Source organism: Oncorhynchus gorbuscha, linkage group LG19 (assembly GCF_021184085.1).
Source record: "Oncorhynchus gorbuscha isolate QuinsamMale2020 ecotype Even-year linkage group LG19, OgorEven_v1.0, whole genome shotgun sequence".
Taxonomy (NCBI): Eukaryota; Metazoa; Chordata; class Actinopteri; order Salmoniformes; family Salmonidae; genus Oncorhynchus; species Oncorhynchus gorbuscha.
In genome coordinates, this window is record NC_060191.1 from 36,385,630 (window position 1) to 36,529,808 (window position 144,179).

Genomic DNA, 144,179 nt, shown 5'->3' on the forward strand with positions numbered 1-144,179 from the left:
AAGCACGATTGAATATAACACCATAAAGGTTATGAAATGAGTAACGTTACCTCGCGTGTCCGCAGTTATAAGGAATATACACAAATATATTATGCTCCATACATACAGTGAGCTGCAGTAGAAACACCATAACACGACATGCAGAAACTATTATAACCTAATAAGTCACTTACTTTGATAGAAACGCACACATTTCCAAAGTTAATATTGGTAACGAAAACAACAATGACTGTGATGTGGGCAACAGACGGAAAATGTGAACACGTGTGTGCAGGTCCTGCTCTGATGAGAGATGCGCAAGTGTCTGCAGACTTGAACTGCACAAATCATTTGGAAGTGCTTGGGGAATTTTGTCCGGGTCAGAAATGTCTAAAGAATTCATTGTCCGCAAAAGTAAAAAGGACTACTTTTATGTACAGTATATGAATGAGGAGGCGGAACACACCTCAATTGAAACTGTTCTTAGAAAATAAAAACTTGTTTGAAAATCATTTGAAATTGACAAGTTGAAAACTAGCCTATAAATAATGGCTTGAGGGCAGCGCAGATTAAATCTACTGCTGCGTAACAATCACATTCGGGAAAGGAGAGAACATTCTAACATCACGTGCATAAAAAGTGGTCCTTCTGTAGCTCAGTTGGTAGAGCATGGCGCTTGTAACGCCAGGGTAGTGGGTTCGATCCCCGGGACCACCCATACGTAGAATGTATGCACACATGACTGTAAGTCGCTTTGGATAAAAGCGTCTGCTAAATGGCATATATTATTATTATTATTATTATTATTATATTAAAAGACTCATGCTGGGGCGACCATGAGAGACATTTGGAACTCACGCATGAAAAGGTTAACACTATTTTTGGTTACTACATGATTCCGTATTTGTCATTTAATAGTTCTGACGTCTTCACTATTATTCTACAACGTAGAAAATAGCAAAAACAAACGGTGTGCAAACTTTTGATTCCAAACTTTTGACTGGTACTGCATATCGAACGCACTTTGACTCTCAACGTGACTGAGGTTAGCATTCATTTTCTGCTTGGCAATCACCTACTCTGCACCTCGATGTTGATGTTGATGTTCGATCTCCTGTCAAGAGGAAATACTGATGATTTCTCAATTTTATGACGTATGTAATAACAGCATTACGATGATTTAGCACAATGGCAGACGGTCAGTACTCTCATGGCACACATCTCTCAGCAAGCCTTTAGGAGGGCTTTAAGGATAGCTGTAAACAGCCATAAACACCAGGGTCTAGCACTTTAAATAAGATATCCCATTCACACGACGCATTCTGTTGGTTCAATGCCTTGACTTGGATCAGATTCACAGGCAACAGACGGTGAAAAACACCACCAGAGAATCTGTGCAAATTGCAGGGTTTGTATTCATGTCGGCTTTGAGGGTCAGGGGGAAAAACACAAAAAGAAGTGAGTGAATTTAGTTTTCAGAAATAAAGCCTACTAGGTAGGGAAGTGAGGCTAACCCCGATACTAATGATGAATAACTCCATTAGGAGAAGGTTGTAGGACTGGTGGTGTAATATATATAGAGGGCTGGACTTTTCAAACCTCATTTATTTTTTACCTCTGGGATCCCTTTTTCCCTCTAAAGTAACTTGGATTGGCTGCCATTGTGATACAACCATCGGGGAAACACAGGTTATTGGCGACACGGTGCCACGAGGCAGAAATAGGCAAGGTGGGGATAGGGTGTGGGTGTAATAGGCTTGTATAGGGATAATAAATGAGGACGGGATGGAGAGAATAAAACAGGAGAGAAGAAGGTGTAACAAGAAGGTAAATCAGCCACAAACAGGCCTGTTAGTCTCTAGGGAATTAATCCGCTTTTTCTTTTTATTAGAAAAATTTCACACACCAGAAAAATTACATGTACAAAACTATAAGATTTGGAATTGCGTTATGTACAGATACAAAAGATAAAGCCAAATAAAAAGTGACGGAGAACACAGAAGGTGAGTCCCCAGCAGTGAGCGTTTATTCCCCTTTAAGTCTGTCCGATTCAGTTCTCCCTGGGTTCAGCTCAAAGGTGAGAAAATAAATAAACGCAACACACAGGAGGAGAGGGTGATGAAGACCATTGTGACGAAGAGGTGGTGGTGATGCACAGACATGCGGTTCAGTTTGCTTAGTCCCTTCTGGTGGGAGTTCTTCCTCCTATATGTCCCTAGGTCCTCGGAGTCTGGATGGACAAAACACAGCACATACCTGCAGAGAGAGGGGAGAGAGACAGGGGAATCAGTGAGGAATATGTTCTATTCTGGCGTAACGTCGGTTACGGTTGACCACACATACAAGCCCACTTAAATCCAGGTTGATAATTGAAAATGCTTCATAAAGATCAGCCAACAATTTAGCCCCTGAAGTATAGTGATGATACTAGTTCCCCTTGACCAGTGTTAGATTCATCGAATCCCTGCCATACTAAGGCTTTATATATACAATGCAACAGAGAACATTCATAACATGTCCATAAAGACAATAGACCCAAGTATATCAGTTTAATACAGACACAGGAAGCTTTCACAAACACTGGCAGCCATACGGCCACCGTGCTTGGACAATGCAGTCGGATGGATCCACGCAGTGTTGTGTTCTACTGCTGTTTGATACAAATGTAAAATGATTGGTTGCCATGACTTGCAGCCTCCCTCACAGCACTGGCCAAACCGTGGTGGGCATGCATGCTGTGGCTATGAAACAAAACCGGATGACAAAACAACAACCCAGTGCCATTAAACAGCCACTGAAGTGACCGGATGCTTTCCCCAGTATAACGCAAGATTACATTTGGGACTCCTCGGCCTTAGACTCATCCTCACTGTCTCACGCACTGTCCACAGAACAGTGATAGGAGTTAAGCTGGTCAGCTCAGACAGCCGAGCCTGACTAAGCCTCGCATCGGGCTGGACATATCATGGCCATGGATACCTGGCTGGTGGCGAGCTGAAAACGAGCCTGGCAGACATTTTAAATGAACACTTTTGCTTACGTCTACACATGGAACTAGGCACTTTGAAAAATGCTGCTGTATAAATCAATTCAAATTGTATTTGTCACATGCGCCGAATACAACGGGTGAGGACCTTACAGTGAAACGCTCACTTACGAGCCGTTAACCAACAATGCAGTTCTAAGAAAATACCTAAAAATAAAATAAAAATAAAAAAGGTTAAAAAAAATAAGTCTGGGTTTCCATTTGATTAGCTGTTCAGGAGTCTTATGGCTTGGGGGTAGAACCTGTTTAGAAGCCTCATGGAACTAGACTTGGTGCTCTGGCACTGCTTGCCGTGCGGTAGTGAGAGAACAGTCTATGACTAGGGAGGCTGGAGTCTTTGGCAAGCGTTAGGGCCTTCCTCTGACACCCCCTGGTATAGAGATCCTGGATGGCAGGAAGCTTGGCCCCGGTGATGTACCGGGCCGTACGCACTACCCTCTATATATAGGCTCTCTGGTGGCGTATCACTGTGTATGGCACCTGGAAGTAGCTGACTAGCTGGCACTGCAGGTGGTTTGAATTGGAGAGATGAGGCTGAACAGAGCTACAATTACGGATGCCATTTTGGAAATGCTGTTCCCTTGTATATCAGGCTAACATGTGTGATGCTGAAAGCACCGAGTGGACTGAGGCCTATAAAGTGGAGGGAGTTCAGTGGGTACTTATTTGAGCTTCTCAGTTGGCTATATGTACTAGTATGTCAAAAAACCATAACTGCATGAAAGTTTTTTCAGTCAATTATTGCTGACTTCACGAGGCAGAAGTAGATTGTCCATTCGAAGCATAAGGGGGCCATTGCATCTTCACCCCCAACGCATTCAAACAAACAATTTGCTTTTCAATAACAAAGTGTACTGTAACAAGTGACTTGAATTTTTTTTTTTTTTAACATTCCTTTATCCTGTGAATAAATGTTTGGCTTTAAGTGTGACATATTCCGCTTCAAGACCTGAGTGACCATGGGTGTTCTCTGCCACTCCCTCCCAGCGTGGGAGTGTTGATAAAGTCAGCTAGCATCTACCCAAAGCAGAACCTGCCTTCTCTACTACTCTCTCATTGACACAGCAGGAGAGAGTCTCTCTTGAAGCACAACCAGATATTACGAAGCGCTTGGATTCTGCAAAAGTGCAGAAGTATATTTCTGTATTTCCTTACCCACTTTAAACGTGTAAATATCAAACTGAGTAAGGGAGACCTATTTGTACGCTAGATTATAGCATCATACCGTAGCTTGCTTTCCATTAGACCTGGCACTTGTTCTAAACCATTCATGGTGTTGCATCACACACTATTTCTAGTGAGTGTATACGAAATAGCTTTGTTTACATCCATTTACAAACAAACGCCTGTTTCCTTCCACTGAGCGTGCACCATTGAGCTATTTCTATGATCTTCTACCGCCATCCGGGAGAAAGGATATTGGACCTCCATGAGGACCGGACCAACATTGCATCCGCCACTCTAGAAATATTCCAAGGAGGGGTCAGTCCGATACCCACAGTCAGACTCTTTTACTGTCACGCTTTCACCTGTTCCTGTGATTGTCTCCAACCCCTCCAGGTGTCGCTTATTTCCCCCCAGTGTATTTATCCCTGTGTTTCCCGTCTCTCTGTGCCAGTTCGTCTTGTATGTTAGTCAAGTCAACCAGCGTGTTTTTCCCGCACTCCTTTTGCTCTTCTCTTTTTGATAGTCTTCCCAGATTGACTCTGGACTACTTTCTGGCCTGCCTGATCATCCTGCCTGCCCTGACCTCGATTCTGCCTGCCTTTCGGTACCTTTTGGACTCTGAACTGGTTTTGATCCTTTTGCCTATCCACGACCATTCTCTTGACTTACCCTATTGGATTAATAAATATTGTAAGACTCCAACCATCTGCCTCTTGTGTCTGCATCTGGGTCTCACCTTGTGTTATGATATTTACACTACCCTAATTATGATTCCCATAATCACACCTTGCTTCTCATCAGTACCTATTGATTACGCAATTAATTGTGGCCTGAACAGGAGATATAAATTGTTATGGATTGCAATCCGCCCACTGGGGCAATCATCCAGTGATCATCTGAAATGAATCACCTCAGTGTGTCTGCCACACAAATCTCTCTCTCCGAATGCCATCCAATGCCTGCCGACCCAGACACTGTTCAGGGGGCAGACAGTAATTTATTCTCCACACCACCTTTCATCATCTCACCATTTTACATGGGATGTTGATGTTGTTGCTGTTTCACATTGTCTGGCTAGAGGGCGAGTGATAACAACAGTATTTTGCCCTTGGTTTTAGGTGTCTTCTAGTCACCAAAACTGGCAAATTCTCTTTAATAAAACCATCACTGTGGTATTGTGAAGCTCTGCATTTGCCCTGATCAGAAGAACATGATAAAGTGCCAAAATGAAAACAAAGAGCCTACAACCTAATGTCCCCTGCCGCCTCGCTTCTGCCCCATGATATCTGAGTCGAACATCATTCTGTCTCCCAAATAATAACAGAGCTTGTTTGCATAATGTTTGCATAGTGACGCCATAGCTGAGACTTCAGACAGTTCAGCACAGACCAGTTAGCCTGCTGTTCTTGACTTGTATTAGTGGGGAGACCTCTGTGATCTCACTCTAAACAACCTGATTATTGATGCCAGGGACCTGTGATCATCAGGCGCTGTGCTGCTGCTGATACTTTGGGTAACAGGCTTTTCTCTGCGTCATCAAGCTTGAAGCAACGATTAGCCACATTACGATACTTTAATTGCCAGAGAAATGAGGCAGGAGACTTGACACGACTTAATGCTAAGTGTGGGAGGATGGAAAGATGGTTGCCATCAAGCCATACAGCACGTCATAATTGATTTCTCCCAGGCCTATTTTAGCAAAGTGGTGATAGCAATCCAAAGTCTGCTGCAATCTCAATTTTGTTTGTTGTTTTTTGCAGATCATAGCACATACAGCTATAACAATGGCAGCCCCCAACTTGATTCTGTTCTTGCTCAATACAAACGCGAAGAGACAAGAATGTATAAATATATTTTTGTGGGCGCAGACCGGCTATGTGACAAAAAGAAACAGAATCCATGTCTTTGCAACTGTTTGGAAATAGGGCCAAGTTTAAATTGAGCTGTAGCACGCCTCCGAGGCCCAATGCTTCATACACACAGAGAGCAGAAACTACATCCCTGATTAAAGCAGCCATGACAATAAAGAAAGCTGCAAAATTTGCTAAATAAATTCCTCTCTGACATTTGCCGGCCTCTTGGTACAGTAGTAATAATAATAATAATATATGCCATTTAGCAGACGCTTTCATCCAAAGCGAGTCATGTGTGCATACATTCTACGTATGGGTGGTCCCGGGGTAATGAATTACATTTGGCAGTGGTTGTGATATATAAAGCATCATCTGATTTTGGTTTGTGTGGTCTATGTATTGTAGGAGCACCATAATTGTCCTGAGGGTGGAGTCTTGTGTAAATATGAGAGGCATGGTGCTCTGTTCTCACAACAAACACACACACACACACACACAGGCATGCACACACACACACACGTATGTATGAAAACACATACGCCCCGCACACGTATCCTACAGATTGCTAATCAAAGCAAGGGCGATGAAAAGACAAAAACACTAATTAGGAAATTACACCAGCAGCAGAATTACGATCCTCTTAAAGTGTTTCTTTTTTTCCAATCCTCATGTTATTTTGTGAGACAGAATGCTGACGATACCAGGCTGTTTGAACTCGGTTTTAGATGAATGAAATAGACACACACACATCTATCTTGGCCTCATCTCTTTCAAGTCTAACCTTAAACCCGTCTCATTTCTCAAACTCATGCTTGATGGTGAGATATGTCTCATCAATAGTGATTTCATGGCCCGGGCCTAGGTACTGACAGCCGGCTGAGCCTTTCCATTTGTCCCCGTCCTCTCTGGGAACGGTGAGAGCTTAGAACAATGGAGTCCCCTGATTTCACACATCACAACACCTCAGCCCTCTCCACGTTACTATCCAACGGAAAATACAAACAAAAGCACCTGTCCACCCGCCACTCAACATTTTATTCATCAGACAGGCACACAATTAGTTTGCTGATAAAATATATTGATGGTCAGTTTACTCTCAACTATCAAAGGCTAAAGCCATCAGAGTCGGGAGTAGGGTGAACCTATTTGTTAAGACATAAAGTGATGCTCCAGTGCATGTTCACATTGCACTCTCCACTTCATTTCCCCTCCCAACTCGACACGCTTCTGTGCTCTCAGATGTTAGCAGGTAAAAGAAAAGAGTTCGCAGGGGAATTGATGGCAAGTTTTACGTCTGAGGCGAGAAATAGCTGCAATGATCAATTATGCATACCTCCCTTGCTTTGTTTCAGAAAAGCCGATATTTAATAGCAGAGGCCCTCCTCTCTACCACACGATAGGGCCAGATCACCTTGTAATCACCTTGTCGTACAAATTGTAGAATGGCCGTCACCCAAGCCCTGTCTGAACACAAGCTGGGCGAGGGTGAGAAATAACCTGCAATGAGTTGTGGGATCAAATGTTCACGGGATTGATTTGTGTTTGGCTGTACTACGGTATACCATGACCACTGCAGTGATCTAAGATAACATAGACCTAAGCCATGACAAGGTCATTGGATAAATCTCTAGAAAGCACGCACCTTTCATTGATGTGAGAATAATTAAGTATGATCTCATAGGCCTCCCGGGAAATGACCACCCACTTGCATGCCCTCCAAGAAACGTATTAATTGACTTAAATAAACAAAACATTTCATGTTAGCACGTAAAATAGGGCAGCAGGTAGCGGCAGGTAGCCTAGTGGTTAAGGGTCTTGGGCCAGTAACCAAAAGGTTGCTGGATCAAATCCCCAAGCTGACTAGGTGAAAAATCTGTCTATGTGCCCTTGAGCAAAGCACTTAACCGTAATTGCTCTTTCAAACCAGATAGCAGATGATTCCGGGCCATTTGAGGCAACTGTTTAGCACTGCTGGCTTTGCCTCGGCAGTGGCCAGTCCTATGTGGGCCAACAGTGGGCCAAATACGGCGAACGAGTCCATATTCCTTATGGCAGGGCGAATGTGGCTTGCGATATAATGGCAACATATATTTATTTTTATTTTTTTCTTTGTATTAAATATGCACTCAACATTTTATCCCTATAATATGTACATATCAATTTCACTGTTATATTTAATTTATTTTAACTGCCTGTTTGCACATTCTCTGTACACTTTGATCCATTGTTATTCATCTTTTAGATTTTGTATCTCTATGTTTTGTACTGTTGGCCTACATGGGAGTAAGCATTTCGTTGTAAGGTATTATATAAGGTATAGTTCTTCATATGACAATAAACATACTTTCCATACTTGCCTTAAAAATTGATTGAATTTAACCTACTATTTTGGTGCTATATAAAGTTGAACCTATTTACTGGTTTAATGGTTCTTTAGAACCATACAGGTTCCATTCCTAATCTTAAGCATGGCTTTAATATAAGTAAAAATACAAATAAACATCAAATAGGATTTAACTATCTATAAGGCAAAGAACATTCACTATTGAAAACCATGTTTATTTTTGTGTGTGTACCAAATTGTTTTGCTCTGTTAGATTATTCAAAGAGACACCTGAAAGTGAATACCTCCAACCTAGTCATATGATATAAACAACCAATTAAACTGCAATACCCCACCTATTTCGAGTGGAGACCCAAGATCAGTTACCAACTTGCAGCATTGCTAGCTAGCTACATGCGACAATAACACTGTTGTTGGATCGGTTGCATCCAATAGCTAGCTAGTTAGCTAACTTCATGAAATCGGTAAGTTAGCTATTTTTCCCTACCTGACCTTTTATATAGCTTAGCTAGCTGTTTATAATATTTGTTCCTTATGAAAATGCAATTGGACTGTGAAAATGTAGTGTAGGCAAGGTAATCTGGCAAGGTAACCTGGCAAGTAGACTGTCAACTGAAATTATTTGGTGTCCAGTAATTTGACTAACATTTGTGAGCTAAATCGAGGAGCTTGTTCTTTGTGATCGCTAGCTTGCTATCTAAGTTAACATGTCCTTAGCTGCCCAGGTGTCACGTTCTGACCTTAGTTCCTTTATATTTCTATGTGTTTGGCCTAGTATGGTTCTCAATCAGAGGCAGGTGTCGTTCGTTGTCTCTGATTGAGAATCATACTTAGGTAGCCGGTTTTCCCCATTTTGGTTGTGGGTGTTTAATTCCTGTTTAGTGTCTGTTCACCTGGCAGAACTGTTTCTTTTTCTCTTTGTTAATATTTTGTGTAGTGTTCAGTTTGTTCTATTAAAACATGATGAACACTTACCACGCTGCATTTTGGTCCTCCTCTCCTTCCACCAATGAAAGCCGTTACACCAGGTAAAATGAGCAGGTGTACTGGCTAATGTTAGTAGCTAGCTACTGTTACTCACTAGCAAGTTTGAAATGTTCCTTTAGGTTGTGTGAGTTAGCTGTCAAGGGGCCACTACTGAGGACACTAGCTATTAAAGGGTGAGTACTGTAGCTAGCTAACTATAGCTAACTCTACTTGATAAACGTTTTATGTTTGTAGCTGTGCTTGGCTAGTGTTACCAAGCTAATTAATGTGTGTTAGCTTGGCAAACATTAGCAAGTAGCTGACAACACCGTCTGCCACTTGCCATTTAAGGTAAAGTATCCCTCTTTACGTTTTTGTTGTTAAAGTTTAGTAGTTTCAAACATAACAGTTTTAGTAGGGCATGTCATAATAATGGTGTATGCCGTTCCCCTTTTGACCCTCCTTCTGACAGTAGGACCTGTTCCTCTCCATTACCCAACATACAGCCCACAGTACATGTCAATAATATGTATATTCTAAGGTTACCTAAACCTTCCTAAACACAACCAAATATACAGTACAGAATGTTTAATTACTGTTAGAATGTTGATTTTTTTTGTTGTTGCTTGAATCGGCCCAACAGGTCTTATGTTTAGTGCTGGTAGAGAGGATCATATAATCACATAACCGTGACAAATTAAAGCTAAATAATTGTATTCTTCAATATTAATATCAATACATACTGCACTGTTTATGATTTTTAATTTTTAATACTTATATCTTGAGCTACCGTTTGAATATTTTCATGCCTCCTCACAGTGATTGAAGTGTCCCCAGTGTTGCTTGTTTTTTTGGCCTTGGTTGGAGTTTATTTTTATCTGTAAGGTTTAGTGATATTTTGGGTCTCTTTTTTTGCATTTCCGTCTCCTGACCTAGTCAGCTATTATAATTATTCCTTAATGGTTTGTGGAGTTATTAGCAGAAGACAACCAATGTCCAGATCTGTATGGAGCATTAGTTATCCAAAACTAAGATAAGGTTTGTGTTTTTGATATTGTAAAAAAAAAACGAGTTACTAGTTTTTCGGCAAGCCAATAGGCTATTAAAATGAAGTGAATTGCTTAATGACATATCTTATATAATACATATCTTATGGTCCCTTTTCTGTTGTCTGTGTGGTTACAGATTGACTATTTGGGATTGAAAGGTGGCTGTGATGTGAAAGAGTGCGTGGAGGATCATGGCACACATAATCTTCCATGATCTTTCAAAGACCATGAACTGGGGGGGGGAATCAATGGAACGGTGCCCTTCTGCCAACTGCAGCTCAAATGGAGAGTTCACTGTAATTTAATGTTCTACTGTTGCCAAAGTCCTTCATGAATACTAGGAAGCATAGAAAGAAACATCGAAATAAACCAATGATTCCCCAATTTTAATTTGAAAGCTGCGGTGCGGAGAATAATCAATTCCATTTTCAGGAATCTTCCAAGCTGATTAAAGGCACAGTCAACTTAGTGCATGTAAACTTCTGACCCACTGGAATTGTGATACAGTGAATTATAAGTGAAATCATTTGTCTGTGTGTCATGCACAAAGTAGATGTCCTAACCGACTTGCCAAAACTATAGTTTGTTAATTAGCAAGAAATTGTGGAGTCGTTGAAAAACGAGTTTTAATTACTCCAACCTAAGTGTAACTTCAACCTAAGTGTAACAACATACAAAAACAAGTAATGAAAGAAAAGCATTGCAGTTAGAATTTTGTAAAGTTAGTGTGGGAGAGGTGCCTCCTGACAACTTAGATGGAAAGCTTCTGAGGATGGTAGCTTACTCTATAGCCACTCCAATCTGTCATATAATTAATCTCAGCCTAGTGGAAAGTCTTTGTCCACAGGCCTAGAAAGAAGCCACCCTCATTCCGCTACCCAAGAGTGGCAAAGTGGCTTTTACTGGTTCTAACAGCAGACCTATCAGCTTGCTGCCAGCTCTTAGCAAACTGCTGGAAAAAATTGTGTTTGACCAAATACAATGCTATCTCTCTGTAAACTCATTAACAAATTACTTTGAGGGGAAAGGGGACTCAACATGTACTGCACAGACACAAATGAATGATGATTGGTAGAAAGAAACTGTTAAGAAGATTGAGGGAGCTGTACTGTTAGATTTCAGATAACCGGTTGTTGATAAAATGCATGTGTTATGGCTTTTCAACCTCTGCCAAATTGTGCATTCAGAGCTATCTAGAAAGTAGAACTCATAGAGTTTTCTTTAATGGCAGCTTCTCCAATGTCAAACATGTAAAGTGTGGTGTACCGCAAGGCAGCTCTCGTAGCACTCTACTCTTTTCTATTTTTCCAAAGATCTGCCACTGGCATTAAGCAAAGCATGTGTGTCCATGTATGCTGATGATTGAACCATATATGCATCAGCAACCACATCTAATGAAGTCACTTCATTGAAGTGAACCCCTTAACAAAGAGTTGCAGTCTGTTTTGAAATGGGTGGCCAGTAATAAACTGGTCCTGAACATCTCTAAAACGAGGAGCATTGTATTTGGTACAAATCATTCCCTAAATTCTAGACCTCTGGTAATGAATGGTGTGGCTATTGAACAAGTTGAGGAGACTAAATTACTTGGTGTTACCTTAGATTGTAAACCGTCATGGTCAAAACATAGATTCAATGGTTGTAAAGATGTGGAGAGGTTTGTCCGTAATAAAGAGATGCTCTGCTTTCATGACACCACACAAAGCAAGTCCTGGAGACTCTAGTTTTAGCTAATCTTGATTATTGTCATATGGTCAAGTGCTGCAAAGAAAGTCCTAGTTAAGCTGCAGCTGGCCCAGAACAGTGTGGCACGCCTTGCTCGTCATTGTAATCAGAGGGCTAATATTAATACTATGCACGCCAGTCTCTCTTGGCTAAGGGTTGAGGAAAGATTGACTGCGTCACTTCTTGTTTTTATAAGAAACAATGTGTTGTAAATTCCAAATTGTTTGCATAGTCAACTTTCACACAGCACTGACACACACACTTACCCCACCAGACATGCCATCAGGGGTCTTTTCACAGTCCCCAGGTCCAGAAATTCAAGGAAACATATAGTATTATATAGAGCCATGAGTGCATGAACCTCCCTTCCATCATATAAAGTGCAATTGAACAGCAATCCTGGTTTCAAAAATAAAGCAACACCTCACGGCACACCGCCTCTCCCCCATGTGACCTATTTGTTGTGTGTATGTACTGACATGTATCTGTAACTGATAGATGGACACACACACACTACATGTTACTGTTTTTAAATGTATGTCAATTGTAAAGTCTTATGTCTGTAGTGTCATTTTCGTTATGTGTCGGACCCCAGAAAGACTAGATGTCGCCATTGTCATTGGCTAATGGGGCTCCTAACAAATTAATAAAAAACCATCTAATTGGGGACAACAGTCAATGGAGTGCGTGGAATAGTAGGGAGTTAAGAGAGAAAGTAGCCTAATCCAGACAGATCTAGTAATGCCCACCCTTGAGTTGCGGCTGGGGTCCTCTCCCGCTGTGCTCCTCCGTCAATGTTTTCAGGACCTAATTGAGCTGATCACTTACCAAATTTGACTCCTCAATTGCCTGTCTGCCCATAATTATTTCCCATCCGTTTAGCCATGTTATTAGTTAAGCCAGAGGAACCAGTAGAGTGGACAAGGAGGAGATGGGAGGCAGACATGAGATGTCTCTGGGAGAAAGATTGGGTCCGCCTCCAGAGTACCCCAAGTTTACCCTCCAACACCCTCCCTCTCCTGTTTGTAGTCACAAACTAATCAGAAGGGGCCTGTCTGGGGCCTCTAACATGGTTGGTTAAAAGCAACACAGAACACACTCTCACACACAGCCCCTAAATTAGAGATATCTGTGGCATGCATCCTTGAAATATATGGTCAACTTAGTTAAAACATGAGGAAGGCCCTGGGCGGTTTTCTGACCTTGTGACCCGACCAGTGAGTGTTTCCTGGTCAACCCACATAGAGTACATAATCCTGTGTACACTCACCTTTGGCTGGGTCCCCATCCTGAGTCTGAAGACAGTCAGGTAAAGTAAGGTACAATATGAGCAGGTCCAGGAACAGGTCCAGGTATTGGCAAGTCCTGGTCCCAAGTACAGGGCCAGGAACAGCGGACACACAGACAGTCTGAGCCACAGAGGGATTACAAGGCAATACGTTTCAAAAGCCACTGGCGAGGCCGTTGGCTCGTCTAGCTCCAATCCATTAGATTATGATGGTGAATTGAGTCCTTATTAAATCCATCTTGGGGTGTTTTCATGGGGGGTCTGTAAATACAGTGTGAACTATGGAGGACGCAAGGAGGATGTCTGGCAGGAGTCCTAAAAATGTTCCTGATTTATAATCCAATCTCCTTGATTCCTGGAATCCTGGGAATATTCTGAAAAACAAAAACATGACCAATGGTTACTGATTGAGTGGAATGCATGATACTGTGTGTACAATCTAACCAGTGACTGAGTTGAATGCATGACATCAATCACAACTGTCCTCGAGATATGTGCAATAGTTTGAATGGTAATTGGATTTACAATGATGATATTTACTGGAAGGTGGATCAGATGATGTGTTTGTTTGTAATTGCTACTGTGCTATGATCTGTTTGGTGTTGCTACTACAGTGTATTGGTATAGGAGGAAAATGTAAGTAATTGTAAGTCATGCTCCTGCATTATGTTGTTTGGATGTCTGCTGCTTTCAAAGGGGCAACACTGAGTGTTACGGGGGTGGGCTCTGCAATTAGTCTCGCTGAATATGCCATATGTATAGGAACCAAATCCTGAGGGAGGTCTCTGGCAGTAACATGGTTAGCAATATGTTAGCTCTGACTAAGTGCCATTTTCTCTCCGACACGGCCATCTCTCCATCTCTTACACTAAAGTCTCACCCCCCCCCTCTCATATTCTTCTCTCAAGTAGATGAATGGAGAGGAACAGGGAAAGAAGGGAACCATTACTCTTGGAGGTTGATGGCTGCTTCTCGCCCGAAGAAGCAGAAGGAGTCATCAAATTTTAAAGTCACTCCAGTCTCGGTGAGCCCTCTTGTCGTCGTCGGCGGCCACGGGCGCTGGCGTGTCTGGTGGAAGAGACAAATAGAGGTGAGGGATGAGGCGGCTAGAGTTAGTGACAGCCAGGCTGGACGCGGTGCGGTGCGTTCATCACCCCTCGTCTCAGGGACACAGCAGGGAGCCTGCGGACATGGCTGCGGGAATGTGATTCATGGCCCGGTGTCAACTGTACCAAATTGGCACCATTTTGTTTCACACAGGGCAGCTCCACAGGTTTTTGGCACAGATCTGATATGGAATCCGGGCAAAGTGACTCAGATCACATGGTAGCCTTGCACTTACTGGTTGTGTGTCCGATAGGATTCTACTGGTGGAAGTAAATTGTGATTTTACCGAATGATTACAGAATGTAAGTGTATAGAGTGATCGTTCACTGCAGCACCTTTTCAGAATGAATATATGTGCGTTGCAGTGCAACGTGTGCATTTACACAGCAATGCCTTTGAGAATGTGGTTGCCCACTGCAAAGGTTTTGGTCAGGTTCAAGGGCAGCCAAATTCAATCGTTTTCAATTATCCTCAGCCTAAATGGATCATTTTGGTTCATTATGCCCCTTACTTTCCACTAAAATCAATGTTGTAGCTGACATGGGTGATTGACGGAATTGAAAGAGAGGGCCTGGTCTCTCCCTGACCCTGATTTAATTCACCATATTGAATTAGTGATTTACAAGGCCATGGCTCTGGAAATCCATGGCCATTCATTCAGAAAGTGCAATTATCCAATTGGAACAATGTATCCAAGTTTCTCACTCTGGTGAGGTTCTTTAAAATATATCTGGCTGTGGCCCATTGAATCAGTTGAATGGCCCTGTTCTTAGCAATTACATGTCTCTAAAATGGCATTTATGTGATGCAATGAGGTGTGCTGGGTTGGGCTATGCTATGGGTTCATGTTCAGTGGCAGGGCTCTAGCTGCCGATACCTACTGTAGGTCACAGAAGGAACACAAATGAATTACATGCCAGTTGTTTCAGACATGCCATAGAGATACCAAATTGAAAATGATGAAAAATTGGGTCACTCTCTCATTCACCCCAATCACAACCATTTTTATCTGCCTCACTCTCTCAAGTACTTACCTCCCCCCACATCGACGATGGTGGCCTCTCTGGGTGTGAGGGAGGCTCTCCTCTTCATCTCAAAGGCAGTCCTGGAGTGACGCCTCTTACTAGGCGACAGCAGGTCCTCAGCAGTCATGTCTGAGATCTGCACCGCCTTCTCACAGTCAACCACCAGCGCCATGGTGTTAGAGTTCTTTAGGGTGGCATTAGGCGATGCCACTCCACTCACACACCCCCCTAACCCTGTCCCTGGTCCCACTCCCACCCCAGCAAAGGCATGATCCTGCTGCTCCTCCTGACTCTCTGTAACTTTAGACCCAGAGTGGGACACCTGTCCCCCAGCCTGTCCTCCATTGGTCTGGGCACGGATGTTGGCCAGGGTGCCCACCTTGCCTGTGTCCATGCCCTGGTGGCTATAGACCTTGTAGCGGATCATGAGGATGATGATGAAGACGAGCACGGAGGCCACGATGATGCCACCGATAATGATGATCATGGTGCCGCCCAGGAACTGGCTGTGGAGGGCCTGGCACTGGCTGTACTCGGTCTCCGTGATGAACTGGACGCAGCCCACCTGCCGCGTGGCCGTCAACGAGGTGATGCCGTCGTCGTAGACCGCCAGGACACACAGGTCGTACTCGCGCCCTGACACCAGGTCACGCACCAGGAAGTCCTGACTGGTGGACGGGATCATTCTATGGATTAAGAGAGAGAAACATGTCTTAGGATTGATGATGAACGTGGTATATACAAGGAACTAATCATCTGTAGATGGGGAATATTTTGAAAAGATGATTCATTCGGGTTAAAGAAAGGTTGTGTTAAAAAGTAGACTTGTCTATAGGGCTATGAGAATGGATATAGATGGTTCAAATAGACCGCTAAGACATACTTAAAAATTGTTATGGTACACCCCTTGTTTTGAGGTGCGACTGAACTGTTACAGCCTATTGGGCTTACTAGTGGGACCGTCAAAAATGACTAACCTAAAAATCAATCTTAAAAGGTCCATAACAATGGATTTACCAGAAATGTATAACATGGAATGTAATTGTGGGTGAAAGTAATCAGTGTAAAGGTCCCTTGTGGATTCTCTGAAGCTTTGCCTCTGCAGAGAGCTTGTGAGCTACACCCACAGTCAACCATCTAACCCTGGTCCAATGAGTTTGTAGAGAAAGACCAGATTGGGATCAATGTCCATCCAAGGAGTAAAGCACGTGTCCAATAGGTGCCAATACTACCAGATCATATGGTGCATGTAGGCTTCAGAAGCACTGTAGAACCTATCAGCATCAGGAGATACTGTATGCTCCTCCAACACGAGCAATTTCCTCTTTTCCTTTTGGTACCGTATCTTTTCATTCTTACAATCACCCCTTTCAGCACGAAACTGAAAGGATTTTATATGATTGGACTCAATTTTTCAGGAACGCTCCACTTTTCCAGATGATGTCCATTTCCGTGTCCCATTCACGCAGCTGTACAGCAGGGTCAGAAAAACTATGAAGAAAGAGGAAATCAAACTACGCAGTCCTTGGCCCGACACCGTTCCCTGTCGCAATAGTCTGGCGAATCAGACCTTTGCAATGACAACAATATGCAGACTGTTGTGACAGAATCTACAAACTTGGCAACACTGTACAGTAGTATCGACCCTTGTAAGGCACTGTGACAGTGTGTGGTCATGTGTGTGAGTTCTGACAGTGTAAGTGAGCAGTGGATCATCTGTACACAAAGGGATGCCAGCGACATCTTTAGCTGTGATTTAATGTCAGTCCCCATGTTGCATAACTCCCAAAAGCTTCCAAATCTTCTATTTTCATTGTGTGTGTATCATTAACTGGCTGACAAGTCTTGACATTTAAATTCAGATCAACAGTTGAAAAAGCTGAGTTTGTAAACAACGCCCAGTGTCATCTCATTAAGCCACCTTGCTTGAGGTAGAACACAGTAGAACCCTTAATATAAATTAAGAAAACTCTCCTGGACATGGCAAAAGAAATGACAATAATTGAATGTTCACCATTATTTTGAAGACATATATTGTTGACAGTGTTGAGAGAATGGATGATTTAGGCTAGGACCTCACCCTCAATTGACTCAAGTGACTACAGTACTGAGCTGTCCGTCCCGGGAAAGTCCTCCCCCGGGACACAGTGACTGAGAATGTGCATGGCTCAGTACAGTGTTAAATCACAAGGTGCTTGGGATCATTAGCACCTCTTTTCATTATAAACCAAGAAATATTCAAACTTTTCTGGTTGGAAAGTTTAACAATAAATTGCAAATATAATAATGGAAATGTCATTTTCATTGGTCAAATACATTTTCTATTCAGTGGAGAAATCTGTTATGCAAACCAGACATATTGACACAGTAATTAAATAGGAAATATTCCCGGGAGTAGTTTGCGCCGACTTCCGAGTAATCTAGTGCAGACAAGAAAATGAATGAATTGATGTGAATTGACAAAATGAATTACACGGGGGGGAAATAACAATAATCGTAACCCCGGCATACGACCGGAAATGTTATTACTGCCACTGCAACCCCTTCCTAATCTTTATTCACCCTGATTATCTGTGCATCTTTTTCGAGAGTCTTTTCCAATCCAGCACCAGCGAGAGAAGTGACATGCCAATCGCAAGGTTATGAAAGGTTCACCTCAGCCTTGGTCTTGACCCCCTCTTTTTTTTTCTCTCCCAAGAGTCATTGTAGCTAATGCTCTTACAGATGCTCTCGGCTACAATGAAATCTGAGTCCAAGGGATTTCCTCGTTCACATGTAGTACAAAGGCCTTATGGGTTTTCATGACAATACAACACATCACCTCAATGGGGATGGAACAATAGAAGAACATGAATGGGGTTCAGCTCCCTTAGCATGCTTCCATTTGTCTTGGTCAACGTTCTCAATGTCACACTTACGTTGGCAGGGGATTGGTTGAGTGTATTCCTGTTGAAAGGTGAAAGACGGTGTTTATTAATTGCGCGTCCCCTGAGGTGGCCGTTTGGCTTGGGTAACTCCTCCAACCTATTGACTACTAAAAAGAGAGCACCTGTTAAGAGGAAGCATTGTCCTAATCCAACTAGGTTCATATGGAAAATTGGCCCACGAGTCTGCACTCTTTTTTTCCCTCTCTCTCTCTCTATCTCGGTCTCTGTGTCCCACTCTCTCCCTCGCTCTCGGTGTCTCTCTGTCTGTCTCTCTTTCTCTTCCTTTCTCTCCTTTAATAGTTCATTTTATGGTCTGCATGGGATAAAAAGAAGATGACCGTGCAGAAAAGAGTAGCTGGCGGGATCTCAATCCTGGATCCTATTAAAAGCGTGGCAGGGGAGAGGGAGGATCTCTCCGTCTAACCACTTTAAAGGTGCTTTGAAGTCCTCTCATTTGCCTCACCTTTGCCTGATAATTTGACTGGAAGCCCAGAGTCTCTCTCTCTCTCCCTCTCTCTCTCTGTGAATAGGGATGACATCCAGACTGCCTTTACGGAGATTCATTATAGCACAATGCCGAACAAAGTCGCCTTGATCTGGGCTGTGCAGAGGACCTTTATCTGGTGTTTCTGTGCTTTGGTTTATTACAGGACTTATCATGGACGTGGTGGCTCTGGAATAGGCTATCGGACATGAGACACTTTATGTGTTGGGGGCAAGGACAACATAACAAAACAGTTACAAAAATCAATTGAAAAAGGAGTTATTGGAGCGATGCAGGGAGACTGATTCCTGATTCCTGAAACACCCTTGCGGCAGATACCCCCAAAATTAAATGACTCTGCAATGAAAGCCGGGTGCCAATTGTGAATAGGGGAGGAAATGATTCTCTCTGTGGGGAATTTTAGGGCAGAGAAATGAAACTGCTAGTTGTTTTTGCTTTTTCCATTCGTCACGAGGTCTGATTGACACCTCTAAATGAAGAGCCTGATGAGATGAGTGGAGCTTGTAATGGAACGCTGCTTTTTTTTGGTAAATAACTACGGCAGTCCGCTTGTTGATCTCAAAACGCACACGCGGATCACTAATATTGATGCATCTGTTTATTTAGTAGGCGTTCAAACACAATTTCCTAATGCGCTGATTTCAAATGCACCACACATGCATCCTCTCAACAACATATGGTATCAAACATCGACCCGTAGTAAGAGAAGTCTTGATTGCATAGACAGAAGGTAATGAAATTATATCTATATACTGTACTTTGTCTGGACTCTTTAGAGGGGTGATAGTTTGTGTGTGCTACAGGTGCCGTCTTTCTATCAGTAACATACACTATTGTTCAAAATGTCATAATATTGGTAGTAGCTCTTACTAAAATCTCTGTTTCCTCAAGAGGAACAAGTAGGAACACAAAATGTCCTTCCCACATAATGTACGGATGCACTGTATCCATTTCCTGAATGATTGGCGTGCAGTCTGGCGGAGAAAAAACTGACCTAAACATTATTAATGCAGTGGGGATTTTGCTATGTTGATGATGGTGTATCGGGATGTAGCGGAGATTTAAGGCGTATCACTAGTGAGGTGTGTATGCCTAACTTATTTATTTATATAATTATCAGAGCTAGCTCTAGTCTCAGGCACACCTGACGACTAGGTTACTAATGAACCCCCATTGACTGAGGGGGAAGGGGGTGGGGGGTGGTGGTGAGTGGAGCATGCAACTTTGAATCATTGCGCGCACACAGATCGTTGCGTGTGCGCACACATTCTCTTCTCTCTCTCTCTCTCTCTCTCTCTCTCTCTCTCTCTCTCTCTCTCTCTCTCTCTCTCTCTACTCCAAAGCTGTGCAACCAGTTTTTTTAAATAATTCCCCAAATGGGCTTTTCCAAAAGCAAGGTTGAGGATAAGTGACAGTCATTTTCATTTCTCTGACTCTCTTGTGCTGTCCCATTCATATCAGGTACGTCAGGCGGCCCCAGAATGAAATTCAGATGGGAAATATTTAATGCTCTTTGTTAAATAAATGAGCTTGACAGGATTACTCATACCAGGTTGGGATAATAGAGAAGCCAGAGGTGAATTCAATTAAAGAGTGACAATAAAAAATACACTTCTCAAGTATTGTTGAAATAAGCAAAGTTTCAGTTTGAGGATAAAAATGTTTGATTCATGGGCTGAACTTATTTTTCCTTGGTATTTTCTTAGCCAGCCTGGGGTCACCGAGAAGCACTGTTTGGGGACAGATTAGGAACACTAACACATAAACACAAATGTATTCTTAAATCTAAACGCATCAGGCTGCATTTCCACTGAGTTACAAACATCCATTTGATACAGTTGAGTCAATGATTTAAATAGAAGTTGTTTGATAAAAGAGGGAAGCTTGAAATACCGTTGGTGCCGCTGCTCTCAAGGGTACGTACATACCCGGCACATACATAAAAACACACAGGTGCACGCACGCATCCATGAACACACGCACGCTCACACACATAGTTAGACACAGCTGCCTGCCAGCTTCTCTAACAGCATGAAAGGGGACTGTATTGTGCCGACAGGCCTGGTTTTCACAGAGACTCTGTGCCACGCCCCATTATTCATTCCACTCACAGCATCAGTGAAACACTGCCCCTGGGCTCCAGGACGAAGAGCACACCCAGGTACAAGCAGTCTGTGGTTGGTAGAGCCTCTATCCATTTCACTGATGGACTAGGCCTCTCCCTTTCTGATCCTTAGCACAGATCAAATCCTGTCCACAATGTGGTGTGTAGGACAAAAAGGTCCTGTCTGGTGAGGAAGCAGGTCATAGATAAAACATCTGCGGAGAAGGCAGTGCCCACTATTGCCTGCCAAGCTCCCCATTCACCTGTAAGCAGGGGGTCTGATGCATTATCGATGCTGAATGGCCTCCACTGTGGTGAGGATCAGGCAGGGGAAAGTTGTCACTTCCCATTTAATCAGGATCGGTGGGTCCCCCACGGGACCGTTGAGCTAACGTAGGCTTATGCGATTAGCATGAGGTTGTAAGTAACCAGAACATTTCCCAGGAAGTATTGATATACTGGCAGAAAGCTTAAATTATTGTTAATCTAACTGCGCTGTCCAATTTGCAGGAGCTATTACAGTGAAATAATACCATGCTATTGAATGGGGAGAGTGCACAAGGGATGAACTTGAAAAGGCACATTTGGGCAGTCTTGATACAACTTTTTGATATGCAATGGTTCGTTGGATCAGTCTAAAATGTTGCACATACACTGCTGCCATCTAGTTGCCAAAATCTAAATTGTGCCTGGGCTGGAATAATACATATGGTCTTTCTCTTGACTTTCAAAAACGATGGTATATACATTTTTTCTTTTAACTGTTGTTTTTTTCTTTGTATTCTCTTTTACCAGATCGAATGTGTTATATTCTCCTACATTCATTTCACATTTCCAGAAACCTCAAAGTGTTCCTTTCAAATGGTATGAAGAATATGCATATCCTTGCTTCAATGCCTGAGTTACATGAAGTTAGATTTGGGAATATAATTTTAGGCAAAAATTGAAAAAAAGGGGTGGATCCTTAAGAGTTCTGGGAGGAATGTGTTGTGAAATTGTGATTTCTGTTGTGTGAAGGAAGACAGGGAAGTCTCCTCCCTCGCAAAAGTAAACTCTCGGGCCAACCCCCTCCCTTGCGCTAATTTCAACCGTGTTTATGATCCGGGTGGACACGCGAAGCAGTAAACATGGAAGAAGTGAGTGAGGATGTTTTCAACCCAGCTATTTCAATTTCAGCAGTGTCCATTCTATCCCGTCGTTTAAGCCACAGCAACAGTTATGCTTAAAATGTTTGACTAGCAAAGGGGACGATTTCGCATGCTTGCCAACTGGAAACACACACCAAGCGATGTTTGGAGAACATTTCTACAAGCAAGCATGTTCAGCAAGCAGTTGATAGGACTGGCAGTGGACAAAGTGCGTACCGGTGAGTATACATTTCAGATGAACTCGCGGCTTGCCAGCTGTATCATTCATCCTACATTACTATCAACTGGCCAGCTGTATCAGGCAGCCAAAACATTTGCTAACTATCCATTTGATTGATGAAGTTGAGAAAATGGCATTAACGAGTTTGCTAGATTGAAACTGCTGGACGGAAAGCTGGCTAACAGTTTTTTTTTAGGGGGTAGTTCAGCTTTAATATTGCAGATAGATTGTGACCTCAATGTAATTGTCTGCATCACTTCCAATCCCCCATACATATACATATGCAGAAGAGTTTAGAAGTCAGGACCCTCTTTCTTCTTGCTGTAGTCCATGTTCACTGAGTAAAACTTGTGCTATATACACATATATACATATACAGTGGGGGCAAAAAGTATTTAGTCAGCCACCAATTGTGCAAGTTCTCCCACTTAAAAAGATGAGAGAGGACTGTAAGTTTCATCATATATACACTTCAACTATGACAGACAAAATGAGAAATGAGAAAAAATCCAGAAAAACACATTGTAGGATTTTTAATGAATTTATTTGCAAATTATGGTGGAAAATATGTATTTGGTCAATAACAAAAGTTTATCACAATACTTTGTTATATACCCTTTGTTGGCAATGACAGAGGTCAAACGTTTTCTGTAAGTCTTCACAAGGTTTTCACACAATGTTGCTGGTATTTTGGCCCATTCCTCCATGCAGATCTCCTCTAGAGCAGTGATGTTTTGGGGCTGTTGCTGGGCAACATGGACTTTCAACTCCCTCCAAAGGTTTTCTATGGGGTTGAGATCTGGAGACTGGCTAGGCCACTCCAGGACCTTGAAATTCTTCTTACGAAGCCACTCCTTCATTGCCCGGGCGGTGTGTTTGGGATCATTGTCATGCTGAAAGACCCAGCCACGTTTCATCTTCAATGCCCTTGCTGATGGAAGGAGGTTTTCACTCAAAATATCACAATACATGGCCCCATTCATTCTTTCCTTTGCAGAAAAACAGCCCCAAAGCATGATGTTTCCACCCCCATGCTTCACAGTAGGTATGGTGTTCTTTGGATGCAACTCAGCATCCTTTGTCTTCCAAACACGACCAGTTGAGTTTTTACCAAAAAGATATATTTTGGTTTCATCTGACCATATGACATTCTCCTAATCTTCTTCTGGATCATCCAAATGCTCTCTAGCAAGCTTCAGATGGAACTGGAAATGTACTGGCTTAAGCAGGGGGACACGTCTGACACAGCAGGATTTGAGTCCCTGGCGGCGTAGTGTGTTACTGATGGTAGGCTTTGTTACTTTGGTCCCAGCTCTCTGCAGGTCATTCACTAGGTCCCCCCGTGTGGTTCTGGGATTTTTGCTTACTGTTCTTGTGATCATTTTGACCCCACTAGATCGATATATCGATATATATATATATACTCAAATATACAAATTATAGACAAATATTATGATTACACTCAAATATACAAATTATATTTACACATATATATATAAATATACAGATGAAGTCGGATGTTTACATACACCTAAACCAAATACATGTAAACTCTTTTTCACAATTCCTGACATTTGATCCCAGAAAAAATTCCCTGTTTTAGGCCAGTTAGGGCCACCACTTTATTTTAAGAATGTGAAATGTCAGAATAATAGTAGAGAGAATTATTTATTTCAGCTGTTATTTCTTTCATCAGATTCCCAGTGTGTCAGAAGTTTACATACACTCAATTAGTTTTTGGTAGCATTGCCTTTAAATAGTTCAACTTGGGTCAAACGTTTTGGGTAGCCTTCCACAAGCTTCCGACAGTTGGGCAAATTTTGGCCCATTCCTCCTGACAGAGCTGGTGTAACGGAGTCAGATTTGTAGGCCTCCTTGCTCGCACACGCTTTTTCAGTTCTACCCACACATTTTTTTATAGGGTTGAGGTCCGGGCTTTGAGATGGAATACCTTGACTTTGCTGTCCTCAAGCCATTTTGCCACAACTTTGGAAGTATGCTTGGGGTTATTGTCCATTTGGAAGACACATTTGCGACCAAGCTTTAACTTCCTGACTGATGTCTTGAGATGTTGCTTCAATATATCCACAGAATTTTCCTCCTCATCATGCCATCTATTTGTGAAGTGCACCAGTCCCTCCTGCAGCAAAGCACCCCCACAACATGATGCTGCCACCCCCGTGCTTCACGGTTGGGATGGTGTCTTCGGCTTGCAAGCCCCTTTCCCCCCTTTTCCCTCCAAACATAACGATGGTCATTATGACCAAACAGTTCTATTATTGTTTCATCAGACCAGAGGATATTTCTCCAAAAAGTATTAACTTTGTCCCCATGTGCAGTTGCAAACCATAGTCTGGCTTTTTTTATGGTGGTTTTGGAGCAGCGTCTTCGTCGTTGCTGAGCGGCCTTTCAGGTTATGTCGATATAGGATTAGTTTTACTGTGGATATAGAACCATGGGACCATGACGGCTGTTTTCCTTGCGTATTGTTTTTTTTATTTTGTTACAGATGAACGTGGTACTGTCAGGCGTTTGGAAATTGCTACCAAGGATGAACCAGACTTGTGGAGGTCTACAAGTTATTTCTGAGGTCTTGGCTGATTTTTTTATTTTTTTTCCCATGATGTCAAGCAAAGAGGCACTGAGTTTGAAGGTAGGCCTTGAAATATATCCACAGGTACACCTCAAATTGACTCAAATTATGTCAATTAGCCTATCAGAAGCTTCTAAAGCCATGACATCATTGTATGGATTTTCCAAGCTGTTGAAATGTACAGTCAACTTTGTGTATGTAAACTTCTGACCCACTGGAATTGTGATACAGGGAATTATAAGTGAAACAATCTGTCTGTAAACAATTGTTGGAAAAATGACTTGTGTCATGCACCAAGTAGATGTCCTAAACGACTAACAAGAAATGTGTGGAGTGGTTGAAAAACAAGTTTTAATGACTCAAACCTAAGTCTTCAACTGTATAACATATGTTAATTCCCATCATCAGTTTGAGTTGGAGATCACCTTAGCCTAGCTAAGTGGACTGGAGCTAGGCTTCTAAAAAATAATCTGGGTGCACAGCAACAGTCTCTCTCTCACAGCTATTCCATCCCCATGTATCGTAGGTAACCACTCAAATTCATGGGAAGAACTATGGGCAATAGCACTGACTTAGTTGATTTGACCTTGACTGGGATATAACGTATATTTTAGTTGACATGCCTGTGTGATGTGTCTGAAATACATAAATAAACATGTATTCTCTCTTTGGAATCATAAGCTCTTTGCTCTTACCACAGAAGTAAAACAATTTAATAAAGACCATATATGCCAAACATGCTTTGAAAAATGAAAATGAGTTGTTTATACAAAACTTTATTGCATCTGGTCACCCCCAAAATTAGGCCATTAAATGGTTAGTTACTTAGTTGCATCCTTCCTCAGGGAACTGTTCGTGGATAGCTGACAACAGGGTGGCAGGTCTTTAGACCTGTGCTGTTCTAGAGTTCCATAGCCCAGAAGACTCGCCTGGGGACAGAGGGATGGACACATGTTAGTTTAAAAAAATAAAAGTCTGGGAAACTTTTACAGGGAGGAGAGAGCATGCATTTGAGTGAGTACATTAAATCCAATCCCAACCAGTGGTCCAGGACAATATGCTATGCTATCACACCGGCAGACTGCCACAGTGAAGGAGATTTACAGAGTGAATCAAGTGTACTGTTACGAATGGAGCTTACTTCTATGTGCTTTGGAGAGATCTCAGGTAGTTGGTCAGTGGCCTCTGGAGGTCCTTGGACCATTCTGTCGCCATGGTAACTGGAGAGAGACGGAGGTAGTGAAATACAGTCCTCAACCCTGACCTCCCACTGGCCCAGGGCGTTCTTCCTAAACCCTGGAATCACAGTCTCTCTGACAGGGAGTTACACCAGGATTATACAGGTGTATGGTGTACAGGGCTTCTCCACTTATACGAGTTGAGTATTAGTACTCTTGATACTCATACACAGCATCATGACAGAGTGTTTGTTCTATGTTCCTGCTGGTAGCAAACCTCCACCTGGATGCAGATAAAATGTCCTGCCTTGTAGAATGGTGGCATCTATCTCCACCAGGCTCAAAGAAAATCAGACGACCTGAAGAGATTAACAAAAGAAAATGGTGCCTGCATTTAGGGTTCATGTATTAGTTTGCCTATTTCATGATTCATGTCTGTAAATGACAACAATAGAGCTGATTAAAAAAATATGGCATGCCATCCAATCAAATTATGGCACAAGGTCCAGCTCACAAACAATTGCTAACTCAACATCATGCTCCTCCTTATTTTACTGTAGTTAGTTAACTTAGATGCCTGTGATTGTTGAGACCCAATTTGGCGGCCAAACTGCCTCAAAGATGGTGATGTTGGAAGAAATTAGCTTGTCAACATGCATTGCTTTTGACACATGCCACGATTCTTGCTTTACGTCTTACCGTCGGTAGCTAGACAATAATATATAATAATCGTTTATGATAATGGCAGTTTAGTTTATCATCTACTGCAACCAGCTATGTGTTAAATGCAACAAGCTAGCTAGCTAACTAGATAACCAACAAGCTAGCTAGCTACTGTAGCTGGCTTGACACTCACTCCTTAACGTTAGCTTACCATGATTTTCAGGACAACTCAACATTCTTCTTGCCAATCCCTTCGACTCCTTCTTGCCTACTCCTGTCTCTCAGTCTTCTTCTAGGTTCAAAACGTTATGGATGTAGACAGTCCGGTGTCTTATTGTCAAAAAGCAACCCACTCATTATACTGCCGCCTGGTGCAGTCAATGGCTCAGTGTTCCAGAGCTGGTCACTGGCTCAGCGGCATCGATGTTATCTCCGATTTCCCAACGTCAAATAAAAAAGTGACATATCACATTGACACATATCTGCACTACATATTATTGTTGAGGGGGGGGTGTGCTAATGTGAAACATGACATTTCACATGACGTGACATGAGTCTTGATGGATTCTCGCTGTTCACGTGTGAATCTGTCCACGAAAGATTAGCCAATACAGAACACACCTAAGGCCTGCCTGCCTGAGCCAGCGCGCAGGACAGGCATGACCAGACTCTCAAAACAGACAGCAATTATTTCATCATTTATTCGTGGTCTAACCTCGGTGCCCTCTACCTGGTGGAGAGGAAGCACTGTAAACCATGCTAGGTTTCCCCACCATGCTAATCAGAGTGAGCGCTTCAGCTCTGCATCATATGATGAGCAATGTTCAACAGGGGTCAACAGGGCTCTTCAAGCTCTACACCATGCACTTCAGGTAAATAGGAATAAATATGAATGGTTAGAAAATGTACTTGTCTGAATAATTAATTTCCCTAAGCACTCAGCACAAAATGGCTGTATGTTGACCTTTGCCCTGCAACCTGGTTCTGAAAGTCTGGCTCAGATTGGGGTGTCAGAGTCCCCTGGCCATGCAGATGGTAGGTGGGTGAATGCTATGTTATTGTATATGAGCCTAAACAGTTATTTTGTAATTCTCTCTACCGGCTATTCAGCATGCTAACATTTCTATCCACACATGCTGTAATTTCTAACGAGATCTCATCCATGACCCTCCAGGAGACTATCTATGACTCTCCAGCATTCACCTAGTCTGTAAAACACACAGATACCGCGTACGTCTTAAACACACACTCTCAAATCGGCAAACTGCAGTAACTAGCTATCCAAGGTATTACCGAATGTTAATGTGGCATCTGTACTACCCTCATAATCGTCATGGGTCCTTTTCCCAGTGCAGATTAAGCATCTATTATAAATTCATTTAGTGTGTACCAGAAGATGAAATCACCAGAGATACTGTATAGTGATCCAATGGAATGCCCATTCCCCATGTAGCCTTCGATGAATCAGTGGCGGACTTCGTTTTGCATGGCTCGGTGCTTCGGGTGGGTGAAGATTTCAATTAAGGACCAATGGAATGGTCTATAATGAGCAAACTCTCCCTACCCGGGGCACACAATACGAACTCAACCATTGTCACGACGCTGCAATGCAACCAACCAACCAGCCAGCCAATGATAAACATCAGAGACCCGTGAAACCACTGCAACAGCCTTGAGATCCCACAATCTACCCAAATTAACAGCGAGACGATTCCATTCAGCATTTATCCCCAGATGAGAGACTGTCAGTCGCCATCATCCACAAAAAAAACAAAAGAAATCAGTCTAGAGAGCTGACAACAGTCAGTCTCGCTAAAATGAACTGGTTGAGAATCACAGGCAGGATGAATATGAGTTTTGATGGCGTATCAGTGCCCCAACATTAGGAGTAATTCATATTCCCAGCGCAACGCCGCCTTCAACCGCCACGGTGTAGGGATGGGATAATTCATTGTCTTTATGGAAGAGGAAGAGATAACAAATCCCCATGTGGAGGATGTGAGATCATTTTAGCTTCAGGTAAACAGTGTGGCCTCGTATCTTCACAGGGGCAGCCAGACTAATTTGAGGGAATTAAAGAAACCCCCTCAGTGACAAACACATGGAACCCACGGCCATAGAGCAGACTGGCACAGTAGACCATGAGAAAGGGCTACATGGGTTGGATTGCGGTGACAATGGCACACAGGGTGAAAGACAAAAGCGTACATTGATTTCAGGAAGAGACTTTGGCAGAGGCAAGGGTGGTGCTTGTGCCAATTTTAAGATTGGGGGATCTGGGTGAGATGTGTGGTTGGATATGTGTTGCTGCCCATCTGCCAGTGTCACTCCTCCCCTCCCTCCATGTGAATCATCTGTGGCCTGAGATTGCTGTGGTCCTGCGGGCTCGGCCCACGCTGATAAGAGTTAACTCTGCCCCCCCGCTAATGTGGAATGGTGCAGAGGACGGAGAGTCGTCACCTGCCACGGACAGACATGTTACCGATACGGAGGGGAGAATCGCAGGATAGTTTGCCAGACTCTGAGCAAGTCAGAGCGAGTCAGAGCTGGCTGGTATTGCTTTGGGATAGGTTCCTGTAATTGTCATGGCCATCATCCTAATTATAGAAGCCAACAATGTCATCACTGACGTCAGTCATTACTTTCAAGCCTGTCATCTATTTCATGCTTCTGGTTGTCACCATCAACGGCTGAACCATCAACGGGAAAACCATCAACAGCCGAACCATCACCTGCAATCACCTTACCACCATATGAAAACTCCCTGAATAAAGTTGATCAGATCCATTGTCATCTGTGCGCCATCGATATCGTATAATACATATGCACCCGGCAGGTAGAGTAAAAGAAAAACACTTATCTCCGGCTTTTATTCCACTGGAAGAGGAGGACATTTGTGTTAGTGCTAAGTGTGCGGTAGCTGATAAAATGGAGAATACAGTACATACCGGCAGGATGAGAGATTAAGAACAACAGAGGGAATAAAAGTAATGTATCTTTCCCCTCTGCAATCGCTGTAGGCGGTCATGCTAAGAGGGCACATTTATGCAATTAAAGTCTGTGTGTGCCGTACCGCATGCAAGAGACCCTGCTGACAATGCATTGGGCTATCCTCGCATCGCGAGTGAGTGAGGAAGCTTTATGTACATGCCATTAGGCTGGGTAAACACATCAGACCCTGAATTATGTGATGAACAACGCCATTAAAACAATCTCTTTAATATGTAACTAACATACACGACTGTGTCTGTTCCTTTTGTGATTGCATGTTTTTTCCCCATTGTTTCTAGTAAGGTACACAAGACAGGAACACAGACAAAGAAGCAAGTGACAAGATCGAAGAAAACATACAGTTCCCATCCCACAGGACCCCCCCCCAACCCAAAGTTACATTAGCGGTTCACGATAGCAGTCATATGATGATGCAAGAGCAGATCTGTTTCTCTCACCCGGCCAATGTATTCGTGCTTCAGATATTTCCATGTTTATAATGTAAATGAATGGTAGCACCCACTGTTGTCTGTTTAACGAATGCGGAGCCTGCCAACGTGAGGCTGTCGTCTCCTTGACTGCTGTTAATCCAGCCAGACAAATACGTCGCCGTCTGGCAGATGGGTCTAAAGTAGTGTCATCATTTAACAATAAAACAGATGGTGAACATGGTACACTTCTACACATGATATCAGAGAGACAGGATGAAACAGCCCCAGAAACGTAAATCCTCTGGACATTACCAAACCGTACGAAAGAAAATCGATTCTCAATTTTGATACGGTTCTAGAAACCTAAAATAATTTCACAAATATATAGACTTACTGTACACTGTTTAAAAAAAAAAAAAAAAAAAAAAAAAAAATTGGCTTTATCATGGTTGCAGCCGACAGGATTGTTCAGTGAAAACACGCTGCTGATGGCCTTCAGTTGCACACAGGTGTTCGGCGCATGCGAGATAGCAAATTAGCACAGCTGGTCCCTCTGTCTCCCGTCTCTCGTCCGTAAACTCACGCTGCAACATGGGAGATATTGTCGTGTGGGAACATTAACCATATAAAAAAGGTGTGTATTCATTTAACCTTTAGTTAAAAAAAAAACATTATTTCTGGCTGATATGAAAGAGAAGGTCTATCTCCAAAACCGTACAGCAAGCGATGCATGTTAATGTTCTGACCCAGCGCCAGGGGTCTTCACAAAAATGACTTGCAGTCGGTTAGGATGTCTACTTGGTGCGTGACACAAGTCATTTTCCCAATCGTTTACAGGCAGATTATTTCACTTTTAATTCAATGTATCACAATTCCAGTGGGTCAGATGTTTACATACACGAAGTTGACTGTGCCTTTAAACAGCTTGGAAAATTCCAGAAAATTATGTCATGCCTTTATGTCATGTCTCCACCTCCTATTGGAGTCAATGTTTCAAGTCTTACCTTCAAACTCAGTGCCTCTTTGCTTGACATCATGGGAAAATCAAAAGAATCATTCAAGAACTCAAGAACTTTACAAACGCCTGAAGGTACCACGTTCATCTGTACAAACAATAGTACGCAAGTAGAAACACCATGGGACCACGCAGCCGTCATACGGCTCAGGAAGGAGACGCGTTCTGTCTCCTAGAGATGACCACATGACCTTCTCCCATTCCTCCTCTGGATCATCCAGATGGTCATTGGCAAACTTCAGATGGGCCTGGACATGCACTGGCTTGAGCAGGGGGACCTTGCGTGCGCTGCAGGATTTTAATCCATGACGGCATAGTGTGTTACACTAATGGTTTTCTTTGAGACTGTGGTCCCAGCTCTCTTCAGGTCATTGACCAGGTCCTGCCGTGTAGTTCTGGGCTGATCCCTCACCTTCCTCATGATCATTGATGCCCCACGAGGTGATATCTTGCATGGAGCCCCAGACCGAGGGTGATTGATCGTCATCTTGAACTTCTTCCATTTTCTAATAATTGCAACAGTTGTTGTCTTCTCACCAAGCTGCTTGCCTATTGTCCTGTAGCCCATCCCAGCCTTGTGCAGGTCTACAATTTTATCCCTGATGTCCTTACACAGCTGTCTGGTCTTGGCCATTGTGGAGAGGTTGGAGTCTGTTTGATTGAGTGTGTGGACAGGTGTCTTTTATACAGGTAACGAGTTCAAACAGGTGCAGTTAATACAGGCAATGAGTGGAGAACAGGAGGGCTTCTTAAAGAAAAACTAACAGGTCTGTGAGAGCCGGAATTCTTACTGCTTGGTAGGTGATCAAATGCTTATGTCATGCAATAAAATGCATATTAATTACTTAATCATACAATGTGATTTTCTGGATTTTTGTTTTAGATTCCGTCTCTCACAGTTGAAGTGTACCTATGATACAAATGACAGACCTCTACATGCTTTGTAAGTAGGAAAACCTGCAAAATCGTCAGTGTATCAAATACTTGTTCTCCCCACTGTAGCTACCATAGAATTTCACAAAATGAAACAACATAACACATCTGGTTATGAAACAACAAATTGTTAACATGGATGCAACTGGAAGAACCTCAGTAACAATTTCTTACAGACAATGCAACTGTAGGATAAACCATAAAGGGTGGCAGTAGATACTGGAGGGAGGAGTTCAATTTGCATCTTCTTGCACCATCTTCTACTTGAAGGACCTCTAACCTGTGATCTTCTTCTTCTTCTTGTGGCTTTCTGTGTTGCACAATTTGGGGAAAACTTAAATTGCACCACCGTCTAACCCTGCACCCTATCCCCCAAAACCCACCACTCCTTCCTGCTACTGTGTCCCTTAACAATCATACACCAGACCGTCGACATGGGAAGAACTTCCTGTAGAATATTCTGCATGACAAGAAACTTCCTGTAGAATCTTCTGCACTAAAATCTCTCATACCCAAATATTTCTCCGCATCTGCAACTATCACATCTATGTTCTCTGATTTCAGCTCCATTTCAGTGCAGTGCAATTGTTCACCATGGCTATAAATGCAACAAATCCAACCATACTGAAACTCATCCTCTCTGGATCTCTCTCTTCAGGCCTACTCACTGGGAGGCTCCCAGTCCACTCACTCACCCTTGGGACATTCTCTACTCTCTTCATTGCCTCAGCATAGGACATTTTCTGCCCCACTCGAACTCGGGCAATCTCAACCTGCTATAAATCAAATCCAACCATACTAAAACTCATCCTCTCTCTCTCTTCAGGCCTACTCACTGAGAGGCTCCCAGTCTCTTCACCTTGGGACATTCTCTCTCTCTCATTGCCTCAGCACAGGACATTTTCTGCCTCTCTCTCTCAACCTGTCTCTCTCTCTCACAGGGTACTTTGGGTCCCCAGCTGCATGGGCACCCCCACAGTTGGCATACAGTGGATTCTCCATCCCGACTGTACACTCCCTCTGACTATGCCCTCCTGCACATTTCTCACGTCTTGGGATCAGTCTACACACCGCTGCAACATGTCAAAATCCTTGGCACCTAAAGCACCGTAGGGGGTTCGGAACATAGGCCCTCACAGAATAGCAAATATAACCCAACCTGACCTTATCAAGGTAGACACTCTGTGTCAAAGCTCAACAAGACAGACAGGGTATCCTCAGTCACACCATTGCCGTCGGGTCTAGGTCTCACCAAACGGCGGGCGTTACAAACACTAGGAATATTCTATTTAATTTGATCCGCCTCTACACTCTACGCTGCCCCACTGATCATTCCTTTGAGAGGCGCCCTGCTCCGGAGAAAAACATCACACTCCCTCCAAAAAGCCTCTAACCTTGTCACATGACATGAGTCATGGCAAATAAAAGACAAATACTTGACCAGTAGTTGGCAAGAAGCCACAGAAACATGACAGTGGCCATGTGACCACCCTTGGTTGAAGTCAGGACATGGTCTCTGCAGCACCTGAGTCACACTGGGTCCAGTAGCACTTGCAGTTACTACATTTCTACTCTTCCCCAATGTTTTGTGTGTGTGTGTGTGTGTGTGTGTGTGTGTGTGTGTGTGTGTGTGTGTGTGTGTGTGTGTGTGTGTGTGTGTGTGTGTGTGTGTGTGTGTGTGTGTGTGTGTGTGTGTGTGTGTGTGTGTGTGTGTGAATGCACATCCACTCACACACCGACGCACACACACAATCGTCCGGAGCATCTGCTTCCCTCTGTTGGGTCCTCAGGTGGCACACAGGGCTAGTTCAGCCCACTTACACTGATGGCCATCTGGCTTGGGCTATGTAAGTGGCCCATCAGTATAGACATGGCAGAGAGACTCCCTGCTAGGCTGCCCTCAACCCATGGTACACACTCCTGCCACCACTCAGAGTCTTATGATGTGCACGTTCACCAGACAAAACCTAGTGTCCCAAAAACAAATCCTTCCAGCCATCTCAAACTGCCCATACATTTTAGCAGAGCCCCAAGATGGAGACTATTTATCTCTCGTTGTTTCCAGACAATGACTGTACAACAGCAGAGCTACAGTAGGAGCTGCACAGACACATGAAACACAACGACAGTACACATCTCTCTATGGACCAGTTGCGAATCGATAGATTTGATGAATTGGGGGATAAATATGGCACTGCACGTGGCTTCCTCAAATCTGCCCGATTACATGAAGTGGCTTTGAGCTGAAAGACGGTGTAGGGAGTGTGGGGCTCAGAACACCTTAATGCCTTGCAGAGAAATCCCAGTCATCCACAATCCCTAAGGGGCTTAGCCACAGACTTTGAGAAGAAACACCCCAAGAGCATATAATGGATTTACTATCAGCGGTCCTCTCACAAGCGTGATTGTACAAGTTAAATTGAGTATTTCACGAATGAAATCTGCTTGGAAAACTCCCTGAAAATCATTGTGGGACACTTTCTGGGAGAGGACAAGTGGACAAAGCCAGCTTATTTGTTTTTGTATGACTTCACAGTGCAGGCGGCCTGTGTGCTTCCTACGTATTTGCATCAAACTGTTTCTGCGCCGGATTGTAACTTAAAAGAGCAGGTGCGTACTTCGTATGACATTCCCGCTAACCAAATTAGTGTAATGCTTCGTTTGGTCGAAGTAGTCAAATGAGTCCTGCAGAGTTGTCCCCCAAAACAAATTAGACCGTCTATTCGATTCACCACAACAGCATCCAAAACGTAATAGCATTGACCTATGATACAATGCAAACAGTTTTAAAATCCCATGGAGGATAATTGGATGGCTTGTGTTTGTGAGTGCGCTTGTGAGAGAGCGCGTGAGCGAGGTCGTGAAAGAGAGAGAGCGCATGTGACTGTGCGTGTGCTCATGAGAAAGAGAGAGCATGTGCGTGTGTGCGTGCGTGCGTGCGTGCGTGCATTCACACACGCGTGTGTGGACGTTCATGAAGACGCCGAAACAGGGTGAGTGTTCATATTACTAAAGGGTAATGAAAAAGGCATGGCCTATCGCCCATCATTTCCGGTGCATCAATACACCTCGACCCATCCTCCTCATTCAATGGCGTAGACCTCCGTTATGACATCCACCAATAGGTAACTCGACCAGCGTCTCTCTCACATTCCCGCTGCATTAACTCCTTTACAACAGGAGTGGCCCGTCGGCGGCGGCTGTTAAGAAAATAACTAACTGAGGCCAGCGCCTCCCTCCCTCGTTATCGCTACGGCTGTCGCATGTCTGTCTGCTTAATTAATCGACACACTCTCAGGGATGGAGGAGGTGGCGTGTCAATGCCAATGATTAAAAATTGATCTGGGGCATGGGGAGGATGATGATAACTCTGAGCAAGACGCCGGGGATTAGCACATGATTATGGGCCTGGGGAGGTGACAGGGCCTTTCGCTGAGCTCGCGGCTGGATTCGGACCAGAGGAGGACAAAGGGAAAAGTGTTGTGGTGACTGTGCAGTACAAAAAAGGGCATCACTCAAGCCCATGTAACTAGCTAGAGCCAAGTGGTGTCTTTGAACTGTCGCCCTTGAATTCATTCATTATTTTTCATGGCTTGAGTACAATTGGCAGTCATTGAAGCAGGTTTTTGGTACTTGTGTGAATGCCCAGTTGATGCTAGGGGGTGTTATCCAATTAGTTAATACTAAGTGAATCATTTAATTAAGAGACAATAGCCTAATGGTTAAGTAAGTGCGTAATGCCGTGTGTGTGTGCACACATATTAGTAGAGAATTACAAACAAATGAAATAAGTAAGGCATGAGTTGTGGGTGAACTAACTACAGGCAAGACTCAGGCTCAGTAGAAGAATTAGGGAGAAACACACTGCTCACACATTCTCCCATTGATTGATAAAAACATACCATGACTGGAGTTACAAAGCTACCCGTAATTGACCAAAGTTACCAGAATCTTGAGTGATTTTGGTAATTAACAGAAAATCTATGGGAATCTATTGTAAGTTCGGTAATGTATACTTGCAAATAGCCTAATTAATGAAGAAAGGCATTATTTTCAATTCCTTCTGTAACTCGCACAACTATTCAATTATTTTCACAGCTGTTACCAGTTTGATGGCAAAACATTGACAACAAATACATATTGGCATAGTAAAAAAAATATAATATGAATGCTATTTAATGCTGCAGCCCTCATATTAAACCCCAACGGGTATTAATTAAGTTGATGGCTTGTATTTAGGATAATGTTTTACAGCTTTGTCCTATTTTTTCTTTGAAAATCATCTTATTAAATCATCTCATGTGATAAGGCCGCACAGAGAGCCAGGGATAATTACACACACTTCTGATATTCTGAAGGACATAGATATTTTGCAATAGATTACATAGAATCCATGAAAGATACCAAAATGCTGGTAGTTTACTGGTAAAACCTCGAAAGTTTCCAGTAATATGCCCTGCCTTTGTAACCCGAACCATGACGCAACATTCCTTTTAATCTTTTTTTTTTAAACTTAAGTTCAGGATATAATTGTATCATTCCAGAGTTGAAACAGGGATACCAGTGTGTGGTTTTTAGGGTTATGGGTCATCTTACCACATAGTACACTCCCTGCAGCCTTCCGGCAAGGAGAGTCATGCTAATCATCCCATCAATCATTTACGATGGGGGGAGTTACTGGCTTGGAGGGGAAGACTATATATCTAGGCTATTTTCTGCTACACGTTAGGGTTTTGGAGGGGAGTATCTCTTCTCCACGCTATCTCCCAGTTCGCACATTTACCGTCTGCCAATCACCTCTGAGGAAGTGCAGCTTCCAGAACTATTACTTGGAGCCTAATGACATGCTGCACTTCCTCATCTCCATGCGTGGCCTTGGTTAAGCTCATAGTACCACGTGAGATAAAAGGTCTGGCTTCAAATTGAAAATATCCTCTATCGCCCACATGAGAAGTCAAAGGAATCGGTCCACATTTCCAGCTCATTTCGTGTTGAGCTAAAACACTTGATCCCTCTGCAGTCTCGTCATAAACCTTGTTACAATCTCTTTTCAGAGAGTCATCTATTATTTATTCCCCAGCAACGTGATCGTCGCGTAATTGATATGCAGCCATGGTAGCATGCAGAGAACCAGGCTTGTGTACATTTAGGGAGTTGAGTTTTTTTGGGGGGGCGGAGATGAGACACCCAGATTGGTTCATGTCTGGGTCTTCTGGTCGGGGATAAAGCCAATCGTCCCCTCGCTGCCCTTTCCAACAGAGGCATACGTGAGGAGAATACACTAAGATGTATAAACCTGGAAAAAGGGGGAACATCACCGGATTCTAAGAGGCCAGTCATAGAAAATGTGAGCAACACAGAGGAAGAAGGAGCACTTCTAAGGCTAAGCTTCTAGATTTAGAGTCAGACGTGGTATGGTACTTTGAAGAGCAGTGTGTGTGTGTGTGTGTGTGAGAGAGAGAGAGATAGAGTATGCACACGTGTATGTGTGCGTCTCTGAATTGGCTTGCATAACGAGCATAAGTGTAGTGCACATGGTTACGTGCAGATGAGCATATTACGTGTGATCTCACAAACATTAGATGAAAGCTTCAGCACGGTGGACGCATCCAAATGAGATATCGCACGTGATGGCAGCCTATCAGAATCCCCAACATCTTTTCCAGGCTGTAAATAACTTTAAAATGCCACCATGGGGTGTAACCTTGAATAAAGTGTTTCCGGTTGGTAGGTGGACGAGGAAGAGCAGGTTGGGATAACCATCTGTCCCTCCTCAACATGCTCAACACAGCACCTGGTTTCATTTGGATTGGCAGGCCTTACAACCGACACCTATTGTCTAATAGAGATTTCATAGCCTTTTTGTTAGTTTCATTTTATCAGTTCAATCGACTGATGTGGACATGTGGTCCCATTTTGCTTTTAAACACATTGGTGTGTTTTGACTCAAATCTTCGAGAGTCGATTTAGACAAAGGCGTGTTTTCCCATCGACATCTTACACAACGGTTCATCTTACAGTTATTGGCGTCTGATGACAGAAAAAAAAACAACGTGTGTTATGTTGCCATTCTTTGTTGAAATATGCTCTCGAAAGGCAGGCCACAGCATTCTCTTTCTTGGATCTCTATCCGAGATCTCCATGCGAGAGCCAATACTATGTGAACCCGATGAGTCATCCTTTAAGCTTTGCAGCCCATGCCAGTTTGGAGGTTAGTTCCAATGAAGCATAACACCGAGCACTTGTAATGTACAGAGTCGTTGACAAAAGAACAAGGTAGGCCGGCTCTTTCCCTCAGCCAAAACCGAGGGAACTAGTTAACCTTTATCTATCCTTCTCTGTACGGGTGTTATGCTGCTGCACCATCGTGCACAGTGAGACAGCCACGTCGATGGTGTAACCCGTTGCTCAGGAGAAGCCGTGTACAGCAACGTAATGCTCTTCGGTTTGATTCTATTTTGATTTCTCACGTCTGATCAAAACCATAATTCGGGGAATTTCACTTATGCCACGCTCTGTTCCGCGCCACGCATCCTACTTTGCCAAGCCTTCGTTTAGAAGAATCCCTATGATTTTCGTGTTTTTTAGTTGTTTCGACTATATATAGTCCTTATAAGGACTGTCTGAGAGACATCGCAGGTACACTTCAAGTAGACACGTGTTTGCATAACAAATGATCCCACTGGGCCCGAACGTCCATTCAGCGTCTATTCCACGTCGGTTCAATGTCGTTTCATTGAAATGACGTGGAAACAATGTTGATTCAACCAGCGTGTGCCCAGTGGGATTGGCTTTGTCGCAACCCAGAAATGTCAGCTCAGAGGGGCCAATGAAAAGCTCCCAAATAAACAGGCGATGCATGTTGCATGTATACTGATGAACCACTCCGGTATAAAACGGAACCAAGTCCGTCAAGTGAGTGGATTGGCGAGCTCATTACAGCGAGCTCAATCTCAGCGACAAAATGTCTGCTCCCTCACATCGTTCTCTTCGCGTCTTCCCTTCCTTCCTTCTTCCACCGTCTCCCCCTACAGTGCTCTTCCACCCATCCCTAATAGAACCTCAAGCAGAGGGGACTTAAAAAGTAGAGCATGAATGTGCATGTGCAACGGTGCCATTCTATTGCGGTGGGGCCTTTACTCACCGGGGGGGCCGCACCACAGAGCGGGGACTGAGAGGAGCTCGGCGGAGTCGGCGCGTCCCACAGTCCTGTAAAGTAGAGGCGTTAAGGGGAATTGAGGAGGAGTGACTTGCCAATGTCCAGCTGGGTCCAATTGATTCCTGGTGACACCCCGCATGGAGACGCCATCAATGGCACCGATGGGCACCGCCCGAGTGACTGTGCCAGCAAATATACAGCGGGCCCTTGACGGACCTCGCAGCCGGTCCCGTGTGCTTCAAGCCTCATCCGTCTGATATAAACTGTCAATTACTCTCCGACATCAGAGGAATGGCGGGGGCCATGTCCCAATACTGTCAAAAGCCTTCCTTTCATAGTCTCATTTTATTTTTTGGCCATTGACATGTGAGAGGAGGGCATTAATCAAATGGCCAGCGGATTATTTACATTGACACCCCCACCCCCTGTTTTTTACACTGCTGCTACTCACTGTTTATTATCTATTCATAGTCACTTCACCCCTACCTACATGTACAAATGACCTGAACCAACCTGTACCCCCCGCACATTGACTCGGTACCGGTGACCCCTGTATGTAGCATCGTTATTTTTATTTGACACTTTTTTTAATTTAGTTTATTTGGTAAATATTTTTCTTAACTCTTCCTTGAAATGCACTGGGGGTTAAGGGCTCGTAAGTAAGCCTTTCGTGGAAAGGTTGTCATTTGGCGCATGGGACAAATAAATAAATAAATCTGTCAAGTCATTTTAGATCGGTGGTCTGCAAGGAAAGGACTATCAGGCCCTAATTGGGCCAAAATGAACATTTGCTAGAAACATTTGGATGGAACCTGTTTTTCTATTTCTTTTACTGTTGTACAGAAATGCCTAAAATGATCAAGAACACATTTTGAGTAGGAGCTGGACCAAACCAAGGCGAACATAGAAGCTAATTTGCAACGGGCCAAATCAGCAGAAGGGTACAGACAGACATTTCAATAGCCCTAATGCGTAGCGAGCTGGCAGGACAGACCGTTCGTTCGGTCGACCCACTTCCTGTGGGCATGATACTGATTCGCTCTTAATAATCTTTGGGCTGCAGCGTGTCTCGTACTGGGACCTGGCAGTGGCTGTTACGCCATTCCTCTGCACAGAAAATGGTTTAGAAATTACAGCTTCAAGGTGTTCGTTGTTCGCTTGAGCTCTTCGTCTCCGAAACATGCCCTTTATGCACATTCCTCTCTGCATTCCAAATCAATATGGAAGACAAGAAGCAGAGTTTAAGCAAGCGTTGCTGCCCAAGAGTCGAAACAAAACCTCTGATTCATCCAAAACAAAGAAAGATGTTTTTTTTTATGATTAGCTGTTTGAGAAATGTACTGTACTTGCATTTTTCTGTGTGGGTGTGTGTTTGTATTAGTGTATTGAAAATCTTTGAGTGTACTATGTGCTCATAACCCTTCAGTGGGTGTGTAGAGAAGTGCAAGATACATAATATGCTATGTTTACATAACATAGGTGTATGTGTGCGAGCGTGCATATGTTCGTGTGTCTGCGAGCATCCGTGCATGCTCACGGCTTTCCCGGACCAAGTAAATAAAATCAGACAACTAGTCAATGAGGAAGTGGGAGCAATGTTTAAGTACTTAGTCCTAGATAAATTCACCTATAGGAATTCACCTCTTCTGTCCCAGTCAGTTAATTGGCTGCCGTGTTCATTAGTTTAGGCTCCCCACAATATCTGCTGAGAGAGAGTGTTTATCGGAGCACAGACACATCAGTCTATAGAGACTGTGTACCTGCTCTGAAACCAGCCACAATCCAAACTGTGTCTCCCTCCGTGCACAACGTTCCTCTACGTGTTCGGCATTCAAAATCATCCCTCCAACTCCCCGTGGTAACAGAAACCGCTTGGGGAATAGGTTTCCCCTGAAAACACCATAGAGAGTGAAGTTCCCTCTTTCTCTCACTCTGGCTGTGCTTTTTCCCACCGTGGGACAGAACCGCCTATCTTCAGTCACTAGGATTTGCCTCCAGGATCTTGACCCTTCTGCTGATATGTCCCGTTGCAAATGAGCTTCTATGTTCACTTTGTTAGATTACTCGTTGGTTATTACTGCATTGTCGGAACTAGAAGCACAAGCATTTCGCTACACTCGCATTAACATCTGCTAACCATGTGTATGTGACAAATAACATTTGATTTGGGATACCCTAAATGAGATCCCAAATCAATATGCCCCCTCAGTGACAGCTGCCATTGATCAGAGCAGAAAAACTAAACAAGCCGCCTGCATACAGGCTTGGGCCAGGACCTGTAAGACGACGTGAGGAGCCCTGGGCCAGGCCCTGTAAGACGACGCGAGGAGCCCTGGGCCAGGCCCTGTAAGACGACGCGAGGAGCCCTGGGCCAGACCCTGTAAGACGTCGCGAGGAGCCCTGGGCCAGGACCTGTAAGACGTCACAAGGAGCCCTGGGCCAGGCCCTGTAAGACGACGCGAGGATCCCTGGGCCAGGACCTGTGTAAGAGCCCTGGGCCAGGACCACAAGGAGCCCTGGGCCAGGACCTGTAAGACGACACAAGGAGCCCTGGGCCAGGACCTGTAAGACGAAGGATCCCTGGGCCAGGACCTGTAAGACGACACAAGGAGCCCTGGGCCAGGACCTGTAAGACGACACAAGGAGCCCTGGGCCAGGACCTGTAAGACGACGTGAGACTTGGAATGGAAAGAAACACTTTTTGATGACTAAAATAATTCACAAATTACAGAACGGTCCATCAGCATCTATCAGAGTGCTACAAACTCAAAATAATTGATATAAATTGATGTTGTACCTGGCATATGCAATGAGGGAGGCATCAAAACAGAAAATAAATCAGAATAAACCTTGGAACAAGGACGAAGGAGTGAAATAATAAACAAGGAGAGAAGAGGAGAAACATGTCTTCTCAAAGCAAATGAAAAATGTTCCCTTTTTTATCTCTTGTAGATACGATTAGTAACTACCAACCTAATTCATTAACTCATTGTAATTACATACATGTATACAACATGAAATGTTTCTGGTGTTCTTATGATAGCTACTGTTTAGCTGATAGACATCTTGTAATTGTATGTCTGTGAGTCAAAATGTAATTTCATCATAAAACCTTGAGTAACTCATTAACGCACAAAAAAACTAAACATTTTGAAAGTTTTTAAACTCATTCTAACCAAGAGACCCCATCAGCCCTGTTCAGGTCCCTATCCCTCCTCACCTGTAGATGAGCGTGTCATCCAGGGAACTGTTGTACTGGACCTGGTACATCCTGATCCCAGGGACGTGGTTCTGATATGGCCATTTGATCAGCACTGAGCTAGCTGTCAGCTCCGCCATCAGCACCCTTCCCTCCTGGTTCCTCCGTGTGTCGTTGTCCGTGGCCGTGGTGGACTTGGCCGAAGTGAGGATGTCTGAAGGGCCAGGGTCGGGCTCCCGTAGCCGGTTGGTGCTGTTGGCCAGGTGGGGGAGGAGGTTGACCACCAGCTCCACCTGGCCCGTGGACTCCCCCGCCGCGTTGGAGGCAATGCAGGTGAATGTTCCAGAGTCCTTCATGGAGGTGATGTTGATGTCCAGGCTGCCGTTGCTGAAGGTGACAGTCCGTGACGTGTTGGAGATCAGGCGGCCCTCAGGGGAAATCCAGTGAATCTCGGGGTCCGGGTCTCCATTGGCCTTGCACTTCAGACTGGTCGGCTGGCCCTCCATGGTGAAGGTCTTAGCAGACTTCCTGGTCATGACCGGAGGGTCACAGATGAACTCCTCCTCTGGGATGGTCCAGAAGTACTTAGCGGTGAGGTCTGGAGGAGAGGCACAAGTCTCCAGGTCATCTTCCCTGGTCAGCCTCCTCAGCCACAGCAGCTCACAGTTACAGTGGAGCGGGTTTCCACCAAAACTCATCACCAATGACGACTGAGGGGATCCTTTGGCTTTCGCGTAGACCGGGATGCGCAGAAAAAGTGGATCCGGAGGGATCTTCTTCAGCTTGTTGGAAGTCATGTCTAGACGCGCCAGCTTGTGCAGGTTGGTGAAGATCCCTTGGGGCACATGCTCTATAAGGTTATGGTCCATGTTAAGGGTGTTGACGTTGGTTAGACGACCTATCGTCTCCCAGGGGATGTCCACCAGGTTGTTGTAGGACAGGTCCAGGTCTTCCAGGGTTCCTGTGAAGTCGTCAAAGGCGTGGGGAGAGATATCGTGCAGCTGGTTGTTGGCCAAGATCAGGTGCCTAAGGTTGGTGAGCCCCCGAAAGTGGTCATCCCTGATCACACTCAGCCGGTTGCTGTCCAGGTGCAGCGCTCGCAGCCGCTTGAGGTCCTCGAAGGTGTAAGGCATGATCTGGCTTATGGTGTTGCGGGACAACGTCAGATGGATCAAACTAGTCATGTTGGCAAAGTCCCGCCTCCTTATGGCTGTGATAAAGTTCTCAGTGAGACGCAGCTCCACGGTGCGCCGGTCGATGACGGTGGGCACGAAGAGTAGGCCCGTCTTGGCACAGAGGATGGCCAGCGAGGGGGACAGGTTCTGGCACATGCAGCGCTTGGGGCACGACTGCCCCCTGGTGGAGACGGCCAGCACCAACAGGGAGAAGATCAGCCGATCCATCCTCCGTCGGGCGTTCTGGGGAAACTGCAAGGGAAAGGAGAGAGGCACTGGTCAGGACATGTCAGGATGTGGTACTCCAAGCGGGGAATTGACTAGGTGAATCAAGATTTTATATCTACGTTGAGCTATTACAGTGGTCAAACTGAGATTAAATATCTCTATCAGCCATGATCGGAATGCAAAACAGCCGTGTTCGCCCTGCATTCAGATGATCAAAGCCAGTAAAAGTATGCAAATACATTTCAACGAATGGGCAATGCCCTCAATTAAATGTTTAGCACACACTGAAGCATAAGGCAGAGGTGACGTTACAAGCGAGCCAATTTTATTCACGGCTTTGTTTCTTATTTTCCTCCTCCTAGATACTTCTTGAAGATTTTCGGGAATCATACACATGGCATGCCAATATGTCCAATGAAGAGATAAGGACAAAGAATAGGTGCGTGTAATTATAGCTTAGCAACATGCAATCCCTGGACAACGTCAGCTGGCTGCCATATCACAGTTTAAGGATTTACCACAGCGGGTCTACCTTCTGTGTATTATCTAAAAGCCACTTTTCTTTTTTCTTACATAGCTCCCTCCATCTCCAACATGAGTGAAAACACGAATATATCTGTATACAAGACAACTGGGAATGCATATACAGTTGTAGCGAAAGCACGCAGTCATCCACCCACACAGTTACAAACTCATTTTCTACGAATACACACGCAAATACACAAAACAGCAATGCACACACAACACACAGCACGAGTGCATGCGTAACCCACACACACACACACACACACACACTGAAAAAAAAACAGATTGGTAGTCCTATTACAAATGGAAAAGATCTTCCTGAAATGAGGTAGCGAGACAGATTTGAAGTGCTGCGAACTGCCGATGGCCGAGATGTTACCATCTCTCGTCGTAAAATGGCATATTTATCGTGGTAATTCCTTGCTCATGGCAAAGTACCCTAAACACACACAATATCTGTATTTACGACAGCCTTTCTGCAGCTACAGTTCTCAGCATTTACAACTCAATGCACCAGGACATGCAATGGGATTTGTCATCGGGCCATTAAAAAGGCCTTATGTTCTTCTCTGTGAATTGAATGAAACCATTGAATGGAATTGGAATGGAGATGTAAGGATGCCATTGAATAGCTTCTCGCGTGTGACCAAGTGGCCGTCCGCCATACAGCATCAGCAGAAACATAGCAGCTGCCCATATGCATCTCATTTCAACCACCCATTTCACAGCTGCACCTTGGATTACGGGGCTGATGCTATGGTGAATACCAAACAGACGTAAAGCCACGGAAACCACGTTGAAACTCTTGAAATCTTTTTATTTATTTCACTTATTTTTGTACATACATTCAATTTGATCTAGTGAATAGAGGTGCGGTAGACACTGATCTCAAGGTCAAATCACAGTGTGAGACATTTAAGCTGCCATACATACCGTAATAGCCCACATAGAGTAAGTGGATCAAATGGGGAAGGATGCTCTGACAAACATTTACCTCCTGGTCCTTCATAATTCAAAAGGAATTAACTGTACTGCCAGCCAACGCAAAATCCAACTTCGCTTCCGTCAAGTGCTTATCCTGTAGCAATCCCGTCCTTTTAAAAACGACATGCCAACCGCTATTAGCAACTGTAAATTGCGGTTTTGCAGTGAATACAAAATAAAGACTAACAGTAAACATACAGATGTGTTGCTCCGTTTTTGAATACATGGCGGGTCAGGTTGCGTTCAACTCGACGAGGGGAGATGCGGGTAAATGGCAAAACAACATGGCCGCTGTTAAATGTCCCTCTGTTAATCATCTCTCTCTCAGGCTAAGCTGCTGTAAGACAACACCATCATCTAAAAGGTCAACAATCTGCTCTAAGAATGAGGGCCTGATTCCCAACTCCTCTCATATCACATATACTGAAGCCATAGCCCCGTCAGCTGGGGAAACATCATTATGTGGGCAGAAATCTCCCAAGGTACAGGGCTTAAAATGCCAAGCAGCTAACCGTCAGCTCTCTGTTGAATCTTGGTGTGGAGACTGGAGACAGTTGACACCCCAGAGCTTATTTACGGGATGAGCCTCCACTCTGCTCTGCTCTGACAGAATTCTCTGACCCCCGTGCCACCCCACAATGGAGATGGATTAGGCTGTCGGGCTGTGGAGTGGAATGGTCTGCAGTGCCCCAGGAAGGGCCCAGTCGATGAGAGGGGAGAAGAGAATAGGAGCAAGACCCAGAGCGGTTCACTACGCATGGAGTAAACACAGCCAGGGCCACACTTGATGGCTGCCGTTTCCTCCACTCTTGAGACAAACAGAACACGGGATCGCTTGTCCCTCTGTTATTCAATGAGTCGAGCTTCTGCTTACTGTTAGTATGTTTTAATGCTGAAGAGTTGTACAGGAGCACTGATGTATTCTGGTCTTGCTCGTACAAGACAGGCTACAAGCGTGTGCAAATACTAAGTCGTTAAAACATGAGCATCGTTCGTTTTTAATTATATAAAGGACCAAGTTCCTACAGTATACATTGAAACATGAGGCAAGATGAAAAAAGCCGGGTAGAACGTGATGTCAGTAGTACACCAATGACCTCACATAGAGGACGACTACGGGACTATATTTCAAGGGAGATGAATTAGTCTTCTCAGAAGGGCCTACCCACATAAACGGAGGGAGGAGATCTGGCGCACGCAGACGTTTTGTTGTCTCAGCTTACCCATCTGCCTTTAGAGCAAGAACTCCATTGCGAGGACAATCACATCGGTGCGCGATATTTAGTCACGTCGCACGAAGTGTTCGTTTATCACAGCAATGTGGCACCACATACTGTGTCTGGCTGACATGTTTTGACAGATATGCGCTCATGGCATTGTTTTCTGTGGTACGTAATGAGCTATAAATATCACAGTGGTGTTTTTTCCCCACTACTTGATGGTATGAAGCCGATATTCAAACAGAAGAGTTCCACAAATATTTTTTGGGGGGATAAATAGACGATTCTGTTTTGTGTGTTTGTTCAGAACGCTGCTCTGGTCTGGAGCTCATCCATTAGCCCACGGACCAAAGGCCTATCTCTCTCACATCCCATTACACACCACCGCCACTCTCCTCCTCAGATGGAGGGATGGACTGGAAAGAGAGAAAACAAAGTGCTTCAGCAAGACGCTGTGCCATGCAGCTCTGCTATTGGTCGGGGTGACCCTCAGAGTGTGCTCTGAGGTGTTCGGTCTCATAGCAACCGCAGACGAACAGGCAGACTAGGGGTCTAGGAGAAGGAGATTGGGTTTCAAAACCCCCGTAAATTGTATATTTGGAAACTTGTGTTTGTTTGTGCTTGGGCATGTGTAGGATTGAGATGGACTGCGGCGGTGCTCAGAAGGAGGGAGACCGCAAGAGAGTCAATCATTTGACACACTGTCTCAGCCACTGAGGTATTTCAAGAGACACATGAACACTGAGGGGCAACATACCAGCATATCCTATATAGTACATTTACGGTATTGCTAGTAGATACCCACAGAGTTCCAGTCATTGCGCTAACGCTAGTTAGCATAGGCTCGCAAAACTACCTGTAGCTTCCTTCATACTGGCTACAGACACAGAAATGGTACCCAATGAGTTCATCTGACTCTGGAGAAGTAGACGAAGGGCCTCAGTGCTAAAATCCTGAAGTATCCTTTGAATCATTAACTCCGCTGAGTGACATCAACTATGCAGTATTAATGGGGAAACAGGGCAAAAAGAGCTTCTCGCCGTCTGTGCTCTTCAAATAACATGGATAACGCACCCACCGCACATTACAGTAACTGGGTTCTGTTTGATGCCCGGCACCGAGAAGACTTTCCTCGAGGGTATTTTGGAGCCATATTCAATGTGCTCCAGTTACAATACGACAGTATGACATTGTGTGATTATTGCAAGGCAAATAACCTCAGGGTTTAGTATAACCCACCGTACCATAAACCCAGTGAGCCTTCAAAAAAAAACCCTGCTTTGACTGGAGCCTTTAGAGATCAACCATTTTGCTGTGAAACCCTACGATCGGCGTTTATACCTCAAAGTCGCCACACATCCCCCACATTGGCCGCGACAAGCTACTTAGATCTAAGCCGCGCAGGGAATACAGTGCACGTCATGGGGATACCACCGCTAACACATAGCACTGCGATTGAATGATCCGCCCGCAATAGCCCCGCAGCATACCGCGACGCATACCGCAACACTAAACGAACGCGACTGGTCAGAATGTATGGGTTGCGTCCATTTCCCGCAGAGACACGGCAGGCCTCAAATGAGCGTGGAAATCAAAGCGCCAAGAAATAACTCGGTCGGCGGTGGACTTTACGTGGTGACACTGGCAAGCCAGGTTCCCTTTGAAAGCCCCTTTTTAGCTGAAAGAGGCTAGGCGGGGGCCCTACTTGGTAGTCAGCCGTGCTAACTGAGCTCCATTCAGGATCGCTGCATGCAGCTGTTCCTCTAGGGGCTCGTCCGTTCGAAGAGATGAGACAAACTGTTTTAAAGGTGTACACTGCTTGTGGTGTCGGAAGTGGGGCTACCATGCTCTTTTTATATCATTTGAATATTCCGTTTCTTTACCCCCTCTTGGCATCTTACTTTGCGGTGAAAAAAATGGAGGAAAATAGTGACAAATTAGAGGAAAATAGTGCAATTGTAGAATGTGAAGCATATAGAATATTGTTTTTGTTTTACATTGAATCAGACACGGGTAGATTTGCGCATCACAATCTGTCCCGATTTTGCACGACTGGCATACTTTTCAGACTGCTGAATAGGTTCATATTTAAATCCGTGTGCCGTTTCTTCTGCTACACCCCGGCTGCTATTACTTTGGATGAAAGGCAGTGAGACATATTCAATGGTTTTAGAATTGTCAGATCGTTCCTCAAGTCTCACAGTCCCTTCATAGACAAGTCTGTGAAGCCTTGGTCTGACTGTCACATCACTGCATTACTGTGTGGTTCACCCAGATAAAATAACGTAGCTTCCCATAAAGTAAAGTTTTTTTTAAATAACAATGAATAAAGGTGGTATATGATGTTGTGCTATCCCCAAAATATGGTCATTTAACAGACTTTTATCCAAAGCTGTCAACAGTAAGACATATGCAATATACAGTATGTGGCCCATGTGGGAATGAAACACACAACCCCGCTGCTGCCTGAACCATGCTCTAAACCATCGATGGTATTATAACTACCATACACGGAAATCAAGTGATTTTATCCACGTGTGATGCTTGGATAAAAAAAATGTTGAATTTCTGTCCGTTTGCCTATTTCTTATTCCTCCATCATGTGAAAAAGAGCCGGTCCTTCAGCCTCAGAGCATTATAAAATCCACTCGAGTATGCTTCATCAACCAATCCTATGCAAAACTAGCTGAAATCAAGTATTCCATGGCCATACCGTAATGTGAATCTACACTGTTTGCCTAGTATTACTAAAACTACAAAATGCATAGAGAATTTATGAATTCCCCCCTGTCCCGCAGTAGAGAATGTCCTTCGGTTTTTTGCCTATGTCTCATGTGATTATAGTTGTGCTGCAAGGGTACCCAAGGGGAAAGGATCTCTGCAGTCTGTGATGGGACCCAGTACAGTTTGATTGAGTCCGATTTCAGAGCCACTCTCTTCTGTCACATCTCCCTGGAAAAGGGTTTGAATAATCTCTAGCAGCTTCAGCAGACTTGCTCCATTTCACAGCGACTCCCAGTGAATTACACTCCCTCCCTGGATATATCTGCCTCGACTCATCCCTGTCTCCCACTGCCCCCCACCGAACCCATCCATACATGTCCCGCATCTACATCCCTTCATCTCTCTCTCTCTCTCTCTCTCTCTCTCTCTCTCTCTCTCTCTCTCTCTCTCTCTCTCTCTCTCTCTCTCTCTCTCTCCTCTTTCACCTTTGCCTCAGCTCCCATATCCATCCATCGTAATCTCCAACATATGGAAAAGAATCATGAGAATGAAATCATCTGATATGGCAGAAGAGGATAATTTGTACAACAATCTAATAAGAATCTGGTAAGATTTTGTATGTGTTACCTTATATGACAGTGGTGTATTTGTATATGTGTTGCCTTATATGCCTTTATATGTCATACACAATTGAATAAATGAAATGATGCCAACGAAGATATGGTATGACATATTTAAGACAAAATACCGTATACGAATTATATGAGTCACCTATAAATATTTATGAAAAGTATCTTCTGAGAATGTAACCTCTACAAAAATAAAGGATTTCCTTAATAGGTTTCACGTAGTTTTTTTGAAAGTAAAAAAAAAAACACGAAAAACATGACAATTTCTATAACAAAAATACAATATTTGTATATACATTTTCATGTATGAGTTTCCATGGTGAAGGTTGGGCAGCACTGGACTGTTGCTTTATCTACAGCTATGGCTTTGGTCTCCCATCCAGGGTTTTAATCAAACCCATCCCTGCTTAGGTTTGATATCTATCACCGACCGACTACTACCAATGTGCTACCGTGAGAATGGCTGTTGAGAGATCTCCACTTAATAACCAAATAGATTCACTGCTGCTATCAAAGTCATTCCTCCTCATCTCCTCACTCCTTCTCTTCCTCCTCTCCTCTCCTCTCCTCGTCTTCTTCTTCTGATCATCCTCCTGTCCTCCTCCTGCTCTTCCTCCTCCTGCTCGCTGCAGACTGCTTCTATTTTCCAAAAGTGTCACATTGCACGCCGTCAATGATGTCAGACAGTGGTATGCAAGTGCTTTGAAATGGGTATGTCCCCTGTACGTGAGACTTCAGACGGTATGCGTTTTATATAACGCATGCAATATTTCTGTTATGTCTAAATGTTAACCACCCGTATAAGTCGGATATTACGAGAATCTTCTAAGTGTATTTGCTGCCATATGTATTACTGACAAGTTCCAGGTAAAACATACAGGAATCTTGTTCAATTCTTCTATAGCTTTTCCATATGGGATCCTGCTATCCTACCCTCTCTGATCTGCTCTTCATCCCCTACCCTATAGACTATCCATCAACCAATCCAACATTCTACCAATCCACCGAAGCATCCACCCATGTGTCCATCCACCCTCAAACCCAACCAGCCATTCAACCAGCCACCCCTCTGTAAAGTCAATATTCAAGATGGCTGCAAAATGTTCAAATCATTACAAGGGTATTCTTCTCTGTTTTTCTCCATTAACTCAAAGATGTAGAAATATCAATTTATGCACATTTAACACCACCACCTGCCCCAAAATGACCTGTTGGCATTTCTAGCGCAGTGTTTTCCTTAAATAAAAAATCCTAACAACATGCAAATTGAAATTCTACGGAAATGTCAAGGTCTCAGAATAGCTGAGACATACTGCAAGACCTATCCAGGCAAATGACAAAATGACTCACTCAGACTGCACCCTGTGTTATCTTCAAGCATTATCCCCATTTCTCTTTTCTGTTACAGCTCGTTCAGTGATCAATTCACCGCTAAATGTAGGATGCACATTAATGTTACTGGCTTTTAAAGCAACATCGAAAGTGCCTGAATAAATTAAGAATGGCACACAAGACAACCATGGGTGCACATAGGCACAGCTACAGTATTCTTTTCAACTTCACAAGTAGTAGTTGAGTTTGTGCTAATATACAAGCAGATTTGACTTATGTATAATGTTGTGGTAGGTTCTGCCCCATTAAGGGGCCAGTCACTTTGTGTTAAGGTACAGTTGACTTGTGACCCCAGGCCAGACAGGGGCCGCTGCCTCAGGGGACAGGCTACAGCAGGTCCCTGTACTTGATAGAGGCTGTGACACTGACCTTTGACCTTAAACCTCCACACACTAAGGGCAGCTCTCCCAGAGGGACGTTGTAGCATGTGCCGCCATGGCAACCGGTTGTGAAAAGTTAAACCGGCCCTTAAACCAAGACGAATAGGAAAGGCTTCCTTTAAATTCTGTCAATTCAGTTCTTGGAAATGAGATCCCACAAACCCAACTGGTGGTTTAGGGTTGGGATTTGGACTCATCAAAATCACAATTATTGATGGGCCAGATGGCCAGCAGATTGGAAATTGTGCGGGAGCTGTCTCTCGTCTTGGATATGTCAACGTTCCCCCTTCGTGCCTCTGAAATCAAGACCAAGTCCAAGACAGCTGTCCGCCATCAAGCCACTGCTGCCTCATTACCATATTCAATGGAAAGTCTGTCCATTATGCACACAGTGCTGTTCAAGACGAGATGTATCGAGGCACGCCGCACTGACATACATACCTCTATCTGGGGTGGTCTGGCAGGGTCGTGATCCTCATGAAGACTGTGTGGGCTGTGTTGGCCTAGCAGAGGAGGGCAGACATGGGCAGCTTTGTGGTCAGGGTGCCGGTGAGCAGGCGGTAAGGTTGACTACCCAAGCAGCATCTGGGTGTCGGTACTGGGAACTAAAGGAAACAACTGGGAAGGATGTCCATTGACCTGTGGGTGAGAGAGAGAGAGAGAGAGAGAAAGACACACAACATGATATACACTGACTGTACAAAACATTAAGAACACCTTCCCAATATTGAGTTGCAATTCGTCAGGGCATGGCAGCGCTCCACAATGCCACTTAATATAATGTTTATATACCCTACATTACTCATCTCATATGTATATACTGTACTCTATACCACCTACTGCATCTTGCCATCTTTATGTAATACACGTATCACTAGCCACTGTAAACAATGCTACTTAATATAATGTTTACATACCCTACATTACTCATCTCATATGTATATACTGTACTTGATACCATCTACTGCATCTTGCCTATGCCGTTCTGTACCATCACTCATTCATATATCTTTATGTACATATTCTTCATCCCTGTCATGTTTTGTCATTGGTTATCATGTCTTGTCTCTGTGCTTCCCTTCTATTCGTTTCCCTCTGCTGGTCTTATTAGGTTCTTTCCCTCTTTCTATCCCTCTCTCCCCCTCCCTCTCTCCCTCTCTCGCTCTCTCTCTCTATCGTTCCGTTCCTGCTCCCAGCTGTTCCTCATTCTCCTAACTACCTCATTTACTCTTTTCACACCTGTCCCCTATTTTGCCCTCTGATTAGAGCCCCTATTTCTCCCTCTGTTTTCCGCTTCTGTCCTTGTCGGATCCTTGTATGATGTTCGCTGTTCTGTGTCCTTGTTACGCCCTGTCGTGTTTTACCTTCTTCAGATGCTGCGTGTGAGCAGGTGTCAGTGTCAGCTACGGCCGGTGCCTTCCCGAAACAACCCGCAGTCTGTGGTCGAGTCTCCAGTCAGTCCTCGCTACTGACGAGTGGATTTCAGTTTTCCTGTTTTGTTTTCACCTAGATATATCCAGGATTATCTCTTTTGTCTAAAACTGGAATAAAGACTCTGTTTTCGTTAAGTCGCTTTTGGGTCCTCATTCACCAGCATAACAATCCCTTTACACTTGTGTGTATAAGGTAGCTGATGTGAAATTGTTAGGTTAGATTACTCGTTGGTTAAATCTGCATTTCGCTACAATCGCATTAACATCTGCTAACCATGTGTATGAGACAAATAAAATTGGATTTGATTTCATGTTGACTCCACAGTCCCCACAGTTGTGTCAAGTTAGCTGGATGTCCTTTGGGTGGTGGACCATTCTTGATACACAAGGGAAGCTGTTGAGCGTGAAAAACCCAGCAGCATTGCAGTTCAGGACACAAACCGGTGCGCCGGGCACCTACTACCATACCTCGTTCAAGGGCACTTTAGTCTTTTGTCTCGCCCATTCACCCTCTGAATGGCACACATACATACAATCCATGTCTCCATTGTCTCAAAGCTTAAAAATCCTTCTTCAACCTGTATCCTCCCCTTCATCCACACTGATTGAAGTTGATTTAACAAGTGACATCCATAAGGTATCATAGCTTTCACATGGATTCACCCGGTCAGTCTTTGTCACGGAAAGAGCAGGCATAACGTTTTGTACACTCAGTGTACATGCTTGATATGTTTGAAGAAAAAACAAATGTGGGATGCACTAACATCGGGTAGGTTGTAGAACAATCTACCAACAACGAAATCAAAATCAGAGAACAGTTATGTGGTAGGACGCAAAACATTCCACAATTGATTCTACCCCATTCCAGACTGGATTCGATCCAAGATTTATTCTATCAACGTATATATGCGCTGCTCAACTTAACTATAATATCCTCATCTTTATTCTATTCTATGTATTCTAATCTGAGAGTTCGTGACAGATCTATTCCCCCCTAAAACGGTCCATTCTCCGGGTGACCTCTCAGGGGGAGAGCCGAGTTAAACTCTGCAGCGACTCCAAATCAGCCCGACTCGCCGCCTCACACTCCGGCTTAGAACGTTTTGCACACGCTGTCGGGAAATATGCCCCCAGAGTAGCAGAGCATATTTGCATTTTGCAGAGAGGAAAAACAGTGCATGATAACAACACACTGATGCACTTGTCAAGTCCTTACTAACAAAGGGAGAGGAAAATAACAGACTCGCTCACACACAACCCAAACAAAGAGACTGATGGTTAACTCTGGGGTTATGTATGTACATTGTTGACCTGCTTTCAAACTAGACGGGAAGGAATTGGTTTTTTATTTCATCCGGGTATTTACCTACAAACACATTCCCGTCTTCCACTCCTTCGCTCTCTCCCACCTTCCCATCCCTCTTTCTTCTCTCCTCTCTCCCTCGCTCAGCAGTATGATCGTAATTGGACAACCACTCATTAGCGCCTGCATAACAAAACCCCATATGCTACCATTGGTTTCATGATCTAGCGAGAGGTTTGGTGGTGGCACAGGTTGCCACGAAAAAGCATTGCCGTCATTTACAGAAATACATTCAAATTAGGAGAGGAAGGGAGAAGACACTACCTATGGTATTATTGATAACAAGTCATCAGTGAAGCCATGTGTAAAGGGGTAGCTCACATTTCCCTGATCTACCAATTCCCTGCATTTTTGATCCTCCATGTAGTGAGCTGACAGTTGGAGTTGAAAACCGCTCGATGTGTCACCTGAACTGAAATGCACAGGCTGGCCCTTTGTCTGTGGCGTGTGCCCTCTGTACCCACATGCTCTGTGTGTTTGAACAGACCTGAACCCAACTCTGGGACGCGTCACACACAGGAATCTGTGACCGTTCACCTGACCCAGATGAGCACAGCGTCATGTCTTGCCTAGTTTTAAATAAAGGTTAAATAAATACAACAACAATCGAAAAGAATACGGGGGGAGCTGAGTGATCAGATGTAACCGTCAGCTCAACAGCCCTGTCAACCAGCAGAAAAACAACACCAGTGGGTTACTTTGATCAGACGGAAAAGACGTTCATTTTCCAAACCACAACACAAACATCAGACAGGAAACACTGGCAGCTGCTGTATGTGGATGAGGGGCGTGTGTGGATAGTGTCGGGTAAACGCGCCTGTTGTGCCTGAAATATCCACTTAGGCACAAGAACCCTGAATAAATAGAGAATGCATTAAGATGTTTATTTTTTTATTAAGTGTGTGTTTGTGTGTGAAAACTGATGTGTGAGTGCATGACTGGGGAATGTGTAGAAAGTACACATACGTGTGCGCATCTCACTGACACGTCACCTAGCCGTGAATAACCAATCTGTCCATAGGGGACATGCAGCGCTGTCTGACCTCGCACAGCTGTCCACGAGGAGAGGATTATACACGTCTTAACATACAGTGGAATCGGTCAGCCACATAAATACTACTGGAAAGTCATTCCGGTGTCCATGCATAGTACACACTTAAATACATCAAAGATAAACCACGTCGGTACTCATATTGGCAGTCAGTGAGACGCTTGTGATTCTGAGTGCGTCACCATGTCTGGAGATTGGAGAGGGCTCTAGCCAGTCCAGTGGCTTATTCCAGAACAGTGGGCGAAGCACTGTGAAGCACTGTGGGTGGATAGATGCCGAGATGTCACTTTGCATTGAGCAGAGCGAACGCTTTATAATTGGAGCCTACTCTCGCGATCTGCAGGGTGGAGAGCGACGGCCTCGGCGTGGTGTGAATCCAGTCACTCGTATTACAGCAGCGTTCCAAGTCACACACACACCCCTGTCGCCTCTACTGCAAAACCAACCGAAGGAGTGAGGCACCTCGTGTGAAACTGATGGGTTAGCGCTCACCACGATACATTACAATAAATCACGCTTAAAAAGTCTCTGGACGCATGCGATGCAAATAGTACCAATCTTATCTTCTTCTCTCTAGCTTTGGTACCAAGGCGACAGATGCAAGACTACTGATAACTGACCGGCAGATGTGAGCCTAGCGAAATCCCAAGGGAACATTTCTCCGCATTACTGCCAACAGATACTAATCTGCTTTGCAAGCAGGGGGACAATTCAACTAGGTTTTTAGCAAAGGCATCACATTTGCTCCTCATTACGAGTATGCAAACGGATCTCGACACACCCTCACTCCCCAGAATCCAAGCGTCCAGTGGACCTAGCGTTCGGCTTATTGGCGTCTATTATTGGTCTGATTATCTCCCAAGTTAATGTCCTCCCTCCTTGTGGCTGTCATTTGCCAAATGCTGGTGTGGATGTGTTTCTGACACCTCTGGGGTACGGGCCTGTTTGCAGGCGATGCAGTAGAGCGTCTCTCTCCTCAGCCTATCCTCTGTCTGTCTCGACAGTGGCTGTAGCAAGGCCCAGCTCGCCTCCCCTCTCTCTCTGACTGCACCGCTAACGATTTAGTCTATATATAACCCACCCCCCCCCACCCCCCCCCCCCGTCTGTTTGCATTTCCCTCCTTTTCTCATCTCATGCTCTAGCCCTGCACCAGACCCATGCATCTAAACCCCATTTCCATTCAAACTCCACAGCGGGTACCACAATAAGACACGTTGGTGTGGGTAAAGAACGGCACAGTTTGAGTGAAAGGCTCAATATTTGCTGGTTGCTAGTTTTTGACGGTTGTGGCAAAGATGAACGAAGGGAACGGCAAATGTGAGCACATGAGGTGCGGTGAACGAGGGGGGGGGAGAGATGTGCCTGTTCTTCTGCCAGATAGCGCCGAGGGCTCTGTGTCTTACTGCAGTCAATCCAGAATGTCTGGCGGAGACGGATGTAATCTGCTGAACACCAGCGTGTTCATGTCAACGCCGTTCCCATCTCGGCTTGTAGACAGTCCTCGGCGCAGTGACATCGTGAACATTCGATTGCCTTCCAACATCAAAGGTGTCATTGCAGTTATGTAAAAGTATAAAGACAAAATGACATCAACGGCATGGTGGTCCAAATAACACAACTGCTTTATTTTAACACCGATAAACACATCTGTTTAAATATGTCATTTGGTATACGTCAGTGTAGCAAGCCAGGCAACTAAAAGTAACTTTCTTTTTTTGGTCCGTTTCTAGCTAGGTAGCACTCCCTAAAAAACTGCCACTTCCATGCAGCTATGACCGGAAGTGGTTTTAGTAGCAGGTTAGGAAAGCGTTTTCGCTAACCCTAACCCCAACCCTTTTCCTAAACTTAACCTAAGTTCTCCTAACCTGCTAAAAATAATCACTTCCATTAGTAGCTGTTTCGAAGTGGCGTGTTTTTAGGGAATCTCCTAATGTTAGCCAGTTCAAATAATGACCAAAGCATAGCTGACGACATCTTAACTTTAGCCAATTTGTGTTCATTATTACAGGAAGATAAATCAGAACAAGGTCATTATTTACAAGGTAATGATAATTACCTGATAATGATAGATAATCAAATAAAATCAAATGTTATTGATCGCATACACATATTTAGCAGAATGATAATGATAGATAATGACCTGAAATGGTCTCTTCACACAGACAGTGTGGTGAAGACGTTGCAACAGCACATATTGAACCTCAGGAGGCTGAAGAAATTCGGCTTGGCCCCTAAGACCCTCACAAAAATCTCAGATGCACCATTGAGAGCATCCTGCCAGGCGGTAATTGCACTGTTAGCAACCGCAGGGCTTTCCAGACTGTGGTGCGGTCAGCCCAACGCAATACTGGTGGCGCCCTGCCTGCCCTCCAGGACATCTACAGCACCCGGTGTCACAGGAAGGTCAAGAAGATCATCAAGTACCTCAACCACCCGAGCCACGGCCTGTTCACCGCGCTACCATCTAGAAGACGAAGACGGTGGAGGTGCATCAAAGCTAGGAGCAAAAGACTATCAATCAAACAGTCACCATGAGCCAGTCTCCGCCCAGTACCTTGCCATGAACCTTAGTCACTGTTCTAGCCAACTACCATTCGGTACTCTACCCTGCTGCTCTATGTGCATAGAGTCATTGAACACTGGTCACTTTAATAGTGTTTACATACTGTTTTACCCACTTTATAGGTACAGTATATTCTGGTCATGGCTCATCCTTAATAACTTATTATTATTGGTAGGTATTACTGCACTGTTGGAGCTAAAAATACAAGCATTTAGGGTACAATCCTTAGGAATCCTCACCCAGTTGACTACTTTGACTACTTTAAAATGGCGGAAGCATGGTGGAAGCCCTCAATGGCGCTGTCAATGCTAAAACGGCCTTCTGGTAACTAGAGGCCTCTATCATTCTCTATGGGTGTGCACTGTCTCGTTGCTGGTAACCCTGACAACGGACGCTGCTACAGGGTCAGACTTTTCCATTTGAGACATGGAAAACCAACAGTCGCAGGACGGTCTACAGACATTCCACCGTGGAATTAAATTAAATGTTGTTTTGACCAGCGACACTTGTCGTATTATAATTGCCTACGTACATGTTGTTAGACCAAGTATAAACCAGCTTTAAAGTTCTTTTCTGTTCCTCATTATCAAAATAAGATTTCAGTCTTTGAGGTGTGTTTCCTGACCGATTCTGGATTTGTCCCCCATGAGACACTGTGTATGGGGAAAGCCTCATTTCCTCAAAATCCCCAGAATGATAAGAAAACTCAAGAAATCAGTATTAAACGTTGACGTGTTGGTCGATGATGTTTCAGTTGCTAAATTTCACATCTAACTAAGGTGTTTAGTGCAGTGTTTCTCAAGTAAAAAAATGTGTGAGGTGTCGTTCTACGTAAACAGTTGGCGCTGCTGGGCAGGTCTGTCTCACTGGGGACAAATTACCTGCCCTCCTGGACACCTACAGCTCCCGATGTCAGACGAAGGCCAAAAAGATCATCAAGGACAACAACCATCCGAGCCACTGCCTATTCACCCCGCTATCATCCAGAAGGCGACAAAGCTGGGACCCGAGAGACTGAAAAACAGCTTCTATCTCAAGGCCATCAGACTGTTAAACAGCCATCACTGCCAACATACAGAGTCAAATCTCTGGCCACTTGAATAATTGGACTTAATAAAGGGATCACCAGTCACCTTAAATAATGGCACTTTAATAATGTTTACATATCCTACATTACGCATCTCGTATGTACTGTATTCTATACCATCTACTGCATCTTGCCTATGCCGCACGGCCATCGCTCATCCATATATTTACATGTACATATTCTATTCATCCCTTTACATGTGTGTGCAATTGGGTGTATAAGGTAGTTGTTGTGAATTTTTTATATTACTTGTTAGATACTACTGAATAGTCGGAACTAGAAGCACGAGCGTTTCGCTACACTCGCATTAACCTCTCTGCGCGGGCTGAAATTCCACAACATACGGTGATCGCTACATAAATAGTCATATTAACATCTGCTAACCATGTGTATGTGACCAATACAATTTGATTTGATTTGACTGTCTATGCGATTGGATCGAGAGCAATCACTGCAGCGGACATCGTCAAATCAAAACTCAACCTTAATTTACCCGGTGTGACGCAGGGATTTTCCAAACTCCGTTTTAGACGAGACTGACTTTATGGCCTAAATGATCCTTTCACACTTTGCAGTCAATTGTGCCACTCCACGAACTGTTTCTGAGTAATATCGATGCCACATCGGCCGTTTTGTAAGGTAAGTGTTGCTTTGTAAAGGCAGTCCCTCTTTAACAACATATTTTTTTAAGGCTGCCATAGTAAATAGACGGTCTCCGTTCCTGTCATTTTCTTTCAACCTACTGTTGAGACTAGCCTAGGTTGTAATCAGTGGAGGCTGCTGAATGGAAGGGCATCAAACCATGTGTATATGAGGTGTGTGAACAGTTGTGTCATGGACAGGTTTTTGTGTGTGTGTGTGTGTGTGTGTGTGTGTGTGTGTGTGTGTGTGTGTGTGTGTGTGTGTGTGTGTGTGTGTGTGTGTGTGTGTGTGTGTGTGTGTGTGTGTGTGTGTGTGTGTGTGTGTGTGTGTGTGTGTGTGTGTGTGTGTGTGTGTGTGTGTTAACACCCCTGTTAATATACTGATAAATGACTATATCCATCTGGGTCATCTCAAATTAAGGTTCTACTTTGACCAGGCACATGGACCTCAGTCGATCTGTACAATACAGCCCAGAGATTGTAAACAAGTCTAGATTCCTTTTACTTCTTGAAAGCCTTTATCTGATGTATTGTTCGGGCACTTGAAAGTAGGACTATTTTTCTTCATTGACTTCCTCTGCCCTGAAATTGTGGAGGTGCTTTGCCATCGTTTTGTGATATTTTTCCACTAAATTGACTTAATTCGATCAGGCTCGGCACAAGGTCCTCCAGCATGGGCTATATTTAAGAGCAAATCCTCATGACCTTTTGGGAGCTCTGTGTCCGCTGGATGCCAGCCACTCTCTCCCTCCAAGACTGAGTGCACCAGGGTGGAAGAGTTAAGCTAGCCCAGATCCTCAGGCTGATTAGGACTGAAACCCCTTCATCTCAATGTTGGCACAACACAACAATGTTGTTCCTGCTTTTACCATGTCCCCCATCTCTCTATATCTATTTGTCTGTCTCACTCTCCTCCTGGGTCCCAGTCTCTCACTTCAGCAAACAGCTTGACCTTGAGATGTCCTGGCCCTCCCTCCCCCGCTCCATCCCTCGCCTCAGCCTCCCCTCCCCTCCGGCTGCATCTGTACTCATCCATTTATCCATTTCTTTATTTTGTGACAACCGGCTATCCTCGCCGCCTGAACGGCCATCGTGATGTAACGTGAGTGGTTGCTTGACGAACACCCCTACGCCTCTAACTCCTGGCGCTGTGTCCTCTGCCTCACGTACGTCAGAATCACCTCCACTAATAGGGATGTTGACGGGCAGAGGAGAGGGAACCCTGGTGAGGCCCCCTATCATTACTGACCGGCAACGTGAGCAGACACGCTAATGGGCTGCGGTGTTGGAACAGGCATTAGAGCACATGCTATTTACATTCTCTGAAACCTCCATTACAGGACAAGCCGTTCAACATTGCACAGTCTTCCAAAGCCCTCCAACCATGTCACATCTTACAAGCCCTTTATCAACATGCCAACCGCTAAAGTGTCTACATCCAGTATCGCTGCAAGATGGCCAATTACCTTATACACACACAGCTATACTCCACCTCCTTGGGGATGACATTTCAGGTGAGTTCAGGGAACCTAGTTGACACAAGCTCCACCACCTAAGAAAATGTCTGTAAGGGATCACACACAATTTAGGCCGTTTTTATGCCCACAAGCTATGTCAATAACACCCATGAAAACTATAATATAATAATAATATAATATATGCCATTTAGCAGACGCTTTTATCCAAAGCGACTTACAGTCATGTGTGCATACATTCTACGTATGGGTGGTCCCGGGGATCGAACCCACTACCCTGGCGTTACAAGCGCCATGCTCTACCAACTGAGCTACTCCCGGGCAACGGGAGTAGCCCGGGAGACGGCAGGACTTAGACATCTCATCCAACAGTAGAGTAATGGGAAGCAGTTACAGGAGGGTCTTTTTTTATAACCCCACCTACCTGCAACCAAGCAAATATACAGATCTGTTTAAGACCCCCACATACAACCACTATTTGAACAGATCACAACAATACACCCAATGGCACTGTTGGCCCAGCAAAATCTAGCAGACTGCCCAAGAATTGGTTTAAGAGGTGGAAAATATAGCCATTTTTAAAGACGCAAAAATGTGGATAGGTGCATGAGGTCTGCGCTGGTTGTCTGCTCTTGTTGCCCACAAGTGACAGTGGCAATATTACACTGATGTCTAGAAAACAACAAGCTTTGCTCAGTGTAATAAATTATTTTAAAAAAATAATGCGAACTGGATGGAATATGGGGAAAAAATGCGCCATGTTTTTTACATTTTATATTCAATGCTACCAAAAAATAATTATTGTTACAAATGAATGAGTCACCCATGATTCACCAAACAATATGTTGAAAGAGGAAGCAAAGTACTTTAAGCATATGTTTTCGTATCAGTCTCCTCCATCTCCACTAACCAACGTTAATTGTAAGGATTTTTTCCCTTATTAATAAAGTCAAATTAACAGCTGTGTAGAAAGTCTCATGTGAAGGCCAAATTACAGAGGAGGAACTTCTTGATGCAATTAAAGCTTTACGTCTGGGAAAACTCCAGGGCTGAATGGCATACCAGTGGAAGTATACCAAAATGTTATTGATGTACTCAGAGGACCGTTACTGGCATGTTATAACCACTCCGATAAAAATGGTAGATTGACAGATACTCAACAAGAAGGTCCGATTTAAGTTAAGTCCAGTCCACTAAAAACTTCAGTGTTGTAATGCAAAACATTTTGCAAAGTGCATAGCACTTAGAATTAAAATCATCTCTTATACAACGGGTTAATTCGTGTACAATAACCATAGGTGTAAAATAGTAAATAATGGCCTCTTCTCAGAAAGCCTTAAGCTGTCAAGAGGAGCAAACTATCCAACAATAATATCAAGTGCCAAGAAATCCAGAGCTTAAAAACAGACAAACAGATGTGTCATTGTACACTGATGATTCATGTTTTCTTTTAAATCCACAATTTGTATCCCTTCACAGCCTCATAGAGGATCAAGAAATATTTTTCTAACCTCTCTGGATTAAAGGCAAACTAGGATAAGTGTACTGTATTACGTATTGGATCACAAAAAAAAAAAACTTTTACATTACTGTGTAGTTTACCAATAAAATGATCTGACTGTGAACTGGACATACTCTGTAGTCATATACCGGAAGAAAGAAATGATCTCATTACAATACATTTGAATAGAAAGTTAGAAAAAATAGATAAGATCTTGCTACCATGGAATGGTACCTGCCTATTTGTGGAAAAATCTGATTAACAATTTAGTCATATCGCAGTTGATCTATTTGCTTATGGCCTTGCCTATATCTAGCGACTTGTTTTTAAATTATATGAGCATTAAAGATTCAATTTTATTTGAAAGGGCAAGCCACACAAAATTAAATGGGCCTATTTATATAATTCATATAAATTCAGAGGGCAACAAATATTAAAGCATTAGACCTCTCACTAAAGACTTCAGTCATACAAAAGTTATACTTAAATCCAAACTGGTTCTCTAGTAAATTAGTAAGAATGCTCACCCCATGTTCAAGAATGGCCTTTTCCCCTTTATTCAGATTACAACCTCTCACTTTTGGTTATTTGAAAATGAAATAATCTCCAAAATATCACTATTTTCAAAACAAGCCAAAGAAAGTTGGTTTGAATTCCAGTTTAATCCACCAACAAATATTATGGTTAAACTCAAATATACTAATTGATTTTTTAAATTGGGGGGGGAAATAAATTAAGTCATAAACAGGACTGGTGGACTAGTCACACATGCAACTAAAAACAATATGGAAATGTCTGCTCTCTTCAAAATTACAACCAATTAATTGCAGCATTACTGAAAATGGAAAAGGTAAGTGGAAGGGGGGAGAAAGTAAGGAACTTATCTGTCGGCCCTGCATTAAAGACCAAAATAGGACTAAGAAAATTGGGACAAATAAAAATGTATACCAGCTTCATTTGTGGACCCCCAAAAAATGACCATATAAACTATAAAATCAGCAAAAAAAGAAATGTCCCATTTTCAGAACCCTGTCTTTCAAAGATCATTTGTAAAAATCCAAATAACTTCATAGATCTTCATTATAAAGGGTTTAAACACTGTTTCCCATGCTTGTTCAATGAACCATAAACAAGTAATGAACATGCACCTGTGGAACGGTTGTTAAGACACTAACAGCTTACAGACGGTGGGTAATTAAGGTCACAGTTATGAGAACTCAGGACACTTAAGAGGCCTTTCTACTGACTCTGAAAAACACCAAAAGAAAGATGCCCAGGGTCCCTGATCATCTGCGTAGACGTGCCTTAGTCCTCATACCTCCTTGCAGCATGCCTAACAACACCTGCACAGGATCGGTACATCCGAACATCACACATGCGAGACAGGTACAGGATTGCAACAACAACTGCCCGAGTTACACCAGGAACGCACAATCCCTCCATCAGTGCTCAGACTGTCCGCAATAGGCTGAGAGAGGCTGGACTGAGGGCTTGTAGGCCTGTTGTCAAGGCAGGTCCTCACCAGACATCACTGGCAACAACATCGCCTATGGGCACAAACCCACCATTGCTGGACCAGAAAATACTGGCAAAAAGTGCTCTTCACTGACAAGTCGCGGTTTTGTCTCACCAGGGATGATGATCGGATTCGCGTTTATCGCCGAAGGAATGAGCGTTTCACCGAAGGCTGTACTCTGGAGCGGGATTGAATGTCCAGGAACTTGCAGGTGCCATGGTGGAAGAGTGGGGTAACATCTCACAGAAATAACTGGCAAATCTGGTGCAGTCTATGAGGAGGAGATGCACTGCAGTACTTAATGCAGCTGGTGGCCACACCAGATACTGACTGTTACTTTTGATTTTGAACCCTCCTAACATTATTCCATTTCTGTTAGTCACATGTCTGTGGAACTTGTTCAGTTTGTCTCAGTTTGTAACGCTCCGGGTGTCGTGGGTGTGGAGTCAAATGCAGGAGACAGAGTTCAATGCTGTGCGTCTTTACTAGCACCAAACGCACCACAGGGTGCACACAAAAGTAACGTTCCCAAACACAGGGGAAAAAGTACAAATAGGAAAAAATCACGACTAAGCACGTACCTCTACAACAGAGCCGAAGGTTTACAATAAAATAATCCCGCACAACAACCAGGCGGGCCGGCTGTCTAATAAAGACAAACTAATTAAACATAAACAGGTGCTACCACTAAACATACAAGGAGGGGGAGGAAAAACAATCAGTGGCAGCTAATAGGCCGGTGATGACGACCGCCGAGCGCCACCCGCCCGGGAAGGGGAACCACCCTCGGTCGGACTCGTGACAGTACCCCCCCTCTGACGCGCGGCTCCCGCAGCGCGCCGACACCGGCCTCGAGGTCGCCCCGGAGGACGAGGTGCAGGGCGATCCGGATGGAGGCGATGGAAATCCCTCAACATGGATGGATCCAAGATGTCCCCCACCGGTACCCAGCACCTCTCCTCCGGACCGTACCCCTCCCAGTCCACGAGGTACTGCAGGCCCCTCACCCGGCGTCTTGAGTCCAGAATGGCCCGGATCGTGTACGCCGGGGTCCCCTCGATGTCCAGAGGGGGGGGAGGGACCTCCGGTACCTCACTGTCCTGCAGGGGACCAGCTACCACCGGCCTGAGGAGAGACACATGAAACGAGGGGTTAATACGATAATAAGAAGGGAGTTGTAATCGATAACACACCTCGTTTATTCTCCTCAGGACTTTAAAGGGCCCTACACACTGCGGACCCAGCTTCCGGCAGGGCAAGCGGAGAGGTAGGTTTCGGGTCGAGAGCCAGACCCTGTCCCCCGGTACAAACACGGGGGCCTCACTGCGGTGGCGGTCAGCAGTCCTCTTCTGCCGTCCACTCGCTTGTCGTAGAGATTCCTGGACGGCCCTCCAGGTCTCCTTGGAGCGCTGTACCCATTCCTCCACCGCAGGAGCCTCGGTCTGGCTCTGATACCATGGTGCCAGGACCGGCTGGTACCCCAACACACACTGAAAAGGGGACACATTAGTAGAGGAGTGGCGTAGTGAGTTCTGAGCCATTTCAGCCCAGGGAATGTATCGTGCCCACTCCCCTGGCCGATCCTGGCAATACGACCGCAGAAACCTACCCACCTCCTGGTTCAATCTCTCCACCTGCCCATTACTCTCGGAGTGATAACCGGAGGTCAGGCTGACAGAGACCCCCAAGCGTTCCATGAACGCTCTCCATACCCGAGACATGAATTGGGGGCCCCGATCAGAAACGATGTCCTCCGGCACCCCGTAGTGCCGAAAGACATGGGTAAATAATGCCTCCGCAGTCTGCAGGGCTGTAGGGATACCGGGCAACGGGAGGAGACGGCAGGACTTAGAAAACCGATCCACAATCACTAGAACCGCGGTGTTCCCCTGAGACGGCGGGAGATCGGTCAGGAAATCTATGGACAGATGTGACCATGGCCGCTGTGGAACGGGGAGGGGTTGTAGCTTCCCTCTAGGAAGGTGCCTAGGAGCCTTACTCTGAGCGCACACTGAGCAAGAGGAGACATAACCCTTAACGTCCTTAACCAACGTAGGCCACCAATACCTCCCCTGAAGGCTCCCCACTGTCCTCGTCACCCCAGGGTGACCCGAGGAGGGTAGGACGTGAGCCCACCGAATCAGTTTGTCCCGAACACCAAGCGGCACGTACCTTCGCCCCGCTGGACACTGAGGAGGCGCGGGTTCAGCCCGTAACGCCCGCTCGATGTCCGAGTCCACCTCCCATACCACTGGGGCTACCAGCTTAGAGGCGGGAAGGATGGGAGAAGGTTCGGTGGACCCCTCCTCGGTGTCATAAAGGCGGGACAGTGCGTCTGCCTTCACGTTCTGGGAGCCCGGTCTATAAGACAAAGTAAACCGGAACCGGGTGAAGAACATGGCCCACCTTGCCTGACGTGGGTTAAGTCTCCTAGCTGCCCGAATATACTCCAGATTCTGGTGGTCGGTCCAGATGAGAAAAGGGTGCTTAGCCCCCTCAAGCCAGTGTCTCCACACCTTCAGAGCTCTAACCACCGCTAGCAACTCCCGGTCCCCCACATCATAGTTACGCTCCGCTCCGCTGGGCTGAGCTTCCTTGAGAAGAAAGCGCAGGGGCGGAGTTTTGGTGGCGTACCCGAGCGCTATGATAGCACGGCACCCACCCCAGCCTCGGACGCGTCCACCTCCACTATGAATGCTAGAGAGGGGTCCGGATGCGCCAACACGGGCGCATCAGTGAACAGCGCCTTCAACCTGTTGAATGCTCTGTCCGCCTCTGCTGACCACTGCAACCGCACCGGGCCCCCCTTCAGCAGTGAGGTAATGGGAGCCGCTACCTGGCCAAAACCCCGGATAAACCTCCTGTAGTAGTTGGCAAAACCCAAAAACCGCTGCACCTCCTTTACCGTGGTTGGAGTCGGCCAATTACGCACGGCCCTAATGCGGTCCCCCTCCATCACCACCCCCGAGGTGGAAATGCGATATCCCAGAAAAGAGACGGCTCGTTTAGAGAACACGCATTTCTCAGCCTTGACGTATAGGTCATGCTCCAGCAGTCTACCAAGCACTTTGCGCACCAGAGACACATGCGCGGTGTGAGTGGCCGAGTAGATCAGAATGTCATCGATATAAACAACCACTCCCTGCCCGCACAGGTCCCTGAGAATCTCGTCTACAAAGGATTGGAAAACGGCTGGAGCATTCTTTAACCCATACGGCATGACGAGGTACTCATAGTGGCCGGATGTAGTACTAAATGCGGTTTTCCACTCGTCTCCCTTCCGAATACGCACCAGACTATACGCGCTCCTGAGGTCCAGTTTTGTGAAGAACTGCGCTCCGTGGAACGATTCCACCGCCGTAGCGATGAGAGGTAGAGGGTAACTATACCCCACTGTGATAGCGTTTAGACCTCTATAATCGATACACGGACGCAAACCTCCCTCCTTTTTCCTCACAAAAAAGAAACTCGAGGAGACGGGTGAAATGGAGGGCCGAATGTACCCCTGTCCCAGCGACTCCGTGACATATGTCTCCATTGCCAACGTTTCCTCCTGGGACAGCGGGTACACGTGACTCTTGGGAAGCGCAGCGTCTACCTGGAGATCTATCGTACAATCCCTTCCCGGTCAATAAGGTGGTAATTTAGTCGCTTTCACTTTACTGAAAGCGATTGCCAAATCGGCATACTCGGGGGGGAATGCACACCGTGGAACCCTGGTCTGGACTCTCCACCGACGTGGCACCGATGGAAACTCCCAAACACCTTCCAGAACACTCCTCTGACCACCTCTGGAGAACCCCCCTGTCTCCATTAAATTTTAGGATTGTGCCGGGCCAACCAGGGAGTCCCCAGCACCACTGGAAACGCAGGCGAATCAATAATAAAAAAACTGATACGCTCCCTATGATTCCCCTGCGTCACCATGTCCAGTGGGACTGTGGTCTCCCTGATCATCCCTGACCCTAATGGCCGGCTATCTAGGGAGTGCACGGGGAAAGGAGAATCTATCGGCACCAGCGGAACCCCTAACCTAAGGGCGAGTCCGCGATCCATAAAGTTCCCAGCTGCGCCTGAATCGACTAGCGCCCTATGCTGGGAAGAGGGAAAAAAGTGAAGAAAAGAGATTAAGACAAACATATGGCCAACAAGGGGTTCTGGGTGAGTTTGATGCCGACTCACCTGTAGTGACCGAGAAGCGTTCCGCCTGCCATCTCTACTCCCAGACGGACCCCCCCAGCACCGATCAGACGTGTGCCCTCTCCGACCACAGTTGGTGCAGGGAAGGCCACCTCCTCCGGTACCCCTCGGCGTAGCCCCTCCCAACTCCATGGGAATGGGAGCGGAGGGGCTGGGTGGTGGAACGCACAGAACCCTCTCTGAACGCCCGCGGGCAGCCAGCAGATTATCCAGACGAATTGACATGTCGATCAGCTGATCCAGTGACAGAGTGATGTCCCGACACGCTAACTCCCGGTGGACGTCCTCTCGGAGACTACACCTGTAGTGGTCCATAAGGGCCCTGTCGTTCCACCCAGATCCGGCTGCCAGGGTCTGGAACTCCAGCGCGTAATCCTGGGCGCTCCTCTTCTCCTGCCTGAGATGAAATAATCGTTCTCCCACCGCTCGGCCGTCTAGAGGGTGATCAAACACGGCACGGAAGCGGCAGGAAAACTCTGGGTAGTGCTCCCTCGCTGAGTCTGGGCCATTCCAGACTGCGTTCGCCCACTCCAGAGCATGACCCGTGAGGCAGGAGATGAGGACACTCACCCTCTCTGCTCCTGAGGGAGTGGGTCTGATGGTGGCCAGGTATAGCTCCAGCTGAAGCAGAAACCCCTGGCAACCCGCCGCCGCTCCATCATTAGCCCTCGGTAGCGTCAGACGGAGGGTGCTGGAGTCGGGAGATGGGGAGTCCGGAACCGTGGGTGCCGAAGGTGGAGAGAGGAGACCACTCCTCTCCCATCTTTCCATTCTCTCCATCACCTGATCCATCGCGGATCCGATCCGATGGAGGACGGTGGTGTGGTGGAGAACCCTCTCCTCCATCGAAGGGAGAGGGCCGGCTGCTGCTCCTGCTGACTCCATCAATTTGTTAGGTGCGGGATTCTGTAACGCTCCGGGTGTCGTGGGTGTGGAGTCAAATGCAGGAGACAGAGTTCAATGCTGTGCGTCTTTACTAGCACCAAACGCACCACAGGGTGCAGACAAAAGTAACGTTCCCAAACACAGGGGAAAAAGTACAAATAGGAAAAAATCACGACTAAGCACGTACCTCTACAACAGAGCCGAAGGTTTACAATAAAATAATCCCGCACAACAACCAGGCGGGCCGGCTGTCTAATAAAGACAAACTAATTAAACATAAACAGGTGCTACCACTAAACATACAAGGAGGGGGAGGAAAAACAATCAGTGGCAGCTAATAGGCCGGTGACGACGACCGCCGAGCGCCACCCGCCCGGGAAGGGGAACCACCCTCGGTCGGACTCGTGACACAGTTGTTGAATCTTGTTATGTTCATACAAATATTTACACATGTTGAAGTTTGCTGAAAATAAATGCAGTTGACAGTGAGAAGATGTTTTATTTTTTTTGCTAAGTTTAGATTGCAAAATAGTTGGGAACAGATTTTTGATGTACCGATTCCATGGCACATGGTTTGTGAACTGATACACAAAACAGGTTTGGATTTAAAAACTAAATGATTATACAATATTCTTGCAAACAATAGAATGCTATATATATATATAAGGGGGATACAACCATGCCAGCTCTGTAGATTTTGCTGCGAAGAGACAATCATTAGATCATGTATTTTATTACTGTAGCTTTTATTTTTTGCAGGAGGTTCAGGATTGGCTGAAGAACTGCAAATAGCCCTACTGTCTTATAAAATAAAGTCAGTCAATCGATCAATAATATAATAATACTCTTAGCAAAACTGTATATTTTTTATTTACAATATGTAGCATTTACAAGAATAGAAAGTTTGTATAAGCTGGAAGTGGAAGCCTAAGAGTTGTTGTCCATTAGTTTACTCCAAATAGGGGAGGGATGGTAGGGTTATGGGAAAATAATAAAGGAAAATATTAACTAAAATATATATTAATTGTATTTATTTACAAAGAAAATTATATGGGGGATTGGAAACTATGCAGACAATTACATTGATGGAAGCCACAATCGAATATAATATATATATATATATATATATATATATATGAAAATTACAGGCCTCTCTCATCTTTTTAAGTGGGAGAACTTGCACAATAGGTGGCTGACTAAATACTTTTTTGCCCCACTGTATATATATATATCACAGAATTGTCTGCTGTCGGGGACAAAGGAAATGCTCCAATGACGAAAAAGTCAATATTGTGTGTGAAAATGACTGGCGTGACAGACTATTCCCCTCCGTGGGATTGGTGAAGCAGACAGAGAGAGAACCACCTGTTTTTCCAAGGGACCCCGACGGAGATTGAAACAATCCACAACCAGAAACCCCCCCCCCCTGGACTTTGATTATGACTGCAGGCTTGCACATCACAGACAGCTAGGCTGCAAGTTCACTTTGAAGGGACTGAAGCGTTCTATCATTCTGGAGGGACGTATTCGCATATCAGCTGGGATGGCTTGGAGGGGGGGGGGGGTCGAGGCTGTGTGAGTCATGTGCTAGATCGTAGCTGGTGTGTTCAACCTTCGACTCGTGGTCAGGCTTACTCGGAAGACAGACATTACACAGTACATGCAACGTTATCCAGCTGTGGTGTTTCAAACCTTTCACTGTGAAGAAATAGTTATTCCCTTGCAACTTTTATCATTTCATATGCAGCTCGGTCAAAAGCTTAAATATTGACCCCCCCCCAGAAAAAGAAAAAAGCTGCTGGTCCCCATCGCTAACAGTAGGTGCTCTGAGGCCCATGCAGAGCATCTGAAGGGCCAAGTTAAGGTTTCATCTGTCAGCAGCCAGGCTCTCTCTTTCTCTCTCTATCTCTCTCAGCAGCCAGCTAGTTTAAAATGTCATTAGTCTGACTGCAGCCCTGGCCGTCTCGCCTTGTTATGCTCTCTGGCAAACTCCAGGCTTGCTGCATTATGTATTCTTCCCGTTAGCTTCCTGCCACGGAACTAATAATGTTTTTTTTTTTTTTACTCCTCTTTTTCTTCTGGGGAGGTGAAGAAGTACAAGGAGAGGTTGGGAGGGGAGGGTGGAGGGTGAATATAGAGATAAATCAGATGTAGTGGGAACGTGTTCCACTCGAGTGATCGCTCCCAATGGAGACTACCCATCCCCTTGACAGTCTGCAACTCTGCTACTCACTTCCAAACGAGCTACAGTAAAAACGGAGAGGGGAGGAGGGAGGGAATACTTCGGCAAAGGAACGCATGCTTCCAGGATGAGTGGCGCCTCTGTGGGACTGGCCTCTGGCTGATATGATATGTATCCGCCTTTCACCACTTCATTTGCATGACAGTGGAACCTTCTCAGGGAGAGGAAAGATGTGTTTGCATGGCTTTCCTCTAACTGACATTTGGAGATGACACCCGCATGCTTCTACATTTCTTTTGTAGATGTTGCCCCATAGCATAAAAATATCAACGGTCCACCGCCATATATTATAGTAGGAAAGGGGTTATTTTCTGCTCATGCTTTCTCCCACTGGTGTGCCTGGCCAAAGAGCTCTATTTTCATGTTATCCAAGAAATGTAAACACTTAGATTTTGCGGAAAGGCATCGGGGACTTGGATTGGGACCGGTGCTTTGGTCCGATGACATAGAAGTTGTTTCAACCACACACACCAATGAGAAGAAGATAACCCCACACCTACTGTAGTATGGTGGTGGATCTTTGATGTTACGGGGGCTTTTGCTTTTTCCTGATCACTTCCTGAGGCCCTTGTTTAAGGTCAACGGCATTATGAACTTCACCCGGTACCAGGATTTAGTCAAAAACCTGGTTGCTTCCAGCATGACAATAACCCCAAGCACACATCAATAATCCACAAAGAAATGGTTCATTGGCATTTAAAAACAAAAAATCTCCATCTCTCCGATTCTGTATTGAAGTAATGGCTAAGATCCCTCCCAATGGGTTCCTCAACTCATAAAACACTTTAGAAAAAGGCTCAGTGCCGTAATCCTCGCAGTGTGAAGTATTGATGGGTATTGTAAACAGGGGTGTCAATCATTTTGACCCCTACCTTTTTTTTGAGAAAAAAATAAATACATCTCTTTCTCTGAGCAAATGTATTCGTGTAAAATCATGTAATTTCCCCATTTTTTTTTAGGAGCATACAATATAGCTCAGCATTTGAATGATTTATTTCATACAGTAATTTCTGCTCATCTTTATCAAGGGTGTCAATAATTTCGGACCCCACAGTATACGGTCACATCATATTAAGTAAACATTGGTCTACTGTGATAGATGATTAGCACAATCACTCACGTAATTAACAAGATAATTACAGTCATGTCTTGTGCACTCAGGCTCGCAACCCTTCCGCATGTTGAAGACGACATCATCCTTCACTAATGATCGAATTTCCACCAGATTATTGTAGAAGAAAAAAAAACACGGAAAGAAAGACAAGTTACTGTAAAACGACTCCATTTTCTTGCATTCATGCCTGAAACCAGAACAGCAGCACTCCAGCCTCAATGGACTGTTTCATACATTAAAAAATATATATAAAATAAACAAACATCTGCTTCCTCTCCCTTCACACCAGCTTCCTCAATGCAGTCCTTGGGGCATTGCTGCACTACAGAAATAAACCCTGCTGGGAGTCGACACCACATGAATCAATAGACATCGATGACAGAGCAATTCCGAAGGGAATACAGGAGTTCATATGGCACGCTGCATCCCTCATTGCTCATTGGCCGCCGTTTATCTTTTGAGTCATCTGACTCACCACCCCATTCCCATACCATCCATCCCTGTGTGAATTTACTGTACATGATTGGTTTCTGACTGCAGCTTCACCCTGTGAGCCATTTGTAAAAAGAGTTGCAGTGTAATCCCCATGAGCTAATTGGTTAACCATTTTCCCTTTAAAGATACAGATGGCTGCAGGCACAGATGTTTTAATTTAGGCCATTGATTAGCAGTTATCCCCTGCCTGACTCACTAGCTAGCATTAGGTACCTGCTACGATCCAGCAACTCCTTTACTGCAATGTGACCAATAACGGCATGTGCACAATGGGTTTTCCTGGGCCAATCCATCCATGACATGTAATGAAGCAATCAATCACTCGGGCACGTGTGTCTGGCACATAGCCTGTGGCAACTTACACAGTGAGACCTGCGGTCATGACTATGAGCTGTGGGTCTATGACATGACTCACACCTGGGTGCATTATGTGTATACTTCCAAGGCCCAATTGTGCGTTGTAAAGAAGAGCATTTAGTTTGAGTGTTTCGACTGGCAGGAAGTAAAAACATCTCTGCGCTCAATTGATGCAATAGGCTACTTCCAGACAGGTTGTCTTCCCCCTGAGAGGAGGACAAAATGGATCAAAATAAGAAAAAAAAACACTTTGGGTTTGTTTCTGTTTTCTTCTCTAAATGATTTGCTGCTCCGGGACGTCAGCTCGCTGAGCTAATCCTTGGACCACTTGTCAACAGTTTGGCAGACATGACATTTGTGGCAGGCGAGGCAGATTTGGGTCTGTCTACTGACTGAAGTCCAACTAGAACTTTCAATATGCTTGCCTAATCCGCTGCTCCACATGTCTTCCAAGCACTTCAATTTCCTGCCTCACAATGTCTTCCAAACACTTAATTTGTACGTCGTAATTTGGCCCCTGCAATACCATCAGGTCTGTGCAGTAAATGACTGATCCGTAATCTATTAGTGGATATGTCAGTAGTTAATCAGTCTGATCTTATCCTCTTTTACTCTGGTCCCGTCTTTTGATACCAAGCAATGTCAATGTCAATGTCACTGATATGTGATTATGGTAATCACCAATGGATCAATTATTCAAAATCACTAAAGTGGCAATATCTTTTGGGAGATGTCATAAATGCTCATCTAGACCAGTTTGCACAGCATACCTCTATGGCACAATGATAGAGGAGCAGAGCATGAGCGTGAGTGAGAGAGAGAGAGACCATATTAGAGACACATATTTCCATCAGATTACACAGACCCACAATGAATTCGAAAACAAACCCACTTTATATAAACTCTCATATCTACTGGGTGAAATACCACAGTGTGCCATCACAGCAGCAAGATGTGTGAGCTGTTCCCACACGAAAAGGGCAACCAGTGAAGAACAAACACCATTGTAAATACAGCCCATATTTATTTTCCCTTTTGTACTTTAACTATTTGCACATTTGAAATGTCTTTATTATTTTGGAACTTTTGTGAGTGTAATGTTTACTGCACATATTTATAGTTTATTTAACTTTTGCTTATTATCTACTTCACTTGCTTTGGCAATGTTAACATAATGTTTCCCATGCCAACAAAGCCCTTAAATATACATTTTATTGAATTGAGAGAGAGAGAGAGAGAGAGAGAGAGAGAGAGAGAGAGAGAGAGGGGGAGAGGGAGAGGGAGAGAGAGGGATGGGGAGAGGAGTTCCTTTCAAACGGACTGGATTCACATGTGATTTGAGAATCATTAGTCAGAGAGTGAGCCTCTCCTCTGCCTATGTGTGTGTGTGTGTGTGTGTGTTTGACTTCCTTCATGCGTGTCCTCACTGCAATGCAGCACATATCCTTGCCCAAGCTCCTCTCCCTCACCTCACACATGCAATGCAACCCCCCCCCCCCCCCCCCCCCACTCCTCTCCATACATGTCACCCCTGCCCTATCGCTTCAAAGTATTTCTCAGACTCCTCTCCCTCACCCAATCCACCCTCCTCCTGGCTTATAGCAGCCCTCATATTATGCATTCCAAGTTAAGTCACCAGTTAGGTCTCACCTTCACACACCATACACTGACGAGCACTCTCCCCTTCACACCACAAGAATCCTCCTCTCTCTCACCGTTGCACCCTACACCACCCGCACCTACCGAGCATCACCTTCATAACAGTACAATCCACACCTTGATCCTCTAGCCTGAAGACCCGACATTGAATTGCATAGAATTCTACATCGGGCAAAAAATAAGAATTTGGATCAGGAAAGTTTGCTCTCACAACCTCAATCAGGCAGAATGCTGAATAAAATGATACTTTGCCGGTTGTCCATGTGGTTGGTCCTTTGCAGGTAGGAATGTGAGACAAAATATCCACAGAGTGGTGTTATCAGCTCAACCTTCAGTGGGCCGGTCTGTATATCGTTTTGTATTTCCGTTTTGTCTTTCCCAATACTGACGCAATTTGCACGTGACAAACACTTGCACAATATGGTCGAGCCGAACCGAAAGGCAAACAGCTCCAGCTGACTGCGAGGAAATAGGATTCGGTCGACTACATTTGGTTACATTCGGTTAGTGTTGACATATTGTGCACCACGTGCAATGCTTCAACAGATTGAACATACAGTGGGGCAAAAAGGTATTTAGTCAGCCACCAATTGTGCAAGTTCTCCCACTTAAAAATATGACGATCCTACAATGTGATTTTCTGGATGTTTTCCCCCTCATTTTGTCTGTCATAGTTGAAGTGTACCTATGATGAAAATTACAGTCCTCTCATCTTTTTAAGTGGGAGAACTTGCACAACTGGTGGCTGACCAAATACTTTTTTGCCCCACTGTACATATTGACAGAACCTACCGGAGCCACAAAAAGTTGGGTAAACAACACTTTCCTGTGGATACCCTATCGCCACCTCCTACCGCCAAAATTACCAACAGCATGTACGGCCGGTAAAGTAAGTGTAAATATTTTATTCAACATTCAGCCCTTGTAGAGGCTATTACACATTTTTTACAGAGTGATATCCATGGGGTAACCGTGGTAACAGTCTGATGTTTAGGCAACCCTACCCCCATTCCTTTCCTCAGTTTCCCCTGGTTCACCTCACTCCTGATGCACCTCACCTGCCCCCTACCCCGTCCCCTGCCAAAGGCTAAAAGATGGTAGCTTTGAAGAGAAATAACACTTCACACTCGATATCGGCCGGGCCGCTTCAAACTCTCCTTGAGCACCACTTCTTGACATGTAAGCATTATCAAAAAGTGAGCGCGTACGTCGATGCGCGTCGTATGGAATCTTGATCAGTCGTCCATCGTCTGCCTATCGTAGGAACTGAGCTGGTAGTTTGATACGATTCAGAGCAAGCCTACTGTTTAAGGGATACCCTCCTGCGAAGGATGTTTGCCATAGGAGATATTAATAGGCTGTCTCTCCCATCTCTGAAGCAGTGGACTCCTGTTGTTAACACCTACACTGTGTTTGCGAACTCTTACCTACTCCACCCCCCCCCCCCAACCCCCTCTCATCCATCAGCCACAGGAGCCTCGTGGAAATGAGAGTTCTCACCAATCGGATCGCTGGGACTGATCAGTGAGGTGACAAGTAATCTAGGAGGAACTGCAGTGTTATTACTGACACCATCTTTTACACCTCTGGAAGATGGAAGGTCTTCTTCTTTGAAGCTAGATTCTGCACTCCAAACCGTAGAGCGTTTACATTTTTTTTAACATATTAAATGTACCTTTTAAGTATTAAAAAGCGACCATGGTGAAATACTACTCTAACATTTCCCTAGGTGCATATAATAGGCTGATAATTACCATTATTTGGGAGTTGAAAAACTGAGTGCAGGGTTAAGCCGGAATAAATATCTCCCTTCGGTTTTCATTTTCTAACATTTACTTTCGAATAGAAAGACCTCTTCATTGTCCCCAAATAAATGTTGCATGTTTAATCACCTTTGTTTTTGCTCTAAATTCACACAAGATACTTCAAAAAACCACATGTCCAACAGATGCCCTTGAACAAAGAAAGGAGGAGACCATGTGGTGTGAAGCAGAGCGCTCCTTCTCTTTGATATTTCCGGCTCCAGCTCTGGGCTTGTGGGAGAAGGTGTGATCAATCACATTTGAAGTGTTTGATTGCTACCAAAGGTGTGGTGATGCAGAGAGCAACCGCGGCAAGACCACGGCAAAACAACAACACTAGCAATCTCTTGTCCTCTACGATTGATTAATTGGACCCCTGGCTTCTGTTTCTTTGTGTCTGACTCAGAAGAAAGGGGAAAGGTGAGGCACTCCACCTTCTACAAAAAGGATGCAATCCAGAGGTCTCTGTGTCTAGCTGTCACGAGAACCATCCGTGGTGCTATCTAAACTGCAGGCAAAATGTAAAATTCCAATCAAACCCTTGATATAATGTATTTATCTTTCTCATAGAAAAATAAATATCTCATCAGAAACATGTTGGGGATACTAAAGCTTGTCAAGGTGATGTATTCCTCTTTTCTGCCAGCTTCATGCAAATTCCCTGCTCATTAGATATTGCATGCATTCTGATTTCAAAGATTATCATCTCACTCCTTGCACACACACACACTCGCACGCACACACGCACGCACGCACATACACACACACACACGTAGTGTGCATGTGCAACATGAGCAACATAAGCCCTGAAAATAAGACTTCAACGCTCCGTGTCCACACACGTGCATGTTCCACTCGCTAAACTTGCCATGGCGTGCTCTCCCACAGGAGAAGCGGCGTGCTACAGTGTCACCAAAGAGGCTTGTGCGCCGTGCACTGAATGTTTTAGAGAGGTCCCAAGGTTCCCTCCACCGCCCGACAACAGAGTGCTGTGGAAATGTGCTTCAGACACATGGATCGACCATGTGTTCCAGGTGCTGGAGGACCACTATTAGTGAAAGGTGAATGGTATTCTGGCTCTGAGACAGTGGGGAGAAGGGGGGACAGAGAGGGGAGGGATGGGGAGAGGAGGAGACGCAAGGATTAAAGGGACGCATGACAGATCGACGTACACAAAGTGCCGGTAGGCGACAAGGGCCTTGGACATTATACAATGTTTTTGAGAAAACTGCAGTGTTCCTGCTCCATCTCTGTCCCTCCTAGATCCCCCTTGCCTCCGACCAGCCGTCCCCTCTCGTCCTACTAGGCATGCTCTGCTACAGAGGTGTGAATGGTTGGGAAGAGAGAAACGGGTCATAGAAAAATAGGGTAGGTAGTGAAAATCTGACCGTACTAGGCATATGTGTTCTACCATTCTACCTGTTAGGTTGATGCTGTGTCCAACAGGAACGCTTTGACATACTTCGAGTCTTCGACAACAAGTTATAGCCTCTAACTAGCTATTTATTTAAGCTGTTCTTGCTTGTCTCTGTGGTACTGAGGGAGTAACAACCACCTTGATACGACTGGGGTGTTAGCATGAGCAGATGACAATTCACTTGTGTTGTGTTGATGGCAGGTCTTCTCTGCAAGTCTGCTTCCGTAAATACACTGAGTGTACAAAACATTAGGAAAACCTAACCCCATTTCCCCTCAAAACAGCCACAATTCGTCAAGGTATAGACTCTACAAGCAATCCACAGCGATGCTGGTCCTTGTTGACTAATGCTGGCCCATGTTGACTCCAATCTCACTGTTTTGTCAAGCTAGCTGGGTGTTCCTTGAGTGGTGGACCATTCTTGATATCCACAGGAAACTGTAGAGAGTGAAAAACCCAGGAGCGTTGCAGTTCTTGACACACTCTCTATGTCCCCTATCCTCCAGGCCGGCTCGGTCCTCCCCTCCCGCTCCGTGGCTCGAAGACTCATTGCGAGCTCACAGAACAGGGCTCCGGGCAGCCGAGCGGAAATGGAGGAAAACTCGCCTCCCTGCGGACCTGGCATCCTTTCACTCCCTCCTCTCTACATTTTCCTCCTCTGTCTCTGCTGCTAAAGCCACTTTCTACCACGCTAAATTCCAAGCATCTGCCTCTAACCCTAGGAAGCTCTTTGCCACCTTCTCCTCCCTCCTGAATCCCCCCCCCCCTCCTCCCTCTCTGCAGATGACTTCATCAACCATTTTGAAAAGAAGGTCGACGACATCCGATCCTCGTTTGCTAAGTCAAACGACACTGCTGGTTCTGCTCACACTGCCCTACCCTGTGCTCTGACCTCTTTCTCCCTCTCTCTCCAGATGAAATCTCGCGTCTTGTGACGGCCGGCCGCCCAACAACCTGCCCGCTTGACCCTATCCCCTCCTCTCTTCTCCAGACCATTTCCGGAGACCTTCTCCCTTACCTCACCTCGCTCATCAACTCATCCCTGACCGCTGGCTACGTCCCTTCCGTCTTCAAGAGAGCGAGAGTTGCACCCCTTCTGAAAAAACCTACACTCGATCCCTCCGATGTCAACAATTACAGACCAGTATCCCTTCTTTCTTTTCTCTCCAAAACTCTTGAACGTGCCGTCCTTGGCCAGCTCTCCCGCTATCTCTCTCTGAATGACCTTCTTGATCCAAATCAGTCAGGTTTCAAGACTAGTCATTCAACTGAGACTGCTCTCCTCTGTATCACGGAGGCGCTCCGCACTGCTAAAGCTAACTCTCTCTCCTCTGCTCTCATCCTTCTAGATCTATCGTCTGCCTTCGATACTGTGAACCATCAGATCCTCCTCTCCACCCTCTCAGAGTTGGGCATCTCCGGCGCGGACCACGCTTGGATTGCGTCCTACCTGACAGGTCGCTCCTACCAGGTGGCGTGGCGAGAATCTGTCTCCTCACCACGCGCTCTCACCACTGGTGTCCCCCAGGGCTCTGTTCTAGGCCCTCTCCTATTCTCGCTATAAACCAAGTCACTTGGCTCTGTCATAACCTCACATGGTCTCTCCTATCATTGCTACGCAGACGACACACAACTAATCTTCTCCTTTCCCCCTTCTGATGACCAGGTGGCGAATCGCATCTCTGCATGTCTGGCAGACATATCAGTGTGGATGACGGATCACCACCTCAAGCTGAACCTCGGCAAGACGGAGCTGCTCTTCCTCCCGGGGAAGGACTGCCCGTTCCATGATCTCGCCATCACGGTTGACAACTCCATTGTGTCCTCCTCCCAGAGCGCTAAGAACCTTGGCGTGATCCTGGACAACACCCTGTCGTTCTCAACCAACATCAAGGCGGTGGCCCGTTCCTGTAGGTTCATGCTCTACAACATCCGCAGAGTACGACCCTGCCTCACACAGGAAGCGGCGCAGGTCCTAATCCAGGCACTTGTCATCTCCCGTCTGGATTACTGCAACTCGCTGTTGGCTGGGCTCCCTGCCTGTGCCATTAAACCCCTTCAACTCATCCAGAACGCCGCAGCCCGTCTGGTGTTCAACCTTCCCAAGTTCTCTCACGTCACCCCGCTCCTCCGTTCTCTCCACTGGCTTCCAGTTGAAGCTCGCATCCTCTACAAGACCATGGTGATTGCCTACGGAGCTGTGAGGGGAACGGCACCTCAGTACCTCCAGGCTCTGATCAGGCCCTACACCCAAACAAGGGCACTGCGTTCATCCACCTCTGGCCTGCTTGCCTCCCTACCACTGAGGAAGTACAGCTCCCGCTCAGCCCAGTCAAAACTGTTCGCTGCTCTGGCCCCCCAATGGTGGAACAAACTTCCTCACGACGCCAGGACAGCGGAGTCAATCACCACCTTCCGGAGACACCTGAAACCCCACCTCTTTAAGGAATACCTAGGATAGGATAAGTAATCCCTCTCACCCCCCTTTAAGATTTAGATGCACTATTGTAAAGAGACTGTTCCAGTGGATGTCATAAGGTGAATGCACCAATTTGTAAGTCGCTCTGGATAAGATAACCCTTTGGTTGACCTTTTTGCTTCCAGGTAGAACCCCGTTTAGTTCCATGTAGAGCCCTTTACACAGAGGGTTCTACATTGATCCCAAAATAGTTCTAAATGGAACCAACCAAAAAAGACTTCTCCTAAGGGGACATCCGAACAACTCCACCCCCCTCCCCTTTTTTCTATGTGAAAATGAATTCCTGTCCCGTTTTCTCCTGTGAAATGTTTTCCGTAGTGTCCTGATCACCAACACTGATATAATCCTGGAACTTTCCTGTCCCTATAAAAATCACTCCAGTCATTTTGCATTTTAGTAACTTAGCAGACATTCTTATCCAGAATGACTTACACTGAACAAAAATATAAATGCAACTAGTAAAGTGTTGGTCCCATGTTTCATGAGCTGAAATAAAAGATCCCAGAAATGTTCCATAAAAAAAGGTAATTTTCGCTCATATTTTGTGCATAAATTTGATTACATCCCTGTTAGTGAGCATTTCTCCTTTGCCAAGATAATGCATCCACTGTACAGGTGTGGCATATCAAGAAGCAGATTAAACAGCATGATCATTACACAGGTGCACCTTGTGCTGGGTGTAATAAATGGCCTCTCTAAAATGTGCAGTTTTGTCACACAACACCATAGATGTCTCAAGTTTTGAGGGAGCGTGCAATTGGCATGCTGACTGCAGGAAAGTCCACCATTTTATGTTAATTTCTCTACCATATGCCACTTCCAACGTAATTTTAGAAAATGTAGCAGTACGTCCAACCAGCCTCACAACCGTAGATCACGTGTAACCACGCCAGCCCAGGACCTCCACTTCCAGCTACTTTACATGAAACTGAGGAGTATTTATGTCTGTAATGAAGCCCTTTTGTGGGGGAAAACTCATTCTGATTGACTAAGATTGGCTCCCCAGTGGGTAGGCCTATGCCATCCCAGGCCCACCCACTGAGCCCCTGCCCAGTCATGTGAAATCCATAGGGCCTAATGAATGGATTTCAATTGACTGATTTTCCTTATATTAACTGTAACTCAGTAAAATAGTTTAAATTGTTGCATATTGCATTTATATTTTTGTTCATTATACATAAGCAATTAGGGTTAAGTGCCTTGCTCAAGGGCACATCGACAGATTACTTATCACTTAGTTGGCTTGGGGATTCGAACCAGCAACCTTTCGGTCACTGACCCAATGCTAAGCTACCTGCAGTCCCATCCTGTACTCATTTTTACACGCAGATACCAGAAATAACTTCCTCAGTAAGACACTCATCTGCCTGTCATCCGCTTTGCGTGTGAGTAGCCATAGCAACTGCTCCGTTTGCCTGCTGCTCAGAGCTCATGAGACAAATTGCCTGCACACACATTAGGAGATTTTGTCAATGACCTAACTACATCTAAAACTTACTTAAAAATTCCTTAAAGAGGTGGGGATAAACTCATAGATATGGAGATGCTTCAACTGGAAGCCAGTGGAGAGAACGGATTGTGTGAGAGAACTTGGGAAGGTTCTCCGTTCTGGATGAGTTGAAGGGGTTTTGGAGGGAGCCCAGCCAACAAGTTGCAGTAATTAGCTGGTAGTTTCCTGTGTGAGGAGGGTCGTAGCGGTTAGAGCTGGAACGGGCCAGCTCAGGGTGTTGTCCAGGATCAAGGTTCTTGGCGCTCTGGGAGAGGACACAATGGAGTTGTCAACCGTGATGGCGAGATCATGGAACGGGCAGTCCTTCCCCGGGAGGAAGAGCAGCTCCGTCTTGCCGAGGTTCAGCTTGAGGTGGTGATCCGTCATCCACACTGATATGTCTGCCAGACATGCAGAGATGCGGTCGCCACCTGGTCATCAGAAGGGGAAAGGAGAAGATCAATTGTGTGTCGTCTGCATAGCAATGATAAGAGAGACCATGTGAGGTTATGACAGAGCCAAGTGACTTGGTGTATAGCGAGAATAGGAGAGGGCCAAGAACAGAGCCCTGGGGGACACCAGTGGTGAGAGCGCGTGGTGAGGAGACAGATTCTCGCCACGCCACCTGGTAGGAGCGACCTGTCAGGTAGGACGCAATCCAAGCGTGGGCCGCGCCGGAGATGCCCAACTCGGAGAGGGTGGAGAGGAGGATCTGATGGTTCACAGTATCGAAGGCAGCCGATAGATCTAGAAGGATGAGAGCAGAGGAGAGAGAGTTAGCTTTAGCAGTGCGGAGCGCCTCCGTGATACAGAGGAGAGCAGTCTCAGTTGAATGACTAGTCTTGAAACCTGACTGATTTGGATCAAGAAGGTCATTCAGAGAGAGATAGCGGGAGAGCTGGCCAAGGACGGCACGTTCAAGAGTTTTGGAGAGAAAAGAAAGAAGGGATACTGGTCTGTAATTGTTGACGTAGCCAACGGTCAGGGATGAGTTGATGAGCGAGGTGAGGTAAGGGAGAAGGTCTCCGGAAATGGAGTCACAAGACGCGAGATTTCATCTGGAGAGAGAGGGGAGAAAGAGGTCAGAGCACAGGGTAGGGCAGTGTGAGCAGAACCAGCGGTGTCGTTTGAGCAGAGAGGGAGGAGGGGGGAGGGGGCGGAGGATTCAGGAGGGAGGAGAAGGTGGCAAAGAGCTTCCTAGGGTTGGAGGCAGAAGCTTGGAATTTAGCGTGGTAGAAAGTGGCTTTAGCAGCAGAGACAGAGGAGGAAAATGTAGAGAGCTAGCTGAGCTCAATGACTGGAGACCTTCCGAGATGAGCTAGCACGCTAGCTGATCCTATAGGCTTCTAGTCATTGCGCTGACGCTAGTTAGCAACTTCCTCCAAACTGAGAAATAAAAATGGTATATGTGAGTTCATCTGACTCTGGATAAGGGCATCATTGAAAGGGCATCATTGACAAAATCCTGCACTATCCCTAATGGCCTAACATATGCCAAATATGTCCAATCGATGCATATAGTTATTATTCAACAACACAGAGGACATGTTTAGCATAAAAACTAAACAAACACACTGGGATAGGCTAAAAACAAACATTCATAGTTCATACCATTCCTCCACAGTATTTGGCACTCCTACAGTGCATTCGGAAAGTATTCAGACCCCTTGAATTTTTCCACTTTTGCTACATTACAGCCTTATTCTGAAATTAATTGAATAGTTTTTCCCCCATTATCAATCTACACACAATACCACATGATGACAAAGCAAAAACAGGTTTTTAGAAATGTTGGCAATTGTATAAAAATAAATAATCAAATATCACATTTACATAAGTATTCAGACCCTTTACTCAGTACTTTGTTGAAGCACCTTTGGCAGCGATTACAGCCTCGAGACTTCTTGGGTATGACACTACAAGCTTGGCACACCTGTATTTAGAGAATTTAACCCATCCTTCTCTGTTTGTCCTATCAAGCTCTGTCACATTGGATGGTGAGAGTCACTGCACAGCTATTTTCAGATCTCTCCAGAGATGTTCGATCGGGTTCAAGTCCGGGCTCTGGCTGGACCGCTCAAGGACATTCAGAGACTTGTCACGAAGCCACTCCTCATTTGTCTTGGCTGTGTGCTGAGGGTCATTTCCCTGTTGTAAGGTGAATCTTCTCCCCTATTGAGGTCCTGCGAGCACTGGAGCAGATTTTCATCGAAGGTCTCTCTGTACTTTGCTCCGTTCATCTTTCCCTCGATCCTGACAAGTCTCCCAGTCCCTGCCGCTGAAAAACATCCCCACAGCATGATGCTGCCACCACCATGCTTCACCGTAGGGATGGTGCCAGGTTTCCTCCAGATGGCCAAAGAGTTCAATCTTGGTTTCATCAGACCAGATAATCTTGTTTCACATGGTCTGAGAGTCTTTAAGTGTCTTTTGGCAAACTCCAAGTGGGCTGTCATGCGCCTTTTACTGAGGATTGGTTTCCATCTGTCCACTCTACTATAAAGGCCTGATTGGTGGAGTGATGCAGATATGTTTGTCCTTCTGGAAGGTTCCCCCATCTCCACAGAGGAATTCTAGAGCTCCGTCAGCGTGACCATCGGTTTCTTGTTCACCTCCCTGACCAAGGCCCTTCTCCCCCGATTGCTCAGTTTGGTACCCTTCCCCAGATCTGTGCCTCGACACAATCCTGTCTCGGAGCTCTACGGACAATTCCTTTGACCTCATGGCTTTGAATTTGCTCTGACATGCACTGTCAACTGTGGGACCTTATATAAATAGGTGTGTGCCTTTCCAAATCATGTCCAATCAATTTAATATACCACAGGTGGACTCCAATCAAGTTGTTGAAACATCTCAAGGATGATCAATGTAAACAGAATGCACCTGAGCTCAATTTCACGTCTCATAGCATCGAACGGTCGGAATGCTTATAAATAAGGTATTTGTTTCTTTTTTATCAATTTGAACAAAAATCTAAAAAAAATCTTATTTCACTTTGTCATTATGGGGTATTGTGTGTAGATTGATGAGGAAAACAATTAATTTAACCCATTTTAGAATGAGGCAGTAACGTAACACAATGTGGAAAAAGTCAAGGGGTCTGAATACTTTCCAAATGCACTGTGTCTGCCACCCTACTCTTCACCTCAGATGGCAGTTAAATACGCACATTGGTCTTGACTGGTATTGTTGTTGGTAGTAGAGCAGCTATGCTGCTTCAGACCGCTTGTCCTGCTCTCCGGTTGGTATTTGATAAACTGCTGCATTTTTTTTGTTACAAGCCATGTACCGCTGCACTTTAAAAAGACAACTATTTCTGTCCTTTTAATGGCTCTAATGTAAGTGATGGGTCCTCGGCTGCAATGAGACGTCGCAATTCTTATGTTGAAAGTTTTATAATTCACTGATCGCACGTTGGCATCTGAGGTAAAGTAGGTACCGGCAGTGTCTACACCTCGAGTGAGCTGACGGAAAGGGAAGGGAAGAATGACCATTTATTTTTGTTTAGATTTTTATTAACTATATTAGCCCCCCCAAAAAAAAATATATATATTCCTGTACTGTCCGTTTCTGTGGATTGTCGATCCTGTCTAGTCCTATCCCAAACCTGACTCCCTTTCCTGATGGAATCACAAGGGACCAGCAACAACCTGCGAGAGTCCTGCTCCCATACCGACCTCTAGTCCTCCACACACCACACAAGGCTACGTATGCACAGGCTCCATCAGACAACACAGACATAAGCATGACAGTCAGAAATGTTAGATGCAGCCTTTGAGTTTGTTTGAATTGGAGAATGTGCTTTCCATACCATCTCGGCCACTCTGAGCAATCTGCTACCCTGTCAGTGGTTCATGAAAAAATAATTAAACATTGGTTTCTCATTGCCTTTGTGTTCAAGCTCTTCTAGGTTCTCCTGATGGCAATAATGATACAGGAAGACACCAGAAGGCCCTTCTTCCATGTCCTGCCTCATAGGCCCACTAGGGGATGAAGTCATGTCATTTCATTGTCGTTCCTCTCCTTAGCATTTCGTATCACACACTGCATTTGTACTGTATTGCAACCTCTGGCACGCAACACATCCCAGTGTCTCTCCTTTCAAAAGGGACGTGGGCGTTTCATTCCCAGCTGTCCCTAAGGACTCGGTCATCAGACTGTCAAGTCAGAGAGACATCGGTCCTCAGAACACACTTTTTCATTTCTTACATCTACAATCCCTCCTCTACTTATTGGCTTCATTGTGACATGCCCAACAGAGGATTCGGTACGTTTTGCGCCATGATCCTCGGGTCACACATTTCCAAGGCCACAAATGTTTTTCATATCGGTGTAATTGTGTATTGGTGAAAAATCGAACCGGGCATCTCGTCTCGACATCTCCTCGGCTCAGCACTGCCCGTCATTTTGACACAGCCAGGCCGTCCTCATACAAGCTTCAGCAATAAAGCTTAAGCCTCATAATGGTAATATTACCAGAGAATAGCTTCCATATCTACTGCTATTGTAGGCTCTCCTCTCCTCCAACCGTGCTACTCTAAAAGGGGCCAATGGTAGATAACCGTGGGTTGTTTAGGCCGGAAGTAGTAAGGAGAAGAACTAGACAGAGGAAAAGCATCTGAATCGTCAATCAAATTCCACTCGGCTGGAGACGGGGAGAGGGAAGGAACGAGGACAGTCCACAGTTTTTCATTTTTCTTGGTTGAGCTAGATAAAATGAGAAGATAGGCTAAAGGTAAAGCCACATACAATATTAACACACAACACTGTTATTAACACGTTATCTGGACCGAGGCACGTGCGCCCCTGATGCTTTGCAAAGCAGCACGAAAGCGAGTGACAGTTATCCACTTTCCCAGGCCGCATCTCGGAGTAGTAAACCACTAAAATGCAGAGATTGTCAGGCTGCGGAGGGGGTATGAGAAAAAACACGGACCCCCTTCCCTGGGAGCCTCAAGTCAGCCGCTGCTGTCACGGCAATGTAAGCCGCTAGCCCCCATCACACGTGTGGCTCCTGGGGAGGCAGAGCCCGTTCCGAGCCCTATGATCCAGGAACAGATCAGGTTCCTAACAGACGCCCCGTCACGACACACCTCCCCTTTGATCAGCCTGTGGAAGCATTCTCCACCCATCCCCCACCCAACCACCAACGCCCGGGACCCTTTGAAATGAAATCAATGACTAAGGCTGTGACAGCGAGGAAACGTAAGAACTCTGCAAAGTTTGCCGTGTGAAAATAACCTAGAAAACAAACACGTCAAACACTTTGTTTGCAGTGTGTAGACTTTGTAAATGAACGATTTTCATTTGATGCTTTTCTTAGTCTCTTTCACCTGTCACTGGGTGATGCCCATTAATTCGGGAGGAAAAAACCCAGAAAAGAGAGTAGTTTCGAGACCAGTTTTACTCTGTTTTAGTACAGTACAGAAGTGTGATGAAGTCACCAGAGAATTTGTGTCAATGTGCAGAGCTAGGTTCCTGTCACTAATAGAAAGAGACTGCTTGGCTCTGCTCGGCCTCAGGCGGAATGTTAGTCCACATTGCAGAACCAACTGTAGGGCAATACAGGCTAGGACTTAAATATATACAGTCCCAGTCAAAAGTTTGGACACACCTACTCCATTCAAGGGTTTTTCCTTTATTTTTTAAACTATTTTCTACATTGTAGAATAATAGCAAAGACATCAACTATGAAATAACGTAATAACCAAAAAAGTGTATTTTTTTATACATTTTATATTTGAGATTCTTCAAAGTAGCCACTCTTTGCCTTGATGACAGCTTTGTCCACTCTTGGCATTCTCTCAACAAGCTTCATGAGGTAGTCACCTGGAATGCATTTCAATTAACAGGTGTGCCTTGTTAAAAGTTCATTTGTGGAATTCCTTTCCTTAATGTGTTTGAGCCAATCAGTTGTGTTGTGACAAGGTAGGGGTGGTAAACAGAAGACAGCCCTATTTGGTAAAAGACCAAGTCCATATTATGGCAAGAACAGCTCAAATAAGCAAAGGGAAACGACTGTCCGTCATTACATCAAGACATGAAGGTCAGTCAATCCGGACAATTTCAAGAACTTTGAACGTTTCGTCAAGTGCAGTCGCAAAAACCATCGAGTGCTTCCTGTTCTCTCCTCTTTCTTTTTTTTACTTCAACCAATCACAAAACAGCAAGATGGTTGCCAGGTAAACACTCAATAACTCAATAATAAATTACCATACCACTCAATTGAATTACCATTCCAAATAACTGATTCCACATTATTCTTAACAAACCAACAGAAAATAACTCTCATAAAACAATCCTACAGGTGTCTCGTGTGCCATAAATGTTTGTTATATATTTGCCAGTGCTCAACAAAAAAAATCTCTTTCGACCAACCGCCTATCGACCAAACTATCGACTAGTCAACAAAATGGGGTCAGCCCTAGTAAAAGAAAACATCGGAACACTGCCACAGGCTTCGGACCTGTCTGTCAACCTCAGCATCAAGATGATACCAGAGTTGTCCTTTTCATGTGAATTTTCTCATACCATCACAGAACTAGAGATAGCCAGAGCTTATTCTGTTTCTCAGAATCATGAGTACAGCCTAAACCCTAAATCCACCTCAAGTGCATCAATATTTGTTGTATTTTTATAAAAAGGCCACGTAGATTGGCACATCAAACTTTCGTGTCAGCGTCCATTACTAGACATGCATCTGGACTAAATTAGTAGAGGTTACAGAAGTTACAAAACTCCCGTTTTACAGAGTCCTCCTTTAAATGTCCACATGAAAAGGGTTGAATCAGACAGATGAAGCTTTATACGTGAGTGAATCATCACGAAAGCAGGACAAAAAAAAGTCCATGATTTTCACGAAATATAATCCATAGAATCGTCCTTCGGAGGAAGGATTGCTGACATACGTTTGGCATCTAAAAGTAGCATTGAGAAATAATGAATTAAAGTGTGCTTATTTATGACATCTTGGCCTTACTCAGGCTGTAGGTGCTACAAAGCAAACGTTTGTTTCGTATGAAGCTTCGCCGCTTGCTCTGTAATATGAGTAGTATTTTGTGAAAATAAATAAAAATATAAAAAGAGTACAATAACCCTTTGACGTGTACAATCACATATTTGTGATCATTGTTGAATGGCCCCTGCATCTTGCCATCGCAAATATGTGATTGGAACAGCAGCAACAGAACGTATGATACAATAAATGCATCTAAACAGCATTGTTGTCTGAAAAGCCTCGAAACAATGTTTTGTACTGATGGGAAATAAAGGTCTTCACAACTTTATTCCTCAATTTCACCTTTTATTTTAAAAGATACATGCGGATATCATCACCCATGCATCACACGGAACACATCCACAGCCCCCCCAAAAAACAAAAAACTAAACATAAGTTTAGAGACCTAACAGCTAGACTTGTTTACAATGTACCACATCTCTAGTGAGCACAAGGGACAAATGTAATATTGTTTAGAAAAGAGATGCGTGTCAGCTAAGCTAACAGCAGCTAAATTGCTTACGATGGATGGCAGCCATGTTTGTTTACATTTGACAAGCGAAAACTCCCCAATCCCAGAAGGCCATTCATTATAAGATGCAAATAAATAAGTCAAAGATGGCTGCGCCCATTACCTGAAAAATATTAACTTAGTTTGGCCACTTTTGAGCATATTACAAATGTTCCAAGTACTTGTTACAGTATATACAACAACCGGAGCACATCACTTGACAAGTCGTTTACAGTTTTGACAAATCACAAAGCAAATCAAATGTTATCACATCACCCAAAATACAAGCCTACTGCCTAGCCTAAATGAAGTTTGAAAGTTAAACAAGGTTGCCAGATAGGGACGAAACGATTTTAGGGGAGGTGGGTCATTTAATTTGTTGTGAGTTCTCAAGTCCATGGGGGGTAGAAATGGGAGAAGATAACATGGGGGGATATGACGCAGGGAATATTAGCATGATGGGGAATTTAACAACAAATAAGGCAAACACAGGAGAAGTTTAAAAGCTAAATGAAAATAAACCCGCAGGAAAGGTGGTCTGAGCTGGCAACCCTGAGGTACCATACTTACAATCTGATACCGCGTTCAAGAAAACTGGGACCTCGTAAAAAAAAAACTAGCCCAGACTGGGAAAATCGTTTTGAACGGTCATCCAACTGCTTTCCAACTCGGGAACTCGGGCCTCTTTCTAGAGCTACGACTTTCCGACCGGAAGATAACTGACATCATGATTTTACCTCATATTCCTCTGAGTTCCCAGTTGTCTTGAAAGTACCATAAGTCAGTCGAGGGAACTATCCCTTCACCTTGTTTTGTTATAACACCTTTGGTCGGACAGAAGCTTACATGACAACCAGAATGCATTGTTTGATGTCAACAAACATGCCGCCACACGCCGCTGGCAAATAGCTGAGCATTAGCTCATCAAAATCAGTACAACCATCAAAAAAACATTGTATGTGTCCATTACAATCTATGCAAGAATTGCAATACATGATGATTTGTCAGCAGTACTTGAAAACATTTGAATAAAACAGTACATACATTAAGCTTCATACATACATACATACATACATACATACATACATACATACATACATACATACATACATACATACATACATACATACATACATACATACATACATACATACATACATACATACATACATACATACATACATACATACATACATACATACATACATACATACAGTATGCTAAAGTAGAAATGACAAAACAATATACAGAAAACAAGGCACTATGACTACGCACACACGTCCAAAGTTATTTTTTATAAGGAAAACAATAATGAAGGCAATGCGGGTGCCAGCCAGAAAATGTGCCAGGGGGAAAAGTTTGAGCAAGGCCTGTTCTGACTCGGGATGCACAAATGTTTGCACACTTGATCTGGGGAAACAATGGGGAAGTGCTTGGGCTCCTGTTGAAGAGAGAAATTGGTCATAGTTGTAATGTCTTCACTATTATTCTGCAATGCGGAAAATAGTCAAACATTAAGAAAAACCCTTGAATGAGTAGGTGTGTTCAAACTTTGACTAGTACTGTATATAATATACTCTACAGGCCACTCAAAGTTCCAGAGTGCAATCTCTGCTAGTTTTAAAATGACGTCACTTTGTGTACAGAGAAATTGGTATAGGTGGCAATATAACCAATCCTGCGTATCACCAGCAGAGGGAGACCATTGTGAATCCATTTTCTCATTCACTCTTGTTGGTGATGCTTACAAATTCAATCATAACTCTAAAAGTATGAGAGATCCTACTCTGGAAAGTAAACATGGCCATATTATGTTCAACAATATATTGACATTTTAAAAATATATATTTTCATATTTACAATGTTAAATATTCATAAGTTGATATAATTTTAAAAAAATATCTAAATACCATTCCATATATATTACAGAGCAAGCAGTAGAGCTTTATATATTTCAAATAAATATTTTCTTTGTAGCACCTACAGATGAACCGTTATTGAGTCTTAAAGGAGGCCTGGGGAAGTATGCCAACTTCGATCAATTATTGATCAAGATGCTTTCAGATACACATTTTAAATATACAGTATGTGAACTATCCCCCCCCCAAAATAAAAAAAATAGATGACTTACATGTCAGACGAAATGGATCTTACAAAGTCAATATAAATGAGGGATATAATTGAGGGATATCCAAAATCCAAATGTGGCCCTCCTTCTAATAGAAATACTGTACTAAGAGGTGTATTTCAATGTGACAATGAATTATGTAGTGTTCGCTAGTCCTTCAGTAAACCCATTGATGTGGATACGAACCTTTCTCAACCCACCAGTTGGTTTCAAAGACAAAACAATTATTCTATTAAAGGGGAAAATCGCTCACGATACAAGATATGTTGTTTTATGTCTATTGTTTAGGAGCAATTTCAGATGCGACAGATGCAATTTCAGATGCAACAGCAATAACCTCCTCTGAATATCATATCACACGATGAGCCCATTTGTGTATTCTTCCGATTTTACAGGGATAACAACATTGTGCTGTCTCTGCCTTAGAGCCGTCTCCCAGTCCTTCAACGGTGACATTGAGCCAGCTAACGAATGTCTGACCAAACCATAATGGCGTCTGGAAACAAAACAAGTGAGAAGCCTCCACCATGTAGAATGGACCTCGCGTTGATGTCATTCACTAATATCATGGGTTAGTGAGCAAATAACGTGAAAATATCCACTGCAAAAAAAAAAGAACCTTGATTTTTAATACGAATAGTAAAATGAGTATAAAAATAGAGCCATATGCGAAACTGACTAATCGTTTCAAAGGTATAATCCACAAAGCAACACACGGAATTAAACCACTTCTGATGCACGTTTGCACGTTTCATATTTGCAAATCCACTGAGTGTACAAAACATTAAGAACACCTTCCTAATATTCAGTTGCACCCATATAGTACAATCCATGTCTCGATTGTCTCTGATTGAATATAGCAAGTGAGATCAATAAGGGATCATAGCTTTCACCTAGATTCACCTGGTCAGTCTATGTTACGGAAAGAGCATGGTTTCATAACGTTTGGTACACTCAATGTATCTACATGCATGGGTAATTATTGTATTTTCGGTATGGGAATTGCTACCACTCATCATAACCTTTGTAATGCTCAAACTCCTTAAATGATACATGTTGACGGTAGTAAAGCATTTCTAGGCCACTGCATTGGAGACAACGATCAAACAGTCATCTGACAACTCAGTGGAGGGTGTCTACACCGCCTATTCATCTACCCATGAACACATACATTCCAACAAGCCTTTCTCAAGCTTCACTTCTGTGAAGAAAAAAGGGGCAGGGCATTAAACAGAACAACACAACCTGTGCGATATCCACAAACAGGAATCAAATCACAGTGTAAATGTCTCATCTCCTCTCGTCGCTCACCACGGCCTCTCCCTCTCCTCCCACTGGGGAGCAAAGCAGACAGATGTCACCCTCTGAGCGAATCACATCTCTGCTCGTCTAGCAGCACAACTAGACCTGTCATGTGACCGCTACGCGCAGACTCAGTTGAGTTAGTGCCAAGCCCATCGGAAAGTAGGACTGGGAGCCAGGCAACGGAATACATCAAGGTGCGAGCCTGTCATGTACACACGCACACGCACACACACGCACGCACGCACGCACGCACGCACACACACACACACACACACACACACACACACACACACACACACACACACACACACACACACACACACACACACACACACACACACACACTTCACACACACACACACTTCACACACACACACACACACACACACACACACACACACACACACACACACACACACACACACACACACACACACACACACACACACACACACACACACACACACACACACACACACACACTCTTACAAAACAGCCGTTAGGACCCATTGGATCACACTCGCAAACGCATTTTATAGACCTTACGTTACCATGCACTTAGGGTAGAGCTCAAAAGGTGAAAAGGCTCAGGCAGATCCAGTGACAGCCCAGCCACTTATGGCCATGAAACAGTAGACGTCAGATGAAATGAAGAGAAAAACAAGTATGTGGTTTGGGCGTGACATGAGGAGTGATGCAATGTGATCTACAGGTCACATGTAATGGGAGTGCAGTACAGGAAATTGGTCTTTGGCTGCATCGGCTATATGATCAGGTGACACTATTCATGACGTATTTAGGTTTACCGTTTCAGTTTGTTTGTGAGAGCCATTTCAGAAGGGAAGTGAGGCCAACATAGGGGATCCTGGATATCCACGGAGTTAACAGCGTTAGACCTGTGTCTAAGCCGAGTTAAGCCAGCGAGAGTGGAGCCGATGTTGTTGGTTAAACTACTTTAGGTCCAAGCAAACAAACTATACACTCTAAGAAAAAAAGGGTTCCAAAGGGGTTCCTCAGCTTTCCCCCAAAGGAGAACCCTTTTAGGTTCCAGGTGAACCCCTTTCTGGGTTCCACTTGGTAAATATTTTCTTCTTCTTTGAACTGCACTGTCGGTTAAAGGGCTTGTACGTCGAACTGCACTGTCGGTTAAAGGGCTTGTACGTCGAACTGCACTGTCGGTTAAAGGGCTTGTACGTCGAACTGCACTGTCGGTTAAAGGGCTTGTACGTCTAACTGCACTGTCGGTTAAAGGGCTTGTACGTCGAACTGCATTGTCGGTTAAAGGGCTTGTACGTCGAACTGCACTGTCGGTTAAAGGGCTTGTACGTTGAACTGCACTGTCGGTTAAAGGGCTTGTACGTTGAACTGCACTGTCGGTTAAAGGGCTTGTACGTCGAACTGCATTGTCGGTTAAAGGGCTTGTACGTCGAACTGCACTGTCGGTTAAAGGGCTTGTACGTTGAACTGCACTGTCGGTTAAAGGGCTTGTACGTTGAACTGCACTGTCGGTTAAAGGGCTTGTACGTTGAACTGCACTGTCGGTTAAAGGGCTTGTACGTTGAACTGCACTGTCGGTTAAAGGGCTTGTACGTCGAACTGCATTGTCGGTTAAAGGGCTTGTACGTTGAACTGCACTGTCGGTTAAAGGGCTTGTACGTCGAACTGCACTGTCGGTTAAAGGGCTTGTACGTGGAACTGCACTGTCGGTTAAAGGGCTTGTACGTGGAACTGCACTGTCGGTTAAAGGGCTTGTACGTGGAACTGCACTGTCGGTTAAAGGGCTTGTACGTCGAACTGCACTGTCGGTTAAAGGGCTTGTACGTGGAACTGCACTGTCGGTTAAAGGGCTTGTACGTCGAACTGCACTGTCGGTTAAAGGGCTTGTACGTGGAACTGCACTGTCGGTTAAAGGGCTTGTACGTCGAACTGCACTGTCGGTTAAAGGGCTTGTACGTCGAACTGCACTGTCGGTTAAAGGGCTTGTACGTCGAACTGCACTGTCGGTTAAAGGGCTTGTACGTCGAACTGCACTGTCGGTTAAAGGGCTTGTACGTCGAACTGCACTGTCGGTTAAAGGGCTTGTACGTCGAACTGCACTGTCGGTTAAAGGGCTTGTACGTCGAACTGCACTGTCGGTTAAAGGGCTTGTACGTCGAACTGCACTGTCGGTTAAAGGGCTTGTACGTCGAACTGCATTGTCGGTTAAAGGGCTTGTACGTTGAACTGCACTGTCGGTTAAAGGGCTTGTACGTTGAACTGCACTGTCGGTTAAAGGGCTTGTACGTTGAACTGCACTGTCGGTTAAAGGGCTTGTACGTCGAACTGCATTGTCGGTTAAAGGGCTTGTACGTTGAACTGCACTGTCGGTTAAAGGGCTTGTACGTTGAACTGCACTGTCGGTTAAAGGGCTTGTACGTTGAACTGCACTGTCGGTTAAAGGGCTTGTACGTTGAACTGCACTGTCGGTTAAAGGGCTTGTACGTTGAACTGCACTGTCGGTTAAAGGGCTTGTACGTTGAACTGCACTGTCGGTTAAAGGGCTTGTACATCGAACTGCATTGTCGGTTAAAGGGCTTGTACGTTGAACTGCACTGTCGGTTAAAGGGCTTGTACGTTGAACTGCACTGTCGGTTAAAGGGCTTGTACGTTGAACTGCACTGTCGGTTAAAGGGCTTGTACGTTGAACTGCACTGTCGGTTAAAGGGCTTGTACGTTGAACTGCACTGTCGGTTAAAGGGCTTGTACGTTGAACTGCACTGTCGGTTAAAGGGCTTGTACGTAAGCATTTCAGGGTAAAGTCTACACTTGTTGTAGTCGGCGCAGGTGACAAATGACGTTTGATTTGATTTTGGTGTAGACCTGTCCGTGGAAAGGTTATACTTAGAAACATTAAGGGTTCTTCAAATGGTTATGGGGACAGCTGAAGAACCCGTTCAGGTTCTAGATAGCACCTACTATTTAAAGTTTTTATAATTATTTAGTTAGACAATACAAGCAAAAGCGTACGTATGAGTTAGGAAGAACAAGTGGGGAAGTGAACTCCTACCGCTCAGGAACCATGCATATCTAAGGGCCCTATAAATAAATCACGGCCCTTGTTAAATATGCAACACGTTCCCATGAACATGCATTACCCTCGGCAGACAACAGCCCAGAGTTAGCGGGAACCTTTTACAGTGGAGATGTGAAGGTGTTGAGTTTCAAATGGTATGACTCCGCAGGAGGTCGGTGGCACCTTAATTGGGGGGGGGGGGGGGAAGCGGGCTCGTGGTAACGGCTGGAGCGGAACTAGTGGAATGGTAGCAAACGCGTCAAACGCGTGGCTTCCGTGTGTCTGACGCCATTCCATTGCGTTCCATTCCAGCCTCCACTCTATGGGGCCTGATAGGGTGCACTTGGCGAACCGGTTTAAACGAAGCATCAACATTATCATAGCGAACTTGAGCCGAGGGAACAATAATAAAAACTGAACGTGTGAAATACGGTCCCAGTGTAATAGGAACACTTTCATTTTGCCTTACAAAAATAGGGCTTATAAGTCTAAAGTGTAAAAAAAATATGTATTTGCTTTCAGTCTGTTAAATGCTAATGTTATTTTAAAACATCTCACACTTGCAACAAGAACACGAGCATCCGTGGGCACATAAATAAGAGAACTGGTATGAAATGTGACATCCTGTCACACATCAAGAGGAGAAGGAATGTGGCTTCTCCATTCAGGCCGGCCATGAAAGTCGTATGAAAATCAGCCTGTTTAACCATGCGCCCCCGTTACCCATATCGATGTGCGGAGCGATATCTGACAACAGATCTTTGTCACTTAGACAGTACACTAACTCAATGGGAGCTGTAAATGCCAATGACACTATAGAGAAGTGATGTGTAAAAGTGATAAGTAAAGAAGTAAAAAATACTTGAAAGTACTACTTAAGTAGTTTTTTGGGGTCTCTGTACTTGACTATTTATATATTTTTTGACTACTTTTATTTTTACTTCACTACGTTCCTAAAGATAATTGACTCCATACATTTTCCCTGGCACCCAAAAGTACTCGTTACATTTTCAATGCTTAACAGGGCAGGAAATCAATTCGCACACTTTTCAAGAGAACATCACTGGTCATCCCTACTGCCCCTGATCAGGGGGACTCACTAAACAGAGAACATCACTGGTCATCCCTACTGCCCCTGATCAGGGGGACTCACTAAACAGAGAAGATCACTGGTCATCCCTACTGCCCCTGATCAGGGGGACTCACTAAACAGAGAACATCACTGGTCATCCCTACTGCCCCTGATCAGGGGGACTCACTAAACAGAGAACATCACTGGTCATCCCTACTGCCCCTGATCAGGGGGACTCACTAAACAGAGAACATCACTGGTCATCCCTACTGCCCCTGATCAGGGGGACTCACTAAACAGAGAAGATCACTGGTCATCCCTACTGCCCCTGATCAGGGGGACTCACTAAACAGAGAACATCACTGGTCATCCCTACTGCCCCTGATCAGGGGGACTCACTAAACAGAGAACATCACTGGTCATCCCTACTGCCCCTGATAAGGGGGACTCACTAAACAGAGAACATCACTGGTCATCCCTACTGCCCCTGATCAGGGGGACTCACTAAACAGAGAACATCACTGGTCATCCCTACTGCCCCTGATCAGGGGGACTCACTAAACAGAGAACATCACTGGTCATCCCTACTGCCCCTGATCAGGGGGACTCACTAAACAGAGAACATCACTGGTCATCCCTACTGCCCCTGATCAGGGGGACTCAATAAACAGAGAACATCACTGGTCATCCCTACTGCCCCTGATCAGGGGGACTCACTAAACAGAGAACATCACTGATCATCCCTACTGCCCCTGATCAGGGGGACTCACTAAACAGAGAACATCACTGGTCATCCCTACTGCCCCTGATCAGGGGGACTCAATAAACAGAGAACATCACTGGTCATCCCTACTGCCCCTGATCAGGGGGACTCACTAAACACAAATTCTTTGTTTTTAAATTGTGTCTGTTGGAGTGTGACCCTGGCTGTCTGTAAAAAAAATCAAAAATAATAATAATTTGTACCGTGTAGTTTGCTTAATATAAGGAATGTTTAATAATTTGTACTTTTACTTTGATACTTAAGTATATTTTGGCAACTACATTTAATTTGATACTTAAGCATATTTAAAACCAAATACTTTTAGACTTTTACTCAGGTCATATTTTACTGGGTGACTTTCACTTTTACTTTTACTTAAGTATGAGAAATGAGTACTTTTTCCACAACTGGGTGTCTCCAAACTTCACACCTTTGCTTGCAGGAGGAAACCTAGAATTATGCTTGGCTAGCAGACACTATCTGCGATTGGCTGTAATGTACTCTGAATGTCTAATGGTACAATTATGGATAGAAATGCTCTATATATTCAGTACTATATATAGTTCAACTTAGTTATGCTCATACTCTGGATCAGCATGACCTCACGACTCTCCGTGAAAGCCATCAAGAACACTACTAACCTCCTTACCTCTGTTGCCCTGGCCTAACCTATTCTATCCTAACTCAACTCAGGGCTCTGGACTGGATCTTTTCTCTAATTACCAAATTGTAAGAAAAAAAACAAGAGAATGCTATTGATTTCAACTGACTTGAATTACGAAAAGATGCTGACAAAGTATTTCTCCAACTAGCTAGACACAGTGGCCCCAAGCAAGTAATCTCCTCTGCTGCCTGATAGTCAAGGCCCATAAGGGACCTAATTACAGACATGCAATTTACAGCACCCAGTAGAATCACCACACTCCACGTCAGCTACTGTATAATGGATCAGCATGGAATAACTCACAGCAGTTGTCCTCAATATGTGCAGCACTCAGGTTGACCTCTGGCTAGCGTCTACCCACCCTCTGCCCACACACACACACACACACACACACACGCCCGAGCCACACAGCTGTTGCAGGGATCATATGCAGGACTCTTGGGCAATGTGATGATGGGGCAGAGACACTATGGAGAACATTGAACCGCTGACTCAGGGAAATGTGCCAGCGCAGCATCCACCTCCTCACATAGATCTGCATAAACAGACAGAAAACGGGCAACAAAGACAATGCCGCTCCACCGCACTCCGCCGCTGCTTGAGGAGCGGGTTGTGTAATTGTTTAACCTGTTGTAAGAGTGTGCAAGCTTGTGTGCTAACACAGCATGCGTAATTCCTCACTGGGGCCAGGGTTAAAAGACTGTCATGATAAGAGCCTCTCAGCAAGCAGCATCTTGTTCCATAAATACTCTGTCAATCAGGAGGCGCTTTGTTTATGTAGCAGCTGTTTGGATGTAAAGCCGGGGGTAGAACAAAGAGAGAGTGGGGCATCCTGGAGCGTTGCACTGTGGGGGGAGGGGTTAAGCGGGATACAGAGAGTACCACGTGCACAACTTTCACTGGGGCCGGGGGTCAACTGAGTTTGTCCCCCCCAGTTTTATCATTGGAATGTGATACAAGACGAGGCGTCGTGTTGCTTTAGGACCATGCCGAGGCTTCCGAGTGGTCGGGTAGACTGTTTGCTGCTCATTGAATGCTGCTCGTTGACGATAGCTCAGCATTCAACACCATAGTACCCTCCAAGCTCATCATGAAGCTTGAGGACCTGGGTCTGAACCCCGCCCTGTGCATCCTAGACTTCCTGACGGGCCGCCCCCAGGTGGTGAAGGCAGGAAACAACACCTCACTTTGCTGATCCTCAAGACTGGGCCCCACAAAGGTGAGTGCTCAGCCCCCTCCTGTACTCCCTGCATGGCAATGCACGCCTCCAACTCAATCACCAAGTTTACAGTTGTAGGCTTGATTAACAACAACGACGAGACAGCCTACAGGGAGGAGGTGAGGGCTCTGGGAGTGTGGTGTCAGGGAAATAGCCTCTCACTCAACGTCAACAAAACAGCGAGTTGATCGTGGACTCCAGGAAACAGCAGAGGGCACACCCCCCTATCCACAACGACGGGACCACAGTGGAGAAGGTGGAACGTTTTAAGTTCCTCGGCGTACACATCACTGACAAACTGAAATGGTCCACCCACACAGACAGTGTGGTGAAGAAGGCGCAAAAGTGCCTCTTCAACCTCAGGAGGCTGAAGAAATGTTGCTTGTCACCTAAAACCCTCAAAACCACCCACAACCGCAGTGTTCTCCAGAGAGTGGTGCAGTCTGCACAATGCATCACCGGGGGCAAACTACCTGCCCTCCAGGAAACCTATAGCACTGGATGTCACAGGAAGGCCGACAACAACCACCCGAGGCACGGCCTGTTCACCCCGCTACCATCCAGAAGGCGAGGTCAGTACAGCTGCATCAAAGCGGTGACCGAGAGACTGAAAAACAGCTTCTATCTCAAGGCCATCCGACTGTTAAACAGGCGTCCCTAACACAGAGAGGCTGCTGCCTACATACAGACTTGAAATCATTGGTCACCTTAATAAATAGAACACTAGTCACTTTAATAATGTCACTTTAATAATGTTTACATATCTTGCATTATTCATCTCATATGTATATACTGTATTCTATACTATCGATAATATCTTAGCCTATGCCGCTCTGTCATTGCTCATCCCTATATTATACAATGGAAAGAAAAAGTATGTGAAGCCTTTGGAATTACCTGGATTTCTGCATAAATCTGTCATCAAATTTGATCTTATCTTCATCTAAGTCACAACAATAAACAAACATCGTTTGCTTAAACTAAAAACACACAAATTATTGTATTTTTCTTGTCCGTGTTGAATAGATAATTTAAACATTCACATTGTAGGTTGGGAAAAGTACGTGAACCCCTAGGCTAATAACTTCTCCAAAAGCTAATTGGAGTCAGGAGTCAGCTAACCTGGAGTCCAATCATTGAGATGAGATTGGAGATGTCAGTTAGCACTGCCTTGCCCAAAATTTGAGTTTGCTATTCACAAGAAGCATTGCCTGATTTGAACCATGCCTTGAACAAAAGAGATCTCAGAAGACCTAACATTAAGAATTGTTGACTTGCATATAGCTGGAAAAGGTTACAAAGGTATCTCTAAAAGCATTGATGTTCATCAGTCCACGGTAAGACAAAATGTCTATAAATGGAGAAAGTTCAGCACTGTTGCTACTCTCCCTAGGAGTGGCCCAAGAGCACAGTGCAGAATGCTCAAGGAGGTTCAGAAGAATTGAAGCTCATCAGAAGTTGGGTGATGCAACAGGACAACGACCCAAAACAGAACTAAATCAACAATAGAATGGCTTCAACAGAAGAAAAAACACCTTCTGGATTGGCCCCGACCTGACCTCAACCGGATTGAGATGCTGTGGCAGGATCTCAAGAGAACAGTTCACACCAGACATCCCAAGAATATTGCTGAACTGAAAGAGTCCAAAATTCCTCCTGACCGTTGTGCAGCTCCGATCCGCAACTACAGAAAACGTTTGGTCGAGGTTATTGCTGCCAAAGGAGAGTCAACCAGTTATATATCCAAGGGTTCACATACTTTTCCCATCCTGCACTGTGAATGTTTACAAGGTGTGTTCAATAAAGACATTCAAACGTATAATTGCCTGTGTTATTAGTTTAAGCACACTGTGTTTGTCTATATCCAGGTATTTCCAAAGGGTTCACATAGTTTTTCTTGCCACTGTATGTATTTATTCTTATTCCATTACTTTACTTAGATTTGCGCTTGTTCGGTATTTGTTGTGGAATTGTTAGATATTACTTAGCTATTGGATGTTAGAAGTTGCTGCACTGTCGGAACTAGAAGCACAAGCATTTCGCTACACTCGCAATACCAACTGCTAACCATGTGTATGTGACCAATACAATTTGATTTGAGGGGAAGTTTCCAAAGCAGCAGCTCTCCTTCTTAGTCGAGCACTAAATAATTGAACAAGTTATCAAGTGACAAGGCCAGAAAGGATATGATAGAGGAGCAGCTAGCAACAGTCCCCTCCCCTACCCCATCTCTCTCTCTCTGGCCTCCTATAACGCTCGCTCTCTGGCCTCTATAACGCTCTCTCTCTGGCCTCCTATAACACTCTCTCTCTGGCCTCTATAACGCTCTCTCTCTGGCCTCTATAACGCGCTCTCTCTGGCCTCCTATTACGCTCTCTCTCTGGCCTCCTATTACGCTCTCTCTCTGGCCTCCTATAACGCTCTCTCTCTGGCCTCCTATAACGCTCTCTCTCTGGCCTCCTATAACGCTCTCTCTCTGGCCTCCTATAACGCTCTCTCTCTGGCCTCCTATAACGCTCTCCCTCTGGCCTCCTATAATCCTCTCTCTCTGGCCTCTATAACGCCCTCTCTCCGGCCTCTATAACGCCCTCTCTCTGGCCTCTATAACGCTCTCTCTCTGGCCTCTGTAACGCTCTCTCTCTCTCTCTCTGGCCTCTATAACGCTCTCTGTCTGGCCTCTATAACGCCCTCTCTCTGGCCTCTATAACGTTCTCTCTCTGGCCTCTATAACGCTCTCTCTCTCTCTCTCTCTCTCTCTCTCTCTCTCTCTCTCTCTCTCTCTCTCTCTCTCTCTCTCTCTCTCTCTCTCTCTGGCCTCTATAACGCTCTCTCTCCGGCCTCTATAACGCTCTCTCTCTGGCCTCTATAACACCCTCTCTCTGGCCTCTATAACGCTCTCTCTCCCTCTCTCTCTCTCTGGCCTCTATAACTCTCTCTCTCTCTGGACTCTATAACTCTTTCTCTCCAGCCTCTATAACTCTCTCTCAAAGTCCTCTATAACTCTCTCTCTGTCTTCTATAACTCTCTTTCTCTTATCTCCATCTCTCTCTCTCTCTCTATCTCTCTCTCTCTGTCCTCTATAACTCTCTCTCTCTGTCCTCTATAACTCTCTCTCTCTGTCCTCTATAACTCTCTCTCTCTGTCCTCTATAACACTCACTCTCTCTGGCCTCTATAACGCGCTCTCTCTCTCTCTCTGGCCTCTAACTCTCTCTCTCTATGGACTCTATAATTTTCACTCTCTCTCTCTCTGTCCTCTATAACACTCACTCTCTCTGGGCTCTATAACTCTCTCTCTCTCTGTCCTCTATAACTCTCTCTCTCTCTGATCTCCATCTCTCTCTCTCTCTCTCTCTCTCTCTCTCTCTCTCTGTCCTCTAGAACTCTCTCTCTGATCTCCATCTCTCTCTCTCTCTCTCTCTCTCTCTCTCTCTCTCTCTCTGTCCTCTATACCTCTCTCTCTGTCCTCTATAACTCTCTCTCTCTGTCCTCTATAACTCTCTCTCACTGTCCTCTATAACTCTCTCTCTCTCTCTGATCTCTCTCTCTCTCTCTCTCTCTCTCTCTCTCTCTCTCTCTCTCTCTCTCTCTCTCTCTCTGTCCTCTATACCTTTCTCTCTCTGTCCTCTATAACTCTCTCTCTCTGTCCTCTATAACTCTCTCTCTCTGTCCTCTATAACTCTCTCTCTCTGTCCTCTATAACTCTCTCGCTCTGTCCTCTATAACTCTCTCGCTCTGTCCTCTGTAACTCTCTCTCTCTGTCCTCTATAAAACTCTCTCTCTGTCCTATATAACACTCACTCTCTCTGTCCTCTATAACTCTCTCTCTCTCTGATCTCCATCTCTCTCTCTCTCTCTCTCTCTCTGTCCTCTATAACTCTCTCTCTGTCCTCTATAACTCTCTCTCTCTGATCTTCATCTCTCCCTCTCTCTCTCTGGCCTCTATAACTCTCTCTCTCTCTCTCTCTCTCTCTCTCTCTGTCTGCTATACCTCTCTCTCTCTGTCCTCTATAACTCTCTCGCTCTGTCCTCTATAACTCTCTCTCTCTGTCCTCTATAACTCTCTCTCTCTGTCCTCTAACTCTCTCTCTGTCCTCTATAACTCTCTCTCTGTCCTCTATAACTCTCTCTCTCTGATCTCCATCTCTCTCTCTCTCTCTGTCCTCTATAACTCTCTCTCTGTCCTCTATAACTCTCTCTCGCTCTGTCCTCTATAACTCTCTCTGTCCTCTATAACTCTCTCTCTCTGTCCTCTATAACTCTCTCTCTGTCCTATATAACTCTCTCTCTCTGTCCTATATAACTCTCTCTCTCTGTCCTCTATAACTCTCTCTCTCTGTCCTCTATAACTCTCTCTCTCTCTGTCCTCTATAACACTCACTCTCTCTGGCCTCTATAACACGCTCTCTCTCTCTCTCTGGCCTCTAACTCTCTCTCTCTATGGACTCTATAATTTTCACTCTCTCTCTCTCTCTGTCCTCTATAACACTCACTCTCTCTGGGCTCTATAACTCTCTCTCTCTCTGTCCTCTATAACTCTCTCTCTCTCTCTGATCTCCATCTCTCTCTCTCTCTCTCTCTCTCTCTCTCTGTCTGTCCTCTATACCTCTCTCTCTGTCCTCTATAACTCTCTCTCTCTGTCCTCTATAACTCTCTCTCTCTCTCTGTCCTCTATAACTCTCTCTCTCTCTGTCCTCTCTCTGTACTCTATAACTCTCTCTGTCCTCTATAACTCTCTCTCTCTCTCTCTCGCTGTCCTCTATAACTCTCTCTCTCTCTCTCTGTCCTCTATAACTCTCTTTCTCTGGCCTCTATAACTGTCTCTCTGTGGCCTCTATAACTGCCTCACTCTGGCCTCTATAACTCTCTCTCAAATCTCTGTCTCACATGTTTTCTATATTCCTCCCTCTCTCCCTTTTCCTGCCCATCCCTCATCCTCTTGTCATGAATAGATCCTCTGCTTTTTGGGTTATTGATATGCTTTATATTTAGATCTGGACCAATCTACTCTAGGATCTTTGAGGTGAATGAGTTCGGGAATGTGATTCTCCCTGCATAATTCTGATCATAAAACCGGTCTGCTTTTTCCGCCCCTTAACCCAACCTGATGTGTGTCAGTAAAGTCTTAGCTCAGGAATCCTCTCGACCGGCACACTAACGCTAATGTGGATGGATGGATGGATGGATGTACGCAGGCCCAGATGTGGCGTCATGGCCTGGTGTCACTGAGCGGGATAGGTCTGCATAGATCCCACCGTCTGATAGGAGAGGATGCAGATGGTGACAGAGAACATTGTTATTTATATCATCCACCCGGGAGGCTGCACTAGGCTGGGAGGGAGACTGGGAGAACACTGATATTCACAGGGCATTGCTGTGTGTCATGGTTGAGTTGCTGGCCAAGTGCTGCGCCCACTAGGGCCAATATAAAAAGTCCAGACAGAAATGTGTGACTTTGGACGTGTACAGCACAGGAGCTGACCTGGCAGTGAGGCCTGTCCCAGCCCGGGCACAGTGCAGTAGCTATCCATTAATACCCCCCCCATCTAATCACGCAGTGAGTGGCACCAATCCAGCTGCCTGGCAGCAGAGGTCAGAAGCAGGCTGATTGAGATTCTGGCCACTCACTAGGCAGGATGCAGCGGGATTGAGTCACCTCGGAATGCGGCAGCCGGGGAGGAGGAGGAACAGCCCCACAGAGCCAGATCTGTTCCCCGGAGGGGTTTCGTAAAGGGATTAGTTCAGTCTGTGGCAGTGGTTACCGCAGAGAGAGAGAGAGAGAGAGAGAGACAGGTGGTGGGGCGAGAATATAGAGCACAGAATACAGGCCAGGATATGAAGTCAAAGGAAGGCCAACTGTTGAGATAAAATAAACGAGGCGTAGGAATTTAAGGTTGACTTGTGTAATAACAGGCCGTGGGACTTTTTGAACCCCCATAATGCATCAGCGGATGACGTGGAATCTTCTGTAGCCCAACCTAGTCAGATACGATCGGGTTCGGGTAACCCTAACCCCTCACCCATTATCCCATACTTAACCTCTACCTTAGTGTAAAGTGGCAAACACAAAGGAACTGAAAGACCCTCGTTTGCCGACCTAGTCATTCGGAATTCAAAATGAGATCCTTCCTAAACGTTGCAAGCAAATTATTGCAATTATAATCTTACATTTTAACAGTGAGGTGCCATCGGTGTGTCATCCTCTCGCTTTGACGTCACCCAAACGAATACGAAAGGTCAAATAGACAACTGGCGTAATTAGCGAGATAATAATAGTTGTACAATAGATGGAATACGAATTTGCTAATAGAAAAGTTTTGGGGGAAATTTGAAAATGATACATTGTGGCATCTGACAGTCTCCCTCTTTTTCTTGCACAGCCACAGTAACAACCAACATGAGATGCAGAAGGCTACAGTCCCCAGGTCCAAGAATAGCCATAGAGCCCAAGGTTCCATCTTGAAGAATGGCTTCTGGCGTGAGATGGGGGAGCGATGGACCCCCACTTTAGTCATAAGCCTGGTATGCAAATCTGTTCCATCACAGTGGGTGGTAACAGGGGGGCTGATGGCTAATAATGACTAATAATAATAATAATAATAATAATAATATGACTTGTGATTTGATAAGGATCAATTAGTAAATGACATGCTGGGCTAATTGTGGACCCATAGCTAAAAAAGGACCATTGTGATGCAATAGAGCTACACTTAGTGGTGTTAAGTACTGGATGGAGTGGATGGGGTGGGGGGGGTTTGAGGTGTTAAGGGGTGGCACTAGTGATGGGAGTGGGGTTACATACATGAGCGGTGTCATTAAGTAAGGGATCTGGTAGCTGGCTGTGATGTTAGTCTTTGTAGATCATAATTATACATGCATAAAACACACTTCCGGTAAATCCCGCTCCCTATGCTCGCCCGGGGATTAGGACTTCCTGTCGTCATCATGCAGCACCGCGCTTACGACAAGGCCTACTCCGGTGCAGAAATATCTGCCTCAATCGCAGGGAGAAATGCATCAAAAAAATGTCATCAAAGGAACACATTCGGTGCTGTGCCCTCTTCTTTCGGAGACGGTCCAACCCTAACACACATTTGGAAAAGCCTTGTCCAAAAGACTCATTTAACCGATGCAGGGACAGAATCAACAACACATTATTGACTGTCGACGAAAGGAAGCGCGTAGCCATTGTGAAACGATCAACATGAGAGCGGCTAATGGAGGCCAGGCTTCCTGGCGTAGCTGGCAGGAAGCCTCGTCAAAGACGCCAGCTACATCAAGGTACAAAAACAGGAACCCAGGAAAAGTGTATCAATACGTGTCTGACATCTCAGCGCGCTTTCACGTGTGATGAAAACACCTCGCACATTTTGAGGATCACACCACTTCACCAAGTTTTCACATTAGCATACAGCTATTCCTGAAGTTCTGTCATTCCCCCCCTCTCTCTATCTTGCAGCATTGTTGGGTTTTTCCTGACACCGGGATCCTTGGGGGTGAAGAGACTTAATTACCACGCCGAAGTGTTCGGCTAACACGCCATCCTGGTTGATAAGCCCAGGCCTACGAGCTAGACTTGAAAGTATTCGTGGCCTGAAGGACTAGATGGAAGAACACACCATAAGTGCTTACTAAGCGGGAACCGACACTTGCATTATCAACAGATCAGGTGATTGGTCCAAAACTGCTGAAATCTAGCGGCTCGGTGGACGTGGTTACTGTAGCCTACAGGCACTGCTCAACCGAGAACAACTCTGACCATTATTTCCCCAAAACCGTTAACGAGACCCTCCGACAGGCGATTACTAATGGCGACGGAGCTCATTTTCAACACAGAAGCGATATCGCGCTTTTACCATTCATTTCAAAATGCACCATGGAATACGCATGCACCCTCTCGTCGTTAAGTTGATCCGCGATCATAGTGAAATGTTGTTCCAACTGTGTTCATTTTAGACACATTCATTCTGGGAGGAACTCCTCCATTTTGGGAGGAACATTTCAGGAACTGAATCCAACAGTTCCTTTTCGACTTGCCATGATTTGCGCTACATGTTTTACGGTCTCCAAGTAGAAAATACAGTTTTAGCTGTAAATCATATTTCTGGAAGCTCCAACTGATTTCGGGAAAATCCTTACAAAACCCTTCCGAGGCCAGGATGCTCCACCAGGCCTATTCTCACATTTAAATGGTGAACCCAGGAGCAGATGGGGCAGCCATGTGCCGTATTATAGAGTCATGCTGGCACTGACAGCCACAGGCTGGCAGTATGATGTCCTCACCAGCAACATGGAACCTACATGGGCGGAGGGCACTGTCATTTCATGTGTCGCCTGTCTTTGAGACAGAAGGGTAGAGGGTGGGAGAAGGGATGGAGGGGGGGAGGGGAGAATCTGGCGTTCATCATCGCGGGACAAAGGACGCCAGATAGCACTAATAGATCTCGAGAGATACAATACCTCGGGAGCGCATACACTCTTTGTTAATTTGAGGACAGCGTATCTCAAGATTTCAAGTGTTTTTTTGTCACCTCCGGGCACACGGCAGAATGATAAAAGGAGGGAGATAACAGTCCAGACATGCACACAGATCCTTGGCAGCTGTTGAACAACAGAGCCAACGTCAGCCTACCCATTAACACACACAGGGAGTGGATCAATGCAAGAATGCAGAGGGCAACAGGTCACTGCCAAAATAAAGAATACACCAACGTAAAGTGTCGTAAAAGGGCGCCGAGCCACCGTGAGCCAGAACAGCTTCAATGCACGTTGGCATAGATTGTACAAGTGTCTGGAGGAATGTGACAACCTTCTTCCACGAGAAATTCCATCGTTTGGTGTTTTGTTGATAGTGGTGTAAAACACAGTCTCAGGCGCCGCTCCAGAACTACCACTGGGACCGTGCTCACACCCATCAAGGACATCTACTCGAAACGGTGCCTGAGGAAGGCCTGCAGCATCCTCATCAAGGACCCCACACACACCAGGCATGAGCTGCTCATTCCCTCACCGTCAGGCAGACGATAATCGGAGCACGAGGTCTGATAACAACAGGATCAGAGACAGTCTCGATCTACAAGCCATCAGACTGCTCAACACTTGAACTGGAGTGACCACCTTCACTGACTCTCTGCACCCTAGCGCACACACACACACACACACACACACACACACACACACACACACACACACACACACACACACACACACACACACACACACACATATATATATATATATATATATATATATACAGTTGAAGTCAGACGTTTACATACACTAAGGTTGGAGTCATTAAAACTTGTTTTTCAAACACTCAACAAATTTCTTGTTAACAAACTATGGTTTTGGCAAGTCGGTTAGGACATCTACTCTGTGCATGACACCATTAATCTTTCCAACAATTGTTTGCAGACAGATTATTTCACTGCATCACAATTCCAGTGGGTCAGAAGTTTACATAGACTAAGTTGACTGTGACTTTAAACAGCTTGGACAATTCCATAAAATGATGTCATGGCTTTAGAAGCTTCTGATGGGCTAATTGACATCATTTGAGTCAATTGGAGGTGTACATGTGGATGTATTTCAAGGCCTACAAACTCAGTACCTCTTTGCTTGACATCATGGGGAAATCAAAAGAAATCAGCCAAGACCTCAGAAAATAACTTGTAGACCACAAGTCTGGTTGATCCTTGGTAGCAAATTCCAAACGCCCGAAGGTACCACGTTCATCTGTACAAACAATAGTATGGAAGTATAAAGGCCATGGGACCACGCAGCCGTCATTCCGCTCAGGAAGGAGACACGTTCTGTCTCCTAGAGATTAACATATTTTGGTGTGAAAAGTGCCCATCAATCCCAGAACAACAGCAAAGGACATTGTGAAGATGCTGGAGGAAACAGGTTCAAAAGTATCTATAACCACAGTAAAACGAGTCCTAAATCAACATAACCTGAAAGGCCGCTCAGCAAGGAAGAAGCCACTGCTCCAAAACCACCATAAAAAAGCCAGACTACGGTTTGCAACTGCACATGGGGACAAAGATCCTTACAGGCTTACAAGCTGAAGAACACCATCCCAACCGTGAAGCATGGGGGTGACAGCATCATGTTGTGAGGGTGCTTTGCTGCAGGAGGGACTGGTGCACTTCACAAAATAGATGGCATCATGAGAAGGATTGTGAAAAACTGAGGGAAAATGTATTTGCCTAAGGTGTCTGTAAACTTCTGACTTCAACTGTGTGTATATATATACAGGCACAGACACATACACAGACAAAACACACACACACACACACACACACACACACACACACACACACACACACTGCAATCGGAAAGTATTCAGAACCCTTGATTTTTACCAACGTTTGTTACGTTACAGCATTATTCTGAATTGAATAAATCCTTTTGTTCATCATCAATCTACACACAATACCCTATAATGGCAAACCAAAAACAGTTCATTAGAATGTATTACATTTAAAAAACTGAAGTGTTACATTCAGACCATTTACTTATAACTTTTTTAAAGCACCTTTGGCAGCGATTACAGCCTTGTCTTCTTGGGTATGACACTACAAGCTTGGCACAAGTGTATTTGGGGAGTTTCATTCATTCTTCTCTGCAGATCCTCTCAAGCTCTGTCAGGTTGGATGGGGAGCTTCGCTGCACAACTATTTTCAGGTCTCTCCAGAGATGTTCAATCGGGTTCAAGTCCGGGCTCGGGCTGGGACACTCAAGGATATTCAGAGACTTGCCCCGAAGCCAGTCCGGTGTTGTTTTGGCTGAGGGTCCTGAAGGTCCTGAGTGCTCTGGAGCAGGTGTTCATCAAGGATCTCTCTGCTCCATTCATCTTTCCCTTGATCATAACTAGTCTTCCAGTCATTGCCACTGATAAACATCTCAACACCACCATGCTTTTGGGGCGGCAGGGTAGCCTAGTGGTTAGAGCGTTGGACTAGTAACCAGAAGGTTGAAAGTTCAAATCCCCAAGCTGACAAGGTACATATCTGTTGTTCTGCCCCTGAACAGGCAGTTAACCCACTGTTCCTAGGCTGTCATTGAAAATAAGAATTTCTTCTTAACTGACTTGCCTAGTTAAATAAAAGGTAAATAAAAATGCTTCACCATAGAGCTTATGCCAGTTTACCTCCAGATGTGATGCTTGGCTTCATCAGACCAGAGAATCTTGTTTCTCATGGTCTGAGAGTCTTTACGTGCCTTTTGGCAAACTCCAAGTGGGCTGTCATGTGCCTTTTACTGAGGAGTGGCCAAGCCATGTCTGACCACTCTGCCAGAAAGGCCTGATTGGTGGAGTGCTGCAGAGATGGTTCCCCCATCTCCACAGAGGAACTCTGGAGCTCTGTCAGAGTGACCATCAAGTTCTTTGTCACCTCCCTGACCAGGGCCCTTTTCCTCTGATTTCTTAGTTTGGCCGGGTGGTCAGCTCTAGGAAGAATATTGGTGGTTCCAAACTTCTTCCATTTAAGAGTGATGGAGGCCGATGTGTTCTTGGGGACCTTCAATGCTGCAGAAATGTTTTGGTACCCTTCCCCAGATCTGTGCCTCGACACAATCATGTCTCGGAGCTCTACGGACAATTCCTTCAACATCATGGCTTGGTTTTTGCTCTGATATGCACTGTCAACTGTGGGACCTTGTAAAGACAGGTGTTTGCCTTTCCAAATCATGTCCAATCAATTGAATATACCGCAGTCAAGTTGTAGAAACATCTCAAGGGTACACCTGAGCTCAATTTCGAGTCTCATAGCAAAGGGTCTGAATACTTAAGGTATTTTTTTTTTTTTTTTTTATACATTTGCAAAAATGTTAAAAAAAAACTGTTTTCACTTTGTCATTATGGGGTATTGTGTGTAGATTGATGAGGACAAATTAAATGTAATCGATTTTAGAATAAGGCTGTAATGTAACAAAATGTGGAAAAAGTCAATGGGTCTGAATACTTTCTCAATGCACTGTATATATGCTACCGTTCAAAAGGTTGTGGTCACTTATAAACAGACACCTCACAAGGCCTCAACTGGCAGCTTCAATAAATAGTACCCACAAAACACCGGTCTCAATGTCAACAATGAAGAGGCAACCCTAAAAAGTACCAGCTAAACTAAAATAATGGCCTGCCCTGCTTGTTTATGCATGTCCCTAACACCTCAGCTCCACTATACGCATTGCGTTGCCTTGCCATCAGCGTCAGGACAATGTGACGTTCTGCCTGCTACACGGAATGCGTTGTTTTGAGAGAGAAGAGGAGCAGAAGGAAAGAGCGACTATATTCTATTTCCCCTATTGTACTGTTCGGTTATGTATAAGTGCAATAGCTTTTGTCCAGTTACACCCCTGCTTTTCAACACACTTTGCATCCTTCATTTGTTCAAGTGTTTCCATTATTTTTTGGCAGTTACCTGTATCTAACCAGACAAACATGCACGTGCTATCTGACCTGGGTGGTTTAGTAGCATATTAACTTTGTTTCCACAGACATAAGGACCTTGCCATGTGAAGCATAACTGACTTTAGCTCATGTGAGGAGGGAGCTGCAAAGCGCTGGTGCTCCGTGGCCCCCTACCTGCAGTATAAAATAAGACATTATCAGGCACTGCAGCTTCACATTCAGAACACTCCTCGCTGGATTTACGGTAGAAAGGATATACAGCTAGGTGTAGAAAGGATATACAGCTCGGTGCTGCATCAGTGGGAGAAAAAAAATGCACCGCCATGAGTGGGCAATGAAGAGGAGAGACCTCGGGCGGCGGCCAAAAGCCGAATTGCACAAGTTCAACGACGTGCATTAGGCTAACAGCCAAGTAGCTCAGGTGGAACATTCATTAAAAGTGGTCCTGTGTTATGTAATGCCAAGGGAGGCGAATGATTAAAAGTCATTTTGAATTATTGAAGAAACATAGATCCACCACGGTGCAATACAAAAAAAAAAGGGTAGACCAGACGTTGTGAGTAGACGAAGAGAGAGACGAAATTGTGTTACTGCTCATCACATTAGTCATCACATTACTCATACGCATTTCTTAAACTTCCTCCTTGACGTTGTGGGGAACATCAGTGTCCCAACATAAATGCTGTGTAAGGCTTGTGGAATTGCAAGGTGATTGGAGATCGATTTCACAGACACGGTCTCGCCCTTTTTCTGTCTTTTTGAAATGGATCAACACAAACACGTTGACTAGGTTCCGTTCAGTCAACGTTGTTTAAAATAACTTCCAATGCATTCGTCATAATTAACACGTTCTTCACATTCTAGGCTACCATCTCCATTGGCCACAGTGGACTTGACACACAATCGAATCGATTTAGAAAATGCAATGACTAGAACGAATCGTAAGAAGCTTATTTCACAAAGTCGCCAAGCAGTTTGGTGTGCTGTACGAGTGCATGTCGTATTTGTCACAAATCAAGACAGAGAAGGATGATGATTGGATGAAAGAATGTAAGTGGTAAATATCTGGATGGGCGAACAAACTTGATAATGACCATATCTACATTTCCTGTGGATGTTTGTGTCGTGAGACAGTCAAACAGGACTAGAGTAGTCACCTTTCTCCCAACGAATGGTGCAATTGCCTATCCATAGACCATTACGCCGCATTCTGTTTTAGACTCCCACCAAGTCAAACAAACCACACCTGATCCACACCTCGTAATAGCCTACCATGAAAAATGAAATTACACTACTATAACGTAACAGCTCAATGTGACAATATGTAGAAACAATTCTCACTTTTTGTCTTACTATGTTTTGTCCGGATTGAAAATCATGCATATGAGAAAACAATGAAATCATGATGATAGATGGTTACCTCTATTCCCGATATTCCTGATGTTGCCTCTCCGTTATATGTCAATCTCCAGGAGGCTATGCCACGAGGTAAATAGCCCGAGTAGATTTGAACAATAAATGCATCGATTTGCCGCCGGTCTGCTTCCCCAGTAACAGAGTGAAGAAGCAACACAACCAGCCAAGATTTCTGGACTTGGTGCGCAAAGAAGACTCACTTGCACCGTGGAGGGCAGTTGCGTTGCAATTAGTTCCCACATATATTATCACCCAAATGAGTAGCATCTGTGCGTGCGATTTCCAAGTCTGACATGTCTTACTTTTTTAGCTTCAAATGAGCCGACCCAGACGGAATAGCCCTGTTTCCCAATGTTTTCTGCAGAACACAACGGACATTCTAAATAGTGGCAGTGATTGTAAATTAATCTGCTGAGTCCATCATATCCGAGCCCCGACCTCGATCGTTAGTAGCCTTGTTGAGGCAGGAATATCCGTATCAGGTATACATCCTTTGAGCGAAGACCTGGAAGTTCATTCGGTAGTGACTGGCGCTAACCGGACGACTCACACTACATTCCGCTGCTCTGTAGTTCGCGGAGAAGAAACTAAAACGTCCGTGGGCGTGGCGTACCTTTTGGCCGGAGCTAAGAGTCTGGATAGCCAGGCAAATTCTCTCCACAGCTACATGCCGCAGCCGGCCAACAAACTCTGTACACCTCCGACTTCTATTGGCAAAATGGTACTGCGTTTATGGGATTACAAATCGGTCATTCAAATCATGCTGTCGAGCGTGGCGTTTTGCTTTACGAGACAGTGTATTGACTGCTGTCAAAGATCACGTTGTATTGACAGTGAAGCCTTGATCACGAAACAGAGGACTCCTCAAATACAACCAAAAAAAGAGCACAACATTTATGATGATGATGATGCGTGCGCTTTGGCGCAGCGTCTACTTTAACCAACCCACAGCAGGGAGTGGATTACTGCGCTCAATTGACATGTTTTATAGGATTATTTGAATGTGCGCAATTATAGGATTAATCTGAGGAAATGTTCTACATGCAAACCGCTATATTTTCAAAGAGCCATATGATGGCTATGTTTCAGAAATGAGCTAAACTATGTGGTCGGAATGTGTATCCTTTCTGACATGTAGATTATAAATGTAATATAGCCTAATATATTTACCCACCCCCCCCCACTGTTGTGTTCGTTTCCTGTTAATTAAATCTGTGTTCCTGGTCCAAAATGACCACCCCATTATAGCCGATTATAAATCCATAATAATACATGTATTATCACCTAATGTTGTGTTAAAAAGATCTATCAACTTAAGTTCTTGTGAACATTACACGTTTTTAACTTATATTTGTTATTTATGGCCTGTAGGTCTCATTGTCCTGAGCTCATACAACTCGTTTTTTAAGTAAACAAAAGCGTAATGTATGGCTTATTTTGACTATTACAATAATCAGAGGAAACATATTGTGCTATTTATCACAGACTACTTTGAGTCAAAGTTTAACAAGGACTTTCTCCTCCTCGGCAGTGTCATGATCACAGTTATGATCATGAGCCTCACAAACAGTATGTTGTTTGGCCATTGTTCTGCCACAGAATGGATTGTGAGCAAAGGCCTCAAAAAATCTTTATATACCAGAACTCAGAGAAAAGTTCTATATATTATTGAAACAATGTTGCGTTTTTTTGTGAGAATGCCAACAGGTGTGGTTCCTGTGGGGGAAGAATTCTATTGGGGAAAGGTTCCTGAGGGGGTTGCCATGGAAGCCAAAAAGGGGAGTGAGGTGTGTGTGTGTGTGTGTGCTCAAACACACATGCATGTGGGAGGTTTGGGAGAGGAAGTGTGTCCATCTGATGAATGGGTATGTGCCTGAACTCAATTTTATACACTAATTGTAATCTCACCCACTCATTTCTAACGACCTTTTGACCGGGAACACGACAGGTGTACAAAACTTAAATAAAACACCCAAATGTTATGAAAATCATCAAAATGTGTTTTGTGAGTTCAGATGCCCTGTGTGGACAAAATCATGGAATCTCATGACAATTAGATTAAATTAACTACATTTTTCAAAGACAACTTGTAATTCGGTCCAATTCGACCAGAAGGAGGAGGGTTAAATTAGTATTGATTAAGAAAGTATACCACACCGGTAAAAAAACATGATTTCAGGGTCCAGAAGCGCTGTATCACTAGTCAGTTCAGCACCATGGACAGCGCCGAGCATGCATAGAAATTCAGCACCGTTTTCTCACAAAGTAGCATGGACAGCAGCACGATTTAGGTCTGAAAATCTTTTCTGATCAGGTCACGTCTCTCACTCACTCAGACACGTTTCTCCTCTGCTACCTCTGTGACAGAGCGGCTCTTCTCCATTTTGATCTCATTTTAGGGAAGACTGCTTTTTAGGTACTCGGCGTCAGACACTGATACAATGATGATGCAGCAATTGAACCACAGTCAGTGGGAGGTACGCCGATAACTTCACCCACTGAGTAAGAGCAAGGACCAAAGTTCATAAGGTCCGTATAATTAATCAGATTGTTTTCTTTAGGAAATTTGACTAAATTGTTGGTCACAAGACATAAATATGTTCACGTGTAGTGGCTATAGCATAAGCTATAGCTAAAGCATACAATCACTCCGTTATTGGTGAGTTCCAATATCCTCCAATGGACTTCACTTTCTTCAGCTTATGATTAGTGTCCTTGACTGGGCTTGAGTCCCTAACTGGTTTTCCCTGGATTTGCTACATTGGTGTCAAAAGTGGCATGAGGCTAACAGGACATGTGACTTGTGGGAAGATATGAGTGAGTAACAGAAAGAGGGATTCATAATATAGACATCCTCTATAAGTGCATTACCAGCTTCCCCAAGGGAGTCAACTCTTGTGGAGAACATGTCTGCTTGGGAAAAACCAGAGGGGCATGGGTTCGAGTCCCAGTTGGACTTATGGGGGAAAAAATACTTAACTCTAAACTATCTGTCTCTAGTAGCAGGCATATTGTCAATGGCATAATCCATCAGGTTCTATGCCAATCAATTCAGCCATAAATCAATCAATCCCTTCTCAAGCCCTCAATTTAGAATTAGCCTTGTTTAGTTTTAACCACATTGATTTCCACAGGAGTCTGCATGAGTTTCTGCCTAGTCGGTGGATGGTATGGAGTGAAAGCAACATACCCAAATAGATTCCAACAAAATACTGTAGCGTCAACACAGTTGTTGAGGCCGACATCCTTCCGAATGGATGCCAATTTCCTGAATTACTAGCTGATTTGTTTATACAAACACATTTTAAGGAATTGTCCGTGGTGAGTAAAATACCTTGACCATAATGTTCAACTTTGTTCTTCGGAAATGTTGAGAATATAAGACAACTTTGGAACGCCAATAGCTGTTTTAAAGGTGTCCTTCAGTGACACATAGATTGAACTGAGCAGACCTTTCGATATCTCACCAGGTAGGTCATTCATTCTACCCCTGGGAAACTGGGAATGAGTCCGATGGAGAGGAACAGAGACAGAGTGAAAAATCGAGATCCGAAAATGGAAGACGAAGAGATGGCAGAGATATTCTGCCAGCGGATGTCTATCTCAGAGAGGGCAATGAAAGAGTGATTGATTGAAGATAAGGAGGTGAGGAAAAGTCAATACTGGATTTGAGATCAGGAAGTTGGAACAAGGTTTTAAGGTTTCCCCTGACAGAGTCAGGACAAGGGCAAAAATAAACTGCACTATTGTTTCTGTACCAGAGTAAGATAAAGGAAGAGTAGACTAACTGTCCCAGGAGAACATGGAAGATACGGTGAAACCTGGAATTACATAGATAACGGTGATACATTCCCAAGAACCAGACAAGGTTGTGTGTAGTAGAGTACTGTACCTGATAAGGTAAAGCACATCAAAAGTCACAAAATATTTGTTTCAAGTGCAGATACTGAGGAGTGAGAACAGTTCTCTAAAGGTTACCTGAGTTTATCAAATTGAAGTTACCAAATCAGCATGGCGAAAGTCTCCTTCAGATATACCTGTGGCATATATGTGTGTTAGTAGTTAGATTGTGAAGGTAAACTAACACTAACTCACACAACAGAACAGGCTGTGGAACATTTTCCAACCTGGTCTCGAAACATTTTCTCAACCTAGTCCTCATCTCCAAAAGACGCAAAGGGGCTTTTCACTCCGGTGAACGTCACAGACAGAAGGAAGGAACAGACTTTAAACGAAGTGGGGTGATTGATAATGCATTTTGTATGAGGGGAAAAAGAAGATCAACTATTGTTTTTCAATACGAAAGAAAACATTGACATAATTGTAGAATTCTTTGTATACACTGTACATATTTTCGTTATATGTTTGCATGTCTCATGTGATACTTACACAAATGTGCTGTATCATACAGTCTTGTAGGTGCAGCTGCTGTTTGATCAAGTCAAGGGAAGGTTATAATTGTAAATGTTGTTCAATGTAATGGGTGTGCCATGTCTAAAAACTGAAAATATAATTGTGTCAATCAGTTGTGCCAGACGTGATAGCTAATCCATAGTGTAATAGATGATTGATGGCTACCTCCTGGCAAAATGATCATCGAAACACTCACAGGGTTTGTTAGGAGAATGTGGTCATTCCATGGATCAGGTGCCTTTCATAGGTGCTTTTTCATATATCCATTTATTATTTTCAATTCATGCCAGTTAATGGTGGATTTTGTCCGCGTTTGATGCATAATCCATTGCGATGCCCTGCATGCTCTGAGCTCTAGGGTGTGTGCCAGCCAGGAAAGCCTAAGCCAAGCCAATAGCCTAATTACACTTCAGTGATGAATGGCTAATGTATAGTACAGTGCTGTTTTTCAAATATTACTCGCAGAAAAATTAATATTACTATGTTTATGTTGATCATGCAACAGATTCCGGGGAGCGGAAATTGATTTAGATTCATGAACGTATGCATGCAGAGTGCAAGGCAAGGTGCGTTAACAACTACCTCGATGCATACCCGGCCGTGAGGTACCAGGTGAACTCCCCTTACATGCAGTGTAGGCTGAGTGATGGACATGGATGCAGCCCGTACATAATTACATAGACACACACACACACACATCTAGATGCATGTCTTCTGTGAGAGCTACGGCCTGCGTTTCCATGCTGGAGAGGAACTGAGGAATGGATCATAGTTAATGATGAACTCGCTGCAGTGAAATACTAATCATCCACAGCACGCTGAAATTGGCTTTCCAGAATGGCAACGTGCTGAAGTTTGCACCAGTGGTAATCAAACCAGCTTCACGGCCTACAGTCCATCAATAACTACGCAGAGCATATAAACTCTATGAGCAAGACAAACAGTGGTGCTAATGTTGTACAGGAATTGTGCCTTTACAGAGCTCAGGTGATTTTGTTAAAGGGTAACAGTCAAACCTAACTTCATTATATGCATAGTACAAATGTGAAGCTTGTAAGTTGCAGCGATTTCTGTGCTTACTACATTACAGTGCACACAACAGCAATACAATGCTGCTCTTGGTAAATGTTTTGTTTTTTTGTCCAGAAAGAGTTTTTCATAAAGAACATTATGCTAATATCTTCCGAGCGTCTTGGGAGCTTCATTCCCGAGAATTTGCCACGTTTACCTTGCATAAAATTCAGACAATGTCTAGGAGACCAGCAATAGTTTTTTTCTCCTGGGTTGATTCCTTGATTAAAATCAAGACAGGGACCCGGAATGGTCACTGAGAAAGAGTCTGTTATATGACGATCATCGGTCATGAGAGGAGCCTTAGGGCAGAGACAGACTAGATTACTATTGAGTCAGCAGCCAGGCAGGGAGGGGCAGGTGTGTTGGAGAGGCTCATTGCAGTGTTATTCATCAGTTGCAACACCATCAACCCTTGGGCCTGTTTTGTGTTTCTTTTGGTTTCCTCATGAGACCAACAGACGACACTCTTCAAATCATCAGCTGCTTTTAATTGAATGTCTGGAAGGATCTGCGTTCAGATATTGTTAGAGGATCGGCTGAATCTCTGGTAGAGATTACATATATTTAGGGACCTGTTCCAAGGCAGATTACCCACATTAATACATGGCAAGCAAGTTCTAGCTATTGTGAATGGGGTGTTTCACCAACTGCAATTACCGCTTTCATTACCAAAATATGGCGTGCTCTATATTAAACAACCCTAAATGCAACAGTAAAGCTCCGTTATACTCCTGTGTTGATGTCTATGGTTTTTACTTGATTACTTGTAGTTTTTCATGTTGTCTCTCTGTAATTGTGTAATGACTAGGTGCTGCCTATCATGGCCAGGGTGCTCTTGAACAAGGTATTTCAAATCTGAATTGTGTTCAGGTTCAAACAAAAAATCTTCAAATTTGACCTAACGTTATAATAAGATTAGCCTTCCATCGCCATTGATATGGCCTGTTAGTGACTTTGCCACGTGAAAGGTAAACAAACAAATAGGCAAATAGCCTAGGGTACAAGTTGATTCAGTACCAAGGACAGAGATTGGAATTATTGCAATTCGACAGTTAGGTCCCACAAATTAAAGCCGAAAGATGCTATTTTTTTTTACAAAACGAGAAAGGAAAAACAATAAGTAGTATATTGTAATAACTTGATGTTCCTAACTAGACTTCCTAAAGTCACATTTTGTTAAGTTACAGCCTCATTCTAAAATAGTTTTTTCCCCTCATGAATCTACAAACAATACCCCATAATGACAAAGACATTTTTGCAAATGAATTAAAAATAGAAAACGTCAATATTACATTTACATAACATTCAGACCCTTTACTCAGTACTTTGTTGACTCACTTTTGGCAGCGATTACAGCCCTGAGTCTTCTTGGGTGTGATGCTACATGCTTGGCATACCTGTATTTGGAGAGTTTCTCCCATTCTTCTCTGCAGATCATTTCAAGCTCTGTCAGGTTGGATGGGGAGTGTTGCTGCATAGCTATTTTCAGATCTCTCCAGAGATGTTTGATTGGGTTCAAGTCTGTGCTCTTGCTGGGTCACGCAAGGACATTCACTCCTGCGTTGTCTTGGCTGTGTGCTTAGGGTCGTTGTCCTGTTCGAAGTTGATTCTTTGCCCTAGTCTGAGGTTCTGAGCGTTTTGGAGCAGGGTTTCATCAATGATCTCTGTGTACTTTGCTCTGTTCATCTTTCCCTCGATCCCGACTAGTCTCCCAGTCCCCGATGCTGAAAAACATGCTACCACCACCATGCTTCATCGTAGGGATGGTGCCAGGTTTCCTCCAGACATGATGCTTGGCATTCAGGTCAAAGAGTTCAATCTTGGTTTCATCAGACCAGAGAATCTTAGTCCTGCACTCTCAAGTTCTTTTTTTTTGTTCTTCCTTCTTGTTTGTTTCACAAAAAAAACACATTTTGCATCTTCAAAGTGGAAGGCATTTTGTGTAAAATCAAATGATACAAACTCCCCAAAGAATCCATTTTAATTCCAGGTTGTAAGGCAACAAAATAGGAAAAATGCCAAGGGGGTGAATACTTTTGCAAGCCACTGTACATATGTGTGTGCCTTTCCAAATCATGTCCAATCAACTTAATTTACCACATGTGGACTCCAGTGAAGTTTTAGAAACATCTGAAGGATGATCAATGGGAACAGGACATACCTGAGCTCAATTTCCAGTGTCATAGCAAAGGGTCTGAATACTTATGTAAATAAGGTATTTCTGTTTTTTAAATTTTTAATAAAGGTGCAAACATTTCTCTTTTCACTTTTTAATTATGGGTTATTGTGTGTAGATTGATGAGGAAAAACATTCATTTAATCCATTGTAGAATAAGGCTGGAACGTAACAAAATGTGGGAAAAGGGAAGGGGTCTGTATACTTTCTGAATGCACAGTGGGCATAAGGAGTCCAAGCTTTTCCCAGAAGCTGCATCGACAAAAATCTAATCAAATCAAATGCATTTATAAAGCCCTTCTTAAATCAACTGATATCTCAAAGTGCTGTACAGAAGCCCAGCCTAAAACCTCAAACAGCAAGCAATGCAGGTGTAGAAAAAGTGGCTTGGAAAAACTCCCTAGAAAGGCCAAAACCTATGAAGAAACCTAAAGAGGAACCAGGTTTATGAGGGGTGGCCAGTCCTCTTCTGGCTGTGCCGGGTGGAGATAATAACAGAACATGGCCAAGATGTTCAAATGTTCATAAATTACCAGCATGGTCAAATAATAATAATCACAGTAGTTGTTGAGGGTGCAACAGGTCAGCACCTCAGGAGTAAATGTCAGTTGGCTTTTCATAGCCGGTAATTGAGAAAATCTCCACCACTCCTGCTGTCTCTAGAGAGTGGAAAACAGCAGGTCTGGGAAAGGTAGCACGTCCGGTGAACAGGTCAGGGTTCCATAGCTGCAGGCAGGACAGTTGAAATTGGAGCACCAGCACGGCCAGGTGGACTGGTTGACAACAAGGAGTCATCATGCCAGGTAGTGCTGGGGCATGGTCCTAGGGCTCAGGTCCTCCGAAAGAGACAAAGAAAGAAAGAGAGAAAGAGAGAATTAGAGAGCATACAGGACACCAGATAAGACAGGAGAAATACTCCATATATAACAGACTGACCCTAGACCCCCGACACAAACTACTGCAGAATAAATACTGGAGGCTGAGACAGGAGGGGTCAGGAGACACTGTGGACACATCCGATGATACCCCCGGACAGGGCCAAAGCCAAACAGGCAGGATATAACCCCACCCACTTCGCCAAAGCACAGCCCCCACACAACTAGAGGGATACCTTCAACCACCAACTTACCATCCTGAGACAAGGCCGAGTACAGCCTGGGGCGGAAGCGTAGCCTAGTGGTTAGAGCGTTGGACTAGTAACCGGAAGGTTGCGAGTTCAAACCCCTGAGCTGACAAGGTACAAATCTGTCGTTTGGCCCCTGAACAGGCAGTTAACCCACTGTTCCCAGGCCGTCATTGAAAATAAGAATGTGTTCTTAACCAGAAGGAGATTAGGGTTCCAATTTGGGAACACACCCCCCCACGTTCAGCTGGAAGGTGGCGCATGGAACGCAAAAATATTCCGAAAAAGATTTAACCTCCACCCATTAACAAGTCCAATGGCTCAAATGAAAGATAAACACCTTGTTTATCTACCCAGCAAGTCAGATTTCTAAAATGTTTTACGGCGAAAACATAGCACATATTTATGTCAAACCACCACCGAAGACACAGCTAATTTGCATAGCCAAGTTGAAAAAAATATGCAATCAACAAACGCAGGATTAAAAGAAAAATAATGCACTAACCTTTTGAAATCTTCATCAGATGACAGTAATATAACATGATAAACAGTACATTTATGTTTTTTTTCAATAATATGCTATATATATCCATAAATCTCTGTTTACAATGATGCATCGTTCAAAAAATGCTACTCAAATGTCCTGAGAAATGACGATAGCTCCGGCAGATAACGTCAGCTAACAAGGAATACACATCATAAACTTTGACTAAATATGCATGTTCTACATATATATAGTTAGATACACTTCTTCTGAATGCAATCGCTGTGTTATATTTATTTTTAACGTTACAGGTTTCGTTCACTAGGCTATACTATGAGTCGGCGCTCAAAAAGTAGCATTATGGCTCCTCTATCTTGGAGTCCACAGAAACCCAAATTTACCACATAAATATTCCCTTACCTTTGCTGTTCTTCCATCAGAAGACCTGGAAGGAATTATACTTACCAAAAACAGTGTTTAGTTTTGCAGTCTGTGTCTTTCGGTTCTCAAACACGACACATTTCGGTTGAAATGTAGCCAAAATTCAAGTGGATGCGCACCAAAACGTCGAACTTACATATTATATGTCGACTAAACTTGTCAAACTAAGTTCATAATCAAGCTTTAACATGTTATAAAGGTGTACAGCAATCGTGAGGACGAACAGAAACGCATGCATTGTATAATCGATCTTGGAAAAAAGACAGGACCGGAGCAGAGCGCGCATGCGCGCTGAGAAGCCCCATTGAAAGCAGACATCGCGCTGAAGACAAAGACACTGTTCCCAGACCTGTAAGTGCTTGGGAAGGGTGGGTGCAATGACGTCAAAGTTGGGCCAACTTTTAATATAATAATAAATATAAATATAATATGCCATTTAGCAGACGCTTTTATCCAAAGCGACTTACAGTCATGTGTGCATACATTCTACGTATGGGTGGTCCCGGGAATCGAACCCACTACCCTGGCGTTACAAGCGCCATGCTCTACCAACTGAGCTACAGAAGGAATCTGATGACAAGAGAGAGTTTGGGAGAATGACTGCCCTGAGAGTTCTGCTTTACATACAGACATAATTTAAACGGTTTTAGAAGCTTTAGAGTGTTTTCTATTCAATAATATTTTTTATTTGCATATATTAGCAACTGTTGACAAAAAAAATTATGTTTACTATGGGCACGCAATTACTCCAGCGGGGGCAGTAAACAGCCCTATCCCCAACAGGTTTTAACTGACTTGCCTGGTTAAATAAAGGTTAAAAAAAAAAAAAAAAAAAAACAGCCCACAAATATCCCACAAATATCTCCGCCATAGCAAAAACTGGGGGGGGGGGGGGGGGGCACTACCCAGACAGGAAGACCACGTCAGTGACTCAACCCACTCAAGTGACGCACCCCTCCTAGGGACGGCATGGAAGAGCACCAGTAAGCCAGTGAATCAGCCCCTTAGAGGCAGAGAATTCCAGTGGAGAGAGGGGAACCGGGCCATACAGAGACAGCAAGGGTGGTTCGTTGCTCCAGTGCCTTTCCGTTCACCTTCACACTCGTGACAAATGCTGCTCTTGATATATTCATAAAACATTGGTTATATGCTACTGATTATGCTACTGTGCCCCTCTGCTGGGAAAATCGATGCCAAAACCATTTGCATGAAATTGGCACATTGGCACACGTTTTTAAGGACACACCTCAAATATTTCCACCCCTCCCACCTCAGCACAAGCGAGCTGATATAAGACAGGTAAAGTACCAACCCTGGCGCCAGTTAGTTGATATCTGGTTAACCAAATGTAATTGTGCACAAGTGTAATGTCTTCACAGCATTGGCCTTTCAGTCTCATCCGGTGTTAGACTTTAGCTTCAAAGTAGATTTTCGTCGTTGTTTTTCAGCTCAAGGCTCTTGATTTTTCAACTGAGCGATTTAAAGGCAAGTCGCATTGTTGATCTTATCTCCCAGCTTTGCCAATTTACTCAATTTATAGAGAGGCACTTTCGCAGCTATCGAGGCATCCAGAGAAGATTTCCTGAGGGCAGAACTTTGCGGAAAGGGTGCATAGGCTCCAAACAATTGTTTAGAGACACAGGGGATGAGGGTTTGATTTGAGCCAGTAAGGCAGAAGGACAAATGCATTAAACGGGACAAGTTTGTGGAGGCTTGTTGCCTTGCTTTCTCTCGATGCCAACGTTCTCAAGTCACATCGCAGTTGCCCAAGTCCAACAGGATCTGCGTCAATAATTAGCGTGCTTGCCTTTTTGTATCCTGCACAAGGTTTGCTGCCTGATTACAGCAATGTCCATAACACTTGTCAGGCATGCTAAGAAAGTGCCACAATCCCTGTCAAGTACCATCTGTGTTGTTTTTCCTGAAAATACGGTTCATATTCTCTGGGTAGCTGCAAGTGCTGCAGTGCTTCTGGTCATGTACAATGATAGTTGTACATTTGTATAATTGAACAAACTATGATCCCAAAGTAAAAAGCCACATTGACTGAGGTACAGAAAGACAATCCAGGAATTACTATAGAATAACACTAGTATAATGTATTGCTTTGCCAACAAGTATACTCTAATGAAACAATAAACTGGCAACAGGCAAGCACCATATGCTCTGCTCAAGAGCTAAGCTAAAACAATTCTGAAACAATTAAATATACATGTTAAGTGAGAATGTCCTAAAGCCTTTAAAAGAGAGTGTTTGTATACTTGGTGATGTTTGAAGCTCACAATAAGGGGACATAGCCTGAGGTGTGAAACTTTTCCTTTCCCAAGCTTGTGTCACAGCAACAGTGTGAGGAGGAAAAAAAAGGACAAAGTACAGAGAAGAAATACCTTTATTGTTCAGCACCAGCACTAGTGAGTGTAAAGGTTTGAAAGCCAAATTGCAATCTATAAGTCAAATCATTCACCATGTACACGTGGAAAACTACAATGTACTGTGTTGTCGCCAAACATCTGCTTGAGCATGATGGGCGTATGTATGGGCGATTCCATACCAGCGTGGCCCTGAAATATTTTTGGTATCTCAGATCGTTCTGGCAATTCTCACATAGTAAACTTCATTGTGATGAAAGATGTTTGACATGCTTTTTACATTTGTATCACAATTTCTTTTTAGACCTGTACATGCATCATTTAAGAACCTATTACCCGTAAACTGTACTTCATACAGACATCTGTAAATACGTACATTTATCCAACATTAAACATATTAATATGCATATCTCAAAATGATCCTGTTTTTAGACATTCGTATTTGGAACAATATACTCCTCAAACACATCACATTTCCAGAGCTGGTACTTTTTAAAATATGATACATTTTATACATAGACATTTACATTATAGGTCATTAACCAATCACATCCCTCCTTTAGGATTGCACATTCTGCAATCCATTTTACCATTCACTGTGTTGGTGGTGCTCATATCATTGATATTTACTTCAAAAGTACTCCCTCTGGAAATGTGATATACTTGTAGAGTATTTTGTTTAAAACAATACTTGTAAATATCGAAAATTGTACTTTTGAGATAATTGTAATATTTGTAATGTTGATAAATTAAAGTCAGAATGTGTATTTCAGAATCTAGACATCGCTGTGATGACCCTCCCACTCTGTCTGCTGTATTCTTTCTCTTTGCTCTTGCTTTCCTTATTAGGATGTCGGCGGGCGGAGCCGGGAGGGTCGTCAGCGACTTGGGACATACCTGGGCCCGGGTTTGTCCCGGGATGAATACACCTCTTTCCCATTCATTGAGGAGACTCTCTCCATGCAGACACACTGATAGGTTTTGGTTGTGGCAATTTTTTGTGGCTGTTTTGTTCATTTGCGTTGGCACCTTTCAACACCCCTCATTATCACATTTCTGCATGCAACCACTCACTTACACTACTGATTACTGACTACACACACCATTGTTAATTGTATTTAGTTTACTTTAGTTAATTAATATATTATGTTATTCGTTGTTGCCCTTTTTGTTACAAATTTTGAGCCTGTTCGTGACAAGTGGGGGCTCGTCCGGGATCTTGAATGTGTTGTGTTTGGGAGAAAACATGGAGTTAATGTTTGAAAACTCTGTAGGTGCTTTGTTTTGAGTTGTAATGTTTGGTGCCCAATTTTGGTTGCCTTTGTTTGGTAAACTTTCCGATGCGGTGGATAGTTGGTTGTGTGCTGCGTTGGAGAGAGTATATTGGTTAGTTTCCAGGCCCCTGCCCAGGCTGGAGACTCTTGCTCTACTTGCTGTTGGGACATTGGTCTGAGGTGAGTACAATTGGCTGTGTACCTCAGTGGGAGATTTGGGTAGGGTAGTGATACTTACTACCCGGAGCTATAGCCTTTTTCCCCATGTTAGGCTTAGTGACGTGTTTCACTTTGGAATACGTTGGGCATGATTATTTTGTTTGTTATTTTTGTGTGGTGTCTGTGGACTGAGCAGTTGTCTTGGGGGCACATCCATGGCTTGGGGGAATCTGCCAGCGTGATGGATGGTTTATTTCCTTGCCAGCGGGCTTACAGTGCGTAATTACCCACCGCAAATCCGCACGAAGACTAGCATTGAGGTATTGTAGGTTTCGCGGAAGCTCCATATATACATATATATATATATCTCTGTGGTACCCAGTGTGAATGTCATGTATCTTTTTGTGGTCTGAGATTCTTTTTTTAGTATCTACTTCTGACTATGGTGTCTTACGTCGACCAGTTAATTTGTTTACCATCCGAGGAACTGTTATAATTATGTACTAAAGAACAGCTGCTGAAGATTGCTGAATAAATGTTTTTTTTTTATAAGTCTTATGTTGATGTGGCCAAAATTTAATGAGAAGGACCCCGAGTTATTTTTCTTGGTGCTTGTCGCTGACATGTGCCCCATTTCTGAATGTTTATGTGACTGACCATTACGTGGCGACCCTCCCACTCTGTCCTCTGTATTCTTTCTCTGTGCTCTTGTTTTCCTCATTAGGATATCTGCGGGAGGAATTGGGAGGGTTGTCAGCGACATGGGACACACCTGGGCCCGGGTGTGTTCAAGGATAAAGAAACGTCTTCGCCGTTCATTTGAGGAGACTCTCTCCATGCAGACACACTTTGTTCGCGTTGGCACCTTTCAACACCCCTCATTATCACATTTATGCGCGCAACCACTGACTACACGCCGTTGTTAGTCGTATTTGTACTTTTAGTTAAGGAAAAACAAAATATATCTATCTCCACGTCGTCTCCCTTTTTGTTACAAACTTCAAGCTGGTTCGTGACGTTACTTACTTCAGAATCTACTCCATATTTTAGACTATGGAGTATAATGATACCAAAATTGTGTATGTACTATTTCATCCAGGCACTTGTCTTCTCTTATCTGGACATCTGCAACTCTCTGTTGGCTGTGCTCCCCGCTTGTGCCATAAAATCCCTGCAAATGATCCAGAATGCAGCAGCCCACCTGGTTTTCCACCTTCCCAAGTTCTCTCATGTCACCCCGCTCCTCCCCACACTCCACTGGCTTCCAGTTGAAGCTGGCAGCCACTAAATGACCATGGTGCCTACATTACGGAGCGGCAAGAGGTACTGCCCCTACCTACCTTAAGGCTATGCTAAAACCTGAGCACTCCATTCTGCCACCTAAGGTCTCATGGCCCTCCTACCCCTATGGGAGTGCAGCTCAGCCCAGTCCAAGCTCTTCTCTGTCCTGGCACCCCAATGGTGGAACCACCTTCCCCCTGAAGCTGGGACAGACGCGGCCCTGCCCATCTTCGGAAAAAACATCTGAAACCAGTATCAAACAGTATCTTAAATAATCCGCCTCTCCCCCTCCAAAAATAATACAAATGAATTAAGCAGCAGTTGATCCCCCCCCTTCTAGCTCTGACTCTACTGATAGCTACGTTATTGAGGAAAAATGTACTTTCTATGCCTGTGATATGTGGTTGTCCCACCTAGCTATCATAAGATCAATGCGCTAAATGACTAAAATGTCCATCTTAGTCTATGGTTCACGGATCATGGGGTCTTACAGGAGGCATGTATAGGTCTAAAAGGAGCTTATTTTTTTGTCTTCACAAATGGTTTGTGATACCGTACAAATGTAAAAAAAAAACACAAAAAAAACATATCAAACATCCTCCTGAAATTTCTATTGTGGAAATGCTAGAACATTCTGATACCAAAAATATCTGCTGGCCACACTGGCATCCATATGGTTCAATGTGGGAATCTCAAAGGTTCAGACTAAAAGTTGAAGCAAGAGACAAAGGGGTAGCACTGACTAAATGTGCTTTTTCTTCCAGTAGTTATCATTATTGGAGGTTGCATCACCACAATCAATGGTTATGGGTATCAAATCAAAACAAATCCAGTGATCATATCCACTCCCAGACAGAGCATCATACCAATTTTGTTCACAGACGACGCACAGCTGACAAGATCTCAGGAAATGTAAGCAGGAACATTGTACCAGATCAATGCCTTGGGGCTTCACAGTAATATGGTCGTGGGAATTACTATTTAAGGGTCGTCTACCTCCCTGGTGATGTATTGTGCGTGAGCACAAGATGCAAAAGCCCTAAAAAAAAATTTAAAACAATAATGACTGTTGTACTTCATGGGCCACGTTGAGGAATAACCATAGGCTGGTTAATGTTGGTAAATAGGGGTTGGGTATATTAGGCTAAATCATTTCTCTAAGAGGAAGACCCGAGAGAGTTCTGTCACGGGAACGGTTCACCTTAAACACTCCCCGTATGTGTTGTGTTAACGGGAAAATGTGTATGTCTTATGGCTTTAACCATGCTAATTAGTCGACGTGCCATCGTCAACAGCATGCTACGGAATCTCAAACTAGGAACACATTTGAACATCTTCTTTGATAACAGCTCATACATGTCCATATGAATGCGGTTCATTTACATATGAACTACTGTATGTACACATAACATGTTTGTTATGCTAAGACCAAATAAGGAAGCTTTGTTAAGTGCCCCTTTGAGTGCTTTGGGAGCCTGTTACTGCTCCAGTCGGACTTCTGAAGGCCTTTGTCTTGTTTACTCTGCTGTGAGAGGACAACACACACATCACTTTATTTACAGTTCAGTAAATTGCTCTGAAAATTGTGACGTTGGAGTTCATACAGTAGCCTATTCTCTTTTTACTCCAGTGCAATCTTTAGCCAAGTCAGTTCTAAAACGTTCTGTTACCTGTATGAGTATTCCCATCCAGCCATTGGTATGTGACGCCGTGGTTCACATTTTAAATGAGTTGAACTTGAATAATCCTGGGTGGAAGTTAGGAGACTGAGGCAAACGTGGGCTGCACACAGCCATAGCGGATTACACTTTGTCTTAGCTTCTTCTACACCTCTACTCCAGCTAATTGAGAATGCACTGCTCAAACACCTAATCCCATAACAAATGGAGGAATTTGTAATTACTGGCTCCCAAATAGGAGGTAAAAGCAGAGAAACTTTGACTGCACATCTGAAATTCTCTCTTGTCCCAAATAATATTTAGAATAAATACCACAGATGGTAAAAACCAGTCATGCAGGGAAGGTTCATGAGGAACATTTTCATCTGTCACAGGAGTTAACTGAATCAGGACCCGAGTTGTTTTTATTTACATTTATATAATGGGATTCCCTGAGTCGTCTCCTTCGGGGCCTGCAGGGCAATGTCGCGATGCTGTCAGCAGCCTAGGTGGCAGAGAAAGGCCGTCTTAGTGTAACTCCCAGGCTTCCTGGGTTATTGTTGGCAGTGTTTTTTGCATTCCAGGGAAAGTCAACGGGCACTTACTGCTGTGCCCAGGGAGATTCCCTATGCTGACCTTATTTGGCCGATGTATCAGCTCTGACAGAGTCTGGGTTTAGTGCTGGGGACATGCAAATTCAGCCAAGGCAGAGAAGGGTGAGCAACGGCATCGGCATCCCCAAGCAGCATAGGAGGAGGGTCATACTATTTCTATGTGTCGAACATTATTCAATGTTTACTAAATAAAAAAATGTCTTCCATTATCCATATGACAAAACAATTAGAACTGAACACAATCAATCATTGCGTCAATGACCCATGCCAGATTACTCCTTAACCATGTTTCTGACTGAGGCTAGACCGGCTGAGGAAACTGGCAGTATGTCAATCCTGCTCTGTTTTTGTCACTTTTCTATAAGCATTCTGATATTCCTGTTGTGTTCACTCAAAGCCATAAACATTGTTTAAAGACCCATTATAAAAGAGGACAGACACAAAGGAATGCTATGAATTATGAATTGTCCCACACTCATCTTTTAGACATTCCAGAGCAGGGCACCTTTCAGCTACATTACTGTGACTCTTAATTTCACGGCCCGTCACTCTCGGATCAAACGCTATGGCACAAGGCTGTCGCGCAGGCCAGGGGGGTGGACAGGTCGATGAGGGAGGGGGGTCAAGAGAGGGTAAGAAAGACAAGAAGAAAGCTATTACATTAATACAAACGGGCAATTCTAAATTACAGAGCTGTGCGGAAATCGGTTACACAAGTCTCCCAAAGACGGATTCAAACCCTCGTTTTAAATCCCCCACATTTCCAAATTCATCATAACACTGACGACAAGCCATCCTCTCCAATAAAAAGAAAATGCTGACCCCCCCCCCCAAAGCATTGTGAATTATGGATGTTTAACTTTTTCTTCACCACCTGGGAGGGATTGACTGTGCCTGTTGAAATCAACAGAGAGGTGGAGGAAAAGGATTACACCTCTTGAAATGAAAATCACTCATGTGGATTACATTTGTGTATTGTGTTATAACATACAGTATCAGCCAACGCATCCAGATATGAGACAATAATAATAATGAAAGTAATAGTAATACAAATAATAACAGTAAAATACTAATACATTTTATGTGCACCTTTCAAGGTACCCAAGGACACTTACAGAGTAAAACTGAAAATGGCTAATGTAAACATGACAATACCAAAAGCAAAGTGCATTACAAAAAAAGGCACATGGCACCAAAAAGATCAATAATACCTGGGGGAAAAACAACAGCAACAGAGCAGAGGTTATCAAGGCAGTTCAAATTCTGAGGCTACTTTAGAGTAAAATGGAAATGCACTTGTTCTCAGGTGAAATACGATGCCTAGAGCTTACCCCCTGATGTTGTACAACAGTTGAATTCATATCGTTTTAGTCAAAGTCTGATATATACGGTCTCCCTTGGGGCTCAGTTGGTAAGGCACGGCGCTTCCAACGCCAGGGTTGCGTGTTCAATTCCCGTGGGGGACAATTATGAAAAAAGTATGAACTCACTACTGTGAGTCGCTTTGGATAAGAGTGTCTGCTGAATGACAAATGTGTAAATGTATTTGTGCTTGAAGTGGGAAATCTGAAGTGGGGACTTAACATTTCTTTGGGGGAATCCGTGCCGTGCGTTTCCCCTATGACATCACGTGCCAATACTTTTCAGTTAACATGAATTCTATTTGAATGTTGCCACCCACCAGCATGGCATTTTTGATTAATTAATCACAATCATCTGCAAGTTTTTCTTCTTCGCGAGTCACGAATGAGCTGAGTCAAATAGCTTTTTTCCATAGCCTAGACTTGGCTACCTGAGCCATGGAGCAAATTGAAATAAGTTGTGCAAACTTATGTTTATGAACATTATGAACATAATCCATTGGATGAATCCCCCCCACATCGCCTCAAGATGAATGGTTTTGACCATTTAAGCCTTGATTCACTACATGTTTCGCTGCTTGGATTGGTGCAGCTGAACCACAAGTGTCTATCCTGTAATTAACAGGTACCTATTTTGTTGTGCTGTTGTTACATTTGTATCAGTGTTTTGTGTCCGATGCGCTCAGGGTCTTGTTTACATGTCATTTGCGACATGCATCATGAGCAAAGTCATTGTAGCCTATCATTTCACTTCCCCTGTGAGAACCATTAGCACGGGCTGACTTGGATTTGTTGTCCCACAGACAAAGCCTGCCAGGCTTTAGAGGTTGAATGCTAGTCTGAAAAGGTGGACTTTGGTGAGGGGTTGACCAGTACGCCAGAGTCAGAGGACTGTGGGTGTAGATGTGTAGCATGTTGGAGAGATAGGAGGGAGACAAGCTATGCAGCGATTTGTACGTTAGGAGCTTTATTGGAAGCCCGTGGAGGGTGTGGTGTGTTCCCAGGGTTTGGTGTGGGTGAGGAGTCTCATGGCTGAGTTTTGAATATACTGAAGTTTGATGAGGGAGCTGGCAGGGAGTCCATACAGGAGAGCAATAGACCAGGCATAATGAAATGAAGGCATGTGTAAGGGGGAGGAGGCTGGCGATGTTCTTAAGACGGAAGAAGGCAGATTTTGTGATGGCTTTGATGTGGACATCAAAGGAGAATGTGGAATCAAGGATGACCCCCAGGTTCTTCCCCTGAGGGGCAGGATGACTGATAGAGGAGCCGTCAATGTTAAGGCCAAAACTCCTCCACCTTCTTCAGGAGCGATCTGGGGGCCATCAACATGGCCTCTGTTTTATAGCCGTTGCGCTTCAGAAAGTTTGAGCTCATCCATGATTGTATTTATTTTAGAGAGTTTATGGGTGTTCAAGTGTCTCAGAGATGGTTAGGGGTGAACATAGATTTGTGTTTCATCAGTGGAATTGGAGACTGTTTTGATGCATGATTTGACCGAGGGGTCGGATTATAGATAATGAAAAGGAGAGCCACTAGGACTGAGCCTTGGGGGACCCCCTGGCGGACAGGAGCATGGGCGGATTTTGTATTTTGGTATTTATTAGGATCCCCATTAACTGTTTCGAAAGCAACAGCTGCTCTTCCTGTGGTCCACACAAAACATAAAACATGACATAATACAGAACATGAATAAACAAGACCAGCTCAAGGACAGAACTATATACATTTAAAAACGGCACACATTGACTACATATCAATACATACATACAAACTATCTAGGTCAAATATGGTAGAAGCATTGTGCCATGAGATGTTGCTTTATCTACTTTTTTGAAACTGGGTCTGCTTAATTTGAGCAATATCAGATGAAAGGGAGTTACACGCAATAATGGCTCTATGTAATATTGTACGCTTCATGGTTTTGTACTGGATTTTGAGACTGTAAAAAGACCCCTGGTGGCATGCTTGGTGGAGCAAGTGTGTGTGTAAATTGATTATGCAAATAATTTGGAATTTTCAACACAATGTTTCTAATAAAAACAAGAAGTGATGCAGTCAGTCTCTCCTCAACTCTTAGCCAACAGAGACTGGCATGAATAGTATTTATATTGGCACTCTAATTACAATGAAGAGCAAGATGTGCCGCTCTGTTCTGAGCCAGGTGCAGCTGAACAAGGACGTTCTTTGCAGCACTTGACCAAATGGCGGGACAATAATCCATACAAGACAAAACTATAGCCTGCAGAACCTGCTTTTTGGATTGTGGTGTCAAAAAAGCAGAGCATCTCTTTTTTTATGGATATACCTCTCTCCTCTCTCTAATTACTTAAAAATCATACAATGTGATTTTCTGGATTTTTTTTTTAGATTCCGTCTCTCACAGTTGAAGTGTACCTATGATACAAATTACATTTACATTACAGACCTCTACATGCTTTGTAAGTAGGAAAACCTGCAAAAATCGGCAGTGTAATCAAATACTTGTTTTCCCCACTGTATATGGTTGAGTCATAGACACACAGGCGTTGTTTAATGCCAGTGACAGGTCATTGGTAAAAATAGAAAAGAGAGCCTAGAGAGCTGTCATGCGGTACACCACGCCCTACATGTTTGACATTAGAGTGACTTCCATAAAAAAAACTCAGTTCTATTATATAGACAGCTCTGAATCCCCAATTTTGCAGAGGTTGAAAAACCATAAAACATACGTTTTCTCAACAACAGGTTATGATTAGAGCTTTTGCAGTGACTGTGTTACCACCACACTGGCAATCATGAGTCATGACAGCAGTAATCTTCCACATGACCGTCGAGTCACAGTAATCCCCCTTTATGCACTCTGGACGTGCTTTGGTAGTACCCAACTTACTAACTACCATCAGGTCCTAAAGACCTGGAATTTGGGGCTCTATTGTCCCACTGACGTCAATGCAAACACTTTCGATAATCACATCAAACATATATCATCAAATCTGTAGGCCTATAGTACTTTTAAAACTCACCTCGCTGTGCTGATCTATTTGAGAGAAAGAAGTTCAGCAGCAGGATGAAACAGTGTAAAACATGGTTGTTGAGGATGATGTTTCAAAGCCGAAAACAATGAAATGGACATCGCTTTCAAAGGTGATGATTCATTAGAAACACCAGATGGATATTAGACCATATGCATATGTATAGGTTTATGAGCCCAAAACCTGAAAAAAAAACATGTGAATTATACATTATACAATACATAGCTTACCGCATGGCGTAAATCATACACCAAAACTGATTTAAGATGTTTTGGAACATATTTGGTCTAGTCTGTACTCCAAAATTAAACTAATTTGAGTAATCGCCTTTGAGTGTGGACTGCGTTTCCATCTCCTCCTCTCTCTCCTCTCCTATTCCTTTCAACAGTTTAGTGAAATATGTTTTGTTGCAAAAACATGTTACTGTCAATGTTTCCGAACACACTTTACTTGGTTTCCCCAAATTAAGCCCTGGGTAGCAGCAGGAACAAGGTTGGAGAGCCCATGGCATACAGAGTTTGGGTGGAATATCACCTGTCGGGGGCAGCGAGAGCATGCTCCTCAAACGGTGGTTGACGAGTGGAGTGAAATAAGTTCTCTTATATTTGTTTCTCATCTGCTCATATTAAGCACATGCTCTTCCGCTATAAATCTGCGGTGGCCTACAAATTGGATCAGTGGGAAAGCACGTGGCTTCCATTCGCTGTTCGAGTACATACAGTTGACATGTATCTCTTCCCGTGTCCCTGTTCCTGCCCATTCGCTGTTCGAGTACATACAGTTGACATGTATCTCTTCCCGCGTCCCTGTTCCTGCCCATTCGCTGTTCGAGTACATACAGTTGACATGTATCTCTTCCCGTGTCCCTGTTCCTGCCCATTCGCTGTTCGAGTACATACAGTTGACATGTATCTCTTCCCGTGTCCCTGTTCCTGTCCATTCGCTGTTCGAGTACATACAGTTGACATGTATCTCTTCCCGTGTCCCTGTTCCTGCCCATTCGCTGTTCGAGTACATACAGTTGACATGTATCTCTTCCCGTGTCCCTGTTCCTGTCCATTCGCTGTTCGAGTACATACAGTTGACATGTATCTCTTCCCGTGTCCCTGTTCCTGTCCATTCGCTGTTCGAGTACATACAGTTGACATGTATCTCTTCCCGTGTCCCTGTTCCTGCCCATTCACTGTTCGAGTACATACAGTTGACATGTATCTCTTCCCGTGTCCCTGTTCCTGTCCATTCGCTGTTCGAGTACATACAGTTGACATGTATCTCTTCCCGTGTCCCTGTTCCTGTCCATTCGCTGTTCGAGTACATACAGTTGACATGTATCTCTTCCCGTGTCCCTGTTCCTGTCCATTCGCTGTTCGAGTACATACAGTTGACATGTATCTCTTCCCGTGTCCCTGTTCCTGTCCATTCGCTGTTCGAGTACATACAGTTGACATGTATCTCTTCCCGTGTCCCTGTTCCTGCCCATTCACTGTTCGAGTACATACAGTTGACATGTATCTCTTCCCGTGTCCCTGTTCCTGCCCATTCAATAACGGGCCATTCTAAATCAAAATATTAGTAGAGTCGAGATTAAGTCGAGAATTGTCTGATGGGTGAAAACATGATCACTTGATGAGAGAACAGCTGTGCAGCCTGAGGGAAGGAACAGAGCGCAGGCATTTTTTTTTAACCTTCTACTTTCTCAACTCCTCAACAGACCGTATAGTTGCCTCATGCATTCCATACATGTTTTGATTTCTAAGACATTCCAACGTTTGAATAATTCACAACTAAATTTGCCAGATAGCTGTAAATTTAGCACAGGACCTATTTAAAATGATCCCTTTTATGCTCAACATAGCCACTTCATATGCGCAGTCGCTCTGTAATGGGAAAAAAATATCCTTTCTATTTCATTCATTATATTCTTCTTACTATAAATAATGGCACAGGACTTATCTTGTCAACTAAATGAACAAGCCTACAGCCTACGGCATGGAGCGTAGTCAGACAATGTAGGCCAACTCCTAATCTATTCTTCATACCTGACTAAAATAAATAATGGATTCATTGTGATGGTGTAAATTAAATTGATTTATTAGACTTTAAAAAAAAATGTAGATGGTACAAAGGTGCCCGTATCAGCGCCTTGTAGGCACTGAAAGGCCGAGCTGAAATCGAACAGAACAGCTCCCACAATCTTCTTATGATCAATGTATTTCAACCAATCATCAGTCATTTTTATCACGGCAGTACATGTTGAGTGCCCTTCTCTATAAGCATTCTGAAAATCTGTTGTCAATTTGTTTACAGATAAACTGCATTGTATTTGGTCAAACACAATTTTTCCCAACAGTTTGCTAAGAGCTGGCAGCAAGCTGATAGGTCTGCTGTTAGAACCAGTAAAGGCCGCTTTATCTCTCTCTCGAGTAGCGGAATTACTTTGGATTCCCTCCAGGCCTGGGGACAAACACCTTCCTCTAGACTCAGATTAAAGATATGACAGATTAGAGTGGTCATAGAGGCAGCTACCATCCTCAATAGCTTTCCATCTAAATTGTCAGTGCCAGGAGAATTGTCATTATTGAGCATAACAATAATTCAAATTTACACTTCATTTTTTTTCTCAATGCCTCACTGTTCGTTGTTTGGCATTTCCTGCCTAATTTTGTCCACTTTACCAATGAAGTAATCATTCAAATAATTGGCAACATCAAATGGCTTCGTGATAGCCATCAAATTCAACGAATTTGTCTTTCTGCCCGTACGTCATTCTTCATGTCATTGATCTTGGCTTCATAACACGGTGTCTTATTATTTCTGTGTGGATTTAGTCACGTCATTCCTCATTTTGCAATGAGTCAGCCAGTCAGATGTGCAGCCAGACGTATGAGCCACTCCTTTCGCCCCATCTCTTTCAACCATACAGTTTTTTCAATTCCTCATAAATCCATGGAGCTTTAATAGTTCTAGCAGTCAGTTTCTGAACAGGTGCATGTTGATCAATTATTGGAAGAAGCAATGTCTGTGCAGCATCTGGATGCTCTTTATTATTAATCTCATCAGATCAAAGAAAAACATGTTTAACCTCATCCACATAAGAGTCCCAGCAAAACCTTCAGTACGATCTCTTATCCACTATTTTATGAACCCGTTTTGCAACTTTGTCTTTCCTGGATAGAGCCACTATATTGTGATCACTGCATCCAATGGTTATGCATACAGCTTCAGCACACAGTTTAAAAGTATTAGTAAAAATGTGCTCAATACATGCGGATTCTCTTGTTCCTGTAGTTTGCAAACACCCCGGTAGGTGGATTAATAACCAGAACTGGATTACAGTGAGAAGCTTCCTCTTGATCGGACAGCTTGATGGAAACCAGTCAATATTCAGGTCCCCAAGAAAGTAGATCTGTCTGTTTACATCACATAATGCACACTATCAAGCATTTCACACACATTATTCTGATACTGACTGTTAGCACTTGGTGGCCCATAGCAACACCCCAAAATAATAGGCTTTAGATGAACCACAACACTTCAATAACACTTAACATTATATATTCTCAAAAACAATTACAGGGATATAAATATATATAGCAACACCTTCCCCATAAGCAATTCTGTTAGAAGTCCCCAAAGCACAGACATCCCTGGGTTGCTCATCTTTTCAGTTTGCTGTAGCTAGAGCTAGAGAACGATCGAATCTCAATCTCTTCACTCACAGACTCAATCATGGACAGTTGTGTCTGTTTTGCGGGATGTATTGTTGTCTCTACCTTGTGCTGTTGTCTGTGCCCAATAATTTTTGTACCATGTTTTGTGCTGCTAACATGTTGTGTTGCTACCATGTTGTTGTCATGTTGTGTTGCTACCATCTTGTGTTGTCATGTGTTGCTGCCTTGCTATGTTGTTGTCTTAGGTCTCTCTTGTCGTGATGTGTGTTTTGTCATATATTTATATTTGATTAAAAAAAAGAATAACAATAATAATCCCAGACCCCGTCCCCGCAGGAGGCCTTCTGCCTTTTGGTAGGCCATCATTGTACATAAGAATTTGTTCTTAACTTACTTGCCTAGTTAAATAAAAATAAATAAATACATTTCTGTCTCTTCTATAGATTGTATATCCTTGAATTGCTACTGCTGCATCATTATAGGAATTATTCAAGTGAGTCTCAGAAATGGCTAATATATGAATGTTATCTGATGGGCTATTTTCAGCCGTTTCCTGGGTAGCGTCTCAAAGATAGACATAATATATATATTTTTTAAATAATTAAACAAGAAGAAGAAAAAAAACATTCAGCAGTCTATTATTAAATTGGTGTGTGTAAGTGTGTGTGTCTGCTGCGAGGTTGAAGCTATGAGCCCATAGACTTAGCTCTTTAATCCTTTCTACGGTTTTGGGATGGAGGCTGTCGAAGCGGATGTAAGCAATGTCCCCACGCGCTCTTGCAGCTTTCATGGCCGGGATGAGTTATTTTCTCTTCTGATGCACAGCTTCAGGATTGGAAGTGCACCCAGGGTCACAAACTGAAGCCTGTCTGACAGGTAGGACCTGAACCAGGCCTGGGCTGTTCAGGTGATTCCCATTGTCCTCTCCATTCGCTAGTAGGAGATCATTGACGACTTTGACCAGAGCTGTTTCCGTGCTGTGACTGGACCCCAAACCCTTATTGAAGATGCTCAAAGAGGTCATAGATGAATGTTCTTGTGTCATGAAGCAGGTCACCAACACAAACCACAGGTGATAAGGTATTAAGGAGTTCATACTGTCCACAATATATCCACACAGAACATAAAGTATCTGTCATATCAATGCATAGCACACACCTCTACTTAATTATAGATGTGTCTGTGATAAAGCCATTCGTTCATTGAATCCCATAGGAGCGACGGATACAATGGAACCTGGTTAGCTAGTTAGAAACATGTTATTGTTCATCCAGACCGTAATTTGAAAGGAACACGTTTAATCAAACATTAAAATCACACAGACACTGCAGATAAATCATACCGTAGGTCCTAAAATGTTTCCCTCCGACTATCGGGGATAATTCATCGTCAACCGTCCTGAACAATGGCTGTTATTCTATCCCCATGGCGATGGATGACAAATGGACTTTACATGTGTTACCTCATTTTTATACCCCGACGAAACAGGAAGCAATTGAAGGCCACAATACAGTTCCTTAAACTGAGAGGAACTTTAAAAAGTTGAATTTGAATGCAGATTTGTTTTTTTTTGTAAGAATCTTTAGGGATGCCAATAGCTTTGACACTTAAATCCACCATGTTAAAGCTAACAGGTTCAGTTGAAATTGATGGACCATAATGGTGTAGGGACTTATTACAGTCTCTCATTGTCTGATTGCTTTAATGTGCATCATGACCACAAAGTTTATCCTGTGTGATATTGGAAAGTTCTTCCAAAATGGTTGGTCTAAGATTATTCTCAGCTTGTTTGCAGAAAGGTTGCAGAAAGGGTAGCAGGATTGCTGAAAGAGTTGACCTCATTCAATTCTCCCTCTTCGGTTGGCATGTTCAGAATGGATGCTGGTACTACAATTGAAGTTCACACTCCCACTGACCATGTCTTTATAAGCCACTTCTCATAGGAGGTCAGGCGGAACTTCTATAATGAGTAAACTAGACGGCCAATTGTGCCGTTAACAGCTGAAGAACCCTCCCTTCAGTCCCGAGACACTAAGAGGTGCACCAGAGGTGCGTTCGACAAGGGAAATGGTTTGTGAACGCTCGCTAACGTTTGATAATATACTCCATTTGTTTTGTGTTAGCCGTGACCGTTCTCTAACATTAGTTAACAGTCTGAGAAGGTAGTGCGCAACAAACATAAGTGTCTGTTTCGGGTCTAAACTACCTCTGAAAATAATCAAGTGGCCATGTAGACTTTCTACTATATTTAGGAATAGCTAAGTCTTTTTCCAGTTTGACTATTTACACTAAAAAGACACAGAAATCCCTTTACAAAAAGGTTCACCATAACATTTTGGAACATTCATTCAAATTGCTCAGCTGAAATTGTCACTTTGGAAGCATGTCGCCTCAAACAGAAGCCTTGTTGAACTCACCTCAGGTATCACACCATGGTGAAAACTTGAAGAGATGTTGGGATTGTGGGTTAAAATCTCCCCCTAGGTTGGAAAGACATGATGAGGGATATGTCAAACTGCTGATTCATGAACCTTTCCACGTGGTCTATATTAAAGGGGCCTTGATTTTTTGAATTGCAGGCTAATAAAATTCAATATTGGTGCAGTATTTTCTACTGAAAATATCAATGAGACAGGAAATGTACTCTATTCGTGGAATGACCCGCCAACCCTCCTGAAACAATGGGCATGCAGTCTAATTTAAGATGGCACCTGTGGGGATTGGACATCACTCCAAACACGCCCATACCTGCAGCCTGCTGAATAATAGGCAATTATCATTACAATATAGTGTGTTAAAATATTATTGGCTAACATTAACACATTAACATATTACTTATTTAATTTATTTTAACTGGTAATGTTTCATTTCATTTTCAGTGCATGCTTTCATGGTAAAACGTTACATTGCAAATCTACAAAGTCTCAAAAGATTCTGAAAACAACTGAAATAACCCAACTCAAACACATCTGAAGATCACACGGAGAGACACGGTGCACGAGAGTAGAGAGCATCAATCCACATACACTGCGTAGCGTATGTTAACTTAATTGTCACGAGAATCCATCCCAAAAAATTGTATTGGTTATGTTCCCTTTGTAGCCCTGAATTATTGTAGTGAGTTCCTTTTGACTCACCTTACAGTATATGTCATATATAGGGAGCCTGCCTGCTCTAAACAGTTGCTATGTTAGCTCACAAAAGTGCTCTGGGCCTGGGCGCACAGCCCCCCTATGGGACTCCCAATCACAGCCAGTTGTCGTGCAGCCTGGATTTGACCCAGGTACTGCAGTGATGCCTCATGCACTGAGATGCAGTGTCTTACACCACCGCACCACTAGGGAGCCCAAATGCCTGTGATTGAAATACAGGTAGGCATGAAGTTATTCTTTTCTGGCAGTATTATTATTATCAACACTAAATAGACAACTTTAACATGTCACAATTTTAGACATAACAATGCACAAACAGTCTAATTTGACCTATGACACCCCATCTGTTTTCTCTCATTCACTACCTTGCATTCTAATTCCAGCGTGTACACACTTGTTCACGCACATTAAAAAAAAATATGCTCTTTGTTTGTTTTGGGCTTCAGAGTAAATATTCTCTGTCGACATTTTGATTAGTGACTCAGCACCACATGGAAGTGTGAAGTGATTTGTTTATCAAAACGTCCGCGGTGTAGAACTGTCACTGTCTAAAGCACTTGTGGAAATAATACATGTATCCATTTCCTTCCTGTGTGTTTACAGATTGACGTCTAGATGCTGGCCTTGATGTCTGTGGAGACACTTGCCTCACAGTTAAAACCAAAACTGCTTCAAGTGAATTTTTGCCAAATTTGAAATCGGTTGGGTATATTTCCACATTTTCACCATATTATTATAAGGGATGTGTGGTGCACATAGGATAAGTAGACACTTCAGCTATCTACTCATACACATTCCTGTAAAATGAAAAAAATCGGGAGTTTGGGAGTATAAGATTCTATTTGCATTTTGGTCAAAATATGGTTATTGAAATAGCCTCGTTCTGTTCAATGTTTTCTACCAATATAGTACTCTAAATACACCCAATGTTTTCTACCAATATAGTACTCTAAATACCCCCAATGCATATCGCTAAATTCAACAGACCACAAGCTAAAAATCGCTGACACCATTCAAACCAATGAGGGATCGGAACATTAAAATCTAACCAACTCAGCATAATCTTTTTGCAAATAGAGCATTTAAAGTCCCAAGCTTTTGAAATGGCGTTGCACAAGCCCTGCACTTTTACAATGTCTGTGTTCCTATTGGAATTTGCACATGTTTAGAGCGAGCCATTAGGTAAAATAACAGATTTTGACAATGTTTTTTTTGGCCTGGTGCATGTCGGGTTCTGTAATAGTCCGATTGTTTCTGACACCTTTATCAGGACCCCACAGGCATATGTTTGTAGCACTTTTAGTTTTTAAATGTACTTTATGAGGGTAGTATACAATATTATGCATCCTGTTGAAAATCCCACCAGAGTTGAACAGTTTAAATAGTATCTCCTATTACTTGACCCTAAGAAACAACGAGAAGGACTTGACAGCGTTTACAGTGGAAACAAAGGTAGGCTAAAATCAAATGATCTAATGGAATGGTATGAATGTAGGAAAGGGAACAAACACTATATTGGTAATTAAATATGCATGGTTTATTTAATTATATGTGTTTCGTGATGTTTAAGTTCAAGGTCAGAATATGCATGAAGAGAAAAATGCATAAAAAGGGAATAACGAATAACCCTTTACGTGCACCTAACTCGGGTCTAAATTCCCCCAGTGGTTTCGTCATAATGCATATTGTTCTTACCAAAGCAGTCACCTACGATTGAGCCATAATCAAC

General features: G+C 44.1%; 1 protein-coding gene across 1 annotated transcript; it reads right to left on the reverse strand.

The window, feature by feature from the left end:
* Positions 1-1,830: 1,830 nt before the first annotated feature.
* On the reverse strand, positions 1,831-115,005 carry LOC124005843 (leucine-rich repeat and fibronectin type III domain-containing protein 1-like protein). The gene is made up of 7 exons (XM_046315461.1): positions 114,191-115,005; positions 52,314-52,511; positions 42,637-44,042; positions 15,559-16,235; positions 14,367-14,485; positions 13,400-13,791; positions 1,831-2,235 (listed from the first exon to the last, which is right to left on the reverse strand). The coding sequence occupies exons 3-5, from the start codon at positions 44,016-44,018 to the stop codon at positions 14,415-14,417; spliced, it is 2,130 nt and encodes a 709-aa protein (XP_046171417.1). The 5' UTR covers positions 44,019-44,042; positions 52,314-52,511; positions 114,191-115,005; the 3' UTR covers positions 1,831-2,235; positions 13,400-13,791; positions 14,367-14,414.
* Positions 115,006-144,179: the final 29,174 nt, after the last annotated feature.

Excerpts from the sequence above, each read along its gene's own strand:
- LOC124005843 (XM_046315461.1), bottom strand. The coding sequence starts at position 44,018 with ATGGATCGGCTGATCTTCTCCCTGTTGGTGCTGGCCGTCTCCACCAGG. Across the intron at positions 16,236-42,636 it reads GATGACACGCTCATCTACAG|AATGATCCCGTCCACCAGTC; the intron begins GTGAGGAGGGAT and ends CTTAATCCATAG. Across the intron at positions 14,486-15,558 it reads CATCGTCGATGTGGGGGGAG|ACACGCCAGCGCCCGTGGCC; the intron begins GTAAGTACTTGA and ends CTCTTCCACCAG.